Source organism: Oppia nitens, unplaced genomic scaffold, assembly GCF_028296485.1.
Source record: "Oppia nitens isolate AA-2021 unplaced genomic scaffold, nextdenovo-longstitch-racon4-pilon3 scaffold3_pilon_pilon_pilon, whole genome shotgun sequence".
Taxonomy (NCBI): domain Eukaryota; kingdom Metazoa; phylum Arthropoda; class Arachnida; order Sarcoptiformes; family Oppiidae; genus Oppia; species Oppia nitens.
In genome coordinates, this window is record NW_026533221.1 from 7,037,083 (window position 1) to 7,180,385 (window position 143,303).

Sequence of the window (143,303 nt, forward strand, 5' to 3'; positions counted from 1 at the left end):
AATGCAAAGTCAGCAACGGCTACAACAACATGAAGACAACAACAACAACAACAAGTAAGGCCTGCCTATCAGTAAGCAGACCTCAACCAACTTAACCTTGGGATCATCATTTAGCAGCAGTTGGGGGGAGTTTACTATAACCAGTGTTCACATACAGTGCAAGAGAGTGGTGTCTAACACTACAAGAGAGTCACTTCAAGAGTGAGACCACAACAGTCTCGTTGTATTTCAATGTCTTCAATGCTACACAACTCTGACTTCACTTCTTTATTAACAAGTTTTTCAAACCAACAAATATTTTAAGACTTTTTTTTATTTTTTTGTTTTACTTTTTTAAAATATTTAGTTAATATTAAATATTAGAAATGTGTCGATTTTTTAATCATTTATTTTATAATTTGTTATTGTTTAATAATATTAATAAAAATAATTATGAAAAATATGAAAATTTCAAGAATTAAAGATAAATATGTAATTTTATTGAATTAATTAAATAATATATTTATAATGTATTGGACTCGTAGTGAAACCTGAAATCTTTTTAATAATAATACAAATAATGATGAATGAAATGAAAGGCAAAGTTTGATTTGTGAAGTGAAAGACGGATTCACTACAAGAATAATCATTAGCTTATTATTAGTCATACCATACGAAACATTCCTAACCATAATAATAGTAATAATAATATTATTATTATTATTATAATTGTGACCATCAGTATGGCACTGGTAGCGTCAGCCATCAACTCATGGCGTGGAGAATCACATTCTGGTTCAATAGAGAGTGACCTCCACAGCAGTTCTTCAGCCAACGGCACTGTCGCACAGCCGCCGACGCCTTCTTCGGGTGATAAAAGTGCTCAACATATTGAATGTGTAGTTTGTGGTGATAAGAGCAGTGGTAAACATTACGGGCAGTTCACATGCGAGGGCTGTAAGTCTTTTTTTAAGCGCAGTGTCCGCCGCAATCTGAACTACACGTGCAGAGGTAACAGAAATTGTCCAATAGATCAACACCACAGAAATCAATGCCAATTTTGTCGATTAAAGAAGTGCCTCAAAATGGGAATGAGAAGAGAAGCCGTTCAGAGAGGTCGTGTGCCGCCAACACACGGACATCCACTGACTGGACAGATGGGCGTCGCGCTCACAAACGGCGACTCTCTTAATGGACACTCATATCTTTCAAGTTTTATATCATTACTATTACGAGCCGAACCATATCCCGCATCCCGGTTCTCACAATGTATGCAACCAAATAATATTATGGGTATCGATAACATGTGTGAATTGGCCGCTAGACTACTATTCAGTGCCGTTGAGTGGGCCCGCAATATACCTTTTTTTCCCGATCTTCAAGTCACAGATCAGGTCGGACTTCTCCGACTTGTATGGAGTGAACTATTTGTTTTAAATGCTTCCCAGTGCTCAATGCCACTACATGTGGCCCCTTTACTGGCAGCAGCAGGACTTCATGCCAGTCCTATGGCGGCTGATAGAGTGGTTGCTTTTATGGATCACATTCGCATCTTTCAAGAACAGGTAGAAAAGTTAAAAGCTCTTCACGTGGACGCCGCTGAATACAGCTGCTTAAAAGCCATTGTCCTCTTTACCACCGATGCGTGTGGACTGTCAGATGTGACTCATATTGAAAGTCTTCAAGAGAAGAGTCAGTGTGCTCTTGAAGAATACTGTCGGACTCAATACCCAAACCAACCGACAAGGTTTGGCAAACTATTGCTTCGTTTGCCATCATTAAGGACAGTCAGCTCACAAGTTATTGAACAGTTGTTTTTTGTGCGTTTAGTCGGAAAGACTCCAATCGAGACATTAATTAGAGATATGTTGCTCAGCGGTAGTTCATTCAACTGGCCGTATATGCCATTACAATGATATACATATTATTTATACAATTTATTTAAATACTAATATTAATTATAAAGAGATTTCCAATTTAGCCATTTTTGGACACAATTTATGATATAACATGTATTACTAAATATTATCACAAAATACGTGCCATTATATTAAATATTTTGTTCATCTAAATAATAATAATAATAATAATAATAATAATAATAATAACCTGATAAATAAATAATGGTATTTATGATCAAATGTCATCTATATTGGTGGACACTATACCATCAATAGCTTAAGTTATCAATATTTGTAAGTTGTTTTGTTTATTTTTATTATCATTAATATAATAGAAACATTAACATAAGTTATCTTATAAGTTATACTGTATTAATATTGATTAATATTGATATTAACATAGCAACTATAAAAAAGTATATTTTTATTGTAAATAATTTAATTCAAGGCTTAATTAATTATTTTTTTTAAATCTAATAGACAGTTATTAAATCAAGTGACTGTTTTAAAAGTAATCAAAACTAAAATAAAATCACATAATTTAAATATTACTTTAACTATTGTATATTAAAATATATTAAAGTAAAAATTTTAATGATTAGAAATAAATATGTAATAAATGAAAATAATGGATTAAATATATTATAATTAAAATTTATCAATAGTTTTTTTAAAACTTATTACTATAAATTGTTGCATATATTATAATAATTTTTATGATATTTAAAATTTTAATTTGAATAATACATTTAATACTATACATTACTTATTTTTTTTTATAAAAATACATGTGTCATCAGTAAAATTAAATAAATATTTTATTTTAGTTTTTAATACTTGCATTTCAATATCTGTATATATAATTGCTTATAGTACAATATATAAAATCATATATAAATTTAATAAAATTTGTTAAAAATAATAAATATTTAAAAAATTATTACTTAATTAGATATAGTTTAAGATATAATTTTGTAAAAATTTCTCATTAATTTAAATTATATTTATAATCATTAGATATACCTTTAATATATAAAATAAAACAAATATAAAACAAAACTAAGAATTTGATATTTATTATATATTGAATTGTATATTTAAATTATGCTTTCGATTGTTTAGCAATTTATAATATTTAGATTTAAAACATTATATATAATTATTATGTATTTAAAATATTTCTAAACTGGCATTATATTTGTTTTTATTGTTGAAACATTTGGCGTACTTTATAACACAATTAAGTCTTATTAATGTAAATATCTTTATGCTAACAGTTGACTATAATTTAATTTTTATTTAAAAAAATTAAAAATATTTAACACAAACACTAAAACAAAATAAGGTCTGTATTTGTCAAAAGTCATAAAGACATTGAACAGAGATTACAGTGTTCTGTGTTCTGGCAATTATGTCTCACCCAACACACACACACACACACACACACACACACACACACACACACACACACACACACACACACACACACACACACACACACACACACATACATACATACATACATACATACATACATACATACATACATACATACATACATACATACATACATACATACATACATACATACATACATACATACATACATACATACATACATACATACATACATACATACATACATACATACATACATACATACATACATACATACATACATATATATATATAACTCTTAAAGAAGTAAGTTTTATATATTTTTAATATATTAATCTTAATGTTTTTGTTTGTTATATTGAGATGATTTTCTATACACAAAAACAATTATATAGACAGCTGTCTATGCGCTGCCAAAAATGACACCAAACATATTATATATATATTTTAATGTTGAATATATACAGTATATATATATATATATATTATATGTTGAACACATTCTGACTGTATTTGATATTTATAAATAAAACTTTAAAAAATTATATTGAATGTTATGTAAGACCAAGTGGTGTGTTAGCAATAATAGTAACTACAATGATGTTTGATCTCATATAGTCTTATAAATTGTTGGATTTTATATATAAATAATTGAAGTATTGGTTGATTTGTTGTATGTATTGGCCCACCGACTGAGTTGTTATACATTTACTTGATATGTGACTCAAATGATGTGAAGCAAAGCCAATCGACACTGGATTTGATTGAATATATGTTCAGTCCTTAGAGTCGGTTATCACACACTACTCATAACACATGCACTCTATTACTACAATAGAGTCAAACTTTTCTATGCATTCATTATATAAAAGTTATGAAATGTATTCAAAGAGAGAGAGAGAGAGAGAGAGAGAGAGAGAGAGAGAGAGAGAGAGAGAGAGAGAGAGAGAGAGTTTGTATGAGATGTGAGAGAAAAAGTTGTTTTATTCATCGGAGACTCCCATTCGTGATAAAACAGTCGACTTTCTTGACGTTTAAACAGTCATTGCGTGATCTGGAGATAAACCAGTGAACTCCAGACTTGTTTCCCATATATTGTGCCCCAAATCAGAGCTCATCTCTCAACATATCATATGATTCACTAATTATTTATCATATAATTCTAGTTTATACTTAACGACTAAGTTTGCCACACAAAACATATTTATAAACAATATATATATATATATATATATATATATATATATATATATATATATACACTATATCTACGGTTATATACAATAGTTATATACACATTTATACAATAATCATAGTTTTTTAACTTAATGTTTTAATATATAAGTTATGATTTAAATTAGAATAATAAATCAGTACTGTATCTCTATTTTATGATTATAATAAAACTCATTCATAACGTAACGCCGATTCAATTGAAAAAAGTCCCAAAAGTGTTTTAAAGCAACAAAATTGAATGCATTTTTTGTTTCTATAAACACATGTATTAAAAACTGTTAGATTAATAGAGAATATTTTATTGGAAACTTACAATAATAGTAATAATAATAATAATATAAGAGTGAGACATAATCGGCTCTCCCTTTACTATGTCTGTCTGTCTGTGACAGTGTTTCCCAAACGCATAACATATTAATGTTATCGTATTTGAAGAGTACTTTCGGTTTTTACGCTAAAATGCATTAATATATAGACAGTCATTGAATAGAAGTAGAGTTGGGACACAACCACTAATAAGATTAAAGGCCACCGACTATACCAACTATACTCGGATCTAACTATCACTTAATGGCACTAATATATACTTTCTTTATATACAAGTAATTCACTGTATATTCCACTCCATATACTGCTTATTCAGTTTATCTCTGAATTACTTTTAACTATAGTATGACATACTATGACATCAATTTTTTGTTACATTTACTTCATATTTCTACTGATTTACATTAACAATATTAATAATATTTAAATTATTTTTATTTAGTTTACGTATAATATAAAGTATAGCATCGTATATATATATATATAGTATATACAAATTATATAAAAAATTAATATTATTTGTTTTCATTTAATAGGAATAAGTGAAGAATTGTTGCCATTGTTAACTTCAATGCCAATGAAACAATTACTAGTCTATGACTTGACTAAAAGCGACCACTTTATCGATGATCTTACAAGTAATCGACCCTTTATTTTGTTTGGAAAGACATTGAAACAATTAAAGTAAGATATTAAATGAAACACAAGTTCATTGATTTAGCCGTATATGAGACCGCTTTTATGGTTTACAACGTTTTTAATATTCAATTTAAATATTTTAATAATGATCAACACTTTGGATAACAAACAGCTTTATATTAATTGTTTATCATATTCAGTCTGTATCCCAAATTTGAATCATTAAATCCGGTGCTATTAATATTAGTATTTTAAATTAAAAACAAAATAAGTCAATATATTTAATAAATTTTAATAATTAAATAATTTGACTTTATATTCGATACTAAAGGCAATAACTTAGTAAAAGCATTATATGCCGTCAAATGTGGCAATAATTATAATACAAACATATATTGTTAAAATAATTATTTATATATCTTTATTGTATAATATTAAATAAGATATAATTATATTGTATCAATATTACTTTAAAAATTCTTAACATCAATATTATAAATTACATTACAAAACAATATTATAATTTATACATAGAGATTTAATATAATGTACATTAAAATAGCAAAATCAAATAATATTTTTTGTAAACAAAAAGTGGTCCAAAAAATAAAGTCAATAAATTTCGAATATTCCTATAATATAAACTCATATTACTATCATATGTACAATATTTCTCATAATTCGTATAAAATAAACAAAATTTTTACATTATTTACAAAATATCTATATTATTCTTAAATGTATTACATGTAAATTGTGATTATATTATTGTAACAATTAGATAATATATATATATATATAATATAAAGCATCTTAATTGTAAAGTTATGATAAATAGATGCCATAAACAGATCTGATAATAATTTATTAAATGACATTTGCAGATAATTATAAAAACTAAAAAATCAATAATTATTTGATATAATTAATTAATTATAATATTAATAATAGTAATCATTGTTATCATAATAATGAACCCATAATTGTATGATTACAATAAAATAATAATCAAATATTTAAAAATAAAACAATTATTTTAAAAAATACTATTTGTTATATAATATATAAAAAATTTAGAATATGGAAAAAATTAAAGGGTTTTTAAAAAATCAATTATGTGATTTTTATTATGAATCAAAATTTTAAATATAGTACTTAAATAAAAATCAATTATTTCTAATCAAAAGAGATATTAAATAAAGTAAAAAACTAATATAAAAATCATTACTTAAGTTCTCAATTATTTTGCATATATACTGTAGATAAATATCAATCACCATTCATTGGTAAAGTACATTCATTTTGCTAACTATACTAACTTGTAAGTTGGTATTACCAACAATGGCTAATAACTTGTGTATCAATTATTAATATATGTTTAGTAATTTCAATAATAAAAAGTAAATTTTTTATATAAATAACTAACCTTGATAATATAAAATGAAATATCAGTACTTTGCATATTAAATTAAATATTTTAGTTGTTAGCTATAATTTTAAATATATATAATTATTGTACTATATACATGTAGAGTAATAAAATAGACAATTTTTGTAAATAATAATAATTACATATGTATTAGTACACCGATTAATGTAATCTAAGTTACTAAAAAATAAAAATATTTTAACTATAATCATTTTAATATATTTTATCGAAACAAAAATTGTTAAACTTATTAAAAGGTTAATATATTATTTATTAAGTTTAAGTGGTATTTATATTTTAAAGAGAAAGCTTTCTATGTAGTAAAGCACAGGTTATAACCCGAGGGTTCAAAGGTTAGGACTTGACTTCACGGTTAACATTATAATTGCCCAGAATTGGTGGTAAGGTCTTTATGTTAGTGTCACGACCGACAAACTGAGCCCAACCACGATCTCAATTTGCCCTCAGGTTAACAATTTACAGGTGCGTACCATTACATTACATTACTGTTCATCATTTACAACACATACATAAAAACCGACAAAATGTTATATTATAAGTATATATTGTATAAATCAACGTTTTTAACATATTTTTGTATTTAAAAAAAGTTGTTTACTTATTGAGAAATTCTTAAAATATATCATATATTCTCTTATATTAATAGATTTAGCCATAATGTTAATTTATACAATTAAATCAGTTTTTATATTTTTAAGTTAATTTTAGTAATTTTTATTCTGGTATAAGGATTGCAACTATATTACAAATAAAGTACTGTAAATAATAAATAATAAGTAAATAATTCAAATTACAGAATATTATTTGTATCTTACTTTTTAATTTTGTTTTAATTGCATAAATAAATATAATTATTTAAAATACAATTCAAATGTTGTACAATAAATAATATATATACAAACTTTATAAAAAACATTAGTTTACATCAAATAATTAAATAATAATTTATAAGAACAGAAATCAATTTTAAATAATTTTGTAGTAGTAGTGGTAGTATACAAAATAATTATACTTTTATAGTTGATATAATTTAATTGTTACTAATAATAAAAGTACTGTAGGTTTTGTACTGTATATGAGTTAAAGCTTTAATCGCATATAAATTAAATAAATCACATTTGAATAGTTGTCTCTTTTCAATAATGTTTTCAGTCTTGTCTTATTTATGACACAAAATTATATAATAAATTTAATATAAACGGTATTTGATTTGTATTCACATCATTAAACACAATCTTATTTGAATATTATTTAAGTCACAAATGTTTTGATAAATCTTTATTGAATAAGTAATCTATAATTGTTTTATTAAATTTCATATTAAAATTTAATTAAAATTAAGTATTTAAAAAAATTTAATTTTTATTTGACCGAAAAAAATGTTTGAAACTGTTAATGAAATAAAGTATATTATACTTTATATTAAATTTACATAGAAATTTGTGATATCATGAGAAAATGATATGCCATTGAAAATAAAGTATTGTATGGATTGATGGCATCGATATGAGACCAATGAGTAGTGAGTGGAGTAAAGGGAGAGTTAGACAGAGATTGTCATCCGGTTAGCACTGAACCGGAAACGTAATGCCGTTCACAGTATTTCCTAAATTGTATGGACGGCTAATTTGAGGCACATTGCCATTCATTGGCTTCTCCTATGGCATACATATATCATTGACTTTATGGTGTTAGGGTCACAATGTTGGCACACAATTGCAAAATATGACACAACTTCAAGAGTAAAGTATTTGTGTCTCTCTATCTCTAAGAAGTACATCCATATATGTATGTTATGTGTGTATAATACAGTATATACTATAAATGTATAGAATGTATGAGTTTGTTGTGTGTGTGTGTGTGTGTGTGTGTGTGTGAGTGAGTGAGTGAGTGAGTGAGTGAGTGAGTGAGTGAGTGAGTGAGTGAGTGAGTGAGTGAGTGAGTGAGTGAGTGAGTGAGTGAGTGAGTGAGTGAGTGAGTGAGTGAGTGAGTGAGTGAGTGAGTGAGTGAGTGAGTGAGTGAGTGAGTGAGTGAGTGAGTGAGTGAGTGAGTGAGTGAGTGAGTGAGTGAGTGTTTGTGTGTGAGTGTTAGCTAAATCATCGTCAAAAGGTTAGAGACCTTTGAATATAATGTGGTTATGGGTTGCGGAGGGACTCCTTTGGGCGCAAAAATTTATTTTCGTTTTTTGGACACACAATGCATTACATCGACTGCTATTGAATTACCGATCCTATTGTTGTGGGACTTAAATGCCTCCCTTATAATGATAGTTGAATGCAGAGTAACTCTGAGTCCGTATACAATCACTTTTAATGTGATGCCAATGTGTTATAACCCATATTGCATTACAAACTCTACAAAAATGTTCACTTAATACACATCACATATTATAGACACAAATGCAAGATTGAGGTCTTTTGATTGTATGTGTCATACATTAAATGCCATGAATTACACGGACAGACATTCTCTTATTAGTTCAAACACTAGAAAAGGCATAAATAATGGACACTTTCCAACAGCTATATAACTTCTCATTACATTTTTTATATAACTTTTAATTATTTATTTGCTATCATAGAGACTATAAAATCATTATTTTCAAAGATTGTCAATTCATGGATTACAATACAAGAGTTTCATTAAATCTAATACAACATTATTTCAGTAATATATCAGAGCTTTATATCTTCAAAATTTATTAGTAAGTAATCATAAATTAATTAATTGTTTTAGAACCAGATTATTTTGTTTAAACTAAAAAATAAAAATTTTATAAAATAATAATCAATTTTATTTATTTTTTAGATTAATATTTTCTAATATTAATAATAAAATATAATAGAAAAGTGTGACTCATATTTTTAACATTAGAAAAATCTAATTTTGTAATATTGATGAAAATATATAAATAAATGCTATATTGTTATAGATTTAGTGTTAAATGAAATTGAAATCTATGGTATAATTGGTTTGGTTTGTAAATGTTTGACTGAGTTGACTGGTATTTGATTTAAATACTTAAACCTTATATTCTATTCATAAATAGATTATCTTATTAGTTGATTTGTGGTAATGTATTGACATATCTTTCATGTCATGACATCTCTTCAAATTGCTATTCAAAGAGAGCTATGATTTTATCAAATACTATATATTTTTGAAGGAATTATGATTACGATTGTTAGGTGTTATAGTGTTATAATATTGTGTCATTAGAGGGATGACAGCAAAAAGCAAACACTAGATTTCAATTGATTTCAAGCCTGTTATGAGATTTTAGAGTACATGTTATGACTGATAATGTTATGACTGTTTGCTTTAGCGCACAACAGCTTTACTAAAGTAACTCAATTATCAATTCATAGATTTGACTGTAAAAACATTATATGAGATGATAGTCTTGGAGTGTCAGTCAGTCAGTCAGTCAGTGATCACCAAACTATGGCAAAGAGTATGATTGGAGAACAAAGAGTACCAGTTGTTTGTCGATCACATATTGTATTAGAGAGTTAGGTGTTGACCACTAAAGCCATTATAGCCATTGATGTACTGGTAGTAGTAGTAGTAGTAATAGTACTAAACTAGTTATATAATACTCCCAATTCCCTCAACGAAACAAAATATTCTGTATTTTCCCTGTGCATCCCTCTGCATCCCTCTGCATCCCTGTTCTCCCACAGGCATATCGTATTACAAAGCAAACGGACAATTGACGGTTAGAGCATACGTGACGGTCCACTCCAACTATTGGAGGCATACATGAGAACATTTTGACCACAATTTATATACTATTCCTATAGTTATATAACATAACTAAGTTATAGTATGTTATTATTATGTGTATCATCTGATCGACCAAAACATCACTCGAGAGCAACAACTCTATAGACAACTTTAACACTTGACTACAAAACCAATAACTTGTTATATCATATATAAAGCAAATATCGATCCTTTTTAATGCAACTTTTCGATAGTATAGTCAAAGAAAGTGCTATTGAATATTATATATATTCAGTAGTTATGGTATAGTTATAGTAGTGTTATGTTTGTTATAACTGATCTATAATGTGGTTATTTGATGGATGATAAGTAGTTTTGCATTTCATGAAAATGCATTCATTTTATATGTTGGCCTCAAATCAACAAATCATTTACTTTGCGATATAATTTCTAACAATTATTTTTTCTCGCCTACTATTCAAACCATCATTACATCCATTCTCATTAATCATCATTTTGTGACAAATGGTGCCATTATTTTGTTATTTGTAGCCAACTATCACTGTTATATAATGTATCAATTTCTACAAATATAAGACAATACTAATTTAAACAACATTTGTAATGATACTTTTGATTATTACACTAATTTTCAACTTTGTAATTGTTAATTCAAAAATTACATTTTTTCTATTTGCTGATTAGTTTTACATATTATTTATTTATTTCTATATTAATATAAATTTATATAATTTAATTCTTATTTATAATACCAATCAATTAATTAATTTTTATTTGATTTATAACTTACAAAGAGCACCAACAAGTTTCATTTATACTAAATAAATATTAGAAATAACTAAAATAATTTAATAAAATAATAGTTTAAATTGCAATAACCTAACTGATTAAATATTCCTTTAGATTAAGCAGTAATTTAAATAATAACTTTTAAAAATTATTGCCAATATATTAAATAAATATTTCATAAATTAGTTTTTCTCAAATAATTTTTAATTATTGTTAAAAATAATTACAACAAACTATTTTAGTTATTTATTTTTCAAGAAGTTTTATATTCTGTACTATAAGGACAGTTAAAGTAGTAAAATAAACTGTGTTTTTATTTCTGTAAACATTGACTATATTAATGAAATAATTATAAAACTTGATAATCTATTAATTAAGTAATTTACTAATTTTAAATAATATAATATATTATAATAAAAATACTTTATATTAAAGATATATTCATAGATTAATTATCAAAGTTTGTAAAATATAGTTATTTAAAAGTTTTCTATTTTTTTATTGTACAGTATTTTAGTCTAATATTATTTTAGAGCAAAAATTATAACTAAAATAAAAAGTTTTAGATTTTATTCAATGAATGTCTATTAGATGGCATTGCAGTACATATGTTGTCATTGAAATAATATATCAATAAGTTATTGCAATCATAATAATCACTTGAATGACAAATTCAATATTAATTACAATATAAAGTTTATACTATAAACACGTGTTAATTGATTTGAATGAGTAATGAATGCATTGATTAATAAACGCAAATCACGGGACACGTGTTGGACACACAACAAGAGGACAAAGACTGATACCATTAATGGTTTTTTATATCAAATAATACTAAAAATTATATCAATATTTTGATCATTTGTTTCATTCAAATATAGACTTCAGTGATGTCTCCAAAGCTTACGATTACTTGCGGTCATTGTTTGCAACCGAAAAGTTTAGTCAAAAGATTGTTCCGATTGTTTGGAGACATCAATTGTATGCCATCTGTCATAATAAGACACTCATTGATAGACAACTGGTTTGACATAATCTTGTACTCAATTATCACAACTAATTCAAAGTGTTTTATATATTACAGAATACTTGGTCTAAATCTTCATATATACGTCTCTTTAGACTCGGATCCACAGCCGATGACAACGAAGTGGCCGTTGTTTTGATGTCCGATTTTCAAGAGTTAGTTGACAAGTGTTGTCCCAAAACTATTATCACTGGTATTCATATTAATAACATTTATTAAAAACTCTGTATTTAATGTATTGAAATGCTTTCATAAACAGAGAGATACCTAAAGAAAGTTATTTATGAAAAACATTCAACACATATATCATGTGATGTTTTGAAAAATGAGTACCAATTTAATGAAGAAAATATCATTGAATTGGTGCGAATCGGACTACTGGCCCGACATCTCAATGTCGGCCAACTATTAGTGTCGATACCAAATGTCGGAGAATTTGTAAAAACTTTTCATTTAGGAAGAAATACTTTGATTTCAATCATTAAGAAAAACAAATACAAAGAAATCTTAAAATCAGAACTCATGAAAAAGAGATATCCAAAGAATATGAAATTGAGTGTTGAGTATCACATCAATGACCTCATCGGTTCACAAACTGTTGAGGTGTAAGTATACTGTAGATGAATATTACTTTTATTTTATTATTTTATCATTTAATTTCATCTTTTCTCTAGAATTAAAACATCTAATGATTTATTACTTCGGTTATTATAAACAACTTAAAGATTATCATAAATTATATTTACTTATTATTAATTTATTTTATGATCTATTAACTCATTTTTATTTAAATAAAGTTTAATCAATTTATAATATAAACTAAAATGAAGTGTTAGTTAATAATTAAAATATAGAGTACAGGTATATATAATTACAAATATATTTTAATCAATGACTAAACTTAATAGTTTAATTGTCGGTAATTTTTGACAAATTATTATTACCGGTAGTTTGTCAATGATTGTCATATTTGATAAAAGAGTTAATCAAAACTATTTCCAGTAAATTTATATTGTGAAGGTATGGACACATCACTGACTATAAGTAATTATTGTAATAAATTCTTATGGTATAAGATCTTCAATTAGTTTATCTCTATAATCGATGTCTGAATGAACTTTCAGATGATTTTGCAGTTCTTGTTTCTCACAGAAACTCTTGTTTTGACACAAATGACATTTAAAAGGTCGTAAACCCAAATGATTGCGACGGATGTGCTGTTTTCAAAAAAATATATACCATTTAGTCATTTATTTGAAATATTGTTGAAAATTATTTATGAATTTTAATATAACAAATACATAATTTGAATTTTATATAAATTTTATATACGGAACTAATCCGTATAACTTAAATACTGTTAATACTTAAAAGTTTTAAAAATTAAATTAGCGTTAACTCACTTTTAACAGATTAGGATAGGAGAAGAACTTGCGATCGCAATGTGAACACTAAATATGAGATTTGGTTAATCAAAATCTTACAATTAGTCAAATCTTACTTACAGTATGTCTTTTGTGTCCCAAATGGTGATCCAAATGTAACTGAAGATTAGACCGACACCTAAAAGTCTGATCACATTTATTACACTTATATGGTCTTAACTCTGTGTGTACTATCTTATGCACATTTAATGGTGCGATCTATTAAATAGTCATATATTAGAAAATAATGATAAATTGTATAATCAGTTTAATTACCTGACGAAATGATTTACCACAATCTAGACATACAAATGGTTTTTCACCTTTTATAATAACAAATTGATTAGTTATATAAATTTTGGCGACAAAACTACGGTAATTGTAATTATGACTACCGGTGTGAATGCGTTGATGTGCCGTATAATGGGTTTTGTTGTGACAAATGAGTCCACAGACCGAACATTTGAGTCTCAGATCCTGACTATTATGTTCTCCTTTATGTAACCGTCGATGTCGTTCAAGCGATGTCTTATGTTTATAGACTTTACCACAATATTCACATTGTCTGCAAACATAAATATGATAAAGTATTAGACCTAATATACTGTAAGATTAAGTAATAGTCCTCAAACCGTGTCATATCTTCTGTGTGATACTTATGATGAGCTTTTAGCTGATGTTTTGTCGCATATTTTTTGTCACATTTATTGCATTCATATTTTTTGTCTTCATTTCCATGCATTTTAAGGATGTGTTGTTGGACTGAAAACTTGGATGACATGCGAAGGTTACAGATATGACAAGTGAATGGATTGTCACTTAAATGTGTCTTTTTATGGTTTCTCAAAAGTGATGGCCATCTAAACAAATAAATATAATAATAATTATATATATATATATATATATATTTATATATATAATGTTAGACCTGTATGTCTTTCCACAGATGAGACACTCATATGGTCTGTGATTTTCATGAATTTTCATGTGATCTTTAAGATATGATTTCTTAAGTTGTTTATCACAAACGGGACAATTAGTGTCAATTTGACGACTAGTTAACCATTTGTTTGAATATATAGCTATTTGATCATTAATTTGATCATTAATTTGATCATTAATTTGATCATTAATTTGATCATTAATTTGATCATTAATTTGATTGCTTTTATGAATTACCGAACAATTATTATTACTTCGAGTAATTGTTTCATTTGTATTACAATTTTCAACTGTTAAATGGCTAGTATTATCACCACTTAATATATTTAAGGTATAATTATTTGTCACATTTAACGGTTCCGTTGTTTGAAATGTCAAATTTTGTTGATCTTTGTTGTGGACATCAATTTGCATAACTGTTTGCTGTAATTCATATATCGAAGAATCGCTACTTTTCTTAATCAACAAATATCCCGGTATTAGTAATGAACTTAAATTATTGACCAAATCGTTGTCAATCAATGGACAGACAGTAGTATTATTGACTTCATAGCATATATCACTAACATTGATCCCAATTGTCTTTTTATTAGTAATTGTATTATTCATTTATACGGTAATTGATTTGTAAAAAACAATATGAATAAAATGTTAAATAATTTTTAATAATTATTTATAAAAAAATAGCAAATTTATACTAGAATTTAATTAAATTATTTTTTAGAGATATTATAATTTATAAACCAAATAATTTAGAAATATTGAAAAAATAGATAAATTAGCATGGGTATATTATTTATTATAAATGACGTAATATTAATGACATATTTAAATCATGTCTATTAAAGTTATGTTATAATTTTTATATACAAATATACAGACAGTACTGTACTATTAATACATGTGCACTACATATACACATATACAGTGATCCGCCATATGTTATATATTGTTAATATTATTAATATTTCAAAAACACATTGAAGTTACAAATCAAAACTCACTGTAGTTTTTAATGATTACATTATGTTAATTATTAATATTGAATATACTGTACTGTATTTCAAACATAATATGTATAATATTAAGCATATACTGTATATTAATGCTATTGTGCCGTAGATCTAAATAGTAATTATAATTTAATTTACATTATTTGTACCGTAATTATTATTTTTTTAACATTTTATCAAATTTTATATAATAAATAAATTAATTAATAAAAATATTAAATCAAAACAAATTAAAATCTATAAAAGCGATTTTTAATTTTGAAATATAACAAATAAATATATATAACATTTGTAAAAAATTATATTACATTATGAAAATACAAATATATCTTATTTTGTGACTAATTTGTTGACAGTTTTAAGTAGAAATGATGGTAAATAAGAAATTTTATTAAAATAGTAACTATTAGTACTCTTTGGCAATAAATTCAAATATCTTGTAATATAATGTATGTATTGACACAATTGATGGTTTGATTTGATATCAATGAATATCTTTAAACTGAAATTATATTATCGTTGAAATCCCCGAGTTTACTCTTAAAGCCATTAATTACCTGAAAATAGACAAAGTGTTCAATCGTTGTCCTTTGCAAACCATTTTAGATGAATTAAAATATATTTTATAAACAATTTTATAATGCAATTCAATATTTATGTCAACAAATAAATAAATTACAGATATAGTCATAAGTTTACAAAAGATGAATAAATGTTGATTAAAGATAAGTATAATTAACAATTGAAATCCTGTTTATCAATGTTTATCTAATAATCTTATAAATTAGTTATAAAATTAAAGAAATTTATAAATAATCAAAAATAACTAAAGATATATATAAAGAGTCAAATATTTGTTTAATTCTTAAGCCGTTTGGCGGTTGACTCGTCCTCAACAATGTTATCTAATTTTCTCTTATTTACTTCAGTTATATCAAGTATATCGCTATCCTCGTTATCATCAATTATAACACTATCATTATCAGAGTCACTGATGGTTACCTCTTCTACTTCATTCGCCTCATTCATTGGATCCAAACCTTCAACTTGTGGCGACTCATTGTTTTGGTTCTCATCTTCTACTTGAATAACGTCATCGTTTATCATGTCATCAGATCTCGAGTCTGTTTCTACTTTGTTTTCATTTGAATCTTCTATAGTCTCATCATTTGTTTGTTCATTCTTTGTAATTCCTTCTTTAGTTATAACCATTTTATAGAAGAGGCCGTCGTTTTCGTTTTTATCAATCGCAACATCTCTTAATGTTATAATAATTTGCAAGTCTTGTAGCAAATCGTTGACAGAAACACGTGTTTTATCGCTCACATCCTTATAATCTGATAGATATTTCTTCTCAAATCGTTCTCTCGCTTCGTTATCCATGTCATCGTAATCTTCTTTAGTGTAAAGTATAACAGAAGTACCATCTATTGTAATATCAGGACAAACATAATGTAATTTCTTATAAATGATTTGATCGATAAAGTCTGTCATCAAAGTTTCGCTAAGCCTTAGACTGATTTCAATTTCAGGCACCGATGAAGAACAGACTAAACAATTAAGATTTGGTTTTTCCAATTGATAAGAAGCAATCAGATTCTTAGCCGAAGGACCAACTTTGCGAAGATATATGTGACGACACGAGTCATACAATTCTTTATCGGCTTCTTCTTTAGCCATTCCTGAGTCACGTTTAGTAATATTTCGTAAAACATTAAGACACTGTAATATCATTAGTCCACCGACTATTGAATTAGTAGATGAAATGGCGGGTATTATGTTGCCGGCCATTGATTTCACGTCAAACTTTGATTTTCTACTAATATGAAAGCAAAACGATCTAAGATTTGAAACGGCAGTCACAAAGTCGAGGGCCGGTTCGTCGTCTTTATCCCAAACCAAAAAATTTTCAGTTTTTAACCGGTCTTTCAATGTCTTAATACTAGTATCGAGAACTTCCAAACAATCTTTTATTGACAAAAGTATTTGGTCTTTAAGTTCCGGTTTATCAGTTGAACCATTCAGACCGTGTGTACTACTGGTGGCTTCAAGTGAATCAAATTGAATCTCATTGTTAACTACTTTATCATAATTTATAGAAAATGGTTTTCGTCTCGATTCCCATAATTTATCCATTTTTAACAAATATTCGATATCTGTTTGAAACAACTTATCGAAGACTTCTTTGGTATTGTAATCACACTTCTGAACCCAATCTCTCGTCGACTGTAAACGAGTTTTGCCTTAAAAACCAAATTACAAATCAGTAAATTGTAATTTTGAAAAAAACATTACCATTAGTCACATTGCTTTCATTTGTCTTATTTTCAGTCAATTCTGGATCATTCATGTCTGGACTGACATCGTTGTCGACGTCCACTTCACCGAAAAGTTGTGCGAACAGATGTTTGGCCCAAACGATGCAATGAATGGGAAGGGATGGTGTGTTACGTATAGTACACGAGGCATACGTACGACTGTCTTGTTTGGGTCCTTCACATTCATAGCATTGGGTAATATGTTTGTTAATGAGGAACACTTGACCCATATAGCCCTCAGATCCCGACTCTATCAGTGGTATGTCTGCAGCCAAACACATGCGGTTTACATGACTTCTTGCGGCTCTATTGTCCAAAGCATTGATCACAAGAGTAAATTCTTTGTAAAAATCTATGTCATAATCGCGGCTCTGAATTGAGTCGTGAATCGGTTCCACTGTCAGTGTGTCGTTGTGCCCGAAGTTGTCTTTTGCCACTCGAGACGCTATTTCAGCCTTACTTTTGCCGACATGTTGTCGATTAAAGAGGAATTGTCTGTTGAGGTTAGAGACATCAATGGTGTCCAAATCAATCACTTTTATCTTCTCGAAGCCCATTAACAGCAAATTCTTAATCACTTCGGAACCGATACCTCCGGCGCCCACCAGAAGAATGTGACTCTTTTTAATTGTTTTTGTTAGCTCTTCGTCGCCCAACATTTGGGTCAACAGATGTGATGAATCAATAGCTGTCGACATATCACTTGTGGTCAGTCTTCGGACATTCAAATCAGTTATCAATCGATGGTTTGTTTTCAACACTTGTTTTGCAAACAAGTCTTCAATAGTTTTATTGAAAGCATTTGAACAGTCATTACATTCACATAAATGGCGCCATATTTGCCATCATTTTACTAATGTAGAGGTCTTTACACGGCATCACATCATTTGCAATCAATTGTCATATCATTCATATGTTACCATTGATTGCATCTAATTATGTCTTATAATATCATTAATCAATAGATTGTTTGTCGATAACAATCAATACTAACCAAACATATATTAATCTCTCAATATTTGCGCTCTAAATGATAATTACTGTTTACTGTAAACATATCTAATCGTGTTTTATGTATTGAATCATTAAAAATGATTAAATCTATTAGTAAATCATAACAATTATTATTATTATTATTATTAGTAATTAAATTGATTTTTAAATATAAAGTAAATGTTTTGTACATAAATTCAACTAATTTTATATATTATATCATATCTTATATTTGATTGCAATTACATTAAGATATTTGTCCACAAATAACAACACATTTTATAAGTAACTCTTATATTATAATAATTTATTAATTTATTCATCAATTGTTGACATAATTGATGAATGAATTGTTGTTTGAGTTCTCCATTAAATTGATGTCACGTTTTGAAAGTGAAAACAATAAGCGATTGAATTGTTTTTTGATTGAAAACAATCATTGATTTAATGCAAGAATTGATTTGACTTTGAGATCAATTGATCAACAAATTGATGACAATGTCGGACGCGGAGGACGACTTCATGGACGATGAAAATGAAGAAGACTACGATCTGGTGAGACATTTGACAGCTATTTGACAACAAAACTAATGGATTGATTGCAGGAGTATTCAGAGGACAGCAATTCAGAACCAGATGTAGATCTGGAGAACCAATACTACAACTCGAAGTCACAGAAAGAAGAAGATCCCAAGGGTTCACTCCATAGCTTTCAGAAAGTACTAGACTTAGAGGCCACCGGAGGAGAGAAGAATGAGTGGGGATTCAAAGCACTGAAACAAATGATCAAAATTAACTTCAAACTGGTTTGTAATGTCTTTTAATTGATTTGTCGATTAATTTAATAGATTTTGTTATTTGTAGAGCAATTACGCAGAAATGATGATCAGATATAAACAACTGTTAACTTACATCAAGAATGCTGTCACAAGAAATTACTCGGAAAAGTCAATCAACTCTATTCTGGACTATATTTCCACTTCAAAACAGGTATCCATTCAATGATATGACTTTGTCTTTGATTGCATTATCACTGATTTGAATATACAAATAGATGGAACTGTTGCAAGAATTCTACGAAACAACTTTAGATGCATTAAAAGACGCGAAGAATGATAGACTTTGGTTTAAGACAAATACAAAATTAGGTAAATTATATTATGACAGAAATGAGTTCAACAAATTGTCGAAAATATTGAAACAATTGCATCAATCGTGTCAAACGGATGAGGGAACTGATGATCTTAAAAAAGGTACTCAACTTCTTGAGATTTATGCTCTGGAGATTCAGATGTATACGCAACAGAAGAATAATAAGAAACTTAAGGTTTGATTACGAAATAATGGATTACAGTCTTTGATTATATTTGGTATTTAATGATATGTTTAGAAACTTTATGAACAATCACTTCATATAAAGTCTGCAATTCCTCACCCGTTAATTATGGGAGTCATTAGAGGTATGATTAAAGCATAAGATAGTTGTCATTACCGGTAAATTGAGTGAATGTTTGACTTTTTAAATGACTGTAGAATGCGGTGGAAAAATGCATTTAAGAGAAGGAGAGTACGAGAAGGCACACACAGACTTCTTTGAGGCCTTTAAGAACTATGACGAGTCAGGAAGTCCACGAAGAACTACTTGTCTTAAATATCTGGTTTTGGCAAATATGTTAATGAAGTCTGGGATCAATCCATTTGATTCACAAGAAGCCAAACCATATAAAAATGATTCAGAAATTCTTGCAATGACTAATCTGGTCAGTGCTTATCAAAACAATGATATTAACGACTTTGAGAAGATTTTGAGGACCAATAGGAGGACTATTATGGACGACCCCTTTATTAAGGAACATATTGAAGGTATGAATCAAACATTTATTAACACTTACCAGTAATTAATTTTATAAAACATTATTATTCAGATTTATTGCGAAATATACGAACACAGGTTCTCATTAAACTAATTAAACCCTACACTAGAATCCAAATTCCGTTTATTTCAAAGGTAATGAATGTAATGTTAAATGTTATAACTAATTGTTATTTTTAATTAAATAGGAATTAAATATAGATGTGAGTGAAGTCGAAAATCTATTAGTTTCCTGTATTCTTGATAAGTGAGTACTCTTTTGATTTCAGTCTAAAAATAGATTATTAAATTTTATCTATAATTTAGTACAATTGAGGGACGGATAGATCAAGTAAACCAAGTGCTTGAACTCAACCGAAGTACTAACAGTGCTGCCCGTTATAATGCTTTAGATAAATGGACGACTCAGTTGTCATCACTTCATTCAACAATTGTTAATAAGATGGCTTAAGTTATATGAAATTTTGTAATTTATTTCAATTTAATACAATTTAATAAAAATGAAAAACAAATAATAAAACAATTGAGAATTTGTGTTTACAATTAGAGTTAAAATAATAATAAGTCTTTAATAAATACAATTTGGATAATATAATCGTACATTTGTCAACATTTTTCACTTTTATTGAAAAATTAATAATTTGTTTATTTCATTGAATGTTTGCAAAAAATATATTTTATATTTAGAAAAGCGAAAAATTTGATAAAATTGGAAAATTCAACATTTGGTTCGTAAATTATAAAAGATCTCATTTGAATACAATGTTTTTAATACCGTAAAGTATAGGTACCGTAATATATTTTTTGATAATTATTAAGACTAGAATTATTACATATACGGTAAATATTCATTTTAAATATCAAATATTGTAATTATAAATACATTTTAAACATTTTTAATAAATTAAGAAAAACAATAGTGAGATAATACCATTAATAACTATTACATAATGTAAAATATTAAATGAATATTCATAACATTATTTAACAAAAGTATGGTATCATATACTGTATACATAATATAATAATTTATAACACAAATTAAACTATTGGCACAAACAACTATACAATAATATAAAATACTATTAATGATTGTTTTTTTTATATATTTTGAAAGACAAATACTGACAGACAATGGGAAATCAAATTTTTGGTTAAATATAATAAATATAAACAATTAGAGTAAAAATAAGATTAGCAACCAAATATAATACACTTTAAAGACTGATTAAAAAGTAAATAAAATATCATTATTAAATAACAAATTTATAAACATAAAAAACAATTGGGATAAAAAAATAAAATTAAACCAAATTCAATAATAATAATCTTAATATAAGTACCGGTATATCAATAAATACAATGAATACACTTATAATACAAATTATATAAAGAAATAAATATATACTGCAATGCCTTACTGTTATCAACTTTATCTGTCGTTTAATGATTGTTATCAATGTTTTATTGTTCGTCTTCACTGAGACGACTGGCCTCGATATCAATTGTTTTGGGAACATAGCCATCGTTAGGTATAATTGGATCAGTAGACCAATAATAAAAGGGTGGACCAGCTGTGAAACAATACTTCTTTTCGAGAATAGTATCGCCATTAACATAATACATCATATAGAAATTGCACATCTCATCATCACCAGTAGATCCAATCCTTATAATATTTGGTAAATAGTTATCCATTGTACATCTGGCAGCCATTACATCTCCTTCTCGTATAACCAAATCCTTGTTTTTCACCGAATAAAACATCTGACAAATAATTTATTTATTAATATTTTGTTATTTAATTTTCAATAATTCTATGATTTCGACATTTTTGTCATTTATTAGTAAACCTGAGGTTTCAAAGGGTTATGTCGTCCAACAAGAGTCCATCGACCGTCGGGTGTGATTCTCCAGCCCGACACTACTTTACCGAGTTTGTGGGTGTGTGTCCTAAATGCAAACGGATGTAACTCTAAAGGTTCATCAATAGTACAGGCAGTCTCCATATGCTCTGTTAGAAAATTGTTTATAAATTAATATTTATTATCAAAACTAATTCATGTAATTTATGCAAACCTAAAGATTTGTTAGAAATCATTCCTCCAGTTCCTAATAATAACACTCCGGCTCTTTTATTGACTCTATTTCATTAAAAAATTTAATTACTTTCAATTCAGATAAAAATTTCTTACTTTTTAGTATTTTGTGGCAACAATTTCAAAATAATGCCAGAATTATCAAAACCTCCATCTGAATTAAATAAAATATCAATTAAACTAAATTAAAAACTAAAATATATAAAATAAATTACTTATAAATTTGTCGACATTTGCGTAGTGAACTTGAAGTACTAAATAGTTGACACCTGTGTCTCCGCCAACTTTAAAACCTACGCCTAATAATTAATTAAAATGTATTATTGTTTGCTTTTAACTTACATTATCATTAATATTATATTAAAATTAATACAGTAGTATTAATTGTTTCAATATAATTTTATTGTACCGTTAAATCTTATATTTTTCCCAATATGAAAATATGTAAGTCATGGGGAATAATGCGAGTTTTGTACCATATGAAAAAGTAGTTTTTACTTTAAATAATAATTTCCCCCCTGTTTTATATATATTCTCATGATTTCCCACCCCTTGTATTTGAACGTCTCTAGTTGTTCCAAACCATTTCAATATGCTATCTATTTACTGATTTATAATATGTAAAAATACTGTAAATGTATACAAATGTCATTTATTGTTAAACACTGTTATAACTAATTAATTAATTAATTACAGCTAATATCTAAATATACCGGTTTTAATAAATTACTATTAATTATCGGTCATTACAGTTCCCTATTTCCCCCAATTTTGCTTTTCTCCAAAGACACGTTTAATTTACTATGGGTGGTAAAAAATGCGAGTTTTTTTTACTGTATGAAAATGTTATTTTTTTATTTCCATATGGGGGAAAAAGACGATTTTACGGTAAGTTAAATATATTTTGTTAATAAAAATATAATAGTAAACGTAATAGTAATACGTGCCAACCTTGGGGTAGGACTAAAGCGGGCGCATCCATAGCCCAGGCGTAGATGATTTCAGATCCCGACGCACACGTAGGGGCTCTTATATATTCAGACTTTGAGTTAGCCATCTCTCCGCAGTCCCAAACAATTCTTGGTGTATCTCTTTCATGATATCCGGGTATTTTACAGCCATATATCAGGATATGATGTGCCGTATTCATTGTCGCATTGGGTTGAAACTCAACTATTTATATTAATATTTGCCATTAATTATTATGACTAAATAATTGTGTTTTATTTTTTATAAATCATATACAATAATTAAATTTATTATAATAATATTTAAATTTCTAATTTAATTTTGTTTAATCTAACTAATGTAAAGTAGATATTTTTTCATTTAGTATATACTTTTAAATACATATAATAACTAATTGCCAAAAATTAATGTTAAAATAAAACAAGATAACTGGCAATCAATATATTAATACAGTAATAAGATATTATGGGAATATAAACTAAATACAATTTTTTTTAAATATTATCAAGTATGATGAGTTTGTAATTAATCATTCATGTAATTTAAATAATTAAAATTTTTCAAATTATTTGTCAAATTGTTTTTGAAATTACATACCTATATATCGGTGTTCCCGGGAATGCATCTTAAATGCAGTACAAAGATATGTCTCTTTCTATAATAAAAATTTAATATTTTCGGAATTAAAAAATATTTACTATTATTTGAAGTTTTTTTTATTATTATTATCAATATTTACTAGAATTAGCTAACATTTATACATTCGTAATATTTTAGACTACTGTAAGCACATAATCTCACAAATACTATATTTATTATCTAATTTAAAATTATTGTTATATATATATATGAGATATTATTTAATATAGATTTATTTAAATTAATTGTTTTCATAATTATAATGAATTAATAAATATAAAAATATTTAATGTTATTTGTTTTAATTAGCTAGTTAGATAACGCTACATAAATTAACAATTAAATACTCAATATAATTAATATACAGTAATTTATAATCGTATAATTTATGAATTTAATCCTATAGTATATTTCAATTATGTAGTATAAAACCTTAAAAGATTGCAAATTTAACATTATATTGCAATTTACAACAAGCATAACATCAAACAATTATTGTTAAAATGTTTTAAACGACAATAAAACTATTGAAATATGTTTTGTTAAAAAACTAGTTTTAGTTAGAAATACATTAAACATAATACAAATACATCTAATATACTGTACATTATGTATATGCAAATACTGTACTGTATTATTGTTTTATCGACAATATTATCAATTAATTAAAAATAATTTAATTTAAAAATAAACAAATTATAAGCAAATAAATAAATAATTATAATTTTTTGCATTTTTAAAAATATATTCATATACTAAATGAATCTAAAAAACTTATTACAAAATATTTTACATATATTTTTTGTAACTATAAATATCTAGATTTATATTAATAACTAAATATGAGTTTAATTGTAAATCATTGATAATATATCCTAGTATTAGAAAATCAATTTAAATACAGTATACCGTATTTAACATATTTATTATCAACAATTCAATTGATGTTTAAACATATTTATTGATTTCAATTGATATGAGTTATGAGTAAAATGTTAATCAATTTATTTATTATAATTGATTTGCGATTAAATAGCGAAATATATTTGAAATAAATAATGAAAAAGTGGTAATCAGTGGACATATGGTATGTATTTAGTAATACCTGAGTTGGCTGTACTTCAGGCATAAGCATTGGTAAGACAATCGACTGGTCGTCCGATAAGACATCCGATGCCATACATTGAGTCAACCATAACAACAAACACAACAAATGGTGATAATTAACACACATTTTCATCGACAATGTGTCCAACATTTATATCATTAATTAAATCAAAACAAATTAATAAAACATTTCAAGACATCTCTCGATCCAAATGTTAGTAAATGTCTGTCAAATCTATTGATTTCATTGACATTAAGTGCAAAACCATTGGTTTAACACATGTTTCTATAGTTACAAAACTATGACGTTTTGCTTTAGTTATAAACTAAACAACAAATCTAAACATTTCGGGTTCGGTTCCCAAATAAATCTAATTTTTTTATGTACTTTACTTTAATTATTTTTTATAAATTTTATTTATTTTTATGTTATTTTTAAGTAAAGTATTAAAATATTTATTTTTAACTTTAATACTTTAATACTTTTAATAATTTTAATCATACATGAAATTCTGTTGTCATATAAGTTAGCTTTAATACTGCTTTAATAAAATAAATAATAATAGCTTTAATAAAAAATAATTTTTTACTAATAATCTTTAATTAATTTTAAATATTAACAATTAAATTATAATAATATAAATTATAATTTTTTATTTAGTGCAGACTAAATTTTAATTTAGATTTATTTTCTATAAAAAATGGCTAATATACTAATATAGTTATAATACAAATTATTTTGTGTATTAATATTTTATAATTTAATTATATAGTTTCTATATTATACACTTGTAATATAACATTGTAGTATAACTTATAATAATTATATTTTTCATAAATAATAATTAATTTTCAATGAATCCCGCGATTATCGGGTCTTAAATATTTGGGTTTTAATGAAAAAAGTTTTCCTATTATTTCTGATATATCATATTATAATTAATACGATATACTATCGATCATATAAATTAATCTTTAATTGTGTTTAAAATATTTATATTTTGATACTAAATAATAAATAAAAATATTTCCCCACATTTTTTACATAAATTTGATAAAAAAATTACAACAAAAATTATTAAATAACATAAAACCTACGGTTAATATTATAGTAATTTACGTGTATATACAGTATATTACCCGTTAAGGTATAAAACAATTGAATGAATGAATGCATACTTTACACAATACTTTACTATATTATATAAATACAGGTATTATATACAGTATTACAGCAATGAGTACTATAGGTATAATAATTGCAAAAATTAAGTGACATTTGATTGCATTAACAATGTTTGACAAACTGTTTATAAAGCTTTTGACACTTGAGGTTATAGTCATTGATGTCAAGCAAAGTTGTTAGCCTTTAAACTATTATTAAAATATATATAATTTGAAAACATTTTATATGCCGACCACTCCTAAAGCATATAAAAATATAGATTTAAAATATGTTTCTTTTGTTAATAAAAAAATAGTTTATTATTATTTGTAAACTTTTAATTCAGTTTTGTTTCATTTACGAGTTAAAAACACATTTATAGTTTGATTGTTCAATATTTTTAACAAATTAAATAAAAAGTTAAACAATAAATTTTAGGTTAAAATTTAATAATATTTGGTTAAGTATTAATACAAATATATTATAATTAAAAGTTAAATAAATTTTTTATTCAACTATTTAATTGATGAAAATTTTAGTTAAATTCATACTTAAGGATAACGTTTTTAATATTTATTTGTAAAGTTTGATATAATCTGTTCTCTTAAACATTTTATCAAAAATCAATTATATCTATTATATTTCTGAAATTTTCTCTATATTAAAATATAGTATTTATTATAAGATATACACAGATATATTTAAAGTATTTTTTATTTTAATTTACTTTTTATACTTATAAAATTTTGTGTAAAAACATTTAATTTAATAAATTAAGATCTTAAATATAAAATTTAATTGTATTTTTAACTATAATAAAACCTGGATGTGATATTTTTATAATTTAATTTATGGGAACTTTTTTATTAACTAAATACTAAATGAATATTTATTTGAATGAAATATCAGTACTATTAAAGGTATTTAGAGATTTAGAGTTTTGACATTTTTAAAGCAACATTTCTTTTAATATTCCCAGAAAATAAAATATTTTCTTATAATTATTTATAAAAATAATTTAATTTTTTATTGATGCCCATTATTAAAATAAATAATTAAACAATGTGTTATAAATTAAAATTACTTTTATTAACTATATTGTAAATTTAATTTTTATTGTTTTTTTCTCAAATATTACAATTTTATTTTTATTTACATAACATAATGAATTACATTATAAATTATGTGTTGCGTTGTTGTTATCGTTTGAATATATTTGTTGTTTAATTTTTGTGTAAAAATGTAAAAATAATAATTTTAGGGAAATGTGTTTCGGGAGAGAATTAAATGTTGGGTATTATATACTATTGTATAATGCATTACATAAGTATGTAATAGTATTGTTAGTATTGAACACTAGGTGTCAGTTGTAGTGAACAATGAGTGAGTGTTTGTTAGTGTATTGAATGTATTGAATGTATTGAATGAATACTAGAATTGTGTGTTATTTTGTGGGATTCACTCAAACCATACATACTATTGATGTGAACCGTCATTACATTATGACTGCTTAGACAATGTCTGGTGACAGCTATGATGGACACAAACAAGCAATGCATCCATAAGTTACTGGCATTGACTGCCATCGATGCCAAAGATGACATCGAAGAGGTCTTACCATTGATTTGTCTTTTATATCACACTTACCATTGATCTCATGCTAAACAATGGCATCCATTGTATTGATTGTCACCAATAGATGGCACTCAATATAATTGATTTAAAAAGTTTTTATTTATAGTAATTGTCATTAAATTTATGTTAAATTAACAGAAATACGAGAGATGTCTACTATTTGTCCAAAACTTAATAAGTGGTAAATCAGAAAAAGAAGGTCACGAAGAGCTCACATCCATTGTAAGTGATGTCTTCATAATAATACTTATTAGTGAACATTGAATGCTCAGTCAAAGACAAACAGACGGATCTATAATAACATCTCTTTGGATGTGCTTTTTGTGACCAATTTGGACGACCGCAGCATTTGATAGCATTCATGTTTTAATTGAATTTTAGTAAAACATTTTGTTTTGACATTTGTTTATTACAGGTAATCAAGAATGCCATCAATCACGAGGAGGTCTGCACCGGCTTATTGGTCGCTATACTTACTGATCCATCCAATGCTCAGAGAGTAAGACATTTAATGATTAAATTATTATTAATGATTTGTACCAATAGTTAAGTTTTGGACTTAATTTTTGCATAATATGCTATCGAAATCAAAATTATCATTTAATGAACAAATTTATAAGATATAGGTTAACATTTATTTTCAACAATGACAATAAAATTTGTACATTTAATATGAGGAATATATAAATGATATTTTAATATAACTAAATTTTACATTTTTTAAAGTTTTTATTTTTTTTACTTATTTGCTGTAAATGCTGCAATTATTTTAACAATATTTTAATCGGAATAATTTTTAAAAATAAATAGTAAAACATTTAGTTAATTTATTATAGGCAATCCTAGTGTTAGAAAAATATTAATATACAATAAAATAATATCTGGTGGCGTGGGGTGGGCTGGGTGTAGGTAGAGTCGTCAATATGTACAAACAAATTACAATTGCTATTATGAGTTAGTAGTAACCTATATATATATAATGAACATTTTATTATACCTCTATTTGTAAATTTAAGTACTGTATTTAAATTGTTGTTTTTTTTAAAGTTAATTATTATATTTATATTTACCTAATAATTAGATGTCAGATTATAAAGAATTATATCAAAATATAAATATCATATTTTGTGTATTATTGTGTATTTTAAATATTAATATAACCGGTAATTAAAAAACATTTTGTTTGAATAGCATTATAGAGACCTGACATACGTTAGCAGAGATGGCATGTCTTATGTGATTAATGTATTAAACCAAATAGTTTTAGAAAAATATCAGAAATTACACGATTCTTCCAGAACTCAGGTAAATCATGTATTATTTGATTACAAGTAATAATATTATCGTTATATTAACATTAATTGACATTTAATTTGCAGTTAATATGGATTTTAAAAGAAATGATCAAAAACTCTATCGTCGGAACCGATGGGTTGTGTATGAATTTATTGCGTCAGATAAGTGGTGGCGATATATCACCAAAGAATATATGGTTAGCTGAGACAGTGGTCGACATATTTATTGAATATCATCAATGGTTGGAACAAATGCCTATTTTAGTGGCTTATGTTGTCTATACTTATTTAAGACTAATCGGTGATCATTCGAATTCACTTTTAACGAAACTTCGACAAAAAGAAGTGGATTTTTGTGTATCACTTCTCAGAGAGAAATTTGTCGATTGTATAACAATCGGCAGAGACTTAGTGAGACTTTTGCAAAACGTGGCGAGAATTCCGGAATTTGAGAAAATATGGAGAGATTTGTTGACAAATCCCACGACTTTGGCCCCAAATTTCGGTGGAATTCAACAGTTAATGAAAACACGAACTTCACGACGATTTTTTCAGTCGCGTTTAACACCAGATATGGAGCGAAAAATAGTGTTCTTGACCTCTCAGGTCAAGTTTGGACAACAAAAGAGATATCAGGATTGGTTTCAAAGACAATATTTATCTACACCTGAGAGTCAAACATTGAGATGTGATGTGATTCGCTTCATATGTGGTGTTATTCATCCACCAAATGAATTGCTTTGTTCAGACATTATTCCCCGTTGGGCTGTCATTGGATGGCTATTAACCACTTGTACCTCAAACGTTGCCGCAGCTAATGCTAAGTTATCCCTGTTTTATGACTGGTTTTTCTATGACGCAGAGCGCGACAACATTATGAACATTGAACCCGCTATTCTTGTAATGTATCACTCCATTAGGTCACACCCGGCCATTACAGCCACTCTTTTAGATTTTCTTTGTAGAGTAAGTCATAATAGAGGTTGGAATTGAAACAATTTCAGAAACCGTTTTATATAAGATTTAAAAAAAGTTATTTAATATAAAGAATAAGTTAATTTATGATTTAAGAGTTAATGAAAAATTTTAAAACTAAAATTCATTTAAACCCGAAACGAAATTGTATTGGTTTCTACCTTTAAGTTATATTGAGTTATATTTAAATAACATTTTAAAATATATTTAATTTATTATTACAGATTGTTGATAATTTTTGTCCCGCATTTTCATCGCTAGTCAAGACAGGAGTCAAAACATCTCTCACACAGATTCTTGAAAAAAGAGTTTTACAGTAATTTTATTTATTTATATTTAATATTATTTTATTGAAATTAATATTTATTTTTAGGTCATTATCACCACTTTTCGATAGCAATAAACTTGATCGTGAACTTCGGTCAATGGTTAGGGAGACATTTCCTGATTTTTGTGCCACTTCTGATGGAATACAACTCTCTGGTATTGTGATGGATGGCAACAATAGAGATCAGTACTCAATGATTAGCGAAGAAAATAACATAAATCATAATTCAACAGTTAATATAAATGAATCAAAATTTAGTGATGACGAAGAAGAACCTGTGGCTAAAAAGCCGCGAAGAAATAATAATAATAATAATAATAATAATACAAATTCTAACAGTAATATTAATAGTAATATTATTAAAGATGTAAAAATTGATAGCAACGATACAAAGAACGGAGAGACAGTGACTAAAACATTGAAAGATAATTCAATATTGGGATCAAATAGTCTCTCGAAAAATGATTTAATGACTCAAATTGAACAAATTTGTGGCGAAGATATGCGTTCTTGTCTTAAAAGATTATACGAAGAAAAGTATGTTTTAAATGTTTATACAAATATATAAAATATTTTTAATCCTTATTTGTAAACATTTGTAGAGACAATGAGAGCCGTTGTGAAGCAATGGAACAATTAGTTCAGTTTGTAATGCAAGATGAAGACAACGATCAGGATATGGTCTCAAACTTAACTATAATACTATTGTGTATTTTAGAAGATGATCTGTCAAAGAAAGTATTTCCTAGTAATGGCTGCTCTGTTGATGACGAAGAACTGGAGGATTCAATTGGAAAGCCTTTGTTTGTGATGTTCAGAAATTTGTGTCAAACAGCCGAAGAAGATCCAAATCGAATTCCTCTTTTGAATCTCTTGGCCGAAATGGGGGCAAACAATGCGCGTATTGGCTATTCAATGATGTATTATTTGAAAGCCACTAAATCACTCGACAATCGGATGTCATCCTATCGCGAATATGTCAGAGCTTTGGGTAAAGACCTAACGGGTTGTCTTTTAAGTGATCTCAAGTCGTGCCAAAGCGATGACGTATATATGTTTTGTTATCTCATACCTGATATATACACACAATTTGCTAACATAGCGATTGGAAATTCAGATCTTCTTAATCTAATCGTCTCTTGTATTGATTCCACACAATTACAAGACTTAATTAGTCATATAATGAATGGAACTCTTAAAATGTTTAGAAAAGATTCGCTTTTATCGATATTAAGTATGAAAACTATTTAATTTTATATTAAATAATATATCTGTAATAAAAATTTGAATTTTTGTTTATAATAGATGCCAGTCTTGAATGGGAAAGTATTGAACAGTATTACTTATGGCAACTTTTAACCGCACACGACATACCCATTGAACAGATAATTCCTATTTTGCCAAAACTTGAATATAATTGTAAGTAACAAAAGAAATTTTACAAACAAAAAATGAGTTAATATTGTAATAATAACAACAATTGATATAATTATAGCTCACTCCGAGGCGATGACAAATATAATGTTGTATTTGCAACGGGAATCTCCGACATCTAACTTAATTAAACATATATTTAGCAGAGAAGCTAAAAACAATGACTATTTTGTTGTATCAGTTCTTAATTATTGGTCTCATAATTATTCGGACAAATTGTCAGAATTAATCTCTTCATATTTGACCACAAAAGTTAGTTCACCCGCAAAACGAACCAAAAGAAATGTCAACAATAATAAAGTACAGCTCGGATCTAATGTTGAGCTTATTTTAGCGCATTTGGATTGTTTACGACAACGAAATAAAAATCTAAATTGTATGCATTTTATTATTTAACATTATATAATAATTTAGTTTAAGTATTAATAATTGTTTATTATTTTAGTTTTTAATAGTGAGACAATGCAGACAATATTAGTTCAATTACAGTCCATTGCAACTGATGCTCAAAAAACTAAGTAAACAAATAATTTACAATAAAAATAAGTAATAATATTAATATTTATTATTTATCAATAGATACAGTGATTTACTTGCGTTGGCTGAAGAATTGGAACCAAAGCCAACCACAAAAAGGACGACAAAGAATTCAAAATCAAAGTCAAAGTTTTTAAGTGTTTCCAATACTAACAATGACTCCAATACTGACAGCGATTCATCAGATGTATGACATAATAATTATAATATTAGAGATATTTTATTTTAAATGATAAACAATTTTTTATTAATTTTTTAGGACGACATACCATTAGCTAAGCAACAAAAAACTGCAAATTCTCGCAAAAAACGGAAACCAATTGGTTCTGACAGTGATTAGAGATTATTATTATTATTAAGGAATTTGTTTTAAATTATATAATAAATTTTGTGTAATTTATTGTTTTATATAAATCATTGTTTGATTGTATATATCATTAGAGTTACTTAAAAAGAATTTTTAAATATATGAAATTTCCTGTTTTAAAATGATTTAAATATTTTGTACGAATTTTTTAATATTGAATATTTTAAAGAAATCAATTAAATTAATTGATTATTTAAATGCCTAATATTTAACTGTCGGCAAAAAGAATTTATGACCACTGGCTTCACCTTTGAATGTGAACTCAGATTTATTGGATCCCAAGTCAACAACCGGACAATAGAGTTGATCCCCGAATTGCTTTTGATAAGTGGTTTCTGTGGTACGACTCGGCTCTCCGTACGGTTCATTGAATTCTGCTTCACTCGACTCCCGAAATAAGTTTCCCTTTCGACCGCTTTTGCGACTTCTCTTTCCAGCAGTTTTTTCCCGCGGAATACTAACCGACTCTTTGTTCGGAGACTTTTCAAAACATGTTTTGTTAGTTGTCGTGAAATCCATATCTCCATCAAACAGACGAACACTGCTCTCATTTTTATGCTTTTTCTGTCTTCTTTGTTGTTGAACATAATGTTTGTTATCGGTTCCCAATTTTGATGAATCTTTGATCGTAACTTCTTTTAATTCATTACTATTTTCTGTAATTTGTTTGTTATCTTCTATAACACGTTTTTCTTCTGTCTTAGAGTTATTAAAATCATCGAGAATTCCAAAGTTTTTAATATTATCGATATCTTGTGTTGTGATTTGTTTGTGTCCTTCAAGTTGTCCAACAGTCCAACTGACAGCTGGTTCTTGAGATTCGTTTGATTTTTTATTTTCTAATTTATCATTTTCTTGATAATTACCATTGATTTGTATTTTTTCTTGAGATTTACTTTTATCTAAAAGACATTTTCTTTTTGAAATGTGATTTTCAAGATTATTTGTTTGGACAGAAGTGTCAGCATATTTGGTAAACGAGTAGTGAGTTGTTTGTCCATCTATTTGGTCATCAAATGAGTCATCTGTGGTTAACTTCTGTAGAGATCTGTTTATTTGTTCCATTTGCTCCATTTGTGTCGATTTTTCTTCTTTTTGTTGCATTTTTTCTGAATAATTGTCGCCAACTTTTGGTAGTTTAGTGACTGTCGCACAACAAACACTTTTGCCATTTGACTTATTTTTAGTTAATTTGTCATCAATTATAACAAAGTTTTTATACGACTCCTTATTGATTGTATTGAAATATCCGTCGCCACCGGCTTTAAGACTAGTACTCGGTCTGTGCTTTGATTTCTTTTTGCTTGACTTTATAGCTGTTAAACCATTGAGATTAGTTGACGGCATCACAACCGCAACATTTTTATCAGTTATTTGTTTGGCAGTCGTATCATAAGTGGTATTAAAAGTGGTTTTCATTTCCATTGAACCCTCAAGACGTAGATTGTCTAATGGCTTATTACGTTTGGGTCGAGTGACGAGCCATTGGTTACTATCGGCCAACGCTTGCGAGTCATCTCTTGTTTTATACATATCCTCACAAATACACAATTGTTTGCGATCTTTACCTGAATCGCTGTCACTAAAAGAGTTAATCGGAGGAAGTGTTGAACGATTTGTTTGACTCGACTTTTCAACGAACTTGTCTTTTGTCGATCGTTTACTTCTAACTAAATCACTGCCTCTTTTGTCTGAATGCACGCCATTTATTTGCGACAAAGAACGGGTCACTTCTTGCATCTGATCCGGCGATGTCTCCCATAGTCTTCTCTGTCTTTCTCTTTGTTCGCGAAACTCTTTTTCGTCTATTTTTTGTTTTCTGTTGTCCACTACTTCCTCGTCTTTATTTTGACTAATTTTTTCAATTTTTTCATCAATGCTTTCAATCACTTGATGTTTTTGTACAGAATCGCAACGGTGTTCCCTATAATTAATTAACAATTAATTATTATTATAGCAGTAAATATTTTTTAAAAAACATGTAATAGTTATAATATACAGTTAATATATTTATAGTTATTTTTTAAATAATTATTAACAATTTGTTTGAATTAATTTGAAATATAATAATGACTTAATGTTTAATATTGAGAATAATTTATATAGAGTTTAAATTTTTATATACAAAATAATAGATATAGACAAAAGTATATATAATTGTATGATTTATAGTCTCATAATAGGAACTTCAATGATCCCATTCCCCCGTCAATCGACTTGTGCTCAAAACGACTAACGAATCAAATGAGTTATACCTTTTAGTGACACCACTTGTATTAACCAGATTTGGTTCTTCAATGATTGTCTCCAATATATTAAATTGATTCAAATGTTTGGGTGCGTGAAGTAAGAGGAAGAGATGCCATGAGTTTGCATCAGATCTGCGACATCTCATTATAGTCCGAACCCAACATTCAATTACTTAAATATATATAGTTTTTGAAAAACTATTGAATATCGATGCGAAAGGCGGATGTGATTTGCATTTTTGACATCTATTGAACATATGCTATGTTATGGTATGTCTACAAAAAAAAGTTATCTTCTAATTAAACATTTGTTTTGTGTATAAATTTATATTTTGCTATCATTTGATACAATGCCCGCAATTTTTTTTGTTTTAATTGTAAAAATTGTATATAAGAGTCACTCGTGCTTAACAGTGTTGCTAAGCTATCATAATTTCAAACCACTTCAACTAAATATATGATACTTTCATTATTTAGGGCATTATTGTCTTTTAGTTATTTATTATTATTATGTTTATTACTAAATAATGTATATAATACTTTTGACTCAAATACTGTATATATAATAATATAACTGATTAATTATATTGAATGTTTTGCCTATACTGTGGAAACATTACTTCACATTAAGGAAATCGTATGATATTAAAGCAAAATATTAAACTTTTCGCAAATAATTACAGAATATTCTGTATATATATATATATACTATAAATGCGAACAACAAAAACTAATTATTTCATTGTCTCACATCTTATGCATCGCTGACTAACATAAAAACTATTACAAATAAATAGACAATTTGTGTACATTTACTTGATTTACAACTTAAATGACTATAATTATACAAAATTTAAATTACAGTTAACATTATTTCGAACATTTACTCTTTAGTTACAAACAATTAATGTTTTATTTTATATAATAAATAGCAAAATTGATGAAATATAAATATGATATATTCAAAACTGTTTTATTATTTAAATGAATACAAATAAACTAAGCAGCCTATAGTGTATAGTAATTAGTAATTATATCTTACTAAAATGATACAAATAAGTTAAAATTTTTATACATTTTAAATTACTATATTTAAAATTAGTTATGATTATAAATATTAACATAAATATATTTTTATTTCAACTACAATAAAGTTGAATAATTATATTTTAGATATAGTAGAAAATTACTAAATGCTTTACAAATTTTTTCATTGTTTAATTATTATACAAGAATTTCTATAACAATTTTTGTAATTCATTATATTTATGAATTTTGGTTATAATGCTGTTTATATGAATTAAACGCATAAATTTAATATATAAAATAATTTTATTGATTAATTATTTATATAGTAATAAATTATAATTATTTAAAATAAAATCTAATATTTATAACATTTTTATTTAAAGGATTATCAAGAAATAATTATATAATATACAGTATATTATAATTTAAAAAATAATTTCACATAAATATAAAGATAAACAAATAAAAAAATTCTAATAAATTTCTAGAAAGTTTCTTAGGAATAAATTTCTATAGATATTTTACATGATCATTATACTACTGTATAATATAGTAACTATCCTTTAATCTATAGATATTATTTTTGTGTAGTATTAGACTCAATGACTTACTAAATACATTACTTTATATAACAATTTTTAATCTCAACTAATTATAAATTTAAATAATTTTCTCTAATTAAAAAAAGTTTTAATAATTTATATTTGATTTAATCATAATAATAAATATTAAGTATTTTGTAAAGACATCAATTTTAAAATTAATAAAACACAAAAAATATAAATTTACTAAACTCAGAGAAAAGTATTATATTATAGATATTTAAATCAATTTTTTTGTCATTTTTGAGTACATTAAAAAACAATTTTCTTTCTTATAGTTTAATAAGTTTAAAAATTTTACAATTATTTTTATAAACCGCAACTATTTCTTTTTATTTTAGACTATTATTGATTTGAATATCTATAAAACTTTTCTAGTAATTAAAGTTTTTTTATGATAATATTTTAACATGGTGTAATTTATTATTTTTTAATAATTTGTTTTAATAACTCATTAATATGTTATACGCAAATAATTTTTTACTTGCGGTGTGGAAATTAATATTTTTGTTATTTATATATTTTAATTATTTAACTTTTTATTTTTTATTTTAAAACAATACTTTTTAAAAATAATATCGAAAAGATATGATAATATATTTGTTGCTTTTATGTTATTTTATGCGTTTTGATCAATTGAATCATTTTGATACTATGAAATAATTAAATAAACTTATTTTATTATTAGTTATTTCAATTTTTATATATTGTATTGTATTATTTCTGAGAAACACATGTAATATTTCAATCAAACACATTATATTTAAAAAATGAAATTAATTTATAATTTTATTATTAATGAATTGCTCTAATATGTAATAATTAAACGAAACTTATTTTATATTTGTTAATAAAGATTTTCATTTATCATATGAAATATTGTAAACTTTTAATATAATAATTATTTATTTCTGTGAAAATTAATAAAGTAAATGAAACTTTGTGATTCATAATTTAATTATCATAATTTATAATTACATGATTTTTATTATTTTATAAATGAGTAAAATTTAATATATAAATGTAATATTTAAAATTAAAAATTAAAAATAAGTAAAAATAATGTCTTACCCACAAATACATATTTGACAAATACATCTCTCTTTCATAGCAATAGGCATTTTATATCATCATTTTATCAATTTTTGTTATAATTTTAATCTAACTTTTTATATAAAGTATATTATTGTATATAATTGTATAGAACTGATTCAATTGGTTTTAAGTCGTTGACAGTTATATTGAATATCTATTAATACGATTGACTTATTCTACAAACTATGTCTAACTTTCTATCCATAGCTGGAAAATAGGTATCAAATACAGTATATATGAAAATATGTGTAACCATAGAGACTCTGTGGGCTTTTGTCGACTATTTTTAATTATTAATTTAATATTATTTGCAATTTTGTGTTCATTTGAAGATCAGACACACATTTCTGTATAATTATAATCATAGGAATAATCAGTTGCACTCTAATAATCAAACAATTTCTCATTTGACTATCACTTTCAATAACTCTATATTAAATATATGCAATATTTTTAGGTATAAAAACCAATATTTTAGGTTAAAAACTAAAAATAGATTTTCAAAATAACATTTTTGTAAATAATTATTGATATTTATATTATTTTATTTTTTATATTATAAGATATTAAATTATAGTTATTATAAAAAATATTTAAAATATGAATTTATTATTATTTCTACGGTTTTTGTAGTTTAATAATTTCTTTGATGTTCACAATTAACTTATTTATAAAACTCATTAAGTTTTCCATCTGTTGAAGTAATTTATCAATTCTTTGTTTGATTGTCTCGAAAACACAGTAATTGGTATCACAATCGATGTCATCTCTCCATTGATATAATGAATCCATTTTGATCTGTAATTTGTCTTTTAATTGCAAACATTCAGATTCATCGAAGTCTGACACAAGAGACGGGCAATGGATTTGTTTGAATGAATAAAACTTAAACTTTTCGTTAACTGAATATAAGGTGTCGATTGCTTCGCCGATATCTTCTTCACAATTCTTGGCAATTATGGTCTCTCTGTGACCAATACCTCGATGTCCGTTAAGTTTCTCGTTTATAACAACACTTAATAAATCTTTTTTTGTTATTTTGTTTAAATCATTCAAATTGTTATCATTTGTTTGTCTCATTTTTTTCTCTTGAATTTCATTTGTACTGTCATTAGTCGCTATTTCTTCATTAGAAATCTTTTTATCTTTAGTTATGCTTTCTTTTACTGTTTTGTCACTCATATATAATATCAAATGTAATATATTAAAGAAGTTTTTAAATTTAAATAAAATTTAGAGGTTTTAAATAGAGGTCAAACGATTTTACTATTTTTGTAATAATAATATTTTAATAATAAATAAATTAATTTAAATATTTTCTTAATAATATTATTTATTAATAAATTATTTATTTATTTCAATATTAATGTATTTAATACATAATGCATTGAAAAATGCTAGATAGCATTGTCAGAACGAACTTTTATAAATAATATTTAATTGTTGCCTAAACTTTTAACGTTTTTATAAACGTCTATACGTTATAATGTCTTTAGAAATTTGACATTCAATGATAATTTACATTTATTATAAATTTACTAATAAATTATTTCTAAAAATTAAAAAATACTTGAATATAGTTTTCATAAAAATGAATGAATATTCAATGTATTAATCATTCTAACATTAATTTTACAGTTTATTAAAAAATTAATAAAATTATTTATAGGTTTTTCAAGATATGAAATGAATACTATTGTGATGTATATTATTATATTGTTAACAAATTTTGGACATTCAGTTTTTTACTGTCATTAATAAAATGACTTAATTTTAAAATAAAACAATTAAAGAAAATTCAAAATTTATTTGTAATAAAAAAAATTGCGAAAACTAATTAAGATTTTAATTAAATTTATTATTATTTTTGTGTTCCAATGTAAAGGTTTTGTCATTATATGGGGTTTCAAAAATTAAGCGCAACCTAAATAAAAATTACTTTATTTTTACATATCTATTGCGTCTAATCTAACTTTGGTACAAAACTAATTTAGTTATACACAAATTTTTAGTGTATTAATATTTTATGTTAGTTCAGGTATTTAAATAAGATATTACTTTAATTTTAATTGATTTTTGTCGAGAAATGTTTATTAAGGTTTAAATTAATGTATTATGTGTTTTAAAAATGTATTTTGTTAGAAATTTACCCTAATTTAGACAATATTATGCAAAATTAAACAAATAAATGACTTTAAATTACATTTATAAGTATTTAATTACAAAACTGATAACTTGCTATATTTATAAACGACTAAAAAATAAAAAATATAATTTACAGAATAATTTTAATTTGTTAATATAACACACTTTGTTAAAAAGCTCAATATTTAATTGATAAATGTATTTCAAAATTATGAATAATATTTAAATATACATTTTTATAGTTTGTTAAATTGCATCCTTTAATTTATTAATTTTATGCTTAATTAGATTATCATTTTATTAAAAATATTTTTGTAACTAAAAATATTATTTTATTCTATTTTAATTATTTTTAATTATAATATTTAAAGTTATTACTAATTGATTTTAATATATGTCAAATATACTATTAATGTTATCAGTATAAAGAAAAAACATTTGTAATATCTGAATTTATTTTTAAATTAAAATCAGTTAAATTTTAATCTAAAAACTTTTTTAACACTTTATTCTTTATCAGATTGTAATGATTTATATATTAAAATTCATCATTTATTGATTTTTTTATTTTTATATATAATTTTGTATTAAATCTATAAACACTGATTACAGATAAAACCTTTATAACTTATGTAACAATAAGTTTGATATTATTATTCAAAACTTTTTTTTACAATAGATCTTAATTGAAATATAATTCTTATATATCACTTAACTGTCAAAATTTGACTTTTTTGTCAAAAAATTTGTTAACTAAATTAAATTTTAGTTTAAATATTAATTGAGGTAAAGTAGAAAATACATTTAACTAAAAATTAGTTTAATATAATTATTTAATACCATAATCATTACAGACAAATACACAAATATGTTTTGTAAGTAGAGATGGGCAAATAGAAAGTTTCTAATAAATTTCCGTGAGAAAGTTTCTAGAAAGTTTCTCATGAATAAATTTATAATGAAATTTAACTTTATTGTTATACTATGGGATCCCCATATCTATAGTTATTGGAAATACTATAAATATATTAATGAGACATAATACTGTACTGTACATGTTAATATTATACAAATGGGATACTTATATAAATAAGTATAATTATCCAATAATAATCAGTTTTGTAAAATTTTATTCATCATTTTATTATATTATAGTTAAATATAATTAAATAAATTAATTTTTACCTTAATTAATAATTAAAATACTAATAATAATATTTAATTATTACTTTTAATAACAATGTTACAAGATAAAAAATATTGAAATAACATAATTAACATGGGGATCCCATAGATAGAAATTTCTTTCAGAAACTTTCTAGAAATTTCTCTATTATTTTTTAAATTTCTCTTTTTTTGCCAACACTATTTGTAAGTTACATTTACAAATTGTAACCACTTTTAAAATTTAACTAATATTTATTGAATTAAGTAATTTTGAAATTAATGTAGAATTCATTACTGTATTTTTAAATTTTTCATTCACTAATTCATAAATTCATTCATAAATTAGAATTAATAAAATATTAACTAAAATATAATTTATTGTATTAATTAATATAACAATCGACTATAATTATTAATATTAATATAGATATAAAAATGTTTATTAATGAAGAAAATAAATTATTTTAAAAATTAAAATTGCTTCAAAAACATAGTTAATTAAATATAAAGATTATCTAAATAGTAATTTTTATAACGAATTTTTACTGTTTTATTCAATAAATTTGCATTACATAAGTATGTACTGTACTTTATATAACTAATATTTTACAGTAACGCGGCTTCGGTGGCTATTTAGGGTCAGTTAGTTTTTTAAAGTTAGCTTTAAAATCTAGACGATTTGAATTTATTGGTTTTATTGGAGCACAGGTACAGTATAACAATAACTGATGTATAAATTATTAGAGTTAGTATAGAAGTGTTCTTTAGAAGTTATGTTAGATATTATATAATAACATTACAGTATAGGTATTAGTAGGTGAGGACGGGTAGGATTAGGTATATAAAAGGATTAATAGAAAGAGTCTAAATATTTTACAATACGTATTCATGAATTCAGTTTCACGTCACTATTGATAACAATTAATTTTTTTTATTTCTATGATAACTTGTGTTGAATTTCATACTTAATTAAAAACAAATATATTTGGCTATAATAATGATTATTCTCAGATACGGCTGTTTTCAGCTTTCAAAACCTAGATTTTCGTTTATACATAGCATTAGTCATAATAAATAAAAATATATTTAATAAATAATTTAAAAACTATTGTTGATATTAGGCTATCATTCAAATAGCAAATGTGGTCAATCAATACCAATAACTGGTAAATATATTTCAAATTATTAAATAAAGAATATATAAATCAATTATTTCTTGAAATACATAAATTTACAGAACATATACACTATTTTTGCGTATAATTTGCGCTTATATCGCAAATGCCATTATTTTACATTTATATCAATATTACAATACTAGTAATCATTTTATTAATAGTATTATATTGATTTAATTGATTCAACTTCTTTAAGTTTGTTATTTTTCGGTTAAGTAAATGTATGGTATTGTAAAATTGAGATTATACTGTAGTTTTTGATAAAAAATTACTAATATTTAATTACCAGCAATATTTTTTTTATTTATTTAGAAAATTGTATTGTAATCTAATGTATATACATATAATAACAATAATATACTTTATCTCATATAATAAATTATATCAACATTTGGTAGTAATACCGTGAATATCAATGAAATGTACTATTTGTTCGGGAAAGAGATCTCTATATTCGAGTCCATACTTATTGATAGCTTTGGCGGACAAACACTTGAGAGTGATTTTCATTTGTGTCTTTAGTAATATCTCCGCCACACCAGTAGTCGACGCTTCCAAAGCTGTCATATCTTTATCATTGACGGCATCCATATGTGCGCCACTCTCGATGAGTGCTGTTGTTATGGCATGAAGTGTAAGAAAATCGCTAATTGGTTTCTGATAGGCAACGATTAGATGCAATGGTGTGTTCCTGTGTTCATCTATTGCATTGACATTAGCTCCACATTGAATCAACAATTTGGATGTAGTGGCACACGGAAACCTATTATAACATTCAAATTTCTATAATTAATAATATCATTAACTCAACAATGCATACTTGCAAACGTTTTTAGTATAAAAGTCGTCAATAGGTGTGTCCGCATTGACACTCAAATGTAATATAGATGAACCGTCTTTTGTCTTTAAATTAAGTTTATTTAAATGATATATCATTTGACATAACAAAAATTCTTCATCATTACTTAAAAATTTCATTATCTGTTAAATAAACAAATATAATATTAAAATTAGATAATAATAATAATTATTATTTATATTAAAGTACTTTTGTAATAATGACAATAAGATAGAGAGCTGTGTGTATATTGTCGTCGAGTTCTTCTTGAATCAAATCTTTTGATATATCGTCGGAACAATTAGAAAGGAATTCTTTATTTCTATTTAATTCATTGATTGCTGTTTTCATGACTTCATTCAATGCATCAAAAGGTAAGTCGTGTGAGATATTAATTATTTGACTAAAGACTTGTGCAAATCGTAATAAATCTTTTTTAATGGAAACTCTGTTAAGTGTTCTTAATCTCATTGCGTGTAACCATAGTTGAAGACATCTATCAAAGCGAGAGCTGTCAGCATAAACAGCACCTCTGAATATGATAGGGTGCGGGAGTTCTGGATTATTTGATCCTAAGATACGTTCACGAATTACAAGCGCTTCCATATGTAAGGCAGAACTGTTGGATTGAATCATAAGAAGCTCTTCTAATGTTTGACACTCCACTCGATTATCGTAGGCAACAATTGGTTGCAATGCTCTCTTTAGTAACGGTTTATTGGGGTCTCTATACCGACACCTCATCGCCCATTCCATGTAATAATAACAGCGCTCCAAATCATAGGAGTCCTTATCGTTGGCATAGGAGGCGCCCAACAACTCTAAGGCCTCTATTCTTTCAATTTCCGAGATTTGATTAAATGATGAGTTAGTGAAATACTCGACAATATGTGCGGCACCCGAAGCGGCCGCTGTCATGATTGGTGTCATTCCTATTGAGTTTTTTGTAATGATAGCATTGTGTGACAAAAGCTCTTTAATGACCAGTAAATGACCGTTTTCTGCGGCAAAGTGAAGGGCAGTGGCACCGCATAAAGCCGGGGCATTAGGATCGGCACTGAGTGATAGCAGATACTCAACCACCTAATAAACCAACGGTTCAATGATAATGCTTTTCATACAAATCATCCAACAAACTAACCTCTAAGTGTCCTTTATATGCACTTATCATAAGTGGTGTGTTATTGAATTTATTTGATAAATGAATGTCTGCATTGTGTTGAACCAAATACTTGACAATATCAAGACGTCCATCAAAACAAGCGGCTCTTAAGGGAGTTGAATGTGTTTTTGTCCAGTGATTGACATCAGCTTTATGTTCAACGAGACATTTCACTATATTTAGATGTCCACCACTACTGGCCGCCTATTTTCAAGATATTATTTAATTAATAGTTAATTAATAACTAATTGTTAATACCCAGAGAGCAGTGGCCCCTTCAATGAGATAACCGTCAAATTGAACGGATCCCTCCATTTCAAGATTAGGTGTAAACTTCATGATCAATAACTTAACAATATTTAAGTGACCGTTTTTGGCCGCTATTATCAATGGTGTGCATTGAGTCTGGCCATCGATCACCAACTTATTCATGTATTCATTGGCCTCTTTTTCCGATATATTGGTCAGCAATGCATACAATGTGACGGCCATCCCATCGCGTGCCGACTCGTATATTCTTCGGCCGACACATGTGTGGACATACCTAAGCATCATATGCTCAGACAGACCACGTCGTCGACACAAATTCATCTCAACTTCGTTCAGTTGATTGACATCATTGTCAATAACTTCTTGGTCCACAATATCATCCATTGCACTCATTTTCATCAATTGCACAAAATTAACAAAATATTTAACGTTTATTTAATAAGTTGTTTAATATGTTTACTATTATTTCATATCAAATCTGATCCAATTAATAGATGTAATTATCATAAAATATCACTAATTTAATGGTAACTCAAAACATGCCATCAATTGATATGAATAATACATTTGAGTCAATAAACAAACACTGATTGGAGTAAACAATCTGTTTGTCACTTCATATACAATATTAGTTCACATAAACCAAACTCATTGCTCTAAAATCATTTTAACTAAAATTTTAAATCAAAAATCATTTAATCCAATCATTTAATACAAACTCATTTTAAATGTCTATTTGAAAAATTTAAATTCATTTGTGCTAATTATTAAATCCAAATTACATTAATTAAATTATTTTATGAATTTTTAATATAATAATTGTTTTAACAAATTTAATACAAATTTCAAAACTCTCGGTTAAAATTCGAATAATAATAATAATAATAATAAAAAGTCCACTTGTTTTGAATGAAATGGAATTATTAAGTGTAACGTTGTATGCGATGAGTAATTGTTGTAGTTTTCAGTGTTTTGTCGTTCATTGCTATGAAAAGCCATTCATTGAATTGATTTTGGCTTTCATTGAATATAAGCATTGATTTACACTATAATTGCGTCTATTAGTCGATAATATATTAACAAACATAACAAACATTTCAACTATTGTTAACATAATTGAGGCAATCATTAGTTAACTATTAGTTAGTATTAGTTTAATATTAGTTAATATTAGTTAATAAAAACAATTGAATTCAATGTATTGTTTATGGCGTTCAATGCAATGAATGCTATGTATTGAATGTATTGAATGATCGCAACAATAGACGGAAGCAATGAGTGACACACTGTCACCACTGAATTGATCCAATTGTCTCACAGTTGTTGTGTTTTTAACTTATTTGTTGTTACTGTTGTTGTGTCCCAATCACCACAAGTCATGGCATGTCTTAATTCACTTAAGGCTGATATCAAACGTCTGGAGAAGACATTCCCCAAAACTCACGATAGGTTTCAAGTGTTGACCGCAACGGTCGATGAGATCTCATGTCGTTTTATTTCAAACAATGGAAAGAAGTATGAAATACACGCAAACATTACGGTATGTCATAACTTATACCATTGATGAGTGATTGATATCATTGCTTACAATTAAATTATAATTAATAGGAAACATATCCATCTGTACCTCCCGTTTGGTTCTCCGAGTCTGACGAACCAATCATCACAAATGTGGTCCAATTGCTAAGCAATACGGAGGGCGCAGACAATCATATGTTAAGACAAGTGAAGATATTAGTTGAAGAGTTATGTCGTGTTCATACTATGCCACTCATTCAAGACATTAACAAATTGGACCAAATTGTGTTAAACGAGACATCAAATGGTCCGTCATTTAATTGCGATACCATTACTGATGAAATAGAGTTTGATCGCAATTCAGTCGAATTGGTGACCGATGAAGACGAAGACACAGATGAGGATGAGATGTTGGTATATGAAGACTTGCACATAGAAATGGAAGAAGAGAACCAAAACCAAGAGAAGAACAAAGACGAGGGTCTCTCCACAGAACACACACAAACACTCGAAAGGTTACGACAAACCCAAAGAGATGGTTACCTCAAAGGTTCGGTTTCGGGTTCAGTTCAGGCAACCGACCGACTTATGAAAGAACTCAAAGAAGTGTATCGATCGGAAAGCTTTAAGAGAGGAGTCTTTACTGTAGACTTAGTTAATGACAGTCTTTATGAATGGAATGTCAAACTTCTTATAGTTGATCCCGACTCACAACTGCACAATGATCTACAAGTCCTTAAAGAGAAAGAAGGAAAAGATTTTATTCTTCTTAATGTTCTCTTTAAAGAGGCCTTTCCATTTGAACCACCATTTGTACGTGTAGTACATCCATCGATTACAGGAGGATATGTATTGGGTGGCGGAGCCATTTGTATGGAATTACTTACTAAACAGGTATTCAATTGATTAATACTTTTTGAAATTATTAATTAGTTATTATAATTGTGTGAAAGGGATGGAGCAGTGCTTATACTATTGAAGCCATTATATTGCAAATATCAGCCACTCTTGTCAAAGGAAAGGCACGCATTCAGTTTGGGGGCAATAAAGTAATGCCAATCATAATGACTATTAATATACTTTATAACCAACTCTCTCTCTCTCTCTCTCTCTCTCTCTCTCTCTATATATATATATATATACATATATATGTATGTAGGGTCAGTATAGCTTAGCCCGAGCCCAACAGTCCTTCAAATCTTTGGTACAAATTCATGAAAAGAATGGTAAGTGTGATTCAAACATATTTTTTATTATAAATTAAGTATTAAATAAATTTTGATTTTCAATTGAAAGGTTGGTTCACCCCTCCCAAAGAAGATGGTTAACTTATATATTACTCTTAAGATAATTATTTTCTTGTATTATAGCAATGTATATAATAATTACTTATAATAACAAAAATGTATTGATTTAGGAGTAGCTAAATGATGTCCGATCGCATCAATATATTTCCAATTTATTAAAATACAAACTAAGACCATATGCTATATATTAATATTTATTAAAAATTGTAATCTAGTTTTAAACTTTGTTTTCAATTCAAATAACTTTTCCATATTATGTAATAATGACTTTATTTACCACATCTGCCATATTATTGTAAGCTTAGAATATTTTCCTATAAATATATAAAATTATTTTTCTTTTTATTATTAATATTATATAAATATGCTGTTTATCAATATTTTGTTTCAGATATCATTCCCCAAACTATCAAATTGTAAATTATTTTCAAATACCAATTTGAATAAAAGTTTGTTTTGTGTTATTGTGCCACTAATCAAATGATTTACATTTGTTTATATAACTATTACTAACATTTGTTTTATTATTTATTTATAAACAATTTATACGATTTATCGATGTAATTGACGTATTAATTGATTTGATGGACTTAAACGATACGTTTCTTAGTGATGAGTGAGTCGACGACAAACTCATCCGACTCTTCAGTTTGTTCTTCACTTTTATCTGTCTTTTGTCTTTTATTTTCGCGATTCTCCAGAGCTTTGATGTAAATGGCGGGAGGAATGGGTAGCCAACCAGCCATTCCTATAAATTATTAAAAGTTTTCAATACTACCGTAAAGTATATCCTATCCTATCCTATATGATATACTGATGACATACCCAATATATTTTGAATGCCTTTACTGAAAACAACTCCCTTTCCCGTCCAATACGCTAACCGTTTGAGATCACAACTGGCAATGATTTCATTGTTTTGATTGGGAATGGGATCCACATTACCGATCACTTCATCGGGTAATAGATTAGATCTTCGTCTTGTGGGAAGAGCTCCGATCTGATAAAAGGGTCGGTTTTTACATCCCATTCGTATTAATCGCACACTTAATGAACTTTGTTTTACTAAACCCATTGATTATTATTCAATTAAATCAATCAATTATTAAATAATTATCAAAACAAACAATTCATTCAATTGAATAATGTATTGAAAGTAAGATTCAGTTAAATGTGTGCACAAAATGTATGCAAAACTCTATTATTGTTTTCTATTTCTATGACAACTCATTGAACTTAGTTTTAAAGCTTTTAAATGCTATTCACAAACACTGACAATGAATTGAATGAATGACTGAATGAATGCTTGAATTATAATATAATATAATATAATATAATATAATATAGAAGTAGTGATTGAAATACTGATCAGTAGATCACTTGACAATCTCTTGAAATATTATCATTGAAAACATTTCTATCACTTTTGACCATCAATTGTGACCCAACTATCATACCATCACTTACTGGAAAAGCATTTCCAATCAATTCAGGTCAGTATCGGTGATAAAAATGAGTTTTTATTGACTTTTCAGTTTTAATAACATATAATTTACTGTATATTATTTAAATAAAATTTGATTGAATTAAAAACAATTAGTTTTAAAATAATAATATAATAATATTTATACAATTTTATAAATGTTTATATAATATTAACCATTTTTATACTAAGTTAATAATTGATTGATTCTATGATTTAATATTTATAAACATTTTAAAAGACTATTATATTCTTATATTTAGTCAAAAGTGTCATTAGTTATAATGTTCAACAGTTTAAGTATTTTTTTGAAAAAATATATGTATATAATGTGTAAAATATTTGAATTTATATTTGAATTGTGTGAAAATGATTGATTCATTAATTAATTAGTTATAATTGTTGGTAAAACATAAACATAATGTATAACATAGTTATTGATAGCATATATACAATATAAAAGTCTGTTATAATATAAGAATCATTGATTTGATATTATACTGTATTATACTGTACTGTAGTATAGTATTGTAGTATTGTTACACTCAATGCAATAGACGTACTAAATATATGTCCCTTTTTTTAGAGACTTTTGAATATAATTTTCTATAGTTTTATATTTTTCAGTCTTTAATCTATAAATTGCTAATTAATTGCCTATTTTGACAATTAACTAAACTGTAATAATGTTATTATATGTTTATGGCATTTAATTTAATCAGTTATTTGACTAAAATTAATTAATAAAAACAAGCAATTAATTCAATTGATATTCAATGTATAGTCAATGAGCCAACAATTGAACAGTTTTTTTGAAGTTATTTAAAACGAGTTGATCTGAATCTATGATTTAACACATATTAACTAATGTTTCATCAAAATATGTTTTGTTAATCTATTATATACTTAACAATTGATTTAAACTACTTTTGCAAACATTGTTTAGACCACAGAATCTTCTTGTTTGCTATTTATTGACATTTTTGTATTTATTATCAACTATTGAACAAATGGTGTCACTTATAGATCAACAATTTAATTACAAAACATGCAAACTATGTTATATTATATTTTATAAACTTAATGCTTAATTATTTAGTGAAACCATTGAAAAAGTTTGTTAAATAATATATATAATCTAATAATAATAATTGTGGTCAACTGTATTGATCACTAACTTAACATATCTATAAATTGTCTATTAGTATATTTATCATAACGTTATACTTTTAATAATAAAGTATAAAAATTATTATTATTTTTTATTAGTCAATATATTAAGATATTGTATAATTAATAATTATTTAATTATAAAATGATTTTGGATGTTATAAAATTGTGTTTATTAATATTAATAATTATTATAACTATTTTGAATATCATAATAGTGTGACTGCTATTGGATTGCTATTATTATAGTAAATATACAGTAATTTATAGCACATATACGGTATACCTATTGATATTAAGTTTGTGTTCCCATAACAAGTCATTACAATAATTTGTAATCATATCGACTATCAATTTAAAAGTACAGTAAGTGTTTGTCATAATATAATATACTTAATGTTTTAAATGACTAATGGATTGTATTTGAAAAGTGATGGAAATAGAGATGAAGAGCGATTCCAAAGAGGATAGTAATGGAGTACCTGATGGCACATCATTGTTGGTCAACCAAACTATATCTGTAACTCAAAAAAGACAAAAGAAGTCTTCAGCACCCATTCCTCAACGTATTCGACCCATAAGTAAACGCAAAGTATGTTTGTCTATATTTTTATTAACGTAAAGAAGATTGAATTAATTGAAATAAATAAATATTTAACAAATAAGAAATTTAAGAAGTCATTGGGTCCCGACTTCTTAGAGACGGCAGAACTTGGAATGGCTTACCTTCGCGACACATATGAACCAAAATGTGATATCTGTTCGCTAACGATGTTCTCTTCTTCGACTTCTTTTAATGTATTAGAAGAACTTCTTCATTGCAATAATTGTGATGCAAAAGGTTTAACATAAAAAATTAATAAAAAGTAAATAAAATTTATCTAATTGTTTGAATTGATAGCACATCCCAGTTGTGTGAATGTCAACGAAGAAGTGGTGCATAAGACTCAATGGCAGTGCCATAACTGTAAGCTGTGTTCAGTTTGTCACCAAAATGATACTAACGTAAGCTTTTCATCAAACTTTTTAACCACAAATAAACAAAAACAAAACAAATTTAAAGCAAAATATATATAAATATACAATTTAAATGACTATAAATTTATTAATTTTGATAATTCCAATGTAAGTTAAAATTATTTTTATACTTTATTTTAAATACAGGAATATGTTATTATATGTATGACTTGTAGTAAAGGTTTTCATGTGAGATGTCATTCAACACAAATTATTAATAAACCAAAAGGTAATTAAGTTATTAACTTATTTTAAAAATTAAATGTTTGTTTATTAAATACAGTATAATAATTAATTTACTCATATATATAGGCAATTGGTATTGTAATAACTGTTGTAGCAAAGGATCAGTACATTTACTCGTATCAAACGGAGTGTCCGACAAAAAGAGTGTTTGTGAACAATCAGATGAATCCGATGAAGAAGAAACTGAAAACATTGTCGAACCAAAAGAAGAGAAATGCTTTGATTTTGTTAATCAAAATGACGACAATTATGTCAATGATAATGAAAAGATAAGCTCTGATGACTCTCGCGATTCTCTTAAAGAACAAATGAATAGACAACAGAATAATGAAAATATTGATGAATTAATAGAAAACAATAAATTGAATGATATTAATGAGGATAATGATAAACAAGACGACAAAGTGATGGATACGGATTCAATATCTAATGCTGAGAGGTATTAAAAATATATTTATCGGTAATTATAATATAATTAGAAATAATTTTTATTAAAATTTATCAATAGTTCCAGTAATACAAACCTAAGTCCAAAACCTGCCATTAGTCCACAGAAGTGGACTGTTGAAGAAGTGGAAACATTTATACGCGACTCTGGTTTCCCATCAGAGTCTTTAATATTTAAAGAACAAGAAATTGATGGCAGATCTCTATTACTATTAAGAAGAATGGATGTATTAACCGGATTATCACTTAAATTAGGTCCAGCTCTCAAAATATACAATCATATATCACGTCTTCAAGGACTTGAAACGTCACAACAATTAAATAATTGTTAATTTTGACTAAAAGTTTAGTTTATTTACAAATTAATTGTTGGTTTTAATTCAACATCTTTGAAGTCATTGAGAAAATGTTATATTAAATTAAGCACTTATTTAAATATATTCATAATTTTTTGTTGATTATATAATTTCTTTAACATTTATATAAAAAACACTATTTTAGAAATACATATTTAATTTGTTGAATAATTTTGCTGTCAATTTATAATAATTTTATTCATAATAATTTCATTTTATCAACAATTTAATTGTAAATTTATTACTTTTTAAAGTACAATGTATAATACAAAACATTAACTTTCGGTAATTATTAAATTTAATTATTTTTGACAAATTAACGATTTCTTTATAAATGACATTACAGTAAAAGCAATATAAAGTTATATTTTGACTAAATTATTATAAATGCCTATAATATTTGTACATTTTTCATAAATTGTATAATAAATTGTCACAATTAATGAAAACTTTTCATTTATTAAATAATTGCTAATAAAGTGCATTAAATGGACAGATATTATACGATATCAGTATTATAGCAAAATTGAAAGCAATTGAAAGCAATGCAATAATACTGTAATAAATTGCTGTTTTAAATGACTGCAAACGTCACTCATTTGATGCAATGTTTTGTTTGAAAGCAAACACTTTATTAAAATTCAATACAAATGTAGCGATTGATTGCTTATTATGTGATGACTATTAAATTGATTGATTTATTTGATAATACATTAACCATATAATGATGGGTCAAACGGTATGTTATTAATGAAACTAATAATTTATGTCATTATTATTTATTAATGATATCTTTGATATTTTAAGACATCATCGATGTCTTCAAGTCCTGAACACATACTTTACGATTTTGAAAGAGACATAACTGTTACAAGACATCAACGATTTAAGTATTTATTTAATGAATAGTCAATTGGTTTGTTATGATAACCTAAATGTCTTTTTTGATGACCAAATAGACATCCGAGCGCTGCTTTCTTTCATATAATCTTCAAGTTATCATCGATTGTCACCTATTTATTTGGAGGTCTTTTTGGACAAGGTTTGTGGTAATTATAATGGCAATCATATCTTAATATAATTATTGATTAATTACTAGATTTCTTGTCGATATTTGTATTATTAATATTATTAATATCAATGGATTTCTGGACCGTTAAGAATGTCACCGGAAGATTACTTGTAGGTCTTCGGTGGTGGAATCACGTCGATGACGATGGCAACAGTCACTGGCTCTTTGAGAATAAACACAATAAGGATAATAACGGTGAAGATTCACTCAAAGGCCTCAACCAATTGACTGACAATACGGCCGATTCAACCATTTTTTGGACGGCACTAATAATCGCACCGTTACTTTGGTTTATCTTACTGTTAGTCACTATTTTTCGACTTAATATCCAGTGGTTTGTAAGTATTATAATCATTGATATAAGAAAACCCTTATAAACATCTATTAAACTATATATCAATCAGATGGTGGTATCTTTAGCTCTTGTATTGAGTTCATCTAATCTCTACGGCTATATTCGCTGCAAATTAGGTGGTAATTTCAAATCAGTTTTAACACAATATGTGGGAAAACAAATCTTTTATAACGTAAGCAAATATATTAATTTAACAAAATTTATTGAAAATAGTTTATGACATTATAAATGACTTAAATTAATAATTTTTGTATTTTAAAGTTCATGTCATCGTCTAATCAGAAGACAACACAGAATACCAGTCCATATCCCAGCGCTTGAACTCTATATCAGTTGATTGAGACATTCCAAAGGTTTAAACTGAAAGCTTCTCTATAATTATATAAACTAGTCTTTAATATATTTAATGAACTTCCGATGTCTTCAGCTGTGAAGTGCGGGAAATACTGTTTTAATAATTTATAATTTAATCCATGTTTTGTAAATAAATCTATCAATTGTTCCGAAAGACAACTCGGAATTAAGAGATAAAAATCTGTTGCGTTTTGATCTCTCAGTTCTCTTATTTGCGAATTCAATGGTTGAGGAAAATTCAGAACCGATAGATCGTGAATCTGTATGTCTGACCACTTGTTATCTATATTAAGCAAATGACGAGGAGGTAAGTAAGTGCGAGAAAATACTATATCAATGCGTTTATCACTGTTTTGTTTGATTATATCATTTAAATCAAAAAGTCCTTTAATTACACCCGATTGGTGTATAAATGCATAGAAAATGACAAGAATTGTGTTAATAATAATCCATAAAATAAATAATAATTTGCTATTAATCGCTGGCTTTCCATAGAGATAACAAAGAGGAACCAAACTTGGGATTAGAAATCTGGGTTCTTGATGTGGGATCAGTGAAAATCCTATCAATGGTATAATAAATGTTAACAAAGCTATCAATTCAAAGTTGCATTTGTTTGATGTGCGACCAAATGATAACTTCTTGAGTTTGTCAAAAATATCATAATATGCTAACAGTCCTAATATTGAGAAAGTCAGGGGAACACTGACTAAAGCATGAAAGTATTGCGGATGTAATCCATGGTTAGCCAAATTGGATGTCTTTGTGTTATAAATAATAAAATTTAAGGGAGTTATCACTAAACTATTGACTAGTTCTTCAAATCTCAAATTAATCACATCTTCATATAAATCAAAGATATTGTTATTAGTATAGTATTGAGTATCAAATATTATCAATGCTAAGCATGTAATACCAAACGATGGTATTAATGATAAGCCGCGGGTTATTATTGTAACGACAAATTGTGACCAACTTTTTGACCGTTTAGTCTTACGAGATGTGTTGCCATCATATTTGGCCCAAAAGAAAACAGAGGGAAATGCAAACAAAACAAATGTCGGTCTATTGAAGAGTCCAAATGATAATACTGTTCCCAAAATTGTTGTGTTATATGTCTTGTAATTATTAGTTGCCATTGACTTGAAGACATACATTAAAACAATTGATAGTAAAATAGTTTCAATAGTATTGCTAAAAGTTTGTGTCAAATAAGTTAATGTGATATAAGATGAACCAAATATGACCAGCGATGGTATCACTTGTGATGTACTTCTTTGACTGTATCGACTCATTGTGTATAAACTGTAATCGCAAATGAATGACAATAAAGTGATGACAATTCGTGGACAAAGAAACACCACAAATGGATTGTCATTAACTTCAAGCCATTTAAGTAATGTAAAGACGGGTCTTGAGATCAGTTGAGGAAAAAAGATATTTCTCAACGGAAACGAAGTGTTGAACTCCCAGACCATCAATACTTTGGTGTCAAACACGTGGCCAGCGATGGGTTCGGTTGACTGAAAGAATTGGTCGGGTTGTAGGTATGACCAACTCATCCATAACTCACACAAACGAAACACTGATAGACAAACACATATATACTTCATTGCAGACATTGTCTAACCATTACATCAATTAGTAATAACACATCAAAACTATTTAATTAAATCAATATTTAGTTAAAACTTTTTTGCAATTGATTGCAATCATTGCATAACTTTTTTACAGTAAATTTCAACACTAAATATAAATCAACACAAATAGCGTTTATTACAGCAATAAGTATTGAATTTCAATCATATATTAAACCCAAATGACTAACAATTCCTATTAATGTATGAAATATATTCATATTTATTATAATTTATATACAAAATACAAATTTAGTATATATTTTATTGTATAATAACATAAATTGAGTGATCATTTTATAACAATTTAATAATTTTATTGAAAATTTCAAATAAAATTAGGAAAGACTGGGAATTTGACAAATGAGTGAAAATACATAATAGTAAATGATTTGTCATTTGTTTACTCGTATATTATGTTTACCCAAACCGGTAGTCAAATAGTCATTGTATTAGTGATGCCATCGATGACTACATTTTCATCATTTCTTGCATTTAAAGCAATAAATTAATTAAAACATTGCTTTCATTACACAAACACTTCAATATTGTTAGAAATATTTAAATTAATTATCGTTTAAATTAATTGATTAATACTTTTAAGTATTAATTATATTGAAATGAGTGAAACAATTATACAACAAATGGACGAAACATTAAAATTAAGTGAGTCTTCACTAAACACATGTCAAGTGATAAAACATTTGTTAATTATTTTATAACAGAAGAGATTTATATCAACGAAAAGATTGGAAGCGATGAGACTGGAGATGGAACTGAAGGAAAACCTTTGAAGACTTTATTAGAAGCCATGAGAAGAGCCGGTGAAGAGCCGTTTCCCACTTTTTATAGCGAATCCAAAGAAGCGAACAAAATATGGGATGTCGTGTCCGTCTCTCAGATCAAAAAGATTAAGAAGATATGGGTTCGAGAAAAGCATAAGAAGGATGAAAAACAACAGAAGGAAACAGAAGATGAAGAGAGACGACTCAAGAATTTGGAGGAATCCAAGAACATTACCATCAAATTGGATGAGTCTTTGTCAACGCCTATACTAATTAAAATAAGAGACACAACAGCGCATCGCAACCAAAGAATAACAATTAAAGGTTGGGTCCATCGGTTGAGACGACAGGGAAAAGCACTTATGTTTATAACTTTGAGAGACGGAACCGGTTTCTTACAGTGCGTTCTGACCAATGAAATGTGTCAAACATATGATGCACTCGTACTTCAAACCGAAGCTACTGTTCAATTGTATGGAACGCTTAAAGTATTACCCGAAGGAAAGGTAGCTCCRGGTGGACATGAATTGCAGTGCGATTATTGGAAACTCATTAGCAATGCACCGGCCGGTGGTATTGATCACGTGCTCAATGAGAATGCTTTGGTTGACATTCAGTTGGATCAAAGACATCTTATGCTTAGAGGAGAGATTTTGTCAAAAATAATGGCTTTTCGATCACTTGTTCTCAAATCTTTTAGAGAACATTTTTTCTCAAGAGGTTATCTTGAAGTGACACCTCCGACATTAGTACAGTCACAATGTGAGGGCGGATCCACTTTATTCAAGTTTGACTATTTTGGTGAAGAGGCTTATTTGACTCAATCATCACAACTTTATTTGGAAACAGTATTGCCTTCATTGGGTGATGTCTTCTGTATCGCTCAATCATATCGAGCCGAACAGTCCCGTACTCGAAGACATTTAGCTGAATATACACACGTAGAGGCTGAGTGTGCTTTTATATCGTTTGAAGATTTGTTGGACAAAGTAGAAGATTTATTGGTTGATGTCGTCGATCGACTGATGGCCGATCCTTTGGGTAGAGAAACTATAAACCATTTCAATCCCGAATTCAAAGCACCGAAGAAACCATTTAAGCGCATGAATTATACGGAGGCTTTAGTTTATCTTAAAGAAAACAACATCACTAAAGAGGACCAAACATTTTATGAATTCGGTGAAGACATTCCAGAAATGCCTGAAAGACAGATGACTGACAAAATAAATGAGGTTTTGTTTAATTTATTAAGTTATTTGTATTTAATTTGTTTGATTTATAGTATTTAATAAAATTTTATGATTTTATAGCCAATAATGTTGTGTAGATTCCCGGCTGAGATAAAATCATTTTATATGCCGCGTTGTGCTGAAGATAAAAGACTTACAGAATCGGTGAGTCATATAAATAAGTGTAGAATATTTATAGAATATTTAATAATTTTAATTATTAGATGGATATATTGCTACCCGGAGTGGGAGAAATAATTGGAGGATCAATGAGGATATGGGATCACAAAGAATTAATGGAAGGCTTTAAACGTGAAGGTGTGGATCCAAAGAACTATTATTGGTATACCGATCAACGTTTGTTTGGTACGACTCCTCACGGAGGCTATGGGTTAGGACTCGAAAGATTTATTACATATGTTCTAAACCGATACCATATTCGCGATTCTACTCTTTAYCCAAGATTTGTCTCGCGTTGTAAACCATAATTTAATTTGTTTTGATAATTCAATTTTTAATTTAATTGAATAATTTATTTGTTAATTAATGGTAACTATTTGCTTATTTAAAATTACGATTTTATTGAACTTTATAATTTGATATAAAAATTGAATTACAAATAAAAGTGGTTTTTCTATAATATTACCTGTAATTAGTTTTCTATTACCAATTGAAGTGTATGTATGCAATAAGTTATTTTTAATTAACTTATAACTGGTTTATTATACAATTAATATTAACGGGTTCATCAATCAATGAATTAAAGCATAAATCAATTATTTTAAAAATGTATTAATTAAATCTTGTTTTATAACATTACATAAGGTATCAAATTACAGTACCAAGTAATTTACTATAACAAAATATTTTTTAATTATTTAATATAATAAAAAGTGATAACATTTAAACAACATTTAAATAGTAATTTTAATTTAAACTTGAATGAAGGCTAAAAATATGTATTATATTGATTCAAACAAATAGACTAATAGTTGTATTAGGTTTTCTTTAAATTTATAATATACTGTATTTGATTAAAAAATACAGATAACATAATGATAAGTGATTTGTTTAGTTGATTATTCAAATAGTGTTTATATGTTCATAGATTTGAAAGCATTTGATTTAATTGCTAACAATTTAATGACCAAAGGTTGGCGCGAATGTACTCAATATATTGAACAACAAGTTTTATACCAAGTATTTAAAAAACTTTTTTATAATTTAAATTGTTTATTTAATAGTGAGTTATTTATAATAATCAGACATTTTTATAAATACAGTACACATATTAATTTAATTTATTAAAATAATATCAATAAATATTTTCCATTCTAACATAAGTTTCATTAGAGGAAATTTATTCAATTATATCAACAATCTTGTGTTGGGTGTACTATAGTATAGCCTCAGGCAGTGATCAGTTCAACATTTATTAATATTAATTTTCATTACAGAGTCTTAGAGATTTTGAGTTTAAATTTATTAAAATCGGATATAAAGTTTGTGCTAAAACCTAATTTTACTTTTCAGCTTATTTGTACTCATTATTTTAACTTGAGTTTTATTTATTTTAAAATTTGTATCACTAAAAATTGCAATTCATTTATAGAAATATAAAATATACGCCACTTTGAAAATAACACCATTAATTGCGAATAATTATAATAAAATGTCACAATTATTAAATAGCATTAAATTGTGTCCAAATTTTGTCGGCAAATATAATAAAAAATTTGTTCTCAAATATGTTAAAAGTGTTTTTCTTGTGGACTACAAGTCTTACTCTCAAAAATTGAGGTAAAATATATATATTTGACTTATTTTACTTTCATTAATTAATTTTACAGATATTATTAAAGTGTTAAATTTATTTTAATCTAATATTATATTATTTTAAAGAGTTTTGGTGTTATCTATAAATATGATGTAGTTTATTTATAAATAGGAAAATATAACAAAATAAACAAAATTTATTAGATATATTAAAAAAAAAATATTTACAGTAAAATTAATAATTGATAAAATGAGGAAATGTTTCAAATTATGTTATACTGTACGTGTTATATTACTCAGTTTAATAATTATTTTTATAACATTGTATGAATGATAATAAATTATAGTCAAATAAATCATTTATATTGTATTTGCATATTTATCATATATAATTTTCATTAAAATTCTTTAAAATAAAATTTATTTATTTAAACTAATTCATGTTTTAAATTGCAATTATGAATACATTAAAAATGGTAATTATATTATAATAATGAATAATTGATGATCACTACTATCATATACTATGATCACATGACAATTTAGTATAAAATTTAAATTAATATATAAAGTAAATTGTTAACAGTCTAATTTTTTAGTAACAATAATCAATTTTAATAATTGAATAATAGTTATAACAATATTGTGATAATATACAGTATATTAATTATATTGTAATAAATATTAATTTAGATTTATAAATTGTAATATTATGTAATAATAAAATATAATATTCAATGTCATCTCTGTCTCTCCATTTTTCTTTAATCCCTATAACTCTTTGAATATATTAATATAATTATTTTTAAACTTAAATTTTAATATCATAATCTTAATATACATTTATACTGTATTTATATATCTAACATTGTTTTAATTATATGTTATATTTAATATATTATTTTAAATCCCAGTCCTCACGTATCGCTTCCCTATTCACATGCATTTGGCAGAAGTGACCGACAGTTACAATATCTTAGAATTGGAGATCTGTTAACACAAAGAGCACAAACAGGTTATTATTAGTATAATTATGTCTATAATTATATCAATTAATTTTATGGATTATTTTTCAACTAATATGCTAATAGTGTCCAACAATATTGCGTTTATCAGTGAATATGAAAATATTAGCAAAACTTTTTCACAACTAAATGAAGACGTAAACCGATTAGCCAAAGGACTCTATGATTTAGGTATTTATTATTTAATTATTTGTTTCAATTTAATAGAAAATTAATATACATATTGATTAGGACTCAGAAAAGGAGATGTAGTGGGACTGTGGAGTTGTAACTCATACGCCTGGGTATTGATTTGATTTAAAATTATTATGTATTTTAAATTACAATAATATAAATTAGTTTAGGAAGTCTAAGAAATATTTACTTATAATAATATTTAAATAATGATGACATATATTATAGGTTCAGACACAATATGCTTGCGCTCGGTTGGGAGTAATTCTGTGTACAGTTAATCCTGTATATCAATCACCAGAATTAAACTATGCCCTCAAAAAGGGACAAATAAAAGCCATTTTTATGCCGGGAAACGGCTCTAAACAAGAAGTGGTTAATAAATATCAAAACATCTTAACTGAAACTCTTAAAATGCCTCAAAACGTATGTAATTATAACTTATTTATCTAAACAATAATTATATAATTTCATATTTACAAAATATCAGTACAAATACATGTATATTAGTACAAATAAGTGCATAAAATGATAAGATTATTATTAATAAAATTTTTAATTAAAAATGTACTCATATTAATGATTTATAAATGATTTTAATTTATTTATTTTGTAATTAGTACAAAACAATAGCTGATAATTATTTTTAAACATAAAATAAAAATTTATTTAATTTATATATATTTTTTAAAAAAAACAGAAAGAAGAGGAACCATTGATTTTAAAGAATGTAATTCTTATGGATGGAAGTGAGCCATCAAAAGATGACAACAATTATGTCAATTATATTCCGTTCAATAATCTTACGGCAAATGACGGTATAATTAGTAGTCAAGTGACTGATGCCGTATCACCCGATGACCCGGCGATCATTATGTTCACATCGGTTTGTATAATAATATATTAGCATATTTTTATCATAACTTTATTACATTTGATTTAAAAATTATTTTTTTAAGGGAACGACAGGTAAACCAAAAGGCGCCTATTCATCACATTATACAATAGGTGAGTATATAAATGTAATAATTATATTCAAACTAATTAACAACAAAATTGGTTATCTATTAGTGAATAATACGATATTATGCGGAGAAATGTTTGATTTTGATGACAAACAAATATCAATGTGTATTCCTCTCCCGTTTTTTCACTCTTTTGCTGCAGTGTTGGGCAATATATCAATGTGTGGCACACCTTTTAAATCTGGTATTAATAGATATTTTTTAATGTTATTATTTCTAAGATTTTTTTTATAATTATTAATACAAAGTAATCCCAAATCTTAAATATGATGTTAAACTGATTGTTGAAACAATGATAAAACACGAATGCACTCATATTATTGTAACGCCCACACAAATTATTGATATATTAAATTATGTGGAAACAAATAAATTGCAAATCCCATCATTAAAGGGAACATTGATCGGAGGCGCACCCGTTCCCGTAGAAGTGGCACATAATATAAGTCGTGTTATACCATCAGTGGATGACATCCGAATTGGTTATGGCGCTACTGAACTCGGTATAGGATTTAATTTTTATACCAATAAATACTCAATAATTATAAATTAATTTCATTTTCACTAATATAAGGTCCGTGTACTACAGCTTGTCATAAAAATGACACATTTAATAACCGTATGGAAACAGTGGGTTTGTATATTGCAATTAAAAATTTTACATTTAACAAATTGACAATAATTAAATTTATTGTAAATAATAATAATTGTATAGGAAGTCCTTTAGATTTAGTTGAAGTTAAAATAGTAAATCCCGCGACCGGACAGATCACCAAAATTGGTGAACAAGGTATAGTCTTACTATTTTAACTGATCCGTTAAGTGACACTTTTGATCATATTTTAGGTGAACTATTATCGCGAGGACATAACGTTATGATTGGTTATTGGAAGGATGAGGTTAAGACACGGGAAGCCATTGATGAGGGAAAATGGTATCATTCAGGGTATGAATCGCTATATGAAAAAGTCATTTATATTTTAATTATAACAATATAAATAATATAGTGATTTAGCAACTATGGATCAATACGGATACATCAAAATTGTGGGCCGAACTAAGGAGTTAATCATAAGAGGCGGTGAAAACATATATCCCCGAGAAGTCGAGGAATTACTGCACACACATCCGGCAGTATTTGATGCTTATGTGATAACTATTAATAATTATAACAAAACATTTATATATTTATATATTTATATATTTACACATTTATATCAATTAATATTTTAATTCATAGGTTGTTGGAGTTCCTGATGAGAGAAGTGGTGAAGAAGTGTGCGCTTGGGTTCAGCTTAAGAATAAAAACGAAAAAATTACTGAACAGGAAATACGAGAATTTTGTAAACAAAGAGTAAATATCACACAAATTATTAGATATTATTGTATTTATTAACGAAATAATTTTTCTTAAATAGATATCCTATTTTAAAGTTCCCCGATATGTGCTATTTGTTGATGGATTTCCAATGACACCGACAGGAAAGGCTAAAAAGTTTGAGATGAGAGACCAAACCTGTAAAATACTGGGTCTTAAACAAAATCAACCAAAGAAATAATGTATTTTTTAAAATAAATATTTTTTATATTTTATCGATATTATATAATTACAAAATTTTATTATGTTAATTTTAATATTTATATTAGTAGTAATATAGTTTTAATTAACTACATAATTTAATTATACTATCATTACATTAATAAAGTTCAAATAATTTAAAATAATTTATTAATTTATAATTATTTATAATAATAAATTTAGTTTATATACTATATAATATGATCAATGAATTAATTATTATTATAAGTTATTTACTATATAAATATATAAGTATAACATTTGTAAAGTCATTGTAATTATAAGTTAAGACAATTAGTAAAGTAATGAATATGAAAATTTTGAATTTAATAAATATATTATTAGTAAAGTAAACATTGTGTTTATAGTTATACTGTATTAATATCATATGAAATATCATTACTAATGATTCATTAGTTATTCTAAAATCTAAAAGTATAATAAATAGTGTAATAATTGGTAGTATTATTATATTCATTAAAAACTAAATTATTATAATTTTAATTAATTAATACCAGGGCTTTAAGAAAATAAATGCCTGCCCTGGCAATGCCCAAATACAAAAATCATGTAGATGCCATAAATGCCTGGCATTTTGGGTATCTATTTTATTTGCCTGCCATTTTAAATTGCTAAAAAGCAACTGTATATATAAAAATAATGTAATTTAGTGTTTTTAGCGTGTTAATTAAATTTACAATTAATATACTTATTTCCAAGGATATTACCTTTTAATTAAAGGTATACAAAACACAAATACAAATAAATATATTGATAAAACAATGTTTTATAAATTAATTAATAATATAAAATTAAAATAATATGTAYCACCACCTGATAATAGATGCCCAGAGCATGACAGAGACAGAGCAGGCATTTGGCAAAATTGGCAAAATTGGCAAAATTGGCAAAATTGGCAAAATTGGCAAAATTGGCAAAATTGGCAAAATTGGCAAAATTGGCAAAATTGGCAAAATTGGCATCTATTCTTTATGTCTGCCATTTTTAACACCCTGATTAATACTGATTAATTTAATATAAATAATATACAGTATATTTGTAAACTTATTTGATTCCAATAAAGTTATATAAAAAAGTGTCATAAAATGCAATATCTATTAAATAATATTAAATATAAATGTTATCTAAAATATGTAAAAAATATTTTTTTTGTGAATTACAAGTCTTATTGAACAACAAAAAAGATAAACTGTTGTTTAATTTAATTTGTTAATTGTTTGATTTAATTGTTAATTAATTTAACATTTTTAGGTTATTAATATTTATTCATTATATATTAATATATGACTAAATTAAAAATAAAATAAAAATTTTAAAATTTTTAGCAGTGCTGTCAGTATATTATTGTTTTATGAAGTTATTAATATTTAAATTATCTTAATTTACATAAAATATTAATTATAGATATTTGTAAGATTAAATAATATTATAATAACACAAATTTAAGTTTTAATAATTACCAAAATCAAAATATATTTAAAATGATTTTTATTTAATAATTAAATAGATATAAAACAATAAACAAAATAAACCAAAGAATTTTAAAGATACTTATGTAAGATAAACCATATTTGTATTAATATTTATAATTTATAGCAATTTACAGTATATTTATAAAATATTGACTATAATAATAAACGATAATTTTGCATTTTAAATTAATTTTATTTATTAACATTATATAATATAACCAAAATAACATGACATTAATTATAATTAAATTAATATACAGTAAAATTAAGTGATAATAGTCTTGAAGTCTATTAAAATATAAACCGTTTGGTTGTATGCTTTGTCCGGTTGTTTGCAGTGTTATGAAAAACAAGGACTTCAATGAAGCGTTAAAATAACAAAATCAATGTTATATTTATTAACAAGAAATTATATATTATATATTTATATCAATAATTTTATTTTATTCAATAATTTGACAATTCACCATAATTTTTAGTTTATTAATTTTTAAAATCTTTATTTTTTAAAAATATTTAACAATTATAATAAAATCCTTGATTTAAATAAATAAAAAAATATATATTTAATATAATAATTTAAAGCAAATTATAAATAGTAAGTCATTAAGTAATTCAGTGAATTCACGCAATATAAACACATAATTACTTACTTAATTATAATATTTTACAATTAGCATTGAATATAATTTGTTAATTTATTATATTTTATTTTTAATTATTTTTGTCACTGATTAACATTTAAAATTGGAAATATTCGTACTTCAAATAATAATAAGATAAGTTAAAATTTATGCAAATTTTTTCAATATCTTTATTAATTATTTTTAAACTTATAAAAAATTTTAATAATTGAATTAAAACTAAATGAATTATTGTTAAAAAATGATATCATAATAATTTTTATAATAACAAATAATAATATTTACTAAATAAAAAATTCTTTTATAAAATTACATAAAATAAAAAAATTATTATAATTAATGTTAGAATTTAATTAAATGATTAAATATTTGATCTATTATTTTGAAACAACAATTACTTTATTAAGATAAAAATTGAATAAATAATTTTATTTATATATTTGTTATAAATTTTATCTGTTAAAATTATTTAAATTTAAACATTTTTATATCTAATTTAAAAGTAAGTTAAAGTCATTAATTAAATTTAGTTTTAATAATTACAAAAATTCATAGATAGATACTAAAATAATTAATAAATTTTAAAAAATAATTTTAAATCTTTGTTTTTATATTAAATCTATACATAGCCTAAAAACATATTTCCACATTAATTAACTTCAAAATGTGAAATATAATTATTTCGCAAATTTTATATAAAGCAATAGAAAAGTAATTATTGTTTTGACAATATTTTGTGTTAATTTATCATATGGTATATAATCTGTGTTTTATCCACAAAATCTATTATTTTGATTTTATGTCATGTTTTCTAACAAATGTAATAATAAATAATGATTATTGTTAATTAAGATTAATATTTCTTTATTATATCAATTATCTAATCTGTTTAAGAAAACAATTTAAAATATAATTGTCTATTAGACATTAAGTGCACCATTAATAATCTTATTAATAAAAAACTATAATAAACAAATAAATAAATTAATAAAATATATTTAATACACAATGTTTTATTTAGTTTATAATACAATAATTTATAGTACAGTTTATACCAATTTATAGATACATTTGAAGGAAAAACTAGAAATCCGTGACTTTTAGTGTGTGTTTCAAAACAACGATTTGCACGAATAGAGAGAACTGGAATTCAATGAAAATACATATTAGTTTTGTGTCGTCAATCAAATAAAAAAAAATTTTGTGATACAAATTTCTAAATATTGTATTTGCATTTTATAATAGTATTATTTATTTTTTCATTATATTAAAATCAACCTGTACTATTTAAATAAAAAGTTAACTTTTTAAATAATAATTTTTGATGTAGTATTTAATTATATAATTTATATATAAAAATTGTCTATAATATTATTATGTTATTCTATTTGAATTAAGTCATAAATATTATCCGGAATAATATATAAATAATATTAGTTCAGATAAGTATCAATCTGTTTACTGTAAATGCAGCTGCAATTGAATTGTCTAAAACTCAATAATTAGCAAAAAAAAGTTTTGTTTGTATATGCAGTTTGTGTCAAGGATTTTATACAATCTATTGTCAACTATTTGGTGATATTATTATTAAATCAATATTACTTATTATAGGATTGTTTGCAATATAATCTATAACTCAAATATTAACTAATTTTATGCAAATTATGTCCAAAAAAGACTAAATAATAGGTGTTTTGTGTATAATTCCGAAGTTCACAATAAGTTTTATTGAATTAGTTGTTTAAGAATTGTTGTCAGAAAACATCAAATCATAGCAACAGCTCTTCAAAGAGTAGTTGTTATATAAGAATATTTGTATTAAATGTCAAACAATTTATTAATATTTGTTAAACTTATTAAATAATTAATTTTGTATTTCTATTTTAAGTAATTTTCATAGTTTATAATTAATGTAAATGTGGTTTAAAAATTGATTAAAATTTAAAGTTTAAAAATTAGCAAGTTTTTTAAAAATTTTAATTAATAAGTAATGACAACTACTTTAAGTTTGAATGATAATAATTTAAATAACTATGAGATGACAACAAGAGATGGAAATGTAGCCAATGATAAAACAAACAATAAATCAGTGAATAAACAGGAAAACCGGGACCAATGGGGCGGACAAACTGAGTTTCTGTTGGCCTGTTTGGGAAATGCCGTCGGATTGGGAAATGTATGTATAATTTACTAAATGTGTTATATTGTTGTCATATAATATGACAGATATTAATGATTATATAAAATTCAAATTTATTAAAGTGTTGGAGATTTCCATATTTTTGTTACAAAAACGGTGGGGGTAAGTGGTATTAGTTACTAAATAAATTTATTTATATTTATTATAATGTAATTTATTAATTAATAGTATCAATTAATTGTATGAATATATATTAAAATAAACAGGTGCATTTCTCATACCATATATAATTTGCTCATTTATCATTGGATTACCACTTTTCCTAATTGAGCTCAGTTTAGGTCAATATTCATCAATGGGTCCAGCTCATTTATATGCCAATTTGTCACCTCTTTTTAAAGGTAAACAATTTGCCATTATATTAAAACATTAAATATAAATAGTTAATAATATATTTAAAAAAATTATTAATTAAAAATAAGTTGAATATTATGTAAAGATATATAGATTTTGTAGATAAATGATATGTTAATTAAAATATTGAAGGTTTGGGTATGACATCAATAATAAGCTCAACTATTGTAGCCGTTTATTACAATCTGATAATCTCGTGGACGCTCTTCTATTTTGTCGGATCTTTCTTTGGCCAGAATTGGCAACATTGCGGACATGACTTCAATTCAGAGAGTTCAGTCATTTTTAGTTATTTACTATAATTTATAAACAATTTGTAATTCAAATAAAAATATCACTAAATGACTAATAAAAATAGATTGTAAGACAATTAATGATAAAAACAATTTCACCAATCATTCCGTCTCATCAACCGAAGAGTACTTCAAGTAAATATTGAATTAATCAAAAGTTATGAATATATTTTCAATAATTTTTTATGATTTCAAAGTAATTTTGTTTTAATCAAATCTGATGGCTTGGAAGTAATGGATAAAATGAATTGGCGTTTAGTGGGCGCACTGTTAGTCTCTTGGATTATAGTAGTGGCAGCTCTTATCAAAGGAATTAAATCTTCCGGTTTATTCAACAAAAAACAAAAATAAATTTATATTTAATTATTGATTTATACATTTTATATCTTATAATATATAGGAAAAGTAGTTTATTTTACGGCAACCTTTCCGTATGTTATTCTTGTAATATTGTTTATAAGAGGCATAACTCTTGACGGAGCTATTGATGGTATTAAAGTGAAATTATTATTAAAATAAATAACTTTATATACATATTTATAATATAATAATAAAATTATAATTATTTTTAGGTTTACGTTATTTTGTTACTCCCGATTGGACGCGAGTTAAAGATCCGGTAGTTTGGAGGGATGCGGCTGTTCAAGTGTTTTATAGTTTTGGTATCGGAGGCGGAGGAATGATTACATACGCCTCTTATAATAGATTTAACGATCCTGTGGTCTGTTATTTGACGTATTTTTGATATAATTTTTAATGATTTAAATGTTAAAACAGGTAAGACATTCACTTTTGGTTGGAATCGGAGATTTTTTGACATCAATATTTTGTGGATCAGTTGTTTTTGCAATGATTGGATATATGGCACATACATTGAATAAACCGGTCGATGATATTGTCCAAAGCGGCACAGGTAGGTTTGCAATAGTTATACAATCAAATATATTCTTTTATAATTAAAAATGATATATTTTATTAAAATATATAAATAGGTTTAGCATTTATAGTAATACCCGAAGGATTGTCTCAAATGCCACTATCAATGGTCTGGTCGATGATGTTCTTTGCGATGTTATTTCTTTTAGGCATTGATTCCCAGTTTGCAATGGTTGAGACGGTCACAACTTATATATTTGATTTAATGGTTAGATTATATTTATTCAATTGAAGACTCGTATTAATTAAATTTAATGGTAATTACAGAGAAATTCCAAACAAAAGTTAAATAAGCCGTTAATAGTTAGCATTTCTGGTGTCTTATGGTTTATATGTGGTCTTCCTTTTTGCACAAATGCTGGCATTTATTTGTTGACTTTGATGGACACATACGCTGCCGGTATTCCTTGTCTTGTTGTCGGACTTTTAGAAATATTTATTGTTACCTATATTTATGGTTTGTAATTAAAGTTTAAGTAAATTTTATAACTTATATAATAATTAATATCAAAGGAATATCTAATTTCTTCGCCGATTTACGATATATGACGGGTTGGAAGCCATCGACGTTAATGAGATCTCACATCGTTGTTATGATCAGCACCGGTGCCCCTATTGTTATCTCAATAATTTTATTCAAAGACGTTTATAGTCTGCTATTTGATACGGAAACCATCACTTATGGCAAATATGTCTATCCTTCTTGGGCTCAATGGTTGGGTTGGGGTGTTGTCATCATATCATTAGTATCCATACCGTTTGGTGCAGTACTACATATCATTAATGTATTTTTATCTAAAGATATAAAACACAATTTAAAGATCTGTTTGAGACCAACAAAACTTTGGCGACAAAATGCAGAAATACATTCTGCACTTACCGTCAACTATAACGTCCACAACAAACCAAATGACTATTATGTCAATAGCAGTGCTCCCACTCTTAACATCAGATCAGAAATCGGAGTCATTAATCCCGCATTTATTTCATAAAATTAACTATTAATTCATATTTAAATGATTTTAATTTATTTGAAACAACAATAAAATTGAAAATAGCAATAAATGATTTATTTAAAAAACAGTTTAGCTTAGAGTTAATTAAAATTTATTTATTTTTATGATGTATTTTCTTAATATTTCTGTTACTTAATCCATAAGCCTTAAGCCTATCAACACTAATCCCTAAATATTTGGTTTCAGTTTCATTGGATTCTTTTCGTTTGCGTTTTCGGTTTCTTTTATTTTTATTAACATTATTAACACAACTTTTGTCATTACTATTATTACTATTAGTTATGTTATTATTATTATTATTATTATTATGTTGAGAGATAGAGACAAGACTTTGATCAGTATTTTGTTGATTGTTTACTTCGGTAACAATAAAAGTATTAGATTTCTTCTTTCTCTTTCTTTTCTTTTTTATACCGGAAAAGTCTTGGCTGTGATTGTCGTTTGTTTGACGACTACTAAAGTCTTCATTAGTTTTAAGATTTTCTTCAGTAAATGGATTTTCAATTTTATTATTCCTTTCGTAAAAGCTTTTCAACACTTTTTGTTTAAGTTTAATATTCGATGCTTTCTTTGAGAATGACTTCATGTCATAAACCTCTTCGTTGTCTTCTCTAAACTGCGACATCTTCTTCAATGAACACCATTTATTAAGTTCTTTGTCGTCAGAAAATAAGATTTCTTCATCAGTCAGACCAAAATCATTGGACTTAACTTTTCTATATCTGAAATGTGTCGGCAAATCACCACCAATTAAATCGTCATAAATACCAATTTCGTCTAAATTTTTATTTATCTTTTTTTGCTTTTTCTCCAATTTTTTCTTAATTTTTGGATTACTTTTAAACTAAATTTTAAAAAACTGATTACTATATACTGTATGATATAAAATAAATTATTCAAATTTACCATTAATTCCTCTTCATTATGATTCACATTATTATTATTATCTTCATAAGAGTCGTAGTCATCGTAGTCTTCGTTATCAACATTGTTGTTGTCATCAATTTCAGACATGTACTCAAATTTTGGTTTACTCTCACCCGTGGACTGATTGTCATCATAATAATTATCGCCAAACAAAGCCATCATTTTTTGATCATATTTTTCTGGATTAAAATCATTTTCGTCGTCCAATAATTGATTTAAATCCAAATCATTGAAATCGATTGTATGGTTTCCACTGATTTGTTGAACCTTTGAAAATCTTTCTCTAAGAGATTCTCTCTTTAATTTCCTTAATCTTTTCAATTCTCTTTCCTTCTCTTTTTTCTTTCTTTCTTTAGTTTCAGTCCTTTTAATGGCTCTCTTCTCATCCTTAGTGGTGTCGCGAATCGTTTCAATATTTCTCGGATAACGTTTGATGACAACAGCGTCTGGTTCTTCAAAATGATATTTACTAATAGTTATATCACTGACAGAAGCTTTTTCTTTATTTATGTCATCCATTGTAATCAATCCATTACTTATTTCAACATCTTCTCCATTATCACCAAAACTGATCTGTGCTTTAGATGTCAACATTTTTGCATTATTATTAACATTATCGACATAACTCTTGTTTATTATATAATCTCTTAAAAACTTTTCGGGTTCTTCCAAATGATTATCATTTTTCCAATATTTCTTTAGATATTGAAGATCTGAATCATTTTCATTAGAAATTTCTTCATTTAAAAAATCTAAAGTATTATCTTTTACTATATTTTTAGTAACATTTTGTTTTCCTTTAAGAAGTTGTTCTTCAGAGTCATCGACGGCGTTAATAATGTCTTTAAATTCATTTTTAATTTCATTCAACTCTTCATAATAACCTATTGGTTGATCTGTAAGTGAGACAGTATTTTCTAAGTCTTCATCTGTAATGCCTTTCTTTTCTTTAATTAATTTTAAGTGATAATCCTTTAATGTCATTGACTTTTCTTTGACTTCTTCTTCTCCTTCATTGTCATCGGATGTCTTCAACAACTCATTAGTTTCTGCAAAAAATTTTGCATTTTTATCATAAATGATAGGATTTTTACTTTTGAGCGCTGAATATATTTTCAAGAAGTCTTTGTCAAAGACACCGACCGCCTCATCTGATTCGCCAATTTCATCACTTTCGTCACTGTCATCAAGTGATTGTACATCTGATCCATTGTCATCATCTGATGGTTCACAATCCGACTGAATGTCTAAATTAATTCCGTATTTGTTTTTTAATCGCTGGATCTCCTCTCTTCTTCGCCAAATATCATAGTTCTTTGCATAATCTGATTGAGTGTTCAAATGATTGATGTCTTCATCACTTTCATCGATTAAATCCAATAACTTTTTGGACATTTTTGTATCACATGTGTTGACAATCCCTGCAAAACAAATGCAATGCTTTTGCAGTCAATGCTTGACATTCATATCAATGCTCTCATTGGTTAACAAAGCATTTGCGCTAATATTTCAAATTATAAATACTTTTATTAATTTTTAAAAAATTGTGTTTAATTATCAAATTTTTATAATTGATTACATTTTTACTTTGTAATACATTGACACAAATTTTTAATAAATATAACTATTATTATAAATATTTAAATAATATGACCTCTCCCTCAACTATCATATCTGCACTCATATTAAAATTAATGTTAAACTAACTTAACTATTCATAATATTATTTATACAAAAAGTTTAAGCCTTCATTATATATAAATATAAACTTTTTTGTCATTAATATCTTATATTAAGTAATCCAATTCAAACAAATCATTCAAATATTTTATTTATTAAATTTCATAAAAAATAAATAAAATTTTAGTGTATTTATATACAATAGACTTGTGTATATAACATATGCATTAAATTAAAATTTGCAATCAATTCATGATTAAATTGACAAATGAAAATCATTGGTGTCTATTCCATGGATCACTTCTCTGATTTGGTCTTTGCTGTGAATTAGTTCCGTAATACGGTTGTTGTCTATTTGAAGATCTCTGGTTAATGTCATACGGATGTTGTCTTGAATTTCTGTTATCATTTCGATCACTGGTTTGATAATAGTTTTGAGTCGATGGGTTGAAATTGGTCGACAAATAGCCGTATTGTTGATCGCTTTGATAATCACTTCTTTGATTTCGATTACCACTATTTTGGTAACTATTTGTATTACTCGCTGAGCGATGATCTGGATTACGTCCATAGCTTTGGCGATCATTTCTATAATTACTTGAAGAAGAACTCTGTGTCTGTTGATTTGACTGATATCTTCTCGATTGATAACTGCTATCAACCGGTTGGAAGTGATTACTCGAGTAAGAATTCGGTGGTTTATAATAACTATTGTACTGCTGAGGAACCGAATCTCTGGTCAGATGTTGTCTATTATATGGATTATTGTATTGTCCATAATTGGCATTTCGGTCTCTATTGTATTCTCGGTTATTAGAGTACGGATTTTGATTATCTTGTGTTCGGTAAGAATGGCCAAACATTCTCATTCCCGCTTCACTAATGGATGCCTTTTGATAGTGAGGTTTCATACCAATAGTTGGTCTCCAATTATATCGGTCTAACTTTTCTAAGTCTTCCGGTTTAAGAACGATTTGTGGAGCCTTTGCGTTTGGCAGACGAAGGGCCGGAAAAATAAAGTCCGAGTCATAGACCGGGTCCTCAAAGACAGCGCAAAATACTCTCTTATAGACCGAAGAATACTTTTCGCTCTTACATAGAGTTCCTGATATACCTCTAAATACATCGGAATTTATGCAAACTTCTGTCATTGCGGGAGAATTTACTACTTCTTTAGCAAAATCAGAAAAATCTGATTCAATTTTGGAAACAAATATAAGATGACTTCCTCTAGAATTACGTATAATCTCGTCTTCAGTCAAGTTATTGTACACATTAGTGAGTGCACTGAAGAGTCGTTCTTCATCGATAAATGGTAAGAGAGCGACGCCCATCCACGCAGCCTTCTTGCCATTCAAATCGATTTTGAATGTATTTGGATAGAAGTCTATTATGGATGAATTGGAAGCAGTCATAAGTGCCCTCCAAGACGGCGGTAGATTCTGTGAGGATGCGGCCGGAAATACACTCATCAGTTGTTCCAATGGTCTAAATGGTCTACTTTTGCGGTCAAATTTAATTTCAATTTCTGTGATATTCTTGCAATCGCTGGCAAACGGCGCGTAATGAAATGGATAAAACCATTTCCAATCACAACATCCCTGATAATAGTACATCAAAACCCAACACAAACCTATGACATACTCTCTGGCAACCATTGAACTAACTTCAGTGATGTCAGATGAACTGCAATCAAATTTATGCAAATAATATCTCTCTTTCCAGCCTTCGTTATACAGTTGAACCAAATCTTCAGGTTCTGAGTCTTCGTCATTCAAAACATCACTTTTTCTTTTGTTGTTTTGAGAAGTATCAACATTTGAGCCATTGTTTTGTTGATCTGATGGACCGTCTTTAAGCATTGCTTTGAGCTTTTGTGCGGCACTTAAATTGTCGACACAAGTAGTAGCTCTTAACTTAAAAGCCTCATCGCGAGTGTTATCAAAAACTTGAGGCCTCTGTCCGCGAACTACAGCCTCGGGTCTCATCCATTGCGAATCAAAACCTTGTTGTCGCTGTTGTTGAAGTTTCTGACGCTTTCGGCGTTCTTTAAAACGAATCTCATTATCTTGTCTTTGCTTAAAGATTTCGTCTTCAACTTCTCCTAATTCTTGAAGAACATATTGAACTCTTTCCATACGAACGGTGCCATCTTTAGTTAAGTAAGGGTTAGGATCGGGATATTTAACGGCTATATCTTTGTAAATACTAATGAGTCGATCGATTGCATTCTCTCTGATTTCAAGTGATGGCAAATGAGGCAAAAAATCGTTTCCGACAAAAAAGCATAAGAAAACAAAGTCATCAATAAATCGCTCGAAATCCAAGTGAACGGCAGCTGTCGAGCACTCCTTTTCCAAGTATTCCCGTAAAACACAGAGACGAATGTATATAAATTCGGGTTCCGTCGGTACTAAAGACGGCTCTTCATCTAATGGTCGTTCAGTTCCCATACATTCTTTCATGTCGTGACCCAATTGACCGCAAAGATCGCACGGTCGCGGTTGGTTTGGTTTGAACTCTTCTCTTAAAATAGTAAAATTGAGTTCATGAGTGGCCAGACCTAACATAATGAGGTCGGCGTCTGCACCGTATAGACAATGCGATAGATTAGGATTATAAGACTCCGTCTGTGCCTTTTGTTTTCGGATATATTCCATGATTTTGTGTTCTCCTTCTCCTGGAACCGATGCATCGCTAAGAATAACAATTAAATCTTTAGGCCAAATGCCGTCTTTATCTTCATTATCAGAGCTCAGCTTCTCGTCAATCCATTGTCTCAATGCATGGCTTAAGTTAATCATGAATTGAGTGCCGGGTGTTATGACATTTGAGTCAAAGTGAGCCTCTTTGGGCTTATCTTTCACTTCAATACCTCTGTCTCTCAACTCTTGTTTAATCTTTTGAATCTCCAAAAGCTTTTCGATGGACTCTTGCGATGCGCGAAATCTGCGACTTCTTTGTTGATTCATTTTAGCTCTGGGAGCACATCCATCCACTGCCATATACAATAACTTCTTGGGTTTGACAATCTTCATGATGTTTTCAATGTATTCAAATATAGCCAAAAACATGTCTTCTTCCGTTTCTGGAGCTGCCTTATACTCTGGATGTGAACAGGGATGGATTATACCATTCATGTCGAGGTATAGGTTATCAAAGTAGGCATTTCCACGAACAGCATCGTCACACTCGACAACAATCGATGGATATTTCTTTGACAACCATCTGAAGAATGCCGGAACTCCCATCGCTTACCAATTGATCCCAACTATCGATTTGACCGACAATTCAATGATATTTTTAATCACTAAATGAATTGATTTTTAAGATTTAAATTGCAATTCAATTGTCGTTTGATTGCAATGTTGTTATAGAAAGCAATCAAACGATGCTTTAAATGGCAAACATTTACACAAATAACGTGACATTCAATCGATATATTGTTTAACACTATGACTATTACAGTATTACTCTATAGTATAGACTCTACAGTCTATAGAAATGCATTTTAATGATAATATTTAAGAATTATATGAAACAAATATAATTTAAATTATAGTTAAGTAAATAATTAATTTAAATGATAAATATTTATTGAAAAATTTAATAAAATATTTTTAAAATAGTATCCTAGAGATGCAAATTGTGGTTTAAAAGTAACATTAATTAACAAATATACTGTATTTAACTTTTGTTTCTTTTTTAATTTATTTGTATTTAAATTCATCATTAAATTAATATACTATGTGATAGTACAGGTATTTAATGTAAATTTTATTTTATTAATATTTTTATGTTACATATGATAATCTTTACAAACTTTAATTAATAACACTTATATTATTTACGGTAAATATTCAGAATATATGTATTTATATGAATTTCACAACCAGTATTCAATTATTTAATACATAATGAATTTCAATATATATTAAATTTATAGTAAATATTTGTAGACTTTTGTTGTACTTTATTTATATTATGTATTTTAATAATTTCATATGATATATATATATATATATATATATAATTTATATATAATATATTCCAAATATTACTTAAATTTAAACTAATATAAAATATAAACTAATTTTTGAGCACAAAATAAAATTTAAAAAAAGATTTGGAAAATTCAAATACAGTTAATCTGAAAAATAATTTATTGACTGCCATTCTGTTCATCATTTTGTGCCAAATCTTCACGACTGGCAAACTCTTCAAGCATTTCAAGGGCTCTTAGATTGATATCAGTGGCAATCCTTTCTTTAGCGTACTGTTCCTCATAGCTCTCTCTTTCTCTAATTAATGTATGGGTCGGACCATCAGATATGAGCACTTCTGCCGGTCGGTTCCGTGAATTATAATTGCTGGACATTGACATTCCTGTAATCAAATTAAATATTATAAACAAAAATAATATAATATTCATATAAAATAGTCATAAACTTATACCATAAGCACCGACATCACAGATTGCAAGTGCAGAATTGGGTTCCAATTTTTGTGACAAAATTAAATCTTTGAAGAATATATCGGTTGACTCACAAATTGGTCCAACGATGTCGTACTTATAGTCCATTGGAAGACCTGGAAGATTATCAACCTTAGCATTGGTCGGTATTAATTTGTGTTGTTGTCCATAGAGTGCAGTTCTCGCAAAATCATTGAATCCGGTGTCCACTATAACAAATGCTTTGGGAGCTATCGGTGTTTTAGATGTCGGTGTTGTCGGTGGACCGGCCAATGATCCTGAACGCGGAGAACTGGTACCAGAACCGCACGACCCAAACCTCTTGACGTACTCTATTTTGGTCAATAGTAATCCCGCGTCAGCCATAAGACTGCGTCCCGGTTCGAGGACTAATTTAAGTCCCCTATCAGTGATAGGTTTGGCTAGTTTTTCAACCCATCCGGGAATGTCAGGAACATTGAGATTAGTGGCTATTTGTGCGGCAAACCCACCGCCGAGATTGATGTGTTCGATCCAAATACGGTTTTCTTGTCTCAACTCATCGGCCAAACTCAACAGTTTGTCTCGCGCTTCGATAAATGGCTCCAATTGATGAATACCTGACCCTAAATGACATGATATTCCCTTTACTTTCAAATGAGCCGATGCTTTGGCTCTATTGAATATTTCCGGCGCTTCGTGAATGGGAACTCCGAATTTGTGATGTGAAGAACCTGTTAATATATTTGGGTGCGAATGGCCTATCAATTGTTTTTATTAATAATAATAGTAATAATCATGCAATTTATTTTTAAATTATGAATATATAAAAATTATAAAAATATATTATATAATATAATACTACAAATTAGTCTACAACATATTTAAATATCTTAATTTAAATTATAGCAATTTAATATACTAATAAACTAAATTAATATTCTCAGTAATATATTTTAATTATATAATCAGTAGCAATATAAGTAACTGAAGTACAATTACCGTCAATAATATAATTTCATAACCTAAACCTAATACTGTAATACTATAATAATTTAATATTTAATATTATTTATTATAATAATTTAAGTTTATATTTTCAATATTATATATTGAATTCTAAATTTCTAATTAAAATTTTAATGTTTGCTTAATATAAAAAATTAATGTTTTAATTGTTTTGATAATATTAAATTGATTTTTTGGCAATAAAATTCAATCTACTAATGAATGAAAGTAATTCATGTTATATTTCATTTAAGAGCTTAACTTTGTATCTAAAACTTAACTTTGTAGTCATTAAAATAAAATTAGATAACAAAATATATATTAAAAAATAAGAGTAAAAATAAACAAAATCTTTGTAAAGTTTATATTTGATATATAAATAGCATTTTATTGAATACCTTCGAGATTCACGTCAGGATTTATACGGATCGACACGTTTTGTGTCTTATTATGAGTGCGAGCCCTGTCCTCAATGCGCTCCAACTCCAGCCACGACTCGACATTAATGCAGTGAATTTCAGATCTGACCGCGTAATCAATTTCCTCAATTGATTTACCTAAACGTCAATCAAATCAAATAAAATCCAGACATTATATAAATAAATTGAATCATCTGATTGTTTACCACATCCGCTGTAAACTATCTTTGATGGGTCGACACCAACAGACAAACATCTGGATAGCTCTCCGCCGGAAACAACATCAAACCCACAGCCAAGTCGTGCAAAAATGTCGATTAACGCTAAATTTGGATTTGCCTTCAAATGATTATTAATAATGATTAGTATTATTGTATTAATAAATAAATTATTTATTTATTTTAACACTTACTTTGACGGCATAACAAAGCATAAAATTTTTGATACTCTTTAGTGAACCCAAATAAACGTTATAATTATCAGTCAAACGATTCACATCATAGACATAAAGTGGTGTCCCTTTAATTTTAATTTATTAAAATAACAATTATAACTAAAATTTATTAAATAATCTATCATAAAAATTAAGTTATTAATATTTTTTATATTATAAACATTTTTACAATTTAATAAATAAAATCATAATAAAGTAAAATATTGGCTAAATATAGTCAAAACACAAACTTTGAACTCAAATAAAAAACATTAGAAATATAAAAACAAATATTTACCGTATTTTTCTATAAGTTCTTCAGCTGACACACCACCTAATAAAATGATAAAATTTATATTTAATTTAAATAATATATAATATAATAAATGAATAGTAAATGAGTTGACAAACCAATTCTGAGCTGTTCTTCGTCATCGTATGAATATATGGTTTTCCTTCCGCTGTGAACCATATGTGGTCCGGCCTTAGAGTCCACATTGAGAAGAGTTCCTGAAAATCGACGGGAAAGTCGTCTGATTGATCCAATAAAACCCGTCTCCTTTTCCTTAGATTTATCTTCATTTTCACTCATTTTGATGTTTTATTATTAAACTGATATTTATTTTTTTATAATGAAACTTATTTTACTGTTTTTTAAAGAATTAAATTCAATTAGAAAATAAAGTTAATATAAATAACTGTTAAGACTTACATAATATATAATCAATAATATGACTGATCAGTGTCTGGATTGGATACAACTGGAAGCAAAAGAAAAAGATAGTTAAAGGCAATGTTCTCACAGATTATTCAATATTTGATATTAACTTTTATATTGAGGGACATATGAATTGATTACATGAGTTAAACATAAATTAATTGTGAGATAACAAAATTATAAAGAAAATTATAGAAAAAAGTTGCAGTGAGTTGTTATAAATTTACACTACATCAACATTAGTTGTTATGTTAAGTGGTTTTAAAATAGACAACAAGTGAGAGAGCACTGGGAGGTAGACTACAGAAAGAGAGACAGAGAGATGAGGCTTAGGACATGGAGATTGGCTATTATAACAGTGCTAACATCATATCAATAGTATTTAAATAAACCAAAATATAATATATCTTAATTTTTTTTATTTATAAATACAAATTAGAAATATAATTAAAAGAGACAAACCTTTTCTACTAAAGCTTTAAAATGTAAAACTAAAAGTTTTACTATATATATATATATAAAGTATTATACAATACAGTATAATAAAGTATATTCTATGTATATCTAAAAATATATATTATTATTGTGTGTAAATTTATACAGTATATTGTATATAAGCATATTGTATGACATCTGCATAGCATTTGTACGATCAGTTTATACAAAAGAGTAAATACATGGCTCCGTTAGCTTTTATGCCACACCCAACGATTCTTACCATTTGTTGAAAATGTTGTAAACAAGAGAGCCCTTCAATTTAAAGAGTCAATAATCATAGAAATATATATATTCCCTCTCAGACTTATTAATTTTAAATTTATCTATAAATATTTAATAATGATAAACATTAATAAACACTATTTTAAAGTATAAATGTTTTTATAATGTTGCTTAATTTATACAATATAATAATGATAAACAATTATACTATTTTAGAAATTACTAAAATCAATAAAATGTTAATTTTCGATCAAACACTATATTTTAAAAATTAGTTTTAAAAGTTTGTATAAAATAGTATTAATTGAATAATAATTTGTCATTTGTCATATGCAACAACTTATTCATTATTAAAAATTACATTATATTCCTAATAACGAGAATTATTGAATTAAATATATTTTTTAATTTAGATTTTTAAGAGTATTTTTGTTAATATTATCAAATTTATTCTTATACAATATCAACTTTTTTTATTAATACATTTACATTTTCAAGGCTATTTCAATTTAATAGAAAACAATTTTCTTAATTTGATACTAACTTTTAGATAATTTTACAATGTATTGTGTAAATCATTCAATAAATTGTGATCCTTTTAATAAAACAGTTAGTCTATGGATATATTATATATTAAAAATATATTTCGCAAATAAATACTGTATAAGAAGAAAATAAATTTAAAATATTTTATTATTTAACTAAAATCTAAATATTACATAATTCTATTTAAAACATATGTCATTGTAATAATAATAATAAATAATTGTATTTATTTATATTCAAAAATAACTCTTAAAAAGTTTAACCACTATATTAACCCAAATGGGAACGTTTACTAAATTATTTTTGATAGTCATGTCGTTGACCACCGATGAATACTTCCATAAACTATTGTATTCGTCTTCAAGTTTTTGTTTTAAAAGTTCGTCTTTAGTAATGACGACAACCTGTGCTTCACTGTCTCGATATACAGATCTATAGCCAAAATTAGGGGAACCGATCATTGATAAGAAAATCATGGGATCTAATGCAAGCCATAAACCTTTTGCATGGAATGACCATTTGGGTCGCGAATACTCATTAAGATAAACATTGCATTTGTTTTCCTTAATCTCATTTAAAAATGTTTTCGTTAATAATGTATAAACTTTTGGTATATAAGCGGTCACTCCTTTGCCTTCAAAGAAACCGTTGGCACTCTCAGAGGCCATCAATAATTTCAACGGTTTAAACCAATTTCGATTTAAAATAATTTGTTTATATTCTTGTGTTAGATTAAAATAACCGGAAGCGAGTCCTACTTCTGAATCGGATCCACAAATTGATAACAATTTTGATGTAAAATATTGGTCATCACTAATATCTAATGTCTTCATTTGAATTAAAGGAATGGCAATAGTTTTGCATTCATTTAAATCATTTAAATTAATTTTATTTCTAAATCTATTCTTAAGTTTTTCAATTCTGTTTTTGGCTTCACTTTTAAATTGATTTCTTTGAAAATAATTTAACGGATTGTATGGCCAACTCTTGTGAAGTTCAAAGTTGCCGTCACTTTGTAATTGATAGGAAAAAGAACTTATAGTTTGAATCAATTCATCAAAATAGTCGGCCATTTGTGGACAATCTTTAAATAACACATATCTGTCCTGTCTGTTAGTAAAATAAATATCACTAAGATTTGCACCACTGATGATGACATTATCGTCAAAGATGTAACACTTTATGTGATGAAGAGATTGCAATTCACTCCACTTTTCTCTTCTCCAAACAAACCATTTTCTCCAACCACTCATATTTGGAGTCAAATAAAAGCCGATTTGAGCTCCAAATTTGGTCAGCGGTTGTAATATGGCTTTGGTTGAAGAATTGTGGTCATCGGGTCGAGTCAAACGTGTGGCCCGATTGTAATCAACCAATATATTCACCTTAAGACTCAACTCCTTTTGTTTAGTGCATTCAATACCAGATATCTATAGAAAACAATGTATTTGAAAGACTCATAACTATTCAATATTCTTCATAATCTAATACCAAATCCCTTTCCATATCTCCCGTTCCGATGTATAGTGAGGACAGTGTTATCCGTTTTTTACTTTTCATTGAAAGTCTCTTTTGAATACAAATAAAATATCATTTAATTTGTTGCCAACAAATCTAAAAAAATAATTTACTTTAAGTTCATTGAAGAAATCGTTGGGACTTTTGATGACTTGGATCTGATGTGAATTGAGGCCAAACATCGGCGACCCATTTGTCCACTCAAACACTTTTAGATCAGACCATTGATTCAAATGGCGATACAAACACATTGTCTTATCCGATATGTTCTTCATTTTTGTCAGCATATCATAATAAATGGTCACCGAATCGGATCCAATGGTCACTTATAGTCACAAACACAACAACAACACGAGTGTTGTATAAGTGATGAAATGCATTGATTGACAAACATATCAATAGACGTCTCTAATTGTGTCTAAACTTAAAGTATAATATATTTAATACAATATTATATAATAAACTAAACGATTATTTAAAGTACAATAGATTAGAATGAATTTGTGTCGAACCGAACCCAAACCTATACCCGAAATAATCGAAAAATCATTTAAATATTATATTTATTATTATATTTAGTAATTATATGATTAAGAAATTGTAACTTAAGATATCATAAAAATAAATAATTGTAAGAATCACTTATCGGATAAACTTTAATTAGCAAATATACAACTCATTAATATTATATATATTGTATTAATTACATACTATTACAATACAATGTTTGTTTAAATTAAATTAATATATTGATTGTGATATAAATTTAAAAGAAATTAGTTTTAAATAATTATTGAACCAATAGTTTTTTTTAGTAAGTTTGAACAATATTTAAACTACATGTATATTGTTTTTTAATTATACAATATATAATTATTATTTTAGCTTAGGTATCTTTAACGCTATCAACATTTTATGTAAATTTAAAATAAAAATAATTTTTTTTATTAATATTTTGTGTGAAATAATGAAATTATTAATTATATGATCTAGTTTTAAATTTATATGTAAATTTAACTATAATTTAACTATAATTCAAATATAAGTTGTATGTTAATTAAATTTTTAATTTATTTATTATTAGTTTACAAATTAATTATTTCTAATATAATATTTATTTATTATAAATACCAAAATTAGTCCAAATAATAAAATTAGCGACAAAATTAACAAATCTTTTCACATATTTTTTGTTAAAAACTAAAATAAATTTTGCGTTGAAATTTGAAAAATCGATTTCAAATTTATTTGAATCAATTTCATATAAATAAAACTATTTTGATTTGACACATAATCTACTGTATATAATGTTGTAAATCTAAATTTTTGCCAGATTTGAGTTAGTCTATCATATATTCAGTGTCAGTAAGTATGAAATAAAAAAAGATGAGATAAAAATTGAAATAAAATGTGTGTATATTTATGTGTATGTGTATGTGTATGTGTATGTGTATGTGTATGTGTATGTGTATGTGTATGTGTATGTGTATGTGTATGTGTATGTGTATGTGTATGTGTATGTGTATGTGTATGTGTATGTGTATGTGTATGTGTATGTGTATGTGTATGTGTATGTGTATGTGTATGTGTATGTGTATGTGTATGTGTATGTGTATGTGTATGTGTATGTGTATGTGTATGTGTATGTGTATGTGTATGTGTATGTGTATGTGTATGTGTATGTGTATGTGTATGTGTATGTGTATGTGTATGTGTATGTGTATGTGTATGTGTATGTGTGTATGTATGTTTGTATATATATATATATATGTGTGTGTGTGTGTGTGCAGTGATTTGAAATGATTTGATTGTGTGTTCACTCTTTTCACAGCTGTTTCTCAGAAAATATTTGTTGTCTTTTTGCTTATAAAAACAAAAGTTATCTAAAGTAAGAATACTATCATATAATGAAATAAATGCTCACATATTGACTGGAAGTTTGATTTACGAATATAACAAAAGTATTTCTAAAATATAGCAAAAGTATTAATATATTTATATAAATATATTAATTATTTTTAAAAATCATTAATATATAAAAATAATACTATTATTATAATTATTAATTTAAATTGGATATGTAAAAATTAACTATTTTAATTTTTTAAAATATATATTTTTATAAAACAATTTAATTTGCGAATTTAAATCTCATACACAATAATATTATGTTGTAATTTATTTGTAATCAAATATCAATATACACCAGTTATGTAATAGATTATATTATATTAGTTATAAAAATAAGACTTAAATTTTATTTAAAGTTAATAGCAATCAAAGCATTTATTCTGTGGTTATTCCCTTATAATATACAGTATAATACTTTATAAGTACGGTTAAGCCGATTAAGTTTGTTTGAAACATATATAAACATAATGTTATTACACGAAACTTATTGATATATTAATGTTATTTAACTGAAATTATTTTTTTTAAATTTTACATTCGAGTGACTCTTATTCTTGTTTTAAATTTATTATTAGTTCAAACAAAAGCAAACAATATATTAAAATAAATTGTTATAGAGATTTGAAGACATGTGTAGTAAATAAATGTTAGAAACATTGTCTTTCATTATATGACAGCAAAATTCTATATATAAAAACATATTTTTCTTAAGTAACGGTTTAGAAATTATAATAGCATTTGTGAGTCCAAACAACACAACCGTAAGACTTGTGTATATATCTTATTATTATTATAAGAAAATATTTTTATACCATATTATGCTATATTATACCTCCTTTTTGTAACCGTTATCTCATTTCCACATAACTGAACTTTGACTCCACTTATTTCTCAGTCAAACAAATCATTGACTATATTGTATATATGCTATTGAATTGCAGCTCATGTTTACTGTCGACATATATTATGGTAGTAAATAAAATAACAACTTTTGAAAAATTGATTGCTTTTAATACAGTAAAATATTGTAATTTTTTGTGCTCTGAATTAATTATAATTTGCATTAAATTCGTATAAAATTATATTAAGGAATTATGAAATAATAAATCAACAATATTAGCAATTAACAGTCAAAATGGGTATAGCATTAGCTATTGAGTAATAAACAACTGATTGATTGATAATATATTAAGTAAAAGTAAATTATTTATAAACATTTTAATTAATATTTAAAAAAAATTATTATGAAATATTTTGTTTTGATTTTAAAATCATTTACTGTGGAGAAAATACATTACTCTTACATAATATATATATAAAATATTAGATAACATCTTAAAAGTTATAAAATATTAATTTCTCAACGATATAATTGATTATTGATTTTGTTATTGAAGTTAGGATTCCATCAAATTTTTAGATGATATTTATTTTTATATAAAAATATTGTCGCAAAGTCTTTACATAAGTTATGAGATATAGGGATCAGTGTTGTGGACAAAGTGAGCACTTGAGGGCATTTCATCAAATAAATCTAATCAATACATCTTTGAGTTTATTTTATGAAATCCCTTTAGAGACTTACATAAAAATAAATTTTATACAATATTTATAATAATATTTAATTTAACATTATATAAAATATTTTATAAATTATAAATTCAGTATAATTTAAAATCAATTATTTATTATAATATTTATTTATTTATTTGTATCATTATTAAGCTCATAAACAATAAATATGTAAAAATATAATATTAGCAACAATAGTTTAAATACAAATATTAATATACAGTATTTATTAAAAATTACTCCTAAATAGTAGCTGTAATTATAAAAAATGTCTAATTGATTTAAGAAATATAACATTGATTTTATAATTTAATCAAATCTGTACAGTAAATATAAATATACTGTACATATTGTATTACATAATAAGTTTATAATTTAATATAAATTATATACATTAAATATTTTATACTCTCTCTCTCTCTCAATGTTTGATGTTATTTTGATTCAATAATCATTATATAATTATAGTATATAAAAATGTTTTATTTTATAACAATTTAATTAATAAACGATTTTTTGTTTGTATGAAATAAAATGTATAATTAATAATCCTAATAATTGTTGTAAAGTTTAATTTTAAGTACAATTTATGACATTATTTTAATAAATTGACTTTTAAAAATAAATTAATTAATGCAAAAGTAAAGATTTTGAGTGTTTTGCATGAAATATAATATCAACGATAGATTAAGTGTTGATTATTTGTCCAAATATTTCATTATATGAATGATAGCATTACGCTAAAAACACGTCAAAAGTATTATCAATTGTGTGCTATTAGTATCACAAATAACCATTACTTATAATCTGAAATAAAATATTGAGAAAGAGTGAGTGAGTGAGTGAGWGAGAGAGAGAGAGAGAGAGAGAGAGAGAGAGAGAGAGAGAGAGAGAGAGAGAGAGAGAGAGAGAGAGAGAGAGATTTAGCGGTCAGATCTATAATATGATCACATCTATAATAAACTCTATAATATGAGTGCCAACGGCTATTTGCCTTTGCAATCAATTCATCGATAAATACATGTTTTTTTTATAGATTCTCATATTATTACAATTGAAACAAAAATATATAGATTTAAGTCAATGTCTATCACAGCAAATCTTCTTTTGAATTATAGTTTTGTTTTTCTCTGAGTTTTGTTACTCTGTTTCTAACAATTCGTAAATGTTTGCTAATGTACTCTTCATTTGGAGCTAAAGAGGATACACTTTGTAAACAGTTCTCTGCTCTTTCCAATTCTTCCCGTTCCACATAAACAACACATAAGTTATGTCTGCCCTGAATATTGTTTGGATCCAGTCTTACAATTTGTTTATAACACTCTTCAGCGGCTTCTAAATCTTTCACATGATTTATATAAATATCACCCAAAAGTATAAGACCTTTGATATGATTGGAATGATATTTAAGAAGTTGTTTAAGGAATGGCACGGCTTCTAGAGGTCGGTTCGAGTCAGACAACAAAAGAGCCAAATTAAATGTCGCACTTCTGAAGTCATGTTTCAAATGAATGGCAGCTCTGAACCATTTCTCTGCTTTTGCATAATCTTTTGCGTCCATCGAAAGCATTCCTAAATTGAAATAAACCCTTTCGTTGGCCTTTCCATTCTCTATAAGAAATTGTAGTCTTTGTTGAGCTAAAGGGCGTAACTCATGGCTTCCACTTTCTTGGATAAGAATTGCGGAATTCATGAGTGACTGTTCGTGCAGTGGATTCAATTCAAGAGCTTTATTAAAGTAAACCAATGCTTGGGTAGCTTTCGACTGTTCCAGTAATACAACGCCTAACTATATCGTTGATGAATACAATTCAAAAATTTTGAATAACATTTTCAAATTAAATTTTTTAAAGTTAAAAATTAACTTACATTATAATAGATATCGGGATTTGACGAATCAAATTGTAGTGCTTTTTCATAGACCTCCTGTGCCTCACGGGTTCGGTTTAATTTAAGCAAAACATCTCCTCTATTAATATAAGCCTGAGTATAGTCGGCGCGCATACTAATAGCTTGTCTGTATAAAGCATCGGCCTCTTGAAGACGTGATTTATTACGTGCAATCAAATTGGCTAAATTGAGGAAAACATTCAAATGTGACGGCGCTATCCTCGCCTGATATCTCTCTCCGGGTCGAGGTTTAGGTAACAAATCCTTAGCCTTATTGAATGCCTTTTCCGATAACTCATATTTATGTAAATTATTATAAGTGCGGCCAACATTCATATGGGCGCCAATATCGTCGGGCTGTACCCTAACTGCTTCGAGAAAGTAGTTTAACGCTTCGGTATATTTATTGTGTGCCTCCAAAGCGTGACCCACATTGTTATATAGCTTAGCATTTTGTTTATTGATTTTAATTCCGGCCATAAATATAGTATATTCCGATTCCCAGTCGTAGTTGCGGACAATTGTTTTGATTGAATGGCAAACAAATAGGAAAACAAGAGTACAAACTAAAAGTCGTTTCTTTGCTGTCATTGATATCGATATAAAAGCATTACTACAGTCTTGAGATAATTTGTGATAAATTCTGTAAAATCCGAGACCAAAGAGCATACAAAAGCCAAACGATGGCATATATAGTATACGCTCTGCGATCACAAATCCAACCGGAAAGAAGAGATTAGACGCCGGCAGGAAAGGAAACACTATAAATGCCAAACTAATGATCAGTACTTGTGCTGTCTGTCTATGACTGGATGTAAAGGCTTTCCAAACCAATATACAAAATATCATATAAAAGACAATTGTCCCCACATTACGGATATCACTGTATGTTTCAATGAGAGGAATAGTACCCATCGTCCAGTCACAACATAAGGCATTGGGAAATAACATTAACCAAGAATTCATTGCAAGCAAAAAATTATATGTTAATTGACGGACAGGTGTATCCACAGCAGCGGCAGGATTGTCAAACCTATCATTAAAAAAGATAATACAGTTTACTATATATTCAAAAAACAGACTCTAAATAATTACTTTGTAAAGACAGGCAATTGTGATCCCATTATTCTAAGTCGAGTCATAATTATAATACAAGTGGTTGCAAACAACACCGATAGTCTTAAAAACGACTCCCTGAGCCACGAGGGAGTCAATGCTTTTGAAAAGATTAAGTTTTGTGCAATAAAAACCAAATTACTAAGTTTTAGCTATAAATCAATTAACACAATCAATCAATAATTATATACTTAAATACTGTTTTTAAATTAATTAAGTTTTTTTAATACAATACTTACTTTTTGAACGATGAATACTTCATAGACACCGCATATAGCAATAGCTATGGATACAAATGATTGTCATTTATTAGTGTGTTATATATATACAGTATATTTCGATAATTAATTAAGAAGTTTGTAGTCAGTAAGTGATCTTTATTTGGTTTATGGTATATATCTTTCATTACCTGTAATTCCCTGCTCTTTACAGAGGGTCGCCATAGAGACTAATGTAATGGATAACAAAAACCACATCCACTCTGTATGGGATTTATAGCAAAAAAAATTAATGATAAAAACTCTATGACTTAAATGTATAAAAGTGTAACAAAAACGAAGAAAATAAAAGTGAGTAACAAAAGTGATGGTAACAGCTTGAAAAAGGCTAACAATTTAATGTAATTTCAAATAAGCTATTTTTGTGCATAACTTTGCAAAAGTCATAATTCATGAAATGAAAAGTAAATCTCTAACAATGTATGGAACAGTAAAAATCAAAATCAAAATCAAATAGTGATGTTTTTCACAAATTTGATTCAACGTTACGTACTATTAATTATCAAATATATTTTTATTCATTTTTAAATAAACTCTTATTATTTGTCATTTACATCACTATTCTATGTATTATATCCAGAATTTATCTGTATTTTCAGTTTTTATGTGTAGTTTATAACTTATTAAAAGTCGGATAAAATATGAATTAAGAAACTAACTTCAATTAAGTATAAATCAAACTATTTTGTCAAAAAATATTATCTTTGAATCAAAAATGCAAGAAAAGTCTGATTATAACTTAGTATATATATAATATAGTATTTAAATTTGTATTATAAATAAATTTTTGGATATATTAAAAATAAACAATGTAACATATTTATATGAATAACCGCTGGTGTAGATATCATTATTAATATTACAGTATAAGTAATCTTAATACACAAAATTATTCAAATATAAAAGATATTCAGTGTATATTAAATTATATAAACTATATAAATATATACAGTATATATAGTATATATAGTATTTAATATATTGTACAGTAAGTACAGATGAACTACAATATTTTGTAATGCTTTTAGCATTTGTTCAATTGATACTCAAAAATATTTTATAAGATTTGTTTGCATCTAATAAAGTAAAAATAAAATATAACAAAAAAAACATTCATTTAAAGTAATCTCCTAAGAGATAGGCTGTAATGTATTGTATATACTGTTAATATAATATAGATATAATGGTATCTAAAATTTGCATTATTTTGTTGTGATTAAAATTTATTTGACATGACAATCCAAAGTTAGAAAACTTTTTCCATTAAAATTGTATATACAGTACATTATAAATATTGTATAATAAAACATAAAGAAAAATATATTATAGTATATTATTTGTATAATTCATGTGCAATATTTATATACAGTATATAATGAAAATAAAATTTGTATTTATTATAAAACATATTTATTCTAAATAATTGATTGCAATTTATGTCATATGAATAGATTTTATTAATGAGAATAATAGTTGGAAAGCAATGTATTAGAAAGTGATACCTGTTTTGGTTGTATGTTTAGTTGCCCTGACATATGCCAAAAATGCTAATAAGAAGAAAATTGATGACAATGTCTCAGCCCGTCCCACAACACTTGTCACAGCTTCGGTATGAATGGGATGTACGCTATAAAAAACCCAACAAACAATATTTTAACATACAGTATAACAAAACAATATTATAATATCTATAAAAGTAAAATATTAGTTATTAATAAAGTTTGATTTTGTTAACCAACTGAAAAATATCAATATATTTTATACCTGAAGGATAATGTGGATATTAAAGCAGCAATTGATGGCATAAATAAATTACATAATCTATAGGATTAAATTGAAAAGCATTAGTCAATGCAATGGCTCTACGATTATAACAAACATTAACTACAGTATATTACCGATTGTATATAAGACAAACAATTACATGTAAAATAACATTAATGATATGATAACCCATTGGTTCAATTTCATGTATTATGTAATTGAGACGAAATGTTAAGACACTGAGAGGTCGATATGACTATAAAATAAAATAATAAGATGTAAATACTAAAATATAACAAATATAATGGTATATAATGGTTGCCATACCTTATGTGACTGTTCCTAAAAATAAAGAGAAATAAGAAAAACCATTAGTTTTGAAGGAATGCATTAAATATGTTTTGTTTTATAGAAAGATATATTATATTTTGATTCATTAGATAAAGCAATGAATGGTTGACTGAATGAAGTGATTTTCAGAATAATATATAGCCAAACAATGCAACATTTTTTCATCTAAAATCGTGTTTTGTGTGTTTACTTAGGGTTTGGGTGACTATATGTTATAGCAGTACTTGTTTTTATTCATTGACTGTTTGGTTTTCAGGATAACAAATGGACAGTAAGGTTGGCATCGCCTGATGGCATTCATTTGCTCACAATCTCTACAAACTCAATGAGAAGAGACTTTTTTGCAGACTAGTCCACAATTGAACACTTATATAGAATAATAGTGTATTAGTCAACATAAACTTGTAGTTTGTCTTTTGACTTATTTAGAGAGAGAGAGAGAGAGAGAGAGAGAGAGAGCTATTCATCCATAAAAAGCTAAATTTGTTTTGCAATATAACGACAATATAACGATCAGTAGATCTGTCCATCTGTTATGATTTGACCACCACTTCCAGCACTTATACTACATCTAGAAGAACTTAAAGGTAAGGAAAGGCTATACTCGAAGCACTTTATTATACATTTTGACAGTCAATTCAACTGCAACTCAATCAGACAAATCTATGACAATATTAGAGAATCTCAAGAAAAGCTAAACTATCGATTGATAAGCCGGACACTCAATATATAATAGTTTAGAGTAGATATAGACAGTCATACATGCCTTTGTCATTCCCTGTCCCCAAAAGTCATTAACAAAAAGCTGCGATAAAGGAGTTTGTGGTCTCAAATCTTTGTTATCCCGAATGGCAGACATATCGTCAAAAGCAAAGCCACATCCAAAAGAGTTGACGTAAATGGCAAATGAGACAATCGTTATCAATAATAAGTGCCAACGAGTAGAACTGTCATCGCGGTTACCAACACTTCCACTATGAATGTGACCACAATTTAGCAGATCTGGGGATGGAGTAGATGTACGACTCATGGCTCCACTTTTTCACCGATTATTATATCGATTTTATCGACCTAAACAACCACAACATATAAATCACTTATTAATTAATCCATTTTGACTCAGTTAGCTAACAGTTGCAAAATTAATCAATAATTTACTAAATATAATATTATAATTATTTTAAGCACCAACTCTTTTTTTACTATAAGAAAACAAATATTAAATTTACTATATTTATACTATTTATTGTAAAAGTCAATTGAGTTACAAACATTGATTAAAAAATTTTCATTTAATTTAAAACCTATCAATAATTAAAACAAACTAATAATTATAATAAGTATTGTACTATAAATAATAAATAAAATAATTTTTCTAAATGCTAGTAAATTTGAACAACAATATTAAATTAAATGTAATGTAAAACTTAAATCTAACACAGTATCGGTAAAAAGTAAAACAGTAATATGGCATTAAATGAAAATATTTTATAAAACATTTTGCATAATTGTATTTTTTAAATTCAAACAAAGCAACAATTTATTTATATTTAAATTTAAAACCACTCATATTAAAATAATAGCTATTTATTTATTATACATTATACTGTATATTATCAACAATGTTTATAATTAATGAGCTAGTATAATCATAATAAAAATAATAAGTAAAAATTATTTATTAATTTATATAAAGGATCATTTACATTGAAGAGATAAGAATTAATTTATAATAATCAAATGTGCATAAATGTAATAATAAATATAATGTATTTAAATAAAGATTAATTAAATCTAATATAAACTAATCATTAATGTAATATAAAGTCTACAGTTTACTGTACACTTGTGCAATACTGTATGCAAAAGTTGACAACACTAAAGTTATAAATATTTGTACAATTTATACTTTATTATGCAATTTAATATTAATATAATATTTAGTATATACAATATAGCATACCATAGTAGATTATAGATAATATACTATATATATGTTGTTTTTCTGCCTGGATACATTTAAACAATTTGCTTGTTTAAATCACAAATAAATATAATATTTTATGAAAAAATGTAAAAGTATTTGATATATATTTAAGATTTGAATTTCATGCGGTGTTTAAGGGAATTATGTCAATAACTTAGTGACTAAAGTGAATGATTGTGTTGAGAGAAATGTATTGTTATTAAGTACTGTATTATGAAGTGAAAACAAAAGTGATGATCAAAGTGAAGAAGTTTAAGTAAAAGACATTTAGAGTTTAATAAATAGTTTGTGAAATTTGGTTTATATATAGATTTTTTTGTGTTGTTGTCAATGATTTGTCCACATTGTTGTTCCCCTTTCAACATAATAACATAAAAGCAATGAGTGATCCCCTTTTGGTTGATTAAATGCCGGTGCCTTTCAATGCGATTCCAGGCCTGACTGACCACTAAATGTTCAAAACGAAACTCAAGTGTCTTTCAAGTCAATAAACTAAAGTAATGCAAGATTTTATAAACACGGATAATGTTTAGGAAATAGAGCTTTTCTGATGGTCACTACAAACAAACTTATTACCTAAAAGTATATAATATTATATATTGTATATAACTTTATAGCAACACTATATAAATGATTTGTATTTTTGGTAATAATGACTACTCATTATAATAAATTCTCAATTTGTCATTAAATCAATTAATTTAATTCAATCGTAATATATATTAATAACAAAACAAAGCATATTTGATTAAGACTTCAATAATGCAATGTATTGTTTTTAGTCATTGTTATTATTGTTACAAATACTAAATTAAATATTTTTATGCACCCAATGTTTTCCAGTAAATTATTATTAAAGTACTTTATTAATACTCAATACATGATATTTCTATTACAATAGCATTTAAAATATGATAATCTAAATAATAGAATATTGTATCTCAAAATAAACAGCACAGTTAGCTTTTTCAATAAAAACCTACCGTATGTGCAGTATTTATTAGTACACTATTGGTTTATTTTTTGAAAAAAAGTGAGTATTTAATGTTCAGAAAACTAGTAGTGTTTGCATTAGTTTGGATTCACTGTTGAGGTGTGCAATCAAATTGAATGCATTATTCTTGTGTCTGAATCGAGTAAATGCCGCAAAATCGATGTTTTTATCTCTAAAAACATTTTGAAAACCTCGAGGGTATAAGTATTTCACTTTTTGTTCTCCAACTATATACAGTATATATACTTATATATAGTCAATGAATCAGTTGTACAACTTTTTATGCGCTCATATACTCTGTAAACTCCCTGAGAGAGCGTTCATCACAAGCCGTGTGCCGAGCGATATGTTAGGTTATGGACAGTGGTATTGAATGACAGAGCAATTGCCGCGCTATACATATGAGACTGAATTTGAATGAAGTCAAGTGTAGAAAGATATTCACATACAATACCATTCATACCATTATGTTATAAGAGTATTGTAAGTAAACCCAACTCTTAATCAAGTGATACCAATAGCTATAAAGAAAATGTTATACATTTATACGTTATTTCATACAAAAAAAACCGACACAAAAACTGATAGACAAGAGAGTTAACTTCAAATGCAATTTCGTTTTGTTAATACATTTAAAAAAATTCAAGATTAAAATGGGAAACACTTTTAGATATACAGTAGAGTACAGTATATCTACAGTTTTAGACATACTGTAAAAGCAAACAAAGTTGAATATGTATGCATACATTATGGCATTACATACAGTACTAGTGTTACACTAATGCTACTCAACTCTAAATACTACTCTCATCTCATTTCAAACTTAAATTTACTGACACTTTAATTATCAACAGCTCTTTGGGATTGTCACTCAAAAAAAAACTTACAAACATTTTCTATATATTACTTACACAACTATTTTATATAATTTAGTGATATAAATAGAAATCTCTGTTTACAATATGAAAAATATCAAAATTAACAATATAGCAATAACAATAACAATAACCAAGATTATTAATTATAAAAATCGTTCAATTTAATCATAAACAATTAATTATATATATAACACAAAATATGATCAATTTTAATAACAATAAATATGATTAATACTAAAATAATGTAATAAAAACTAATATTTAAAAAACAGAATTTAAACAAAAATATGATCAATTTTTATTTAGATTTTTATTTTTTAAACTCAATGTTTGTAATTCAATAAAATGTTAAACAATGTAATGTGTTTGATCTTTAGATTAAATTTTTTACAAAAAAAACTATTGAAACAAAATAAATAAAAAATTGCTAATCAAACATTTATTGATAGCATTTATGTAAATAGATTTAATACAATATATTTTAGAGTATATTTGAGAGATTATTGTCAATTCAATCATATAAACTAAATAATATTTGTTGAAAAAACATTAATTAAGTAAAATAATAAATTACAAAATAATAGAAATATAAAGATAATAGATAGACAATGTGTTCATCAATGCAATGACTAAATTGCATTCAATTGTATTCATTTAATATTGAAAACATGACATCTTTACAGTAAAAGGCTATTGTCATAAACTGCAAGTTTGGTCACGAATACAAAAATATAATCTAAAAAAGCAATTATTTTATTTTATCGCTCGCTATAGTTTTTACTCGTATTTTATATATAGTAAGTCTCACTACAGTTTATAACAAAACATACTATTATTTTCATAATAATTTCATCATTGATTTAAAAAACATTCAATTCTCGATAAATACTTTAATTTAAACCTTAAATTCTTTATATTCGGATACAAACAGTTTTTTGCTTTGTTTTAAGTTCATCATTAAATTCGTGACAATTTTAATTTTATTTAGTTTTATTGAATATACAGCAAATCTATAATAAAATCCAAAATTTTTAAATTACTTTTTATACTAATTTATTTTAATAAAGTGGATATTAAAATAAACTAATATTAGAACATTATTATACAGTAGATTGTTATTGAAACATGTTTCATAAAAATTATATTTTTAATACTATAAATGTAATATAAAAATTTGTATTGAATAAAATATATTTGTTTAGATCATAAAATTATTATATATTATAATAAATACCTGTAAATAGATTATTAAAACAATACACATACTATGTGTTTAGTATACGATTGATTAATATTTAAGTATGTTTGTAAAAATTGCAATATATATATAATAAATAAATATATGCACAAAAATAAAAATTTTAATTCAAAATTGTAAGCCAAATGATGAAAATAAAGTTATCAAATCAAATGAGTTTTTGCTATTAAAGATAAAACTGTTTGATATTATAATGAATGTGTATTGAAGAGAATATGAAATGAAATTGAATGTGAATCAGAAATTTAATTTAATATCTAATGTATTGTTTGGGTTTATATAATAAGTAGTGAATATAATAGAGTTGTGAATAAAAATTAGACAAAAATTGGTAAATGAGAAGAGAGTCACGTTTTGATATCATGAATGAAGTGAAGGCAAACAGTATGTCATTGGTATTGGTCTGAAAGGATTCACTGATCCAACATATCTATCATAACATACATATTATAACACACTATACAACTATTTAAGTTCAATCCAGTGTTAAAATTAAACTCAAAACCTGTCACCAGCACTGACATCAACGAGGGTAGGTCTGAGGGCACTGTTAGGAACAGTTAGTACAGGCAATGGATGCACTCAATTCATGAAACATTACTTATTAAACATAATAATAGTGTTTTGATTATAAGACAAACTTTTTCTAACAAAATAACTATAATAATAAAAGTTTTGATACAATAACATTAATATGATATCATTTTTTATATAAAATGTTCACTAAAAGCATATTTTTTAAATCAATGCACGATTTACACAAGTTTCTGTATTTTAAGCCTCGGGTCAAACATTTAGATTAGTCTAAAATTTGTTCATTTATTACAATTTATAAGTTAAATAAAGTCACAAACTTATTATTATAAAGCTTTCACTAATTTTCTTGCAATCAATTTTTATATCGTTTGGTCAACAGTACCATAAGGTGTTGGCGTTAATAATTTAATATCAGACACAATTGTCGTCATATTTTTAAATAATATGTAAATCACATCTCTCTCTCTCTCTCTCTCTCTCTCTCTCTCTCTCTCTCTCTCTTTCTCACAATATTTGGTTGAATGCATTGAAGTTAAATCAAACGTTAAATAAAAGTAGTAGACAATGTTGTTACTTATCGATGCCTAAAAATACTTTATTGGATGAGTAATTCAAAACAAGTGATTTTAAATTGAATTGAAAATGAGAAAAATAAGTCTAACATAACATTGTATATAAAACTTGTTAAAAAAGTAATTTCTTGATATTAAAAATTATATAATTCAATCAAATATTGTATATTTTGTTTACGTTGGTTTTCAAATAATCAAATACTGCATAAACTTTATTAATAATTACATTATAAAACAAAACAATATAAATTCATTACAGTTTTAATTAAATCATTGTATTAAATACATTTAATGCATAATGTTTAAAAATGTTTTGTGTGACTCTAAAATCTAATTATATATTGAATCATATTTACAAAAATATAAAATTACAATTTGATAAATCATAGACATTTTATAAAAAATATTTGACATAAAAGAATTTATGTTATGCAATCATTATGTATTACAGTATATAAAACAATAATTTTATTAAATTTAATCATATTTTAAATAAGAAATAATTATGAACTAATTCTTTTTTAAAATAAATATCTATAAAAATTTGTAGTCTAATTTATTTTAACAATGATAGTCATAACTACCATTATATTAATTTAAATTAAACTTTTTTTTATCAATTTATGATAAATTGAGAGAAATTATAAACATTTATTGATCATATAATCCTTTCAAACTCTTACTTAATATTTCAACATTTTTTAAGTAGATTTCTAAGTAAACTCTTTAATATCCAAAGTCTCTAATGAGACCAAAACTATTACTCCAATCACACTCTAAACTACTATAAAAACCATTTTATACGCTATTTTAGTGATGTCTTCAATTGTGTACTCAAACAGTCAATGAGCAGATATCACACCTTTTTAAAGTTTACTTATATTATATATTATTTGTTATTATGTCTGTATATTCTTATATCAATATTTATTAGTTAGTTATTTAATTTTATTAAAATGAATATTATTGCCACCGTCCAAACCCATTATACCGGTTCAATTGTATAATTAAAATTGTAATTATTCAATTAAATACATAATAGTAATATCCGGTGTATGACCAATATGCTATGGGTCGATCACATCCCTCAAAATATATAGATAAAAGCAATATTAATAAATATTTTATAAATATAATTAATAAAATCATAGTCCTTAAAATACAAATACAAAGTAAGTTTGGCTTTTTATGGCAATATTGTAATTATTATGTATATGTATATACTGTACTGCTTTATATAGAATCAAATATACTTTAGTATTCATAATAATAAAAAATAGTAATAATGTTTAATATGAAGAGCATATGACAGCATTTTTAGGGGTCTCTCAGTGGGACTATGAGTTGAGACATCATTTTATAAGTAAAATTCAGCAAAAGTTGAATTAAAGTTAGTTTGGTTTTAGAAGGAATATGAGAATTGAGTTGCGATTAGTTATGTTTTAGCGGCAAAACTGGGTGTCCATACATTACATACATACTTATACATATATACTCTCATATTTAATGAGAAAAGGCTCGACCATTGACTTACAGACTAACACTTATTGCCATATCTTGCAGTTAGTCAGTCAGCAGGCATTCCCTAAGAGTCAACAAAATTAATCGTTTTTTGGCTAAAACTAAATGAGAAGACTTAAGAAAGTATGAGAAGACTATTGATATACTATATATATATATATTGAATAAAAGAGAAAAAAAGAAAGAAAGAGAGGTAAGGGAACAGAGTTAGGATCAAGACTTGTAAAATATTTGTCTCAGTTTTATGATTAACAACATAATGGTGTTATGAATAATAACTCTTATCAATTGATTGCAAACATTGTTTGCCATTATTTAAATGCCATGAATTCTCAATCATTGTCTCGCAATATTAAGGCATATATTTTTTAGTATACAATAAATACAATGTAAACATTAGTGTGTATTGAATCGAGTATTACAGATAAGTGCAAATTTGACTCAATTGATGCCTCTTTGTATTGTATAATCAATTTTATAGCATATACTGTATATATATATAGTATAAACAAACCATTTTTAAATATAATAAAACTAAAGCAACTAAATGTGCATTACTTTTAAAAATATATGTATTATAAAAACCTATAATTTAATGCTTAAATTGTACGTTCAATATATTTTTTGAAGGAAAATAATGTAAAAGATATCTTTGCTCACAAGTAAAAGCAAAAAGACTAATAATATTGTGTACAAAAAAATATTGTAAACATCATATTATGTAACATTAGTTTCAGAGATTTATTATTATATTTTCTTATATACAAAAAAAATAATTAAAACAAAGATTAATCGCATTTTTTCAATATTTCAAAATCGATAATTAGATAGAAAATTATTTTTTTTATAAAATAACTAACTTGTAAGTAAAAAATTCTTTAATTAAAAAATGCACAAAAAAGCTTAAAGGGAAAGAAAAAGTAAACATTATATAAAAAGTTAAAATATCAGATATACAGAATATACTACAGTATATCAAAGGCTAAATACACATTATATTGAAAAGTGTTTATAATAATAATAAGCCGGCAGCTAATCGGCAATTTGATAGACTAGAGTCCAACCCAAGGCCTAAGGTTTCAATTTTTATTTGACTTTTTTTAGCAAAAAAATGAAAGTTGTTGTCGTCTCATCATTTGCTCATCACATGAATCACACAAATGAATTGAAACAATTATTTCTAATCATTTCCTCTTATTTTTTAATATTCAATACATTATAGCAATAATATTTAATCAAAGAATAATAATATTTATTATTATTACAAAATTGTAAAAAATCATAATTTACTCAAAAACAAAACTAATTAATTAACTACTAAGTAATTTTAAGTTTAATAATAAAAATGTCATTAATTGAGACATGTCATATTACAATAGTCATATTTTTGTGAAACAATAGGAGTAAAAGAGTGATTGTGTGTATGTATGTGTATGTATGTGTATGTATGTGTATGTATGTGTATGTATGTGTATGTATGTGTATGTATGTGTATGTATGTGTATGTATGTGTATGTATGTGTATGTATGTGTATGTATGTGTATGTATGTGTATGTATGTGTATGTATGTGTATGTATGTGTATGTATGTGTGTGTGTGAGGTGGATGTGGTACACAAAAAAAGTTATGGTAGTAATTATGTGGACAAATCGATCATATATTGTGAACGGTATATATTGCTTGAGGTAATGGAAACAACTTTTCACTTATTGGCACAAATTTAGTTAATATTGCATTCTATAGCACACATACTTTCACTATACTGTATGTTATACATAGTGTATATTATATCAACAAATTTAATATATATTTTGCTGGAATTTATCAAAATATTTTGCTTTCAAGATTGAAACTGATTTTATGATACAAATATGCCAAATAACTGAAACTTTCACATACAATACATATAAACCGTTTGGTATTATGTGATTAAATATATTTTAGGTAAACCTTTGCTCAAGAGATGTATTGCAATGATTATAAAGATTTACAAGAATAGCGCAAAACTAATGTGAAGTGAAAGGACAGGTATATTATATGCAGCTATAGCTTCTCTATAGCTTCATATGAAACCAATGATCAGTTTTTTTGCTAAACAAAGAGTCGCTATGAAAAAGATGAGTAAAAAAGTTAAACAAGTTATGTAAACAACAATTGTATACATTGTTGCCTAAAGTTTGAGTTTGTATTACTAAATGTATACAACTGATGATTAAACTTTTTTTCGTCCCATAAGAGGCTTAATGTCATAATAGCAAACTGTTTGCCGAGAATCTCCTCGAGACCAGTGAGGGATGGCTGCGATAGCAACCGTAGACTGACGCCCACCAGTGACCCCATACTGGCATACAATTGCAATCAACTCTATATTCATAGCAATACTCTTAAAAAATTGGAAAAAGTGAGTTTAATACCAAAAAAGTTAGCACTATTTCATACATTTTATTAACATTTCACTTCTTAGAAAAAATAGTTACTCAATGCCCAGTACTTTATATGAGAAGTAAGGTTTGTATAACATGTTCGCAAACTCACGACTGGGCCCTAAGCTCTGAGCCCTGAAAACATGAATTTAAAACCAAAAGTTTTACGAGTTTTCACAAGTTTTCAAACATAAAACAATATTCTCATATATACTATACTACATTATAATACATTCATGTGATTCTTATCATAACATCTTAAAATCAATGTTTTTTATATTCATTTATAAAGTCTTGATAATACAATTCATTATTTATAAATTATAGCCTTTTAGTATTTAAAACTTAAATAAAATTCAAATATTTTGTTAATTATAAAATAAAAAAAGATTATACAATGAAAATGTTTTATACAGTATATATAAACACTTTCATCACTATTAAACACATTTACTTTAAACTACTACAAAAATTATGTTACATATATAATATTATTTAAAATTATGTTAGCTAATTGGTAAGCTAAATGATATAATTTTTAAAAATATGAAATTTAAAAATAATGAAGTTATATCTTACCTTTAATTCAATTTCACACAAATATAATCACAAATTTTAATCTTTATAGTCTTAGTCAAACATAAAAATTTTAAACAATTTATAAATAATAGTTTATTTGTCTTTTTAAGTTTAGTAAATACATAAAACTTTAGAAACTAAAAAATGCAATAAATTTAGAAAATATTTGTTTCAACAAAAAAAAACATTTGTTTTTCTTATACATCAATAGTTGTAGACAAAGCAACAAATTATGTATAGTTGGTTATTGTCATTAAATATAATGACAATCAGTTACATAGTTTACAAAATAATGAAAATTAAAGTATTTACAGTCAAAAATCGGATAAATTTTCAATTATGTCACAAATTTATAATTGAATGTACAGTGCATTCACTTAGAGAGCGCTTTTGGCACTGAGATAGAGATAGTTGTGAGCTATCAATACACTCAACACAACACAACCAACAGTGCTCTGCGCTTATAATGCGCCGACCGGTCGGTCTATAATACCTATTCATACATTGCATGTGTGCTCCGGACTCATAGATATTCTATTATAACGTCATTTATGCCTCACTTTCTAAAATGTTTTTAAAAATTAATAAATGCATTCATTTGTCAACATTAATTAAAAAATTCAATTAATTAAATAATTAATAGTAATAATTAATAAATACAAGAGGTATATATGATATTTGCATAATTGACAAAAATTCAATTATTCTGTTATATAGACAGTATCGACAAATGAAAATCATAGTCAAATCAAAATTAATCCTTTAATTGGCTTATTTGTCAAAAACTATTATCGATTGCTATAATATAAGTTGAATAAAATATCAATGATAGTCTATTATAATGAAAAATGGTATATATTTAATTTAGCTTTATAATGTTATATTGTATAATTTCATAAATTTTAATATATACAATGTAATTCATATTATATGACTAAATTTTAATCAACTTAAATTTCAAAATTTATAATTATGAATTTATAAGTAGATTTTAGATTAGAATTTTTAATTAAAATGTTATTGTTTTATATTTTTATATCCATTGCATAAAATAAATTATTTTTCAATGAATGTGTAAAAATTGTTTGCCTCAATAGATAAGACAATTTGTATGCTATATATATACTGTATATACAGTATAATACAATACATTTGATAAAAATAGTGGTTAAGCTGTTAGAGTGAAGATTAAGTGAGTGGTTGGTTATGGGTTCACTTAATTAAGGCATACATTTCAACAAGAAATGGATGGATAGATGGTATGCATGGATGTGCTCTTAACAGTGAATATGGCTTTGAATTGTATTGCAAGTGATGGCACTATTAATAGGTTGAGGCATTGGACTAATAAGTAATACTATAAACAGATACACAAAGAGTGACATCAAATATATACTGTTAGTCACACAAATCAGTGACAATCAAATGCACAACACATTCATCGTTCAAGTCGTCCAAATCGTTGCCACTTTTTTGGATCAATTGTTGTATTGTATTTGAGCCTCAATTTACTCAATTCTTAAGCCTTGCAAATGTTATTGAGGACAATAGGATCTGCTATTGAGTAACCAATACACACCACATCTCTCTCTCTCTCTCTCTCTCTTTCTCTTTAATAGTAGTTTGTTATAATAGAAAGGAATTGCAAGAATCGACAATAAGTGGATTTATGAGCCAAAAGCAAAGCCATCACAACTAAAATAATGGTCAATAAGACCAACAAAACTACGAACGTATCGATATAATCAAAAAGAGTCTATAAGTTAACAATTTTGTATATATAGCATATATAACTGTGGTATAAACACGATATATATATAAGCAAAAATAGTTGCCTTTACTCAAGTATTGAGAGTATCAAAAAGTGCTCAAACTATAAGATTAGATGAAACATCAAAAATTAGGATCCAATGCATTGGTAAGTAATCAAATTGGTTTCCATATAAAAAACCATTGTTTTCTCTCAAACTATACTCTAGTTTTCTGGTGAGTCCTCTCCTCATTCAAACACTAATCCTATTGAATGGATTGTTATGTAATGACAAAGCATTACATTATTTGGTTTACCATACATTATATTACATAACATTACATAAGATAATAATGTTTGTAAATGCAAAGGTAACTGAATACTCATCAAACATTCAAGAGCTCAATGCCATTAAAAATAGTTTTTTTGTGGCAAAACCATTGAATACTACGGTTCATAACTAATGCTATATTTGCTTAAAACAGACATAATTTTGAAAAATAGATTCAAATATAATGACTATTATATAGTATTATCATTAAATTAATCATTCACTAATCGTTATACATTATGTCAAATATCCAACTCTCTTACAATTACAATATATCTCACTTTCTTACTTTTATAGTTTACTTTCAAATAAATCATCTATTTATAAGTTTACTATTTTATTTAATGTAACTAATAAATGTATAATGTATTTAATTTATTAAACTTATTATTTGAAATTAATAATATATTGAAACTGATTGTTATTAAGAAATATATTAATTTAAGAATATTCTAGATTACAATTATTATATCAGTATTTTATGAAACAAAAATTAATAAATGAGTAATGTAAATTAATAGATTATTAAGTATTAGCTAACAATATAATAAACTTCTAAAAATAATAATTATTATCAATAAATTGAGTTTTTAATATTCTCGAAAAACTTCACATTTTATCTTTTCCATGTTCTCAGGAAAATTCCTGGAAATTTTTTATATTTTAACATTAAATAAGGATTGATTAATATATAATAATTTAACATACTAAATAAAAATAAAGTTATATTTTTATAACTTATTGAACATTTTCTACTATTGATATTAATGAATTTGATATTTAAATCAGTTAATTAAACAGTATTTAAAATATTGTTTCGATTAAAAAAATTAGTTACATTCATATACTGTATTACATTCTGCATAAAATATTTTTTATTTTTTAAATAAAATTACATTGATTATGATGTATGTTTTAATTTTAAATATTAAAAATTGTACTCATATTGAGCCATAATTTATCTATTATTATTTTGCTATCGATAAACAAAGAAAAAATAAACTAGTCACTTTTATTTTGAAAATAAATGCAATTTATTATTATTAGTTGTAATATAATATTTAATTTATTATGTAGTTATAATTTATATATATATATATATATATATATATATATATATATATATATATATATATATATATATATATATATATATATAATAAATGAACATAAAATAATAATTTTTAAACTTCTTTAATAAAAAATCATATAATTTGTAAAAATGTTATAATATATATATATATTGCTTAAAATAATCAAGTAATTCAAGAGTAAGCTATGAATTTCATTTAAATCATTAATATAACGATAAATCCAATGAATTAAGAAAATAAAAACATTAACGACAACCAAGCCTTAGGAATTAAAATCAAAATCAAAACTTTTGCTATTATTTATATTTTACTATAAAAATAATTGACAACAAAAGTTGCTTTAATGTTTAAATTAAAGCATATGATGATACTATAAAAAGTTGGATCTAAATTTTGGATAAACCTATAGACGTCTCGCAAATATTTAAAACCATAAATCAAAGGTAGAGTTCAGACATTTAATGTTAATATAAAATAATGTACTCTTCACTCATAACAATACATTATATAACATATAGTATATATGAAAGAGTTGTTAACTTAATGTATACAAAACACTACAACTTAAATACTATTTCACAAATAACTCAATGAAATAAGTTTTATTCACTTAAAAAAGTATTATTTATTTCCATATCTCTCCATATGGTTATCTATTTTATAAAATATAATTCATTTACACAATAAACAAATAATTGACTAAAATTTGTTGATTTATCAAAAAAATATGGAATAATTTGAGTAAAAAGTGATAATCTCTTGTGTTATTTAAAAATAGTTTATAATAAAGTTTTTTTTCGATATAGTATGTGAAACATCTGGAGTTTAATCGTTTCGAAACAACTTTTGATTGTTATTTGGTTTTTCGTCTAAATAATCATCTGATATCACAAGTGATACAATTTTATACAATTTTGGTTTTTTGATAATAAAATTATATAAATATCTTAGAAATAAAATAAATACTAATAAAATAATAATTGATATGAAAATTATGCTAATTATACAAATTTTAAAATTGTACATTTACAATAATGTATTATTAAGATATAAAAATTTATATAATTGAATAACTAAATAAAATTATATATAATTTATAAGTTTCTTAATTTTCACTTACATTTAATATTAGTTGTCACTTGAAACAGAGGTTTTTAAGTTTCAACACTTATTTAAATTTATATATTTTATATAATTTAACTTTTAGTTATCAATATATTAATATATGATAATTTGATTAATAAATTTATTCAAAATGTCGTCTAATTTTTAGTAAATATTGTTTGCATAACACCGTATCTATTTCTCAAATGTCTATTAATAAATCACTATTAAAAATAATAAAAAAATATTACATAAAAAATATATTGTATATAAATAAATTAAATTTTTTAACATATTTTTTCTGTAAGTCTTAAAAATTAATAATTTTTGAGTAAATTTCTAAAATATTTAAATTGTTTTTATAACATTAACATTACTTAAGAAATTAAATTAATATTATTAAAAAAAATTATACATAAATACGTAAAACTATATTTAATATGAAATATTGATTAATGCAAATTGTAATAAAACTAAATGATGTGCAAAATAAGCAAAACATAAACAAAATGATCAATTGATTCTGAATATATATATATATATTAGTAATATTTTATAAAATGCATTTTACATTAAAAAATTCATTTTTCATTATAAACTCATACAAAATAAGATTTATACCATATTATATTTTAAATATATTATAATCATTTATATTTAGTATAATTTGTTAGGAAGTATACAATTTCTAAATGAATTGTTAGAAATATAAATGATAAGTCGTGTCAAAAATATACTACAATATAAATTGTAGTTAAAATGTATGTAATTTTGCACACTTTTTGCTTTTTTAACATAAACTTACAGTCATAGCAACAATTATAACTGTATTTACAAAACTAAAACATACCATATAAATGATGTGTAGTAATGTATAGTCTTATAATTCTATAATATTAACAAATTGCTCAAAATATTCATATATAAGAGCTTTTGTTTTTGACAATCAAATGTATAAAATGCTAAATTACATACACATTGTTATATTATAAGCGACTTTGTTTAGACATTTTAATTAAATCGACTTTTACTAAAATTTATTTATAAATCAATTTATTTTTGCTTTTGAAAATTGCAAAATTTACATAAAATCTAAATAGAAATGTGCATGTTAACACATTTAATTAACATAATCTCATATATAGGTTGTATTTGAAATACTTATCATCATATAAACTATTGATTAAATTTTGTCACTTCAATGTCACAATTATCTATTCAATAAATTTATTTGAAATAACTGATTATCACTCAAATTTATTATGCATAATATGATACACTTTTTTATAATGTATCATAGATTTATTGAAATGTTTTTTTTATTAAAAAATGACATCTAAAAATTAACTTTTAGTTGTATATTTTAATCAATATTTACTTTACAAAATTTTACTATATGTATGAAAATACATAATAAAAGAAACTCTAATAAATTTAATAACTATTTTATGCTAACAAGAGAGACTGAGAGAGAGAGAGAGAGAGAGAGAGAGAGAGAGAGAGAGAGAGAGAGAGAGAGAGAGAGAGAGAGAGAAAGAGAAAGAGAGAGAGAAAGAGAAAGAGAGAGATTTTGGTAAAAAAATCTAAAAGTGAAATTAAATTCAATTTTGAGACAATAAATACATATAAAAGAAAATATAATATTATAAAGCCTTTACAAACATAGTTTTGCATTGGATATAGATTGACATATAGAAAGTTGTCTTATTTTATTAGACACACATTTATAAGGCAAACATCATGTGATGGATTAAAGACAAATACTATGAAAAGTGAAACAAAATATATGATACATAAAAATGTATATAAAAAAGTATAGCTAAAGTCAAAACCAAATATTCGTCTATTTGTGTGACTGTAAAACTGTTTTTATATTTTCGTTGTAAAGACAATCAATTTTTACTATAATATAAGTTTTCTAAATCTAATGCAAGAGTTTCAATAAAACTACGTTTAGTTAAAAGTAGTTTCAAATAATGTACAATAAAAATAATATTTCGTTTTAAACACCAAAACAACTACATTAGTCATATAATAGTAAAAAGTATTATACCGTATATAATATAAATTTGTATAAAAAAGACAAAATCGATTCAATAGCTTATAATAATAATAGCATATGTTTTGCAAAACTATTTTCTTTATTTCATACAAATGTTATAGACTTTAATAGTTTTATTATAAGATATATTACTGTTTTATTGGTTTGCATAAAACACATCAATTTAAGTATATTTCTTAGAGAAATATAATGAACCAATTTTTAAAAAAATGTCTTATACTTGTTATGTTTCACTTTAATAAACTATATTAAAATGATACATGGTCATTTTTATTTACTTTAATTTTTATTAAGTTATTTTAAAGTTTATACTAAACATATGCCAAATGTTGTTGTTATACAATATACTGTATATCATATATTATTATCATTTGTTATATAAATAGTACAAAAAAGTCTATAAAATCTTGTAATACGTTAATATAAAAATAAAATAAATAAAAACATGTTTACACATAGTTTTCAACAATAAGTGTATCAATAAATATGACGATCCATACCATTGAAGTGTTGTTTCAATATAAATGTCTTATATTTGGTCTCATCTCTCATCATATCATCGATTGATGTTTGCTTTCAATTAGTGTTTCATATATTTGTAATACACTTATGTTTGAACACAACTTTTTTTGCTCATAAAACAACTTTATTGATATATACACTCAAAAATAATCCAAAAATAACTATAAAACAAATAAATGATATAAATTATTGAAAAACAAAAAAAAATGATTAAATAAATAAAATTAATTAAGAAATTGAGTCAAAACTTATTTTCTGCCATATTTTAAAAACTTTTAGACATAAAGTGTAACATAAATATCGTAAACAAAATCTAGAAATTGTAGTCGTATTGAAACAAAGCCAACATTCACAACAAGTAATCAATTTTCAATAGTTATATCAAAATATTTTTTATTCACTTTAATAGTATTAATTCAATTTAATCATATTATTTAATCTTCAATATAATCATTATATTAATTTATATATTGAGCGTATAAACAATATTTATAATTTCCAAGATTTTTTTTAAAGTCAATGAAAAAATGTGTGTAAAATTCATTGCTCTTTTATGACTTAAAAAAGTAAATTAATGTTAAAACTATGTCTATTATGGAAAATGTTAAAATAATTGGAGAATTTTAACAATATCTGAGTTAATAATAAAAATCAAATCAAATGAAACCAATTTTATAGAGCTATAAGTCGTTGATTAGACAGAGATGTTGTGGACAACAATTATATTAACTCCAATCACTTTTCAGTAGTGTTGTTATATTAGCCATTGATGCTAATTAATGGTTTGTTTTTTTGAGAGCATTTAATTAAAATAATGGCATTACTATTAAATACAATAAATAAAATAGTGTTGTGAGACAAACATTTTTTGAGTACATTTTAATTAAAATACTTGTCCTTTTGCTGAAAGATTTGTTTAGATATTTGTATTTGAAAACTATATACAAAAGTAATGAATTGAAAACAAAGTGAATATAACATAAATAAGACTATAATTCAATGATTGAGTGTTAATATGTTGAGACCCAAAACCTACACTTCTTTACTTAAAAATATTATTTTAAGTGATAACTACTTTTCTATAATATTAACACGTTTTTAGATTATCTTTTAAAGTTCACATCAATTTAATTAAATACTGAAATAACCTTTTATTTTCATTCATTGATGAGTTTACTACTGATTAAAACCTTTTGAGAATATAATGTTAATTAACTTTTTTTAATATACCATATAATATAATATTATACATTACTACTGTATATCTCTACATTTCATCACTATTTGAAATAGACTATTTCATTAATATGACATTCCTTACAATCCAATGTAGTATTTTTTGAAAAAGATTTACAATATATAAATATATTGCAAAATATATCAAATTTTTCTGTTTAAAGCAATACATATATAATATATTTTTCAAAACATATATCATATAAAAATGAATTTGAAATATAAATATTATATATACACTGTAAACCATCAAAAAAACATTTGTATAGAAATCTTTTTTTAATTCAGCAATGAATGAAAAGTGTTTAATGGCTTATATGTTGTGTTAAAATGAAAACTTTTTTTTCAAAGAGCTATTTTGAAATCTGATACATCACTAAGTAATGCATATATATATCGTAATATATTTTACATTTTATATTTTGAATATTTATACGATTTGATGATTTTTAAACATTTTTATCCACATTTTTATCCATATTTTTTATTTAATATTATAAAACTAACATACAATACCAGTGCTTTCATATGAATAGGTCTGTCCATTTACAACACAATTGTTTGTTTGATCACATTTTCTCCAATAGTGTTGATATAACAAAATACAGCAATGATATAATGTTAGCTAAAAGCAATTCATCATAAATAACTTAACATTGATTTTGTCAAACCTAAACATTATTTTGATATTGTATTTCATTACTCAATACTTTGTAAACTAATTATTGCAAAAATATTCACATTATTATATTACCAAACAATTTCACTACTGTTTTACCTCCAAAAAACCATATTATATTATAATCATATTAAAGATAGTTTTGCATAAATCAAAGCAAATAGTATATCATAATTCAAAACTAATAATAAATTTCTGTCATAATTATTAAACCTATAATTAGAGCAATTCATTCATGAGTTGAATTAATGTATACATGTTTTACAATATAAATAAAGTTATAGTCATACATACAATTGCTATATTTATAGTGAACCACATTTATTCATTCAATCGCTTCAATGATTACTATATTTTTGATTTCTTTAGTATTGTATTCAAAATAGTTGTATTGATTTTGTCATCAAATATATTTGTAGTAAAACCATAAAAATGATTTTTCATTCAATTGTTATAATACTTACAAATATAAAACACATGCTATTTAGCTAATAATATTAGTAATGTACTATATTTTCGTATAAATGTTTGAATCAAAATGACTTTATTATGTATAACATATTTCATGTTTATGCCGAAATTCATGCCATTAATATGGGAATAAAAATATCAATGTTTTTAAATAATTCTAATTATTAATAAATCAATAAATACATTTTAATTATATAAATCAATAACAGTATAATTTATATTACTTAATTTTATTTATAATTACTATATTTTTTATAAATTTTATATAATAAACGTAAACACTTAAAATTGAACAATCATTAATTTTGTTATAAAATAATGTAATATTTTTAGAAATAAAATTATTGTTAATATTTAATTATTTATTTATATTAATAAAAACATTTTAATATTAATACTTATTAGTTATGTGAAAGAATTAACTAAGAGTTGCTGAGAAACATAAGTAATAAGTGATTAAGTGCTGCAAAATAGTTGTTATAGAGATTTAATACATTATAATATGTGATCCATTAATGAATACTATTGTATGTTTACAATCATATAAAAGTAAAAGTAGTGTTAATACCTGTGTTGTATTAATTATATTATGTAAAAGTTGCATACAATAGATTTAGTTGTTATGTCTAATACTTAGAAAAAGTGAGTGAGTGAGTGAGTGAGTGAGTGAGTGAGTGAGAGAGTGAGAGAGAGAGAGAGAGATTCTGTATTTATTCATTTGTGTCGCTTTCATGTCATAACATATTCTTGATTTTGAATGTAATCCTTTGAAGATAAGAGCAGACAAACCGAACAACTGGTACACAAACACATCACCAATACATTCATCCCTTTTATATAATTGGTTTCCCGAAGGACTTCGACAGACAAGAGGCTTAACATAGTTTTTGGTCCAATTTGTATGCAAATAATGGCTTAACATCGGAAACATTTTTAAAAAGGCTTTACTGTTTATATAAAGTTTTTAAAAATAGCTATTGGCTTACAATTTGTTGCCATCAATACCAGTCTAATTATATAAAGCACACACCGGTATATCATTTATAACTGTTCATTGCATATACCAGTCATTAGCCAACTATCCTTACAATACAATAATACAATTATTGTGGGTAAGAGTTTAAATTATGTAAATATAAATTTATTATGATTTTCAACTCTAAATTAATAACCTAAGAGTTAGTACAGTAAATATATATACAATAATTGTTTATAAATTAAAATTATTAAATGACTATAAATTCTTAATGATGTAATATATATTTTCTTCAATATTTCTATAAATAATTGAAATACAATAAAACAACATTAATATAATGTTATGTTCACTTGAAACAGTTATTATCAAATATTAACATTTCAAATGTAAGAACCGGTAAAGATTTTCATATCTTAGGTACTGTAAAATCATTTATAATATTAATTATATCTGAAATTAATTATAAATCCAATAACTAAATTCAAAAATAAAAGCAATCTATCAAAAATCAATTTAAATATAAACATAACAGATTAAAATAGTATATAAATTTAGGTTTAATGCACTTATTCTGTAGTAATTGTGTTCACAATTTAATAAAACTGTATTTTAAACTTAATGTCATAAAATTAGCTAAAAATAGTCAAATCTAACGCACTATAACTAACACTAAATTAGAATTATCATAAACTTATCTATAATATTATAAATATTGAAACAAAACTATCATATAATATACTTTATTGAGAACGATATTATAAAACTGACCAAATATGATATATAATACTGTAGTTACAATGTATACATATTATGTAATAATAGACATACTGGTAATATATTGTGTCTAATATTGTAAATGTGTATAGGTTTGTATAGACTCTATAGTATAGACTAACAAACATATATAATATTTTTAGAAAAGTTGATAAACTGTCGCAACTGAAGTCAATAGTACTGTAAAAACATACAAAACTGTTATTTGCGATAACAATAACAAAAACTTCATGCTTTCGTCAAAATGCTGACATTTTTAAAAGCAGTGTATTTATTGATCCAATTTATTATCAAAGAGTCAGTTGACAATAACAACATATCCTAAAAAATTTTGCTTTAAATAAAAGTGGTATCAATCAGTCAAATAAATCAATATAAGCAATCATATTGTTTTGTGTATGTATTTTCTCGTAGCTTTAAAGTTAACTTCATCTAACTTTTAGGATATATTTTATTATATAAAAATAAGTTATTTTTATTTATCTATCATAAAGTTTACACAATTTTCAAATTTCTTTTTTGTGTACATTTATTACATTGTAAATATAAATTTACTTAAATTTTTCTAAAAATATAATTTTAATGTTTGATTAGAATAAATGTTTGCATTAATTAATTAGTTAAACACAATTTATAAAATTATGAAAACTTAAATCTGTTTATAAATTATAATAAATATTTGATATTAACATAAAAACATTGTAATGTCATTATTAGAGCTATACATTTATATAGTAGTAGTATATTGTATCTTCATTTGCAAAAATTATGTTTGTTTTATAATATTGTTGTGATTGTGTGGATGAGTTGATCGATATACGGGACTTTGGAAGTATTATATTACGGAACATATTTATATTATGCATTGAAATTGTGTTTTACAAATCTAATAAAATACTGAATAAAAACAATGAATTTATCAATTTTATGTTATTTTATATAAAATATATTTTGATATTTTTTCCCTTTAAATGTATAAAACATTTTCATATTATTTTTAAGTATTTAAGTCATTATAGATAAAAACATTAAATCATAAGAAACATTTAAATTTTAATTGTTTTAAGATAATAAATACTGTTTTTTATAAATTTAATTACTAATCAATATATTAATAGAAATGAAATGTTTAAAAATATTATTAAAATGATTAATTTTATAGTTATAATATTAAATACATTAAAGTATATTAATTTTAAACATTAAGTTCTAAAACTTAAGTATTCAACTTATATATTATAGTATTAAGCTTCAGTTTAAAGTTATTTTTATACATATATATTATATAATACATTTAGCGATAAGTAAAAATTGATGCTAAACTGTAATTATGTATTTCTTATGAATATATTGTACATTAGATTTATAGTTGAATTATCAGTAAACAAATAATGCATTTTTGTTATAAATATAAAATATTAAATGTTGTTTTTCAATATTATAATATATAAAAATATAATATTAGTTATTATTAAAAATAAGATATTTATAATATTAATATATTGTATAACAAAATATATTTGATAATGAAAGATGTAATTATTTTATTTGATAATCATTTACTAAAAACAATTTTGACAATAAATAGAATGAAATTTAATCAAGGAACTTTTAATTATCTACTTTGATTTAATTTGTTAAATATATAACTTTTAATAAAACATTTTATAAAATATTATTAAATTGCATATTTTTCAAGATATCAAAACTAAACAAGTTTTTAAATTTAAAAAAAATATTACTGTTTATATTATTATTACTTTATATAAATAAAATTAATAATCTCTTTAAAATTTTTTAACTTTATTCTGTTACTTCAATCTGCTAACATATTACTTGAAAATTTTAATGTTTTATATATTTTATAAAAACATTGATATAAAATTGCAAACAAAACTTAACAAATGTTAAAACTTATATAAAATATTGCAACAAACATTTTTATTTTATATTTATTGGTATTTAAAAGAGAAAATATTTTTAAATGTTAAGATATATCAGTATATTTATTATTGTTATAAAATATCTGAAATGAGTCGACGGCACGAATTGACACCTAATATGTCCTGAATATTATGCAAATGTTTTTTGGTTTGTGTTCCTTATTATACAATATTATTACTATTATTACTATTATTATATAAATTTACTTATTAAACAGAAATACAACATATATAATATTTAGTGTAAGTTAATAGAGTTGTAGTCAATTAAATCAACATTTTAATGACCTTAAACTGAACGACAATTTGATTGTATAAAAATAGAGAATACCATTATATGCACAGTTATGAAGAGCTGACAGTTCATTAAAATATGTGTAATAATGCTTTTAATATTAATATAGATCTAAATATATAAAAGCAAAGAATATATAGAATTTTGAACTAATCATTAAACGAAAAGATAATATATTAACCATTTTTGTTGGCATATGTTTTGCAAAAACTCACAAAACAATAGTGCGATCGCTTAGTTAGTTGACAACCAGTCACTCACTTATATTACAAACTATAGTCATTCCGTAGTCAGGAATATGAACTCATTTTGGGGTTCATTAGTAACTCTATTATTTCAATACTGAATTACATTATAATATAATATACTGTATATATTGTATATAACCATCAGCTATGAACGATAAAAGCTATTAATTGCAATATACAGACAATATATATATATATATATATAATCAATAAACAAAAAACATTAAATTATTTAAGCTATGTTCCAAATTTTAAATTATATTTTTATATTGAATTTAATATATTATCAAATATATATTATATATTATTGTAGATAGTCCCAACAAATATTATATAATATATATTGTGATAGAAATTATACTGTATATTAAACTATTGTTCAATTTGAGACTTTATGTTTATTATTTTTTAAAAATAAATTTAATTGAAATAGATAAGATTATATGATAAAATAATTATATTTAACAACAAACAATACAATTATAATTATCAATTTAAAGTATATACCAGTATATATAAATTATTCATATATATTAATTTAATCATATAATTAATAACATGTAATACTGTACTATTTTTGGTGATGTGTCAATAATTACTATAAGTAATCATTTATTTTCATAAAGTTATTTTGACTTTTAATTTATAAATTATAATACTATAATAGTAATCACAATTTAAAAATTTTTAATAAATAGTTTTTGTTGTGTATTTAAAACATATTAATGAACAGCATTTAATTTATATTGTTGGTGTAAAGTATAGAAAAATATCAAAAAGTAAAATATATAACCGCTATACATGTAAATGAAACAATAAAAGTATTTTTAGTATCTTTTTTTAGACAAAAATGCTTATTATATATTTAAAAATTAATTAATAATTATGCCTTTAGGTCGTATTATAGTTGTACCAAACAGTATAAACTTTTATAGCGTTTGTATAATGTCTCTAAATTCATATTTCATGTATTATTTAGAAATATATAATATCTATAATAAAATTGTGGTTTAATTATATGGCATTTTTTTAACAAAAGCAAAACAAATGGTTTATATTTAATGATTATTTAAACTAAATGCTATGTTCACTCATCTATGAAAGTGAAACCATAATATAGATGGAGATATGTTTAGTGTTGGTCTCACTATCAAAACGCTAGTTTACAAACCTATTGAATCAAATGTTATGAATTTATTGTATTGTATTATAAATTATATGTTCTTTATATAGTTTTATTGAATTGTTTTTCAATTAACATTTAAATTATAGGAATATTTATTTGTGTTTCATTTATTGAAGAATAATTAATTTTTAAAAATATATTAGTTTAGTTGACATTTAATTAAATAATGATAAATTCTGTCATATTTGTAATTGAACATAAATAAGTTATTGATATAACGTAAAAACTAAAAAACATTTAAAAATAATTTTTTAATATTGTAACTGAATTTCATTATATTGCTGCATATTATCGTTGCTTTTTAATACTAAAGAATACTATATGTTTTAATTTTTTATATAATTTTTTTAAATTTCATTACGATTTTTTTATGTTTCTTGATGTGTCATTTTTAGTTAGTTTTATATATTCAATATAAATTTATTTACTAAATTGACAAAATATTTTATTTATATTTTTTAATGTATAAATGTATTTAGTTAAAAAATATTAATCAATTACTCAATATTTTAATATAAATCCTTGATATAAAATTATTCCGTATAATATAATAAGATTTATTGAAACCCTTTATCTTTCATATTTAAATTCTTATACAATATACAGTATATTTAATTACTATTTACTTATAGTCTTAAAGAAATATCATATTATATTTAATAAACAGTAATGTATTACATTTCTTAAACATTAGTGTAAAAAATATAAAAATAAGACAATTGTATGACTTATACTAATACTTATTATTCTCTCTTTCACTCACTCACTCACTCACTCACTCACTCACTCACTCACTCACTCACTCACTCACTCACTCACTCACTCACTCACTCACTCACTCACTCACTCACTCACTCACTCACTCACTCACTCACTCACTCACTCACTCACTCACTCACTCACTCACTCACTCACTCACTCACTCACTCACTCACTCATTTATTTATTTGTCAATTAAATAATTTTTAAATAATAAATACATAGTATTTAAGTCTAACTTTTTGAATCATTTTCCAAAATCACGTTTAGTTCACTATTAGTGAAGACTAAAAATGACACTTTTTATATAATCAATCATTTTTTGTCAATAAGTTTATACACTTTTTTGTCATTAGCTTTGATATTATTAATCTCATATTTAGTTAGTTCAACTCTCTTTCATTTATTATACTATTAATGATTTACTATATATATATTAATATATATATATATATATATATATATAATTTGTCATCTAAACTAAGGTCTGAAACTGAAACCAATTTTAGTGACCAAACCGAAATTGACATTAAAAGCATAATATATACTTTCAATATATTAATTATATTAAATAATTTTTATAAAATTAAAATATGATTTGCTTTTAATTCTGTGTTATAAAAAATATATTATAATTCATAATAATTTTACAAATTAGTGTTTAATTGAATATTACATATCAGGCAAACCTTTTCCCTAAAGACATTTTCAGACATATTCTAATTTTTCCTTTACTCAGAAGTTCCCGGGAACTTATTTTCGTGTAATAAACTTATCTAACACTAATCCATTAATTAACTAACTATATAATTACTCACAAGTTATCTAATTATTAAAAATATAATAATTAACATTTGTTTATGATTTGCTGCTCATATTAACTTTATATTTTATTTTAAAAGTAAGTACAGTATGCCTAACAAATTGTCATTTTTGATGTTGTCTTTAAAATTATATTATCCACTAACCAGATAGAGATATTGATTGATTGATTGAAAGAAAGAAAGAGAGAGAGAGAGAGAGAGAGAGAGAGAGAGAGAGAGTTTTATTTTGAAAAAAATGAATGAATTATTTGAAAGTTGCCTCCTTTGGTAAAGTTGGTCGAACTCTAATTGTCAGTAAACATATGATACTTGATATTTGAGTTAAATTTAGTTTTAAATATAATTATTATATGTCAAATTCAAACTTGTGCCATATATATATATATATATTATAAACGTATTATTAGTATAAATCAATTATACAAGTAATTGCATACAATGAACTCAAGTGCCGTAATGTTTATTGTTAACATTAGTGATAATAGTGTATCATTATAATCATTACAATAACAAACATACAAATATTGTGTTGAATTGTAGTAAATATAGATAAAACAAAAAACAATAGTTTTGTTCATTCAATTTGCATAGCATTGCATTTTCTCGTACTTTCAAATTTAGACATTTATTACTATTTTTCTTTTTCTTTGTTAGTAATCATCAACTCTACTAATGTATAGTTTTATTCAATTAATCACTAATACTATATAAAGCCTGCAATTATTAAACAGAGTTAATGTCAATTAAGAAATATAAATTTACAGTATATATATATATTTGGATAAAAATTAAAATATTTAATTATACATTGTTTTGAATATATTTTTTTAATCATATATACATTATTTGACACATGTGTGTGATATTAGCTTTTATAGCAAAAAAGTGGTGAACTTTGTATAAGATTTGTTTTATTTGTCTCTCTTTGTCCACAATTTGACACTTTATTAACAAATTGAGAGTTCATTCATTCAATGACATGAAATGATTGCATAACAAGTGATGTCTTATCTAATGATTAATGTTAGGTAACCTTTGCTACTGGTTTTGATGGGGCCCTCCTTAGAGGCCAATCATTGGCATTGATTGCCACTTCATATATAGGACTGTTGTGTGAAAAACACATTAAGTTTAGAGGAGACAGAAATGAATGCAAATTAATAATCTGTTATAATGAGGCCTTTTTCCAGCACTGGGAGCTATACTCAAGCAGAGGACTGAGGACTGGGAGAATTTGGACAACACTTGGAGCAGGTCTTGGAGGAGCACTGTTGCAAATTTGGGAGAACCCGGGAAAACGTCAGTCCTTATAGCCAATGAAGTGTAGCTCAGAATTGAGCCCAGAGTTGACTGGCATTGGGACGGGTAGTATAGTAAGGCATATGCGATGGCATATAATATGGTTAAAGCACTGTTAGCTATTTTTGCAGTGTTTGTTGTGTTTTGTGTACTAACTTAGTGTAAGTAATAATGGTTTGCAACGTCTTTCTCCTTCATTGCAGACTTCAAGTTCAAGACAAGTGCTTATAAGTGATGTGTTGTGTGACTGAGCACTGATAGCTCCGACTACTGACTCTCACCCCCTAAATAAAAGTGAGTCGTTTGTCCAGTTTCTGGTTAGCACTGTTACCACTGTTGTTACCATTACTGCCATCAGTATAGTTGACGTATACCCTATGGGCCATTGGGGGAGAGGGAGACACAACTGAGGCACGAGAGAGACAGCGGGAGTTAAGAAGAGAGTTAAGAATAAGTTAACAAAGTTTGCCACCAGTTGTTGCAGACCTGAGCTCTGTATTCCTTAAGTCAGTCATAATTGTATAACTGGTCGGAGCGTGTGTTCAGTGCTTATGACTTGCAATGCATTAACCTTTAGTTGAGACACAAGTTTGCAGATATAGTGTCACACTTGCCATCACTTATACCAACTCTTAATGCAATCTTACCAACTCTTTAGCTGACCATCGATGCCATTATCATTGCAAACATTGCATTGAATGTCACAACAAGTGCTGGATATGAGTGTTGGAAATATTGCACAAAATGTTTGGTCAGTCAGTGGCCGAACAGCACCTGTAGATTGGGATCAACAACACCAACAACAAGACTATGTGACTAACCAACAGCCCAATCAAAGTTCATACCATATGACCAACCATTTAGTGAGTTCACGATCTCGAGTCCAAAGATCACTGTTTGGACCAACTGATCCTCAAGAGAATCATCGGATGGCATATGAAGAGACTAATTGTCGCCGATATGTAGACCGAAACCGATGGAACTTTGATTTCTATAGTGAAAAACCAACTTCGGGTCGGTTTGAGTGGAAAAGAGTGGCCTTTAGTGACGATAGGACTTCCAATTTTGGACCAACCGGTGAACAATCAGACCATTTGTGGTCAAAGAAGAAGAGCGCCAAATCATAGAAACAATATTATAGTATATTATAGATCGCAAACAGATTATCGTTGGGCTAAACATTAGCCCTACGGTAGTCCTGAGTGTCCCTCAGCCCTACTGAGCCCCTGTCGACCCCTTGTCAGCCCCTATGGCCTCAACACTACTCTATTGGACAATATATGTGACGTATATCTGGGCACCACTTCTCTCAACACTTCAACACAAGATCTGCCAAAACATCTCAAACCAACACTTGTGCCTAAAGTCGCGCCTAAATATCGTCACTAATAAACATTACGTATTCCTATAATGACTGTCCTATGCTACCGGTTCTCATCAATTGCTATATACTAGTATATATATGTTTATAGATATGTATTGATTGACATCATGGCTGACTGTGGTGTCACAAGAAGATCAATTGATAATACATAACCCAAACTTACATTGATATGAGTGCCCATCACTACCTGAGGACAACTTTTTGATACCTGTTATGCAGCCTTTCCTCTAATAGCTAACTCTCTCTCTCACTAATTCTAGTGTTTTATAATACATTGCTCTAAGATATACTCAACACATGAATTGATAATTTATTATATCATTTATAATGAAATGCAACATAAAAAATGATTCAAAAAGATCTCATATAAATACATATTTATATTATATATTTTTATTTTATATTTTATTATGGATTATTTTTATTATATGGATATATTTTATATTGTATAATTATTTAAATATATTATTTTTATATAAGTTTATTTATATATATATATATATATAACATAAATGTTTGAAATATATAAATATAAAATTTATTAATGATTTTGATATGCCATGTATTTACTGTATATATTTATATAGAGAGCCAATGCATGTCATTGCCTCGTTTGGCGCAAACCTAGCATTCAATAAACTGAATATATTTTTTGAAAATTACTTACTTTTGGCGCTTTTTTGTTGATCTTAGTGTAAGTATATATAAATACAGTATATATTACTACTTAAAGTGGTAAATGTATAAAATTAGTCGCGACTCGTGGTCCAGCTTTTACTGCACTCTGTATAATCTGCCGCTCCCTTAGTACTAATTTTCAGTATATATTTGGTGTTAATTTTAAAGGATAACTAAATTATATACTATATTATGGGTTATAAAAATTAGTATAAATGGGTTGACTGTTTTTCAATGACATTCAATGAAAAACATTGAAAACTTGATTATCAAATTGATTGCTAATTCAAAACCATGTTTTGTGTTTATTAAATAAAACTAAAATTTAAATACTTTGCAAATTATTAACATTTGTTTTTAATAATTTTAATTATAATTTAAATGACTAATATAAATTACATAAATGCATAAATATAATATAACTTTACAATAATTGTTAATAACTCTAAATTTATGAATTATAAAATATATATAACATCAAAAATCACTACAAATAATATTAATATTCTATAAGAATAATAACATAATAAGACATTTGTCTAATAATACATTAATTCAAATTGATTTACAAATTCACGACTCAATACAGTTAAATAAAAAGCAAAATTTAATAAAAATGAAGGAATGATTTATCAAAGCTTTTACCCAATCATTGAGTTAACAATACTTTGTTTTTACATCTAATGGATGTCTTAGTAAAGTTTGCTCAAAGATTTTGACAACTATTGTACTCTTATTCAACAAAAAGTTTTGTTTTGTAATAATGATATCATTGTCTTATAAGTGATTGATATGATTTGGAAATTTTAATGTTTAGTAACAAATGCAATATTAATGTAAAGTAAATGTATGTAACATAATGTTAGTTATTTAGTGACAAAGACTTAGGTAAGCACAGGTCGAGTACTCCCGGTATTGATGGACCAAATGCTGATGAGGTATGGCTTATATTGATACGAAAAATATTGTAAATTTTTTGTTTTGTACACAACAATCAAATGATAAACATTAAATTATGTACAAATGTCATTACTTGTTGTAATTACAATTTGTTTAATATAATTAATTTTTTTTAAAGTAATAAATTGTGAGTTTTGATTCATAAATAAATCGCTTATCGATATGTATTGTTTGAGTTAAGTGTAGTTGTAATTGAGTTCAGAAGATGCGAACCAATTTAAATGAAGAAGTGGGTGACTGATCACCATTGGATGTATTTTCATCGGGAGGAGTGGGAGTAAATGGATCCAACTTTGTAATTGATTTGGTGGGAAAATTTAATTTTCTAGGCCTCGGAATTGATGGGTATTGAGTTATAGATGAAAAAGGACTCATTTTTGAGGAACAAATTGGTGCTGACTGTGAACCTCGAGAACAGTCTTCTGAGAAATTACTTAAAACTCGTTCTCTAATTAATTGCTTCTCATATTCGAGTAGTTGTCCCAAGAAATTGAAGTTTGGAGATATAGTGGCTCTCTTTGACTTAACATACCTATAGTTATGATTTACAGGATTGACAACAAAAACATTGGAGAAAATTATTGGAAAAAAGTAATTACAGGTTATATTTGAAGCATACCTGTAGGCGTCATCTGATGACATACATAAGTGTCTCATAACATAACTGATGGCAACGGTAGCCGAACGTGAAATGCCAGCCAAACAATGAACTATTACACAGCCGCCCGATTCTCGCACTTTATCTGCAAAAATATCACATTTTATATTTATTTTAGTTATATTTTGAAGGCCAGTCTGTTTGCAAATATAATACAAATATTAAAACATTAAAGCAAAAGACTAACCGAGAAAATTGAAAGCTTTTGGAAAATATGACAACAAATTCTCGTTATAATTATCATTGACTGCTATTCGTAAAAAATGTGTGTCTGGGATGAACTCTGGTTTCGGACACGAAGTGCTCACATTCAGCTCATAGTTGATATTGTGGTCCTATATATCATATATATATGCAATACATTTGTCACATCAAAGGATCAATTTTAAAATCATTTTAAATTCACGTAAAGAAAGACAACTTACTCTAAGTGTATCTCTATTGAGAGCATCTTGTTGTGAGCCTAAGTAGAGAAAAGGCAGTATACGTGTTGGCCCGTGATTGCTGATTGGCATACATGGCTGTGACAGTGAGGTCAATGTAGTTGACCCTTTGGCCGCTTTGTTTTCGCAAAGTGTCGGATAAGCCGACTGGAAGTCCAAAAAACCACCTCTTAATAGACTCACACTCTTGAAGACTAAACTAAGTTTACTTAAAAGTATTGTAACAAAACTATCGCTCGATAGCATCGACACATCTGTCGATTGTTGGTCATAGACTATGACTGTATGACTATTGTTAATCTGGCACTGGCATGTATGCACAAGTAGTTCATTAATAGATATCTGCAAAAATCAAAATATCATTCATATATTATATCAATTAATGTTTGGCATAATGTTTGGCTAACTTTGTTTTGCTGAAGTCTTCTCTTAACAATCTTAGAACAGTTGACATTCACTGCATAACTGATATGACAAGTATTATACTCGAGGAAGGATCGGCTGTCGATTATCAATATATTGTCCAATCGGTTAACTGTGATATCAGCCAATTGGTTGCTCTCAATCAACTCAATCGATTCCAATGTGTTCAACATATCTGTGCTATCAGTGCAGTCCATCGCATCCATACTATCAACTCGAGTCCAGAAGTCATTCAATGCGAGCATCTTTAGTGAGAAGCCATTACCGCATGTCTTGCAATGTCACATGTATTTCACTGGTAGTATAATAAACAATATTTATTATAACTATTATTATTGTCACTATTGAACACATTTTCAAAGAAATATATGAGAAGAATATATCAAGAATATAACTATATGTGGCCTTAAAGTGGATCAACCGTTGAGTTAAGTAAATGCACTCAATTTACTGTATATACAGATCACTCTCTACTCCAACCTATTCTTTGTCAACTATTCTGGGATACAATACTATCAATAGTAATGGTATTCAATACAAGAATGTATAGTAAAAGTATTGTAGTATTGTTCATGTGTTGGAATTTACAGGCATTACAGCCCTAATACATACACATAGAGCACAGCCTAACATATAATACAATGCCATTGAGTGTCGGAGTCGTGTATCTAATGTGTAGGCATTTCTCCGATATTTTTATAGATTATGAGTCATCGCTTATATCACACAACAGTCTAACTCTATTATAATAGACAACATCTAATCAATTAATTTTTACTAACAAATCATAATTATTATCAATTATATGAGTTATATGAGTCAATGCAAACATTGTATATCATTAGTAAATTTATTATTATTAATTATTGTTATTATACTAAATTTAATATAAATTTATATTAAATATATATCAAATTATATTGTATTTTTTTAAAGGACATACAACTATTCAATATTGGTGTTGACATATAATTGATAAATCAATACAACTATTTTGGCACAAAATTTACTAAGAATTGAATAAATAGAAAACAATAGATATTTAATTTAGATTCACTTTACTTATTATACAATCAAATTTTATTGAAAATATTGATAATAAATTTATTTATCAATTAAAATATGATAAACAATTGATAATATTTTTTCAAGAACTAAGCATTGATTTTAAGCAAATAATAATTATAATGATTATATATAATAGAAATCTATTGAATATATTTATAAAAACAATTTTAGTCTACAATTTACCATAAAATTCAATATAAGAGATAAATTGGTATGACTTTGCAAATGTGTTTCGGTCATCATTTACATTGTAATGATTGACACTTTTATGTGATATTTTTGTATATCATTATATTAATAAACAATTATTACTAAATAATGCATATGCTAATTCATGAATAAATTTCAATTATGTTTAATTTTATTAGTATTTATTAAAAAACTACAAATTAAAAAATTAATATAGAAAAATTATTAAAATCAAATAATTATCAACATAAATTAGACAATCTTAAAGTTTAGAATTGCATTGAATATATTTTTCAAATTTGATTAATTGCGATATTAAAAGTACTAAATTATATCGTAATATTCAGTATAACCAATGCATATGTTATGAGATTAGAAAAGGGTATAGCATTTCAACGACCAGATATCACTAGTAATTGTTATTTGAGGTTCAATATGGTATTTGTAATGCAAATGCAAACCAACACTAAGGTTAAGCTAGAGATGCCCTAAACAGTTGCTTCATATATTGAGGTCAAGGCCTAAGTCTGGGCTTAATTTAATTGACTCGAGTTTCAGACTTCATTTGCTTTACTGCAAAGATTGGCACAAAAGTATAAATAAATAAATATACTATAATAACAATAATTATTATTATTTTAAACAAAACATTCATTTTAATGCATTTGCATTAAGGGGTAGTTCTAAAGCAAATTTAATATAAATATAAAAAAATGTTTATTAAATTAGAAATATTTTTTACATTAAATATAAACTTTTCAAATGCATTCAAGTGTTGCTCTAAATAGATATGACTCACAACTGACTACTTTTGGCACAACTTTTCCTTCAAAAATAAATTTCATAACAAAAAGTATTTTTCTCAAAACAATAAATCATATGCTTTTGTGGATAAATGTTTTTTACCATTAAATAATCATTATTTTATTACCTTGCTTTTTATATCAATTATTGTATCAATTTTGTTAATAATTTACAACTAAATATAAGAAATCAACAAAACATTGTAATTTTGTTAAATATATCAATGAATATTTGCAATAATTTAAGCAACTAGTTATGTATGACATTGCTTTTATGATATTATAAATATATAGCATTGTATACTGTATATAACATGTAAGTAATTAAACTAATTACATTAAATTTTAAAACAGTAAAAACAATACTACTTACTAATACAATGTTTTATAAATAAAAATGTATTTATAGATAAATATAATACATATACGTTATTTTGATATAACTAAAATATTGACTAAATATACAAAAATTATTGCATAACAATTAGTGCTATTTATTGCAATATAGCGTTGCATTCAACGGATATTCCCATTTAGTTATTAAGTAAAATAAGCAAATAGTGTTTAAACAACAATATAGTAATTATATTGCATAATATACATAAAAATATTATGTTTATGTTTAATAATAAAAACATGTAAATATTTAAGTTTTAATTTATGCTAAAACATACACAAACTCTATGCAAAATTGCATTCTACATAAGCGCGCGATTATTAATATAAAGATATATATTGAATGTCGAAAACATTTTCAAATAAAGTCGAAAAACTTGTATAGACTGTCAAAATTTATGAATGTAATCAAATATTAATTATCAAATTTAATCATAAATATAACTAACAATTGGTATGTAATAATGCTAATACACAAGTAATTAATATACAAAATATACATATGTTTTGGTTGTATATTAATATTATTAATTTAATAACCAAATCAACTTAAGGAAGTTATGATAAATTTATTTTCAAATCGTCTTTCGGTTAGTAGACTAGTTATTCATTGACTTACTGTTAAAATCTAACTTTAACTGTATTATTCATATACAGTATATCAATATATTAATTTGTGACTTCAATTATTTTAATGTATTTCACTATAATTACTGTCCAATTGTGACATAAATCGATATTATATGTGAAAACCTATCGTGTATTTATATATATTCTTCAAATCAAATATTATATAAATTATATTCATTTAAAATCATATTAACAATTTCTAATATATAATCCATTGATTAAATAATTATATATAAATTAATTAAAGTAATTTCTAGTAATGACAACAATTATCAATTGTTATGTTTGGTTATAAAACTAATAGTCTATTAAATGCATTACTAAAAGCACATCATATTTACTGAAGACATAAACTAAAAACTATTACTGTATTAATAATAATAATAATAATAATACTATTATATATTAATACAATATAATATACAATTTAACAAATATATGTTAGTTTGTTGTCTCATATCCGCACTAATTATTTGACACATAATTTGTATACAATTTAAGTAAAAACAAACAGTGAATGAGTCATACATTTTGTAATCATAATATTTAATATAATAATATAAGCGACTATTTAATAGACAATAACATTTTGTTTTAATATTTTGATTTATCATATATTTATAACTTATATACATATTAATAGTACTGTAGTATTATAACATTAGCTAAAACGTGTAAAATTTTAAATCATCACATTTGATGTATATTTTTATATTACGGTTATATACAACATATTGAATACATACACTAAATATCATATATCATAAAATTACTAAAAAATATTAATTATAAATATACTTTAGTTATTATTTATTACATTTAACAAATTCAATTATAGTAAAAATTAAATTTAGTCATATATAAAAATAGTAATAAAAAATAATTTTATAATTCAATGATTAAAATTTCATCAAATTAGATATTAAAACAATGATAATTGTAATAATTTATTTCAAAATTAATACTATATTTGACGTAAACCTAAATATCAAATATATTATACAATACTTAATGTTATTATTATATTAAATATATTAATATTTTATATTTCATTAAATTTATTGATAAAATCTATGAATACCTCATTGAATATGTGGTTAATATCTACTTTTAATAAAGACTTTAATTTACATCAAGTAATTAATTGTGTATTCAATAAAATTAACTAAACTTTTAACTAAATTAAATTAAAAATCATATAAAAATTAAATATTAAACAAACCTTTAATTTAATAAATTTGTATTATTTATAGTCATTTGTCTAAAATTTTTAATAAAAATAATGTTTAATAACTTTAATAACTTTAAAAACAACACAATATTACAGATAAGTTGTCCACTAATTAGTCGTTAAAATCACATTAATATCAATAATGAAATCAATTGTCAATTTTGTTAATCAATTTCATAATTATTTTAATATTGTTTCCAAATTTCATTACTAATGCCTCCAAACTATTACACATACATTGCATATGACAGTCAATTACGACTAATATTATCACAACATTTTAATACAACATTTTTAAATGTTTCAATATTTTTATACAAAATTTTTAAACAAAATTTGTATATTTCTTAATTAATAATTAATTAATTAATAAAAATAAAAATTTAATATAAAAACAAAACTGTATTAATATAATAAATCTAAAAAATAATATCAATAGACGTAATCTATAGTGAAATATATTGCACTTTAAACTAAACGTCAAACCAATGAAAAAACACAATGATTTCACTGTATTATCATTGGCTTAAAATGACTAATCAATAGTTGAGATAACATTTCAATTGGACAACAATTTTAAGCAAACTTTAAGTAATTTAATAATCACTGATAACGTTATGATAAAAATGTACAAAACATTAGACCCCCGACAAGTGCTTTCAATTTTATTATTACTATAATATAACTTATTTTATTAAACATCTAAATAAATTACAGCTTTTATTTGTAAATTTAACCATGATGCTTTATAAATATTATTTATGCTAATATTTAAAACTAAAAACATCAATATAAAATGTACCAGTTCATTTATATTTTTTAATGTTATATCAAATTAATATTGTTGAGATACTTATTATACAATTAATACAAATTTATAATATTTTTTTAATATTTCAAATCAATTGTCCAATAGTTTACATTCTACACAAATATAATACAAGTATACTTGTAGTATAAATTTATTTGAATTATTGAAAATAAATTAATCGATTGTTTTAAAGTTATTTAAAATTATCATAAATATTGTTGTATTGTAGTATTGGACATTATTTTTTTAATAAGATATCTTAATAAACAAATAAATATTTATACAGTATTTCAAACTTTTATAATATATTTAATATAAAATTTTAAAGTTAATTACTATATTTAGAAAACAGATTAATGAACTTTTTTGATCGTTAATAACATTATTTTTAATGAAATATTTATTTCAATTATAGTGTCATCTGTTATCCATATTAACAGTCACTATATTGCAGTAATTAAAAGGGAACCGAAATATATGATGTCTTAATTAATATAATTAAACTAAATTATAATAAACTAAACATTACTTGCACTGGAAATCAGTTCACATGACTATAATTTAATATTAGAAACGTTAGTATAAAAAATAAGTATTAATATATAATAAATAAAATTATATTAGAATTAGAAAATTGCAAAACTTTATTATTATTATTATTTATTAATATAAAAAGTAATTCATATAAAACTTGTTTTGTTTTTTCAATCTATGTCTTTTGATCTAATCTACTGTAAATTTATATTACATTATTGTTTAGAAACAAACTAGCCATGACAAAATTATATACTAGTAATTATAATTTATATTGTATACTTTAAAAATTAATTTAATTTATTAAATATATTACAAAATAATAAATATTTATATAATATAATTAGTAGCTATTTAATACATTTATTCATTTTTAAAAAATTATTAAATGCATTATACAGTAGAACATGAATGATAAGGAGTAACCAATTCCTGAAAGGAGTACTTAATACGTATATGCATTCTCTGTCTGTCTGTCTGTCCCACGATGGCATAGGTTCGAATCCAGGCTCTGCTAATAAATTTTTGATTTTTTTCTTTTTTAAGTTAAGGAGTTCGTATGGAAATGCTTTTAAAGCATTCTCAACTGGTTTTTAATTGTAATTGTCATTATAATACTGACCATTAAATAATACTATTTGTTTATCAATTGTAAAAAATATTGTTATAATTTTATTATTTTGTTGTTTATTATTTATAGTGGTTTTTCTTACTTCACACATAAATTTATCTTGTATATTTTGAAAACTTAAATAATATAAATTTATAATATTTGTTAAAATGTATATTTATTTATTTTTATAAGTATACATAAAATAAAATATAAATTGTTAATGTCAAATTATTTAATGTTGCATTTACAGTATATATTTATTAACAGATATTAATTGAATAAATGTTGATCTAAATCTAAAATTAATATAAAAAAATTATATACAGTATTAATACCGTATTAATAATATTTATTATAAATGAAACAATAAAGCAATTAATAATAAACCAAATGATTGTCAACTAAATTATCACTTATATAGTAGTCTTCATGACTTAAATATGATTTTCTATTCCCGACAATACATTTCCACATACACTGCCACTTGTGGTCAGTGGTGTTGACATTGTTTTACTATATATTTTAAGTTAAAATTTTTAACTTAAAACGTTTTATTGTTGGTATTATCATATAATAAACAATTGAAAAAATATACAATTATCAATTTATATCATACATGTATATGTAATATCATATTTTTATTTATTAGTATCTTTACAATTATTTTTTGTTGTTGATAATTTCTAATAATTATGTAATAATTAAGATACATTAAAATTAAAGCGCTTTTAAATATAAATCAATCAATAAATAAATTATTGAACACAATTATTGTATAAAAAATTAAATAATATTAATTAACTAATATATAAGTATATATATATGACATAATTATAATATTAAACAATAATATATAAATATAAAAAATAACTTAAATTTAAAACGTTTAGTTATAAAATAATTTGAATTAAAAATTTGGAAATTAGTTTTGTAGTGTTTATATGGCAATGAAATGATATGTTTGATGATTAAAAATAGTTTTAAATATTAATAATAATAAATATATGTAAAAAATCAACATTTTATAATTTAAATTACGAATAAACAAATTCGTTTAAAAGAGTAACACATATATTAAATATTTAAGACTACAAACCAATTAATCAATTTTGAAAAATTGTTTTGTATAACAGTATTAATAATATATTCTTAATAATTGAATATAAGAAATAATATAAATCCTATAATTAATTTGGTAATCAAATTGTCTATAATTGTATTATAAATTTGCTAAATGACTAATAATAATAAATTGACTAATTATTGCCACAATAATTATATTTCAATAGATGACGGTGTGTTCAAAGTGGATGGTTGTACACGAGGTGTGCCTTTTATGATTCCAGTTCTTTGAGTTCGAGGTGAAGGCATAGTTGTCTCCATTTTCATGGGAACGTTAAGACTGTTGGCATTGGTATTGGCCGCCGATTTTGTCTTAGTTTTCATGATTTTACCGCTCATAATAAGTCTTCCGAAGCCTTCCTGGTGTGAGAAGGCATAACCCGATCGTATAGATCGCCGACTTCGACGAATAGAACTTCTTCGTCTCATTTGTGGCTCCGGTCGGGCTCTCATACGGGATATCCGTTGCTTATATCTACACCGATCACTAAGTGTCGGGTGAACTGATGTGTGATAAAAACGATTGGCCACTCCCGGCACTAAAAGGACGGCTAATATTAAAAATAGTGTAAACCAGAACTGTCCCGAACTCAGAGTCATTCTAAGGCAACCCAAGTATTGGTTTCTAATTAAGTTACTGTTTATGAACAAAGTTAGGGCAAAATAAAAGGCAACACTTCCCCAAATCACTATATGATTAAATACTGTCCAATAGGATGTATCCAATGCTATCTATTTACACATTTATAAAAATATAATTTATCATAATTAGTGATATAAAGTATAGACATTTGATAGATTTACTGTATATAACATACTTGTGCTGTCACGACTAGAACCAAAATAGTTGAGACAACTGTCCCAAAAATCTGATGTCCATCTAAATTGATACCTTCGGGTCCGACAGCATTCCTAAAAGCGCCGTAAGAAATGAAAAATAATACAAATGATGAGACGATTCCGTGAGCGACACTCTTAAGGAATTCAATTTTGTTGAACAATAGATTTAAATGGCCCGGAGTATATAGTAATGGATAACGGAGTGATATGCGATCGTCAACATCCTGATCAAAGATGCCCAGTGCTAACACCGGTAGTGATGTATAAAATACATTATAAAATGATATAAAAGCCGGATCGTAAAGAGTCTGCAATTAAATTATATATGTATTTATTTATTATAAAATAGTATTATAATTATAAAATTTGTATATAATTTATATTAAATCCTGGAATACCTGTGCAGAGAAACCACAGAAAAATGCGTACCAAAAGTGGCAGAGAGTGAACGCAAAGTTCTTGTAGAAGAAATATCTCAAGAATTTACACATTCGGAAGTAAGACCACCGCCCGTGGACTAGCAGTAGGCGCTCCAAGAATCGGAACTGTGCTATTGAAAAGTCACTCGACAGCACTGCCTGCATACCTGTCAAACATATGATACAATCAATTTTATGTATCACATTAAACATACCATATATAGTATACCTTCCTGTCCACTAATTCCAACACCAATGTGTGCGGCTATTAGTATAGAAAAATAAATAAAATAAATTAAATCATTTAGATATTTAAAGGAAAGGGTTGTAAATATGCCATACTTTTAATCATACTGACGTCATTAGCTCCGTCGCCAATGGCCAAAGTGACGGCTTTTTTGTGGCGTTTAACGAGATCTACAACCAATGCTTTTTGCAATGGAGTTACCCGACAACAAATGACTGCTTTGCAATTTGAGGCCACGTCTAGAAATAGGAGTTCCATCTTTGGCTGAAGTGCGTGAACAAGACTATGACCATTGATGACTAAAGCGAATCCACCAAAACTATCGCTTTCATTAACTTCAATGGGACTGGCATTTGGAGCACTGGCTCTGTTCTCATATCTATTAACCAAATTTCCATCATTTGTGTTCAAATTATTATTGCCATGAAATGAAACAACATTTAGATCAGTTGCACCGTATGTATGACTCATAACGTTTGCAATGTTTTCACGACATCTCTTTAGTTCATTCTCGACATCTTCATACTCCCAGCCCTCTATCGTAAACGTATCCACCATTTCATCAGTTAGTAATTGGCAACTATATCCTGATTATAATAAATAAATATATCAATCAATAAAATTTAAACTATTAATATTATCAAATCACTTTCAATAGTATTGATATATAAATTACTTTCATAAAAAAAATATTTTAATATAAATTATAAATTATGATTAATATAGTATATGCAGTATTTTTGATTAATATTTTATGTTTCGTTTAAGTTCACATATAAATAAAATATTAAATACCGTAATTGAATTTTTTGTAAACAATATTGTAGTTAACTTAGTCGTAAAAATATAAAAATAAATAATATATTTATAGAATATAAATACCTTATAATAAAAATATAAATAAAACACTAACCTATATTAATAGCCGTTTCTTGTTTATCTCCAGTCAAAACCCATAGTTTAATGCCAGCTGCGGCTAAATTGGCAATACATTGAGGAACACCATCTTGTAGTTTATCTTCAATAGCTGTGGCGCCCAAAAGTATAAGATTTTGTTCAATTTCTTCATAGACTGCGTCAACTTTATCTTCTCTGTTATCCAAAGAAGTGGACGCCTCATGAAGTCTTTGTTTCCAACTTTCATAATATTGAGAGTCGAGCTCTTTCTTAGCTAAACATAGTGTCCGGAGTCCTTCACCGGCAAACTTATTCAAGTGGTCGACAGTATTCAACTTGATTTCGGCACAACTCGTGTCCATTCTCTCGAATATCACAGTATCGGCGCCTTTGCAATAAAGTATGATTTTGCCATTTTTGCGGATTATCACCTAAAATAGATATATAATAATTATATAATAATTTATACTTAACTTAATAAATGTTTTTTTTACTTACAGACATACGTTTGCGAACATTATTAAAGTCAAGAATAGCTAAAAGTTCGTAAACTTGTGTTTTTCCCAATTCATCGATTGTAATACTAGTCGGCGTCCGATTCTATAAATTTTAATATATTTTATATTTACCGGTTAGTATAAATTCTTAATCTAGTTTATAATAATGTATTTTTTATGTTAAAAATTATAAAAATTCCTAAAATAAATACAAATATACTATTTGTTAAAAAAATAATTTAATAACCATATATATAACTGTGCTTATAAAATTAAGATACTTTTAAGTATACAACTAAAATAAATATTCACTACTATATGATGTATTGATTAATTATTGATTCCCCCCAATGTCTCAGTTTCAGTTTTCTTCTTTAAAAATATTATATTAAAATTTTGTTGTAATAACTTGGAAATCGTTAGTATAAAACAATACTAAAATATATAATATAATATAAATGATTATAAAATATACCCTAAAAACAAATCCAAAGTTTCTGGCTGAGGATGTAAGGGCTGCCTCGTCGGGAGACTGCGCCTGATATTCAAGTTTGTTATCCTTTTCCTCAGACATAACTGTATGGCAAAGTGCGAGCAAACGAAAGAATTCGCAAACTTCTTGATTACCACTATTTATTTCATCCAGAAGTGACTGATCATAAAATTTGAAGCTTTCCTCATACATGGGATTTGCTGAGAAGTCAACTGAAACCATATCTTCTGTTATCTCAAGTGGTTCTCCGGTAACTTCATCTAAAACATCTCCGTAAAGGTTGGAATTGATGGTACATTTGTTAAATGTCATAATATTTTGTGTAAGAGTTCCTGTTTTATCACTAAATACATATTGTATTTGTCCCAACTCTTCATTAAGTGTAGTAGTCCTGGCTTTGGCAGCGACATCAGTCAATGGATAATACATTTTTTCGTCCCAATTGATCCATAATGAGTGACAAAAGCGAATCACTTCAACACTAACATACAATGATATGGGAACCACTGTATTGAGGACAATGGCGTATGAAAAGAAAACGAGAACAGCTATGACTGCGGCACCACTTTTAGGATTTTCGGGAACTATTATATCCCACGGAAGATATACTCGAAAGTATTGACCCGTCACTGTCTCCCACACACCACTCGCTATCGTACAGAAAAGACACATCGATATCAAGAAAAAAACGATCTGAAAATTATAAACATCTTTATTATTTAGTCATCAAATTAGTCAATAATTTTTTAAATACCCCTAAAATTAATAAATTTAATAATCGATCGAGACTTGTCCTCTTAAATAATGTTTTTCCACTATTTTGCATCAATTTGGTATCTCTGCCTATTAATTGAGATATATTTTAACATAAATTTGAATTAAATAAAAATGTGACTAATACTACTTGAGCTAACATGACTGACCTGCAAAGACAACGACACCAAAACACCATTTAGTATTTCTTAATCGACATCCTCTCAAAAGCATTTTGTCGTTATCAACGGAAAACGTCTCATTAATCCAATGAAGAGTTCCCTCAAAACGAGTTAAGTTGTTGTTTGGCGGCTCACAGATCATCTCAGCTAACATTTAATATCATATTATTATAAATATCTCATAATATATCGATTATATAAAGTACTGTATAAATACCATTGAATTTCGACAATAAACTGAAATCATCTCCAAGTTCTGATGTTTCGGGTATAGCTTGTCTGCATTTCAAATTTGTTTCACTATTATTAAAAAATATAATTAAAAAAATTATTTGACTTTTAAATAAATAAATAAAATTATTATTATATAAAAAATATTAAATATGATATACCCGTCTAATTCTGCAGTTTCTACATAACAAAGACCATTGGGTTCACTCGTGGATAACATAAGAAGATCAGCCTTTAAATTAATAATTTGTAATATTTAATATTATAGTATAAATAGTTTAATAGTAAAATTTATATAAATATAAATTTTTTAGATATGTTATTAAAAATAACATACGGCAACGAAATTGTCATTTTCCATAAGTACGATATCTCCGACCTGTACTTTAAACCAACGTTCCTCAACTAACTTTCCGTTACGGAGTACTTTTGATAAACGATTATTGATCTGATTATCACTTCTATGTCTTTGCTAAAATATTTCAATCAATTAATAATTAAACATTAAATTTAAAAATAAGTATTTAGTAATCAATTGTATAATAAGTACATACAATATCATCGATTGCATCTTTGATTGCCGTCAGCGACAATACAACAATTAAAGGCACTGCAGTTGCGTACGGTGTTAGCGATGATATGTAGGGAATGACCTATTGTTACAAAAATTAATTAACAATTGACTAAAATTGTAATTATTTTATCAAATATTATTATAACCACAAGTATTATACCTGAAGTATGAGAAGACAAAGAAAATAAAAATTTGCGAGTCTTTGGAACTGTTCGAACAGATTTAGCGGCAAAAATGTTAACAAACTATATTTTGATGTCTTGATATAGTTATTCTGGTCATTATTTTTATAAATATGTAATAAACAAATTAGTTTTCAAATTATTTCAAAAAATAAAATCATAATAATCTTAAATATAACAAAATAAAGCAATTATAAAACAAATTAAAAAGCAAGAATTGTGAGCAAATTTAGGCCAAACATACAACACATAACTAAACGATTGTTTCCCTATTCATTAAAATTGTATTATCAATAAATCACACCTCAAGTCAAGTCAATTCTTGCATTTTTACAATCATTAGCTTAAATAAACAGTTATAACAGTAAATGGAGAATAATATCGATAGATAATCAAGAATAAGGACCACACCTATCAAGTACTCAATTCTTGTCTAAATTCTTCATTTTATGTGCGTTTTTGGCCAAAACATTATTCAATCAGAAGATCACATATATTTCAACAATCATTACATTTATATGGCTTACAACTGATTATAGATTTTCTTAGCTTTTAAAAAGAAACCATTCAATTAATAAACACTTTTGGCTTATAATTGCAAATAAACAAATGTTAAACATTTACTAATTAACAAATAATAATTATTAATAATATAATACTTACGGCATAATTGAATTTAGAGTTGAAAATGGGATCATTTGCTCGGATTCTTCTTTCAGTTTCTGTCAAAATAAAAATACTTTTTAATATTTTATAAATTATAATTTAATATTATTAATTATTAATTATTAATTAGTATTTACTTATATATTTTTTAAAAATACACTTGAATATTATGTGATTTATTAAATTAATATATAACAATAAATTTAATTAATCATTATATAATGTAATTAATATGTTAAATATAATTATGTAAATGTGATTATAAAACAACTAATTATTCTATAATACAAAAAATTGTTTATTATTCATATCACTTACAATGTTAAGTAATATAAAATAGTATATGTTTAAAAAATATACTGTATAAACACTGATATTGTCTACTTATTTTGACTAATATTTATATATCTTTGAATAAATTAATTTAAGGTCATATCATATGAAAATATTTTGTTAGTAATATATATACTGTATATTAAAAACCATATGAAAAATAAATATAATTAATAGTTGGAAAACAAAATAAAAAATGAAGTAAATAAATAAAGACATAGAAAAAGGGGTCATTTGAAGCATTCGTGACTTCATTAAACAAATGCAATGAATCTCAACTATTAATGGATATGTTATGATAAATATATCTAATTTAAAATATATTGTTTTATGCTTAATATATTAAGTATGCAGACAGTACTTGTCATTTAATATTCAATAATTTAACACTAAGTTAATGAGTATCAAAGGAAAACACTAATTAACCAAATGTTAAATCTAAGTATTGTTATATAAAATTCAATAAATAACGAAAAATAATTCAATTAAACATAAATGTAAAAATAATTACAATAAAATTAAAATTTGTGTTTAGGTTTATCTAGTATATTTTACGATAAATACTTTAAATATTTTATTTGACCATGATAAGCTACTTAATTTTAAGAAATACTACATAGATTATCAATTAAAATTGTCTTATTTACATATCATAATAAATTTTATAAACATTATTAATATAATTAAATTAAACAAAAATTCTTAAATATGTTTTATATCATCAAAAAATTATTATTGAAACAAACTTTGCAAAGATTTATCATTATTATAAATATCGTAATATCAATATTGTAATCGTATTGTGATATCAATAAAAGTAAAAATCATTTTTTAAATTATAGTTTATTTTCTATACTTATAATATATTACGGTATTGTTTAGTATTAATGATTGACAATTTTGTCATGAATTGTTAGTCTAAATTATTAAACCGCTATAAGTCATAATATTTATAAGATGTTTTATGGTAACATGTTGTCATATAACTAGTATATTATCAAAAAATTTGTTATTTAATTTAAAAATAAATTTAATATAATATACTGCAATTATGTTATATAATTAGAATCTTTGATAATATTAAAATATATAAATATTAGTCATATAAAGTATTAAAAATATATGGCAAATACTAATCAACAATTAAAGTATTAAATATTTACAAAATTTCAAATTATTATAAAGCGAATTAATATAATTATAAACATAGCTTGATATTAATGTAAAGTGAAATGAGTAACAATTTGTATAATTGATTGTTAAGAGTAAACCATTTGTATCAGATATAAGTAATCATTATTTGTATAAATATATAAAATAATATTCAAATGACATAAATAGAAACATTCAATCATTTTGTGTAAGAAATGTTTCTCTCTATTGCTATGAGACTTAAGTGTGTTTTGTTTAAAAGATTTGTTTTGTGATCACTATTTCATAACAACATATAAAAATTATATATATATATATAAACCAATTTTATTGATTCAATTTAATTCATAAACATGTATTGAAAGTTCTTGGCAGTGAAATAATTCAATACTTTAATATTGTATTTTACTTAACATAAAATATAAAATATATTATTATATACTGTATTTCACACTAAAGAACAAATAATATTTTTATATACTTAAAATACCTGTATATTAACTATAAAAAAACGTTATACTAATTAATTATGTTATCAATTACTTTATGCCAATAAAAAAATATTCTTTCAATTACTGTCAAAGTTTTCATCAAAATTAATCTTTTATTTTTAAGGATTACTACTATACAAAATACAAAAACATTTTATAAATAATAAACAAATTTCGTGTAATTTAACACTACTTACAGTAATATTATTATTTTTATAATTTCATAAAAAATAATTTTATTTATTATAAAAATTAAATAAAATTAAAAATGACAATTTTAATTAATAGTATAAATCAGTTTCCTTATTTTGTTTGATTTGTAGTGCTTTTAAATTAACTACTTAAACAATGATTTATATTATATAACACACACCCGACTCTTATTATAATAAACATATGATTGAAAGTGTCACTGATTTAACTATTCCTTCTCAAACAATATTTAATCAAAATTATGTTTTATAACAATTATTTGGCTTTAAATCATTTAACTTTCATCTAATAAATTAATATTTCATTCTTATATGTTAATTGGCATATATAAACTATATAAACTATATGAATATATATTTCATTTAATGTAAATTATTAGAAATGTAGTATTTATGATGATTTGTAATCTAATAATTGTAACATTTTTCAAATGCTTATTTCAAATGTTCCTCTAAATTAAATGTTAAGTGCAATACACGGAATACTCTTTAATACTAAACACAACACATTAGTTATTTACAAATCAAAATTATTAATTAGTAGTAATTTAATAATTATAAATCAATAATAATAATTTGACAGTTTTTAAAAAATGCTTAGATCACAACAAATTAATTTATTCAATTAATAAAAAAATAGTTGATGAAATAATTAATTAGAAAATATTTATCGATAGTTACTAATAATATTAATTTTTATTGCTTCAAATAGCTTAATATACGCTGTTATACACTATAATTTATTGATATAAATAAGTTTTAATTGAAAGTTATATTCGTTTTAAAATATTATTAATTATGTTCAAAATTAAATTAGTTTTAAAATGTATATATAAATAAATTGCTAATTATAACTATAGATTTGATATTTATTATATCATAAATATTAATGATATTCTTTAAAATATGACTTTTTCTACAAATTCTTTAAAATTTTACAATTATTTTAGTAAAATTATATAACTTATACATAATTATTAAAAACTAAACAAATATATAATAAATATCATATATATTCATGACTCTCACGAACGCGTTTACAAAAAAATGTGTTAATTATTAAACCAATTATATTATCTTTTATGATATAAAATTATTTAAGTGATGTCTAAAACTTAATATAATATTTTGTTAACACATAGATTTGTGTCAACATAAACATAGCATAACATACATATTGACAGCAATTTTGGTTTTTACCTCAAACCTCAATAAATATTTTATGTTTGGGTAACATGTGATGCACTCCGCCCTTAACTCAGTCCTGTGTTTTGGGTGTGGATTCAGATGAAGATTCATATGAAACACAAGAGATTGTCAAACTTTATGCTAAAATATAATTATAATACAATATACTGTATGTCGTATCTATTAAACATACTGTGCTTTATATAGTATAGTATTTATATAGTACAGTATATATATATATATATATACTGCATATAGTAAATACTCATATAATTCATAAAATATTTTAAACATAATTCTTATAATTATTTTATATTTCATTTTATAATAATAATAAATAAATTGCATTTATTATAAACTTATTGAATTTTTAAATTATCTCGACTTTGTTGTTATAAAAAAAACCAATGAGTGAGTGAGTGAAAGAAAGAGAGAGGCATTAATTATTTATAATTAATGTCTATTAATGACTTAAATAGTTAAATATCTTAATAATCTACGATATAATATATAAATTATTGACTTAAAACAACTATAAAAATGATATGTATTTTGTTTTATAAATAAGAATTTGCATAAAATGTTATCAAACAAAGTAAAAAAGTACATCTTTTATAACCAAAATAAAAACAAAGCGCTTATATATATATATTCTTTATGATAAGTAAAGTATTTAAAAAATATTAATTAATTATTTGATACAAAGTATATTGAGTCATAAATTGGTGTTATATTAATTAAATATTATAATTACACGATAGTCTATATAATGGTCAATATTATAGTTAATATAATAATAAGCAGTAAAGTCTTACCTCTCTGTTTCTCCTTATGCTTGAAAGCCATTGAAGGATTGGTGAGATATTTGTGGTCACTTTACGGACACCCATTCAATAGTCAACATATATCATGAATCCTAATAACGAAAATATATCACAATTAAACAATTAAAAACAGCTAAATTTAAATTACTTTAAATAATATCATTTTAGTTAATTAAACAATTCCAAGATTAGATCATCGAGAAACTTAATTCAAACTTTTTTGATCTTATTTTACGTTATAATTATATACAAATTGTTGAATAAATAAATTTAAAAAGTAAATAAAAAGTAGTATAATATATATATATCTATATATATTTAGATGTAAAGAATAATATATTGTTAATAAATTAAAATCGACATAAGAATCTAATGTTAAACATTTAACGTGTAGTTATAAAACATTAAAAACAACAAATGATATCCAAGTTGTTTAAGAGTCTTCATATTTGAGTGTTGTTTGAAACCCTTAAACGCATGACTAGAATATATGACACGGAATGTGCTGAATGTTTATGTATTTACAAAACTTCTAATATTATACACAACTATGAGATGAGATTTTTTAATACTTTTTTTATATTTTTTATTTGCTTTTATTTTTTAGCTCTTTATTTATGTTTTATAATTTTATCAAAATTTCATAAAATGCTCACTACTATCAATAAATTTTGCCTTAGTTTTATTATAATTTATCAATACATTTTAATAAATACAATAATAGTTTCTCATTT

General features: G+C 25.3%; 24 protein-coding genes across 31 annotated transcripts in view; 11 read left to right on the top strand and 13 right to left on the bottom strand.

Annotated features, from left to right (window-relative positions):
* Positions 1-585: 585 nt before the first annotated feature.
* On the top strand, positions 586-1,895 carry LOC128958713 (COUP transcription factor 2-like). The gene has a single exon (XM_054304619.1). It carries the CDS (start codon positions 723-725, stop codon positions 1,893-1,895), a length of 1,173 nt encoding a protein of 390 aa, XP_054160594.1. The 5' UTR covers positions 586-722.
* A 10,258-nt stretch (positions 1,896-12,153) lies between these two features.
* On the top strand, positions 12,154-13,235 carry LOC128958465 (serine/threonine-protein kinase 19-like). Its single transcript, XM_054304323.1, has 5 exons — positions 12,154-12,283; positions 12,351-12,493; positions 12,554-12,689; positions 12,756-13,101; positions 13,171-13,235. The coding sequence occupies exons 1-5, from the start codon at positions 12,202-12,204 to the stop codon at positions 13,208-13,210; spliced, it is 747 nt and encodes a 248-aa protein (XP_054160298.1). The 5' UTR covers positions 12,154-12,201; the 3' UTR covers positions 13,211-13,235.
* Positions 13,236-13,560: 325 nt separating this feature from the next.
* On the bottom strand, positions 13,561-15,276 carry LOC128958045 (zinc finger protein OZF-like). Its single transcript, XM_054303861.1, has 7 exons — positions 14,849-15,276; positions 14,553-14,780; positions 14,316-14,485; positions 14,197-14,243; positions 14,002-14,139; positions 13,900-13,947; positions 13,561-13,713 (listed from the first exon to the last, which is right to left on the bottom strand). The coding sequence occupies exons 1-7, from the start codon at positions 15,274-15,276 to the stop codon at positions 13,561-13,563; spliced, it is 1,212 nt and encodes a 403-aa protein (XP_054159836.1).
* A 1,016-nt stretch (positions 15,277-16,292) lies between these two features.
* Positions 16,293-19,229, bottom strand: LOC128958965 (SUMO-activating enzyme subunit 2-like). 2 transcript variants are annotated; one of them, XM_054304935.1, is made up of 3 exons: positions 18,171-19,229; positions 16,878-18,118; positions 16,293-16,432 (listed from the first exon to the last, which is right to left on the bottom strand). In XM_054304935.1, the coding sequence occupies exons 1-3, from the start codon at positions 18,889-18,891 to the stop codon at positions 16,373-16,375; spliced, it is 2,022 nt and encodes a 673-aa protein (XP_054160910.1). In that variant the 5' UTR covers positions 18,892-19,229; the 3' UTR covers positions 16,293-16,372. The 2 variants fall into 2 exon arrangements, with proteins under 2 accessions (XP_054160910.1, XP_054160909.1); XM_054304934.1 differs by lacking the exon at positions 16,293-16,432 and having other exon boundaries at positions 16,606-18,118.
* A 287-nt stretch (positions 19,230-19,516) lies between these two features.
* LOC128958631 (COP9 signalosome complex subunit 2) lies at positions 19,517-21,510 on the top strand. Its single transcript, XM_054304522.1, has 9 exons — positions 19,517-19,741; positions 19,792-19,992; positions 20,051-20,176; positions 20,241-20,513; positions 20,577-20,646; positions 20,720-21,049; positions 21,112-21,194; positions 21,248-21,306; positions 21,366-21,510. The coding sequence occupies exons 1-9, from the start codon at positions 19,679-19,681 to the stop codon at positions 21,508-21,510; spliced, it is 1,350 nt and encodes a 449-aa protein (XP_054160497.1). The 5' UTR covers positions 19,517-19,678.
* An 820-nt stretch (positions 21,511-22,330) lies between these two features.
* On the bottom strand, positions 22,331-26,140 carry LOC128957436 (peptidylglycine alpha-hydroxylating monooxygenase-like). The gene is made up of 8 exons (XM_054303196.1): positions 25,872-26,140; positions 24,725-24,782; positions 24,110-24,331; positions 23,374-23,457; positions 23,255-23,312; positions 23,139-23,203; positions 22,913-23,073; positions 22,331-22,826 (listed from the first exon to the last, which is right to left on the bottom strand). Exons 1-8 carry the CDS (start codon positions 26,022-26,024, stop codon positions 22,524-22,526), a joined length of 1,104 nt encoding a protein of 367 aa, XP_054159171.1. The 5' UTR covers positions 26,025-26,140; the 3' UTR covers positions 22,331-22,523.
* A 2,262-nt stretch (positions 26,141-28,402) lies between these two features.
* LOC128958606 (integrator complex subunit 3-like) lies at positions 28,403-33,725 on the top strand. The gene is made up of 13 exons (XM_054304491.1): positions 28,403-28,649; positions 28,812-28,895; positions 29,089-29,172; positions 29,865-29,978; positions 30,053-30,934; positions 31,168-31,259; positions 31,317-31,808; positions 31,874-32,505; positions 32,577-32,690; positions 32,767-33,081; positions 33,151-33,223; positions 33,285-33,429; positions 33,502-33,725. Exons 1-13 carry the CDS (start codon positions 28,572-28,574, stop codon positions 33,580-33,582), a joined length of 3,186 nt encoding a protein of 1,061 aa, XP_054160466.1. The 5' UTR covers positions 28,403-28,571; the 3' UTR covers positions 33,583-33,725.
* Positions 33,726-43,402: 9,677 nt separating this feature from the next.
* On the bottom strand, positions 43,403-45,926 carry LOC128957417 (protein fem-1 homolog B-like). Its single transcript, XM_054303171.1, has 5 exons — positions 45,333-45,926; positions 45,054-45,278; positions 44,123-44,995; positions 43,895-44,055; positions 43,403-43,837 (listed from the first exon to the last, which is right to left on the bottom strand). Exons 1-5 carry the CDS (start codon positions 45,741-45,743, stop codon positions 43,459-43,461), a joined length of 2,049 nt encoding a protein of 682 aa, XP_054159146.1. The 5' UTR covers positions 45,744-45,926; the 3' UTR covers positions 43,403-43,458.
* Positions 45,927-46,306: 380 nt separating this feature from the next.
* On the top strand, positions 46,307-48,356 carry LOC128958809 (ubiquitin-conjugating enzyme E2 Q2-like). Its single transcript, XM_054304744.1, has 5 exons — positions 46,307-46,884; positions 46,953-47,756; positions 47,816-47,911; positions 48,022-48,088; positions 48,159-48,356. Exons 1-5 carry the CDS (start codon positions 46,723-46,725, stop codon positions 48,188-48,190), a joined length of 1,161 nt encoding a protein of 386 aa, XP_054160719.1. The 5' UTR covers positions 46,307-46,722; the 3' UTR covers positions 48,191-48,356.
* A 335-nt stretch (positions 48,357-48,691) lies between these two features.
* On the bottom strand, positions 48,692-49,362 carry LOC128958811 (probable 28S ribosomal protein S16, mitochondrial). Its single transcript, XM_054304747.1, has 2 exons — positions 48,995-49,362; positions 48,692-48,917 (listed from the first exon to the last, which is right to left on the bottom strand). The coding sequence occupies exons 1-2, from the start codon at positions 49,242-49,244 to the stop codon at positions 48,760-48,762; spliced, it is 408 nt and encodes a 135-aa protein (XP_054160722.1). The 5' UTR covers positions 49,245-49,362; the 3' UTR covers positions 48,692-48,759.
* Positions 49,363-51,063: 1,701 nt separating this feature from the next.
* LOC128958046 (bromodomain adjacent to zinc finger domain protein 1A-like) lies at positions 51,064-52,864 on the top strand. The gene is made up of 7 exons (XM_054303862.1): positions 51,064-51,188; positions 51,254-51,414; positions 51,489-51,663; positions 51,724-51,827; positions 51,987-52,068; positions 52,152-52,524; positions 52,594-52,864. Coding segments are annotated over exons 1-7 (1,167 nt in total). The 5' UTR covers positions 51,064-51,187.
* Positions 52,865-53,495: 631 nt separating this feature from the next.
* LOC128958810 (Golgi apparatus membrane protein TVP23 homolog B-like) lies at positions 53,496-54,636 on the top strand. Its single transcript, XM_054304745.1, has 6 exons — positions 53,496-53,627; positions 53,696-53,778; positions 53,848-53,930; positions 53,988-54,298; positions 54,365-54,487; positions 54,577-54,636. Exons 1-6 carry the CDS (start codon positions 53,613-53,615, stop codon positions 54,634-54,636), a joined length of 675 nt encoding a protein of 224 aa, XP_054160720.1. The 5' UTR covers positions 53,496-53,612.
* An 8-nt stretch (positions 54,637-54,644) lies between these two features.
* On the bottom strand, positions 54,645-56,393 carry LOC128958808 (GPI mannosyltransferase 4-like). Its single transcript, XM_054304743.1, has one exon. The coding sequence runs from the start codon at positions 56,289-56,291 to the stop codon at positions 54,645-54,647; it is 1,647 nt and encodes a 548-aa protein (XP_054160718.1). The 5' UTR covers positions 56,292-56,393.
* Positions 56,394-56,747: 354 nt separating this feature from the next.
* Positions 56,748-58,845, top strand: LOC128958704 (asparagine--tRNA ligase, cytoplasmic-like). Its single transcript, XM_054304610.1, has 4 exons — positions 56,748-56,972; positions 57,032-58,323; positions 58,402-58,485; positions 58,545-58,845. Exons 1-4 carry the CDS (start codon positions 56,927-56,929, stop codon positions 58,806-58,808), a joined length of 1,686 nt encoding a protein of 561 aa, XP_054160585.1. The 5' UTR covers positions 56,748-56,926; the 3' UTR covers positions 58,809-58,845.
* Positions 58,846-59,643: 798 nt separating this feature from the next.
* Positions 59,644-64,823, top strand: LOC128957466 (putative acyl-CoA synthetase YngI). The gene is made up of 16 exons (XM_054303231.1): positions 59,644-60,120; positions 61,011-61,111; positions 61,188-61,292; positions 61,353-61,405; positions 61,524-61,721; positions 61,996-62,181; positions 62,255-62,303; positions 62,367-62,504; positions 62,569-62,823; positions 62,895-62,954; positions 63,036-63,110; positions 63,167-63,266; positions 63,328-63,469; positions 63,561-63,674; positions 63,739-63,880; positions 64,744-64,823. Exons 1-15 carry the CDS (start codon positions 59,993-59,995, stop codon positions 63,877-63,879), a joined length of 1,845 nt encoding a protein of 614 aa, XP_054159206.1. The 5' UTR covers positions 59,644-59,992; the 3' UTR covers position 63,880; positions 64,744-64,823.
* A 3,229-nt stretch (positions 64,824-68,052) lies between these two features.
* On the top strand, positions 68,053-70,811 carry LOC128958047 (sodium- and chloride-dependent glycine transporter 1-like). The gene is made up of 12 exons (XM_054303863.1): positions 68,053-68,212; positions 68,299-68,338; positions 68,443-68,577; positions 68,723-68,863; positions 68,949-69,018; positions 69,081-69,208; positions 69,284-69,373; positions 69,456-69,604; positions 69,661-69,796; positions 69,876-70,027; positions 70,087-70,276; positions 70,333-70,811. The coding sequence occupies exons 1-12, from the start codon at positions 68,075-68,077 to the stop codon at positions 70,809-70,811; spliced, it is 1,848 nt and encodes a 615-aa protein (XP_054159838.1). The 5' UTR covers positions 68,053-68,074.
* Positions 70,812-71,003: 192 nt separating this feature from the next.
* LOC128958048 (protein KRI1 homolog) lies at positions 71,004-73,250 on the bottom strand. Its single transcript, XM_054303864.1, has 3 exons — positions 71,742-73,250; positions 71,109-71,679; positions 71,004-71,056 (listed from the first exon to the last, which is right to left on the bottom strand). The coding sequence occupies exons 1-3, from the start codon at positions 73,155-73,157 to the stop codon at positions 71,004-71,006; spliced, it is 2,040 nt and encodes a 679-aa protein (XP_054159839.1). The 5' UTR covers positions 73,158-73,250.
* A 385-nt stretch (positions 73,251-73,635) lies between these two features.
* On the bottom strand, positions 73,636-76,878 carry LOC128958831 (5'-3' exoribonuclease 2-like). The gene has a single exon (XM_054304770.1). It carries the CDS (start codon positions 76,691-76,693, stop codon positions 73,718-73,720), a length of 2,976 nt encoding a protein of 991 aa, XP_054160745.1. The 5' UTR covers positions 76,694-76,878; the 3' UTR covers positions 73,636-73,717.
* Positions 76,879-77,522: 644 nt separating this feature from the next.
* LOC128957421 (diaminopimelate decarboxylase-like) lies at positions 77,523-80,548 on the bottom strand. 2 transcript variants are annotated; one of them, XM_054303176.1, is made up of 8 exons: positions 80,468-80,548; positions 80,167-80,402; positions 80,054-80,089; positions 79,735-79,841; positions 79,529-79,661; positions 79,302-79,460; positions 77,898-78,656; positions 77,523-77,828 (listed from the first exon to the last, which is right to left on the bottom strand). In XM_054303176.1, exons 2-8 carry the CDS (start codon positions 80,345-80,347, stop codon positions 77,605-77,607), a joined length of 1,599 nt encoding a protein of 532 aa, XP_054159151.1. In that variant the 5' UTR covers positions 80,348-80,402; positions 80,468-80,548; the 3' UTR covers positions 77,523-77,604. The 2 variants fall into 2 exon arrangements, with proteins under 2 accessions (XP_054159151.1, XP_054159152.1); XM_054303177.1 differs by having other exon boundaries at positions 77,524-77,828; positions 77,898-78,629; positions 80,468-80,547.
* Positions 80,549-81,927: 1,379 nt separating this feature from the next.
* On the bottom strand, positions 81,928-83,665 carry LOC128957591 (CDP-diacylglycerol--glycerol-3-phosphate 3-phosphatidyltransferase, mitochondrial-like). Its single transcript, XM_054303384.1, has 3 exons — positions 83,371-83,665; positions 83,231-83,308; positions 81,928-83,169 (listed from the first exon to the last, which is right to left on the bottom strand). Exons 1-3 carry the CDS (start codon positions 83,542-83,544, stop codon positions 81,976-81,978), a joined length of 1,446 nt encoding a protein of 481 aa, XP_054159359.1. The 5' UTR covers positions 83,545-83,665; the 3' UTR covers positions 81,928-81,975.
* Positions 83,666-87,630: 3,965 nt separating this feature from the next.
* Positions 87,631-109,905, bottom strand: LOC128958858 (protein O-mannosyl-transferase Tmtc3-like). 3 transcript variants are annotated; one of them, XM_054304810.1, is made up of 11 exons: positions 109,731-109,905; positions 92,906-93,210; positions 92,116-92,130; positions 91,923-92,044; positions 91,789-91,845; positions 91,527-91,651; positions 90,156-90,227; positions 89,986-90,029; positions 89,726-89,898; positions 88,610-89,663; positions 87,631-88,529 (listed from the first exon to the last, which is right to left on the bottom strand). In XM_054304810.1, the coding sequence occupies exons 2-11, from the start codon at positions 93,167-93,169 to the stop codon at positions 87,831-87,833; spliced, it is 2,625 nt and encodes an 874-aa protein (XP_054160785.1). In that variant the 5' UTR covers positions 93,170-93,210; positions 109,731-109,905; the 3' UTR covers positions 87,631-87,830. The 3 variants fall into 3 exon arrangements, with proteins under 3 accessions (XP_054160785.1, XP_054160786.1, XP_054160787.1); XM_054304811.1 differs by lacking the exon at positions 109,731-109,905 and adding an exon at positions 109,684-109,726; XM_054304812.1 differs by lacking the exon at positions 109,731-109,905 and having other exon boundaries at positions 92,902-92,945.
* A 10,128-nt stretch (positions 109,906-120,033) lies between these two features.
* LOC128957539 (cyclin-dependent kinase inhibitor 1-like) lies at positions 120,034-122,120 on the top strand. 2 transcript variants are annotated; one of them, XM_054303317.1, is made up of 2 exons: positions 120,034-120,739; positions 120,804-122,120. In XM_054303317.1, exon 2 carries the CDS (start codon positions 121,144-121,146, stop codon positions 121,570-121,572), a length of 429 nt encoding a protein of 142 aa, XP_054159292.1. In that variant the 5' UTR covers positions 120,034-120,739; positions 120,804-121,143; the 3' UTR covers positions 121,573-122,120. The 2 variants fall into 2 exon arrangements, with proteins under 2 accessions (XP_054159292.1, XP_054159291.1); XM_054303316.1 differs by having other exon boundaries at positions 120,034-120,275; positions 120,337-122,120.
* A 942-nt stretch (positions 122,121-123,062) lies between these two features.
* Positions 123,063-129,548, bottom strand: LOC128957389 (dual specificity protein phosphatase 16-like). Of its 2 annotated transcripts, XM_054303134.1 has the most exons (7): positions 129,403-129,548; positions 129,300-129,338; positions 124,976-125,286; positions 124,551-124,910; positions 124,313-124,460; positions 124,087-124,210; positions 123,063-123,999 (listed from the first exon to the last, which is right to left on the bottom strand). In XM_054303134.1, exons 3-7 carry the CDS (start codon positions 125,234-125,236, stop codon positions 123,666-123,668), a joined length of 1,227 nt encoding a protein of 408 aa, XP_054159109.1. In that variant the 5' UTR covers positions 125,237-125,286; positions 129,300-129,338; positions 129,403-129,548; the 3' UTR covers positions 123,063-123,665. The 2 variants fall into 2 exon arrangements, with proteins under 2 accessions (XP_054159109.1, XP_054159108.1); XM_054303133.1 differs by having other exon boundaries at positions 129,300-129,548.
* Positions 129,549-132,537: 2,989 nt separating this feature from the next.
* The window catches only part of LOC128958648 (phospholipid-transporting ATPase ID-like), a 12,154-nt gene continuing 1,388 nt past the window's right edge, over positions 132,538-143,303 (bottom strand). For both annotated transcript variants that reach the window (XM_054304546.1, XM_054304547.1), the window contains exons 2-18: positions 142,561-142,661; positions 138,367-138,425; positions 137,682-137,795; positions 137,502-137,600; positions 137,285-137,419; positions 137,109-137,179; positions 136,934-137,016; positions 136,705-136,863; positions 136,536-136,624; positions 135,764-136,474; positions 135,290-135,391; positions 134,808-135,222; positions 133,990-134,481; positions 133,877-133,912; positions 133,627-133,814; positions 133,207-133,536; positions 132,538-133,120 (exon numbers count right to left, since the gene is read on the bottom strand). In XM_054304546.1, coding sequence (XP_054160521.1) covers positions 132,542-133,120; positions 133,207-133,536; positions 133,627-133,814; positions 133,877-133,912; positions 133,990-134,481; positions 134,808-135,222; positions 135,290-135,391; positions 135,764-136,474; positions 136,536-136,624; positions 136,705-136,863; positions 136,934-137,016; positions 137,109-137,179; positions 137,285-137,419; positions 137,502-137,600; positions 137,682-137,795; positions 138,367-138,425; positions 142,561-142,591 — 3,693 coding nt within the window. In that variant the 5' untranslated portion in view covers positions 142,592-142,661 and the 3' untranslated portion in view covers positions 132,538-132,541. The remainder of the gene's footprint in view (positions 133,121-133,206; positions 133,537-133,626; positions 133,815-133,876; positions 133,913-133,989; positions 134,482-134,807; positions 135,223-135,289; positions 135,392-135,763; positions 136,475-136,535; positions 136,625-136,704; positions 136,864-136,933; positions 137,017-137,108; positions 137,180-137,284; positions 137,420-137,501; positions 137,601-137,681; positions 137,796-138,366; positions 138,426-142,560; positions 142,662-143,303) is intronic.

Excerpts from the sequence above, each read along its gene's own strand:
- LOC128958713 (XM_054304619.1), top strand. The coding sequence starts at position 723 with ATGGCACTGGTAGCGTCAGCCATCAACTCATGGCGTGGAGAATCACAT.
- LOC128958465 (XM_054304323.1), top strand. The coding sequence starts at position 12,202 with ATGAATGCATTGATTAATAAACGCAAATCACGGGACACGTGTTGGACA. Across the intron at positions 12,690-12,755 it reads TCCCAAAACTATTATCACTG|AGAGATACCTAAAGAAAGTT; the intron begins GTATTCATATTA and ends TTTCATAAACAG. Across the intron at positions 13,102-13,170 it reads GGTTCACAAACTGTTGAGGT|AATTAAAACATCTAATGATT; the intron begins GTAAGTATACTG and ends TCTTTTCTCTAG.
- LOC128958045 (XM_054303861.1), bottom strand. The coding sequence starts at position 15,276 with ATGCAAATTGATGTCCACAACAAAGATCAACAAAATTTGACATTTCAA. Across the intron at positions 14,781-14,848 it reads ATCTGTGGAAAGACATACAG|ATGGCCATCACTTTTGAGAA; the intron begins GTCTAACATTAT and ends TTATTTGTTTAG. Across the intron at positions 13,714-13,899 it reads CCTATCCTAATCTGTTAAAA|CACATCCGTCGCAATCATTT; the intron begins GTGAGTTAACGC and ends TTTTGAAAACAG.
- LOC128958965 (XM_054304934.1), bottom strand. The coding sequence starts at position 18,891 with ATGTCGACAGCTATTGATTCATCACATCTGTTGACCCAAATGTTGGGC. Across the intron at positions 18,119-18,170 it reads TGAAAGCAATGTGACTAATG|GCAAAACTCGTTTACAGTCG; the intron begins GTAATGTTTTTT and ends TTGGTTTTTAAG.
- LOC128958631 (XM_054304522.1), top strand. The coding sequence starts at position 19,679 with ATGACAATGTCGGACGCGGAGGACGACTTCATGGACGATGAAAATGAA. Across the intron at positions 20,177-20,240 it reads ATATTTCCACTTCAAAACAG|ATGGAACTGTTGCAAGAATT; the intron begins GTATCCATTCAA and ends ATATACAAATAG. Across the intron at positions 21,307-21,365 it reads GTTTCCTGTATTCTTGATAA|TACAATTGAGGGACGGATAG; the intron begins GTGAGTACTCTT and ends TCTATAATTTAG.
- LOC128957436 (XM_054303196.1), bottom strand. The coding sequence starts at position 26,024 with ATGTTGGACACATTGTCGATGAAAATGTGTGTTAATTATCACCATTTG. Across the intron at positions 23,458-24,109 it reads CGCTTTAGTCCTACCCCAAG|GCGTAGGTTTTAAAGTTGGC; the intron begins GTTGGCACGTAT and ends ATTAATTATTAG. Across the intron at positions 23,074-23,138 it reads GATTTCTAACAAATCTTTAG|AGCATATGGAGACTGCCTGT; the intron begins GTTTGCATAAAT and ends ATTTTCTAACAG.
- LOC128958606 (XM_054304491.1), top strand. The coding sequence starts at position 28,572 with ATGATGGACACAAACAAGCAATGCATCCATAAGTTACTGGCATTGACT. Across the intron at positions 29,173-29,864 it reads ATCCATCCAATGCTCAGAGA|CATTATAGAGACCTGACATA; the intron begins GTAAGACATTTA and ends TTGTTTGAATAG. Across the intron at positions 32,506-32,576 it reads TTCGCTTTTATCGATATTAA|ATGCCAGTCTTGAATGGGAA; the intron begins GTATGAAAACTA and ends TGTTTATAATAG.
- LOC128957417 (XM_054303171.1), bottom strand. The coding sequence starts at position 45,743 with ATGAAAATGAGTGCAATGGATGATATTGTGGACCAAGAAGTTATTGAC. Across the intron at positions 44,056-44,122 it reads TTATTGTCATTATTACAAAA|ATAATGAAATTTTTAAGTAA; the intron begins GTACTTTAATAT and ends TTTATTTAACAG. Across the intron at positions 43,838-43,894 it reads TATACTAAAAACGTTTGCAA|GTTTCCGTGTGCCACTACAT; the intron begins GTATGCATTGTT and ends ATGTTATAATAG.
- LOC128958809 (XM_054304744.1), top strand. The coding sequence starts at position 46,723 with ATGGCATGTCTTAATTCACTTAAGGCTGATATCAAACGTCTGGAGAAG. Across the intron at positions 47,757-47,815 it reads TGGAATTACTTACTAAACAG|GGATGGAGCAGTGCTTATAC; the intron begins GTATTCAATTGA and ends ATTGTGTGAAAG. Across the intron at positions 48,089-48,158 it reads ACAAATTCATGAAAAGAATG|GTTGGTTCACCCCTCCCAAA; the intron begins GTAAGTGTGATT and ends TTCAATTGAAAG.
- LOC128958811 (XM_054304747.1), bottom strand. The coding sequence starts at position 49,244 with ATGGGTTTAGTAAAACAAAGTTCATTAAGTGTGCGATTAATACGAATG. Across the intron at positions 48,918-48,994 it reads AGGCATTCAAAATATATTGG|GAATGGCTGGTTGGCTACCC; the intron begins GTATGTCATCAG and ends AATAATTTATAG.
- LOC128958046 (XM_054303862.1), top strand. Across the intron at positions 51,664-51,723 it reads CAATAATTGTGATGCAAAAG|CACATCCCAGTTGTGTGAAT; the intron begins GTTTAACATAAA and ends TTGAATTGATAG. Across the intron at positions 52,069-52,151 it reads AATTATTAATAAACCAAAAG|GCAATTGGTATTGTAATAAC; the intron begins GTAATTAAGTTA and ends TCATATATATAG.
- LOC128958810 (XM_054304745.1), top strand. Across the intron at positions 53,779-53,847 it reads ACAAGACATCAACGATTTAA|ACATCCGAGCGCTGCTTTCT; the intron begins GTATTTATTTAA and ends ATGACCAAATAG. Across the intron at positions 54,488-54,576 it reads GAAAACAAATCTTTTATAAC|TTCATGTCATCGTCTAATCA; the intron begins GTAAGCAAATAT and ends TGTATTTTAAAG.
- LOC128958808 (XM_054304743.1), bottom strand. The coding sequence starts at position 56,291 with ATGTCTGCAATGAAGTATATATGTGTTTGTCTATCAGTGTTTCGTTTG.
- LOC128957466 (XM_054303231.1), top strand. The coding sequence starts at position 59,993 with ATGTCACAATTATTAAATAGCATTAAATTGTGTCCAAATTTTGTCGGC. Across the intron at positions 61,112-61,187 it reads AACACAAAGAGCACAAACAG|TGTCCAACAATATTGCGTTT; the intron begins GTTATTATTAGT and ends ATATGCTAATAG. Across the intron at positions 63,111-63,166 it reads CACCAAAATTGGTGAACAAG|GTGAACTATTATCGCGAGGA; the intron begins GTATAGTCTTAC and ends ATCATATTTTAG.
- LOC128958047 (XM_054303863.1), top strand. The coding sequence starts at position 68,075 with ATGACAACAAGAGATGGAAATGTAGCCAATGATAAAACAAACAATAAA. Across the intron at positions 68,339-68,442 it reads TTGTTACAAAAACGGTGGGG|GTGCATTTCTCATACCATAT; the intron begins GTAAGTGGTATT and ends TAAAATAAACAG. Across the intron at positions 69,605-69,660 it reads ATAGATTTAACGATCCTGTG|GTAAGACATTCACTTTTGGT; the intron begins GTCTGTTATTTG and ends ATGTTAAAACAG.
- LOC128958048 (XM_054303864.1), bottom strand. The coding sequence starts at position 73,157 with ATGTCCAAAAAGTTATTGGATTTAATCGATGAAAGTGATGAAGACATC. Across the intron at positions 71,680-71,741 it reads ATAATGAAGAGGAATTAATG|TTTAAAAGTAATCCAAAAAT; the intron begins GTAAATTTGAAT and ends TTTAAAATTTAG. Across the intron at positions 71,057-71,108 it reads TAATAATAACATAACTAATA|AAACCGAAAACGCAAACGAA; the intron begins GTAATAATAGTA and ends TAAAAATAAAAG.
- LOC128958831 (XM_054304770.1), bottom strand. The coding sequence starts at position 76,693 with ATGGGAGTTCCGGCATTCTTCAGATGGTTGTCAAAGAAATATCCATCG.
- LOC128957421 (XM_054303176.1), bottom strand. The coding sequence starts at position 80,347 with ATGAGTGAAAATGAAGATAAATCTAAGGAAAAGGAGACGGGTTTTATT. Across the intron at positions 79,842-80,053 it reads AGAACTTATAGAAAAATACG|GGACACCACTTTATGTCTAT; the intron begins GTAAATATTTGT and ends TTAAAATTAAAG. Across the intron at positions 78,657-79,301 it reads TCCTGACGTGAATCTCGAAG|GCCATTCGCACCCAAATATA; the intron begins GTATTCAATAAA and ends AACAATTGATAG.
- LOC128957591 (XM_054303384.1), bottom strand. The coding sequence starts at position 83,544 with ATGCTGACAAAAATGAAGAACATATCGGATAAGACAATGTGTTTGTAT. Across the intron at positions 83,309-83,370 it reads ATTTCTTCAATGAACTTAAA|AGACTTTCAATGAAAAGTAA; the intron begins GTAAATTATTTT and ends TGTATTCAAAAG. Across the intron at positions 83,170-83,230 it reads GAGATATGGAAAGGGATTTG|ATATCTGGTATTGAATGCAC; the intron begins GTATTAGATTAT and ends TGTTTTCTATAG.
- LOC128958858 (XM_054304810.1), bottom strand. The coding sequence starts at position 93,169 with ATGAGTCGTACATCTACTCCATCCCCAGATCTGCTAAATTGTGGTCAC. Across the intron at positions 91,846-91,922 it reads GTTTGTCTTATATACAATCG|ATTATGTAATTTATTTATGC; the intron begins GTAATATACTGT and ends TTAATCCTATAG. Across the intron at positions 91,652-91,788 it reads ATATCCACATTATCCTTCAG|CGTACATCCCATTCATACCG; the intron begins GTATAAAATATA and ends GGTTTTTTATAG.
- LOC128957539 (XM_054303317.1), top strand. The coding sequence starts at position 121,144 with ATGTCACAACAAGTGCTGGATATGAGTGTTGGAAATATTGCACAAAAT.
- LOC128957389 (XM_054303134.1), bottom strand. The coding sequence starts at position 125,236 with ATGCTCGCATTGAATGACTTCTGGACTCGAGTTGATAGTATGGATGCG. Across the intron at positions 124,911-124,975 it reads GAAGACTTCAGCAAAACAAA|ATATCTATTAATGAACTACT; the intron begins GTTAGCCAAACA and ends TGATTTTTGCAG. Across the intron at positions 124,000-124,086 it reads TCATCAGATGACGCCTACAG|GTATGTTAAGTCAAAGAGAG; the intron begins GTATGCTTCAAA and ends TCATAACTATAG.